We start from the raw sequence: 121,896 nt of genomic DNA, 5'->3' as shown, positions 1-121,896 counted from the left end.
ACCTTTAGAACTGCCCCTAATACCTCTAAGGAAAAAATATTTAGTATGAAGGCTCAAGTTCCTGTTTTTCTAATTGTAAACACAAACAATTAGGCTGGTGAAATGTTCAATATATACTGAATTTATTAAGAGACCGTTTGTGCAAGTAGCACTGAAATCCAACTTTAAATACTGTACTATCAAGAGCACATCATATTAAGTCCTATTACAGTAGATTCTTGTTAATTGCATAGCCCAGGTGCCAATGTAACAGTTTTATGCAATTACCAGCATATGCAATTATCAGTAACATATACAGTGTAATACATTTAACTGTTTACCTGATAACTGCATACAATTGTGAAGTGCATTTCTTTTGAAAATGTATTTTCCTTATTCTGGTTAAATGCATAAAACTGTTAGGCACACGGGATATGCATTTCACAGGAATCTGCTGCATGTACATTTTCATAGGAAATGTGCTTCACTTTTTTTTTTTTTAATGTTAACAGGAATATGCAATTATCATGTATGCAATTCATTGGAATGCACTGAACTTGTATAATTCTTTAAAGTTAAAATTATATTGGCACACCATGGCTACATTATATAAAAAAAACCAAACAAACAACTGTAAATATAGTTTTATTCTTCATTTTCCAGTATATACAGTATATTCACTGACTGGCACAACACTTAAACAATGCTCTTACAACTAAATACATTTTATTTGCAACAAGTAAGAGGCCCCCCCACCTGTGCCTTTCACTCAAATTCTATGCAGCACAGACTCTGTGTGCCTAGTGGCATGATGTCACAGCGCATCCGCCATTTTAGTAAGGAAGGACTTGCACATTATGAATACATCTTAGGGTACAAACACTTTAGAAAATTCTGTAAAATTAAAAGTGTACTTTTAAAAAGAGCTCTGCCCATTTCTTACCTCCAGATTGCCCTGAGCAGAAAGGTAAAACCTGTAGATCTGGAGGGAAAATGTCTGATCTGGCAACACTACCTCAAGCTTTAACGTGCAAGCTGTGACCTTATCAAGGTGGCAGAACCACTGAGACGCTACTATTTTAGCATTTGAAACGGTCACTTTCCGGAAGCTTATGGAAAGGATTGTGGGAGGCAAAGTTTTTACTAAAACCCAGACTGTATTACTCACCTACTTCAGGCCTCTGAGGGAAAACAACAATTCCCAGGATGCAGCACTACTTTTTATTACGCAAGCGGAAGAAGAAAATTAAAATATTTATTTTACTTTTAGTTTTGACAATAGTTTAAATAATAAAAATATTTTAATAACATACTTTACCTTTTATGTTTGGTAAAACCCTTTGTCTACGTTTTTCTTTTTGTTAAGGTGTCATTCCAAAGGAAATCGTTACATATTTTCACGGTTTTGACAGGCATCTTAATCAATGCCATTCGCTATCATTCGTAAACAAACGACAGATTGAGAGGCCGAGGCGGGAGTGTGGCATAAACTCATAGGTAAGACATTCACGTTTTAAAATTCATTTAAGAGTGCCATGAGTAGTTTATTGCATAAATGAAACGTATGTGTAGGATTGGGATTATTGCTGATTATAATCCTGCACAAATAAATAGCAAGGAATGCCGTGCAGTCATGGATACGAATATATATATATTTCAATATAATTATCAAACCTAGCATACTAACACAGCCTATGAAACCGAGTAAATCACATCCTCTGTAGATTATTTTGAAACGTGTTCGATATGTTTGCACGTTTTCTGTACCATACGCATTACTAGTAAGACTACTACTAGTTAGATAGCCAGACAACGTTTATAATGTACTTTACTTCAGCGCCCTCTGCTAGCCAAATGCCCTTGTGTACACGGTAATAATAATAATAAAAATAATAATTGTTGTTTTGCATTCCACGCACATGTCATTTGTGTAAGCAAGCTCAGGTGTGAGGGATTGGTTATAAAATATTTCTGATTATGTTAACTCAGTCAAATCACAGTTTGTGAAGTGCGAGTCCCGTATGTTGTTTTTTTTTACCCTAATTTGCCATTCAGCATTGTACTCCAACAGGGTGACATATTCTGGTTTTATCCCCCTTTTTTTTCCTCTCCCTGCATTTTATTTGTAAATATAAACCGTGTACTAGGTTTGGTGCTCTCTATAACAATAACCTCAAGGTGAAGGTTGTTTTATAGTTTATTGTCAATATTACAGATAGGGGTAGAGTTGATAGATCAACAGAAAGCTAAAACTAGAAGTGACTGTACCCCCCGTACCCCCCCATTTTTACATACTTTATTTTGCCTTAAGGTTTTTGATATTTTTGATATTGGGGGTAATTAAGGTCAGGGTGAGGTTCAAAAGTTACACTGTCACAGATACAACTGAACAGTACATTTTGGTCACTAGGTGTTTATTTTGCTAATGCAGTAAGAAGTGACATAGCCCCTTCTCACACACACTTTGAAAGAATGGCGATTTGTTTCAGTTGCTGCGGAAACAACTGATTTACGGAATGTGCTTTTCATTTCCAGGTCGTCTGGCCAAATTCCTGAACAGCCTAAACTTGTACTGTGACCGGGGAAGGAGAACTAGAAATCACAGTGGTGTTTCTATTTGAAACGTTTGACGCTTACAAACTACAGAAAATGCCATATAGTGAGTGAAGGGTCTGGTACCTTTTGTAAAAAGAGAAGAGACTGTGTTCTGAGTGATATTTTGCATGATTGCAGAAGGACATGGGACAATGCCGCTTTCTCCAGATGTGTGTGTGTTTTATCGTGGGTGCTCTGCTTCTGCCTTGTGTGGTGCTCTGGCAGGGCACAGTAGGGGATTGTCTGGTTAAATTTCAGTTTGGTCCAGGCTTTGTAGATGTTTGTGAGTCGAGAAGGCTATTTTTATTTTGAGTTGCACAAAGTGGCAGTGTTTAATACCTGGATTCTGTACTTCTAAATATATTGTAGCTTTTAGGGCATTCACTAGTACTGGTAGATGCAGCTGGCTCAACACTCACTAAAACAACTACAATGTTTCTCTCTCCATGGGGATAATAATACAAATTGGGGGCCCTACTTTTGCATTGCATTTAGCAGCCAAAAAGGTGATTTTTTTTTTTTTTTTGTAAAATACAAATCGGATGCTGTGTTATGTTTTATTGTTTGAATCCAGTCACTGTCTGAGAGTGGGGAAACTTGCTAAAACGGGGCCAGCACATTTAAGAGCTTGGTGGCCCTCTACTTTCCTGTTGCTAAATTTAAGAAGCCCTCATTTATAAATGTCAGGTGTCAGGTTAAGGCTTGTCCTGTGCAATGTGGTTCTCCATTGCATGGTGTATGTGCTCAAAATAGAACAGTAGTCTATGTGGAATACCCAGTGCCAAAGTTTATTTAAGTGTAAAGAAAGGTTTCAAAATCAAAGCGGATCAAAATAAATACATTACAGAGTATGCCTGTAGTATTATATTGTGGTTTAAATATATATATATTTGTTTTAACATTTGCCTTTCTTTATAGGGTATAGATTTAGTTTGTATTTTCTTAAATATTCTCTAAAGTCCAGTTGGTCCTAGTCTAAATACATGTATTTCATGTATAATTTAGAATACTGTAAAGCCATAACATTATTTGGCGAGTCACACCCATAAAACCTATTTTGATCCAGAAATTTTGGCGACCTGTTGCAATATATGAAGTACGTATTGTTAATGGAATTTTTCGTGCCAAAAATGTTTGCAGTTTTTTTCATACGTGAAAAATGCATAATAAAAGGCTTGCAAATATTTATGGATTTACAGTATTGTGTAATATATATATATATATATATATATATATATATATATTGCCATGAACTGTGTGTTCAGCAGAGCACTTACTGCAAGTCAGTGAAGTGCATCCATTCGTACACTGTTTTACTATATGCTGTATGTCCGTGACATACTGTCACAACAGGTAATTTACAAGTGTCAATCAGCCAATTTACAAGTAATTTACAAGTGTCAATCAGCCAATTTACAAGTAATTTACAAGTGTCAATCAGCCAATTTACAAGTAATTTACAAGTGTCAATCAGCCAATAGATACTCAGTGAAGCCCTCTTTCTCATGTATAAATTAATGCGCACTGAAACAACTCACAGTTGATTCTTTATTTGGTTTTTATTTAGGTACGTCACATTTCGATTTCAGAAGGACACGGGGGGGGGGGGGGGGGCGGGCATACTATAGTCTGAATTGTATTAAATTGTAAGGTTTTTGATTTGAAGTCAGTGAATGTAAGCACTGAGGATCCACGTTTTATTGTCCACAAACCTTGTATAGCATGGAGACTGTTTGGCCAACGTGGATACAATGCAGCCTGTGCATACCAAGTGTTCTTGTGTTGAGCTGAGAGGACAGTTTGAAGAGCCTTAATAAACGGGACCTATTTTTAAATCGGTGCTTGAAAGGAAAGAAGAGGGAGAATGAAGAGTTGTAAATGAAGCAAGTGCTCAGTGAAAGTTTCACAGAGGAATACAATCTATTTTTAAGCTAATTAAGTTTAAAATGATCAAGCAACTACTTTTCATAATTTCTATCCCTTTCTGCAACACAGATGTTTATTGCTGTTAAGGTAGTCTTATTCCTACTTGCTTCACAGTACCGCCCCTTGAAGGTGTTAGTGTTAGAGAACACCCTGCATTGTTTGCAAGAAACATATACCTTTGTGTTGTCCATATTGCAGCAAAATATTTTTCAACATAATGCTGATTGTTTAGCTATGTATTTACAAGTAATGGGTCTTCAATCAACTGAGTAATGCATTTCTCATTTTGGGAGCGTTCAACAGCAGCAAAAGGATTGCTCTTGTAAATGCTGCACCGTATTCTGGTCATGCTCCGTCCTCTTGAAATCAGTCGCATATTTTGTGAACATAAAACATGATCCGAGCAACACAGGATACAGCAAAGCAAACAAGGTTGTGTAACATATTAAAAAATATGCTTCAGTTTGGCCTGTTGACAAGTGGGAGGTGGAGCTTAATGAAATTAGAAATAAACTAGGTTTGGAACTGTAACACTTTTTCCACATGGAGAAAACTTTGTGCTCGAGCAAAAACAGTACAATTGTCCCAGAGTGTCACAGTGAATTAGTTTACTTTTCTCTTTCAGGAACAACGATGACTTTGTTATGATAAAGACAGGATGATGATGGAGTGATGGTTTAAAGAGGCTGTGTTCTCTTTGGAGACGCTTGCGAAGGGAATGTTACGGTGGACGGTGCACCTGGAAGGAGGGCCGCGGAGGGTGAATCATGCTGCTGTTGCCGTCGGGCACAAGGTCTACTCCTTTGGGGGCTACTGTTCAGGAGAGGACTATGAAACTCTGCGCCAGATCGACATTCATGTGTTTAACGCTGGTAGGGTGGAACTTCTATCAAGGGATATGTACAGCCCAGTGTTTTTGGTACAAAGAAGCAGTGGTTTTAAGGGTGGTGGTTTTGAAAATCTCCACTTCCCTATTTAAAGTAAAAAGATGATAGTAAGAGACCAGTGATAACATCAATATTTTATGAATGAAATAAACTTATTTGAGATCCACTTTCTAAGACGGTTGTTGCTGTAAAAAAAAAAAAAAAACCCTCAGAATGGGCCTGATTTATAAAGCTTCAGAGAAGTGAATCATTTGTGTTTTGTTTTAGTTTTTTTTTCCTGTGTTTTCTCTTCAGTATCTCTTCGCTGGACGAAGTTGCCTCCTGTACGAACCTGTGGAAGGGAACATGCCAGGGAAGTGCCATACATGAGATACGGACACACAGCAGTACTGGTGGACGATACTATTTACGTCTGGGGAGGGAGGAATGACACTGAGGGTGCCTGCAATGTGCTCTATGCTTTTGAAGTCAGTAAGTAGGATTTTCAGCTTCCTCTCAGTACAGAGCAGTGCTACACATTAAAGCAGAGTTTACTTTAGAAATATAAGTGTACTGGTTTTCAGCTATTCGAGTCAGAAGTGAAATAGCATCTTCCTTAAGCCTGCGCTGTATAAGAAAAGACTTTATAATCTTAGACATTTAATATTCTACTACTATGTCTTGGTAACTTTTTGTGGTATTGAATTCTTTCAAACATGCTTTATCCACTTAAGGTGACAGACTTAAAAATGCCCCTGTTTTGATCTCTGTGTTTTTTCTACTGCTGCATAATATAACGCATTGTTCTGTCCTATCTCAGGAAACAGTGTACAGATATTTTATACAGCTTTTGTAAAAGGCAGGTACAGAGATACAAAATTAGACGGCAAATTAAATAATTCTATAAATCTTGCCTGTTTTGCAAGTCTTTACTGCAATCAAAACTGATTGTGTGGAACAACTTCTTCTGTTTTCTAATTGAATAGTGGTTCTTCTACAGTAACATTTTAATTATAATTTCAGTTGCGCTCAGAGAGCCTCTGCATCCCACTAAAATGAACTGCTGAGCTTGCATCAGATGTATGCAGAATCTTCATAAGCAACCTTTGCATATTTGTTTTTTGGTTTCCTGTTTGTCTGGATTTAAAGGGGCAGTGTCATTCATATTGTATTTCTTAGCTGAATTCTACTCCTGATTAACTGTACCATTTTTTTTATATATATATCTTGGTGTAAACCCATGCACTGCCATTGTGCTTCTCTTGCCCAGAATCCTATTGGAAAATGATGTTTCAGTGTGGTCAAGAGTTCTCCTCTAAACCAAACCAGGACCAACCACCTGCCGAATTGAAGAAAGGGATATTAAACTAGAACTAAATGAACCAGGTTGAACTCTATTTCAGTGCCTGTGCAGTTGTGAGATGTGGAAACAGAGGATGTTCGCAAGGGATAAAATGGCCTCTTTGCAGCATTGGATATCCACAGTTACAGTGAGAACATTTATGAGAAGGGAACTCAGTTAGATGAAACAAGGTTTTTTGATCACAGTTCAAGTGCCCACACAGGTTTTAGGAAGGAAAGCAAAATGTTGCTGCTGACTTTTCAATGTAGGCTGGTTTCTATCGCACTGCAATGTCATTTTTGCATGCAACATGAGAGCCCAGCTGAACGACATGCTGGGGACCTGCAGTATACCACTCGGAAAATGTGTACAGCTATAACAAGTAAAGGCAAGCAAATGTTTCAGATATGCGTTTGTTATCGCTAATTAAAATATGTTGTACAACTATGAGACTTCCCTTTTAAGGAACCTCGATATTGCACTCTGGGTTCCAGATCAGCCTGCAGACGGACCAATGCAACTTTATATAAAGTAGCTACTTAGTAGGGAGGAAAGGGCTAAGGCCAATTCGGATGTCATCATTTATCAAATTACTTTTAGTCATTGAGACACAGACTCCTTACAAAATGCAAGTCTATTTATTTAACTTATTTTATTTTCTCCATTTAAGACAATCACAGATGGTTCACTCCAAAAATCACTGGGACAGTTCCGGGAGCAAGAGATGGCCATTCAGCTTGTGTCCTGGGAAAGTGCATGTACATCTTTGGAGGATACGAGCAACTTGTAGGTAGATTTTTAAAACCTTTTAATTAAGTACACGTTGTTTTATTGTATTACTGGTAGATTCAGAGAGGATGTGGGTGACATAATAAAGTTCTTTGTGCATGTTTTGTAAAGAATTGTACATTTTTGTAAATGTTAATTCATGTCTGTACCTTTTTTTTAAATAGGATTTGCAGTACAGCTAAGTCAAGCTGTTCAGGGAGCTTTTATTTTATGAAAAGCATTCCTTTTTCTTTTTTTTCTTTTTTTTTTTTTAAATAATGAACTATTTCTTTTCCAATTGTAGGGAGACTGTTTTTCCAATGATATCCATAAGCTGGATACTACAACAATGGCATGGTCATTTATCAATGCCAGGGTAAGTGGTGTAGTGTTATTTCCACCATGTGCTTTGTGCTGGAAATGAAGAAAACATACAATAATTACAAATGATCATGTAGGGATCACATTCTCTAACAGTGGGGGGGGGGGGGGGGGGGGCTGACATTCTTAGGATGTCAGCCCCCCAAAACTACATTTGTAATTCATTCTATACCCTAAGGCTTGGTAATTTGCGTCCCCTGGAAGGCTAAATAGCATTCCTTTTGTACTTAAATACAAGACAAGCATCTTCCTTTGCCAAAATAATCCCTGGATTTGAATCCAATTGAGCATTTGTGGGATAAACTGGAGTAAACCATTCATAGCTGCAATCCTCAGCCTACCTCCTTGACCTACTTACAGATCAGCACAGTCCTGCAAGACACATTGTTTCAGGTGTCTTGCAGGGGTCCTGATGCAGTAGCCAGTGAGTTTAAAAAAATAATAATAACTTCTCATAATATGTAGAAGTGTATTGTAACTGCTTATTGTATCTCACTGCTGGATATGTATTATTTTATTTAATATAAAAAACTGAACTACAGTATGCTTCCCTTTATCTGTTGGTACCTAAGCTCACCATATGAGTAGCTTTGTATTTTAAAAAAGAAACATAGTAAGTGTGCTCCCTTCTAAAATTGACACCGCTTATGTTCTTTAAATCTCTAGTACTGTGTTGCCATAATAGGTCGCAGAAACAAGTCTGTTTTTTTTAGGGTACGTTATTATATCACCCAGCAGGTGGCAGTGTTGTTTAATAAACCATAGTACTGTACTTGTCTGTTGGAGGTTTTGGCTGACATTTTGTACGTGTTTTTAAAGTGTGAACAAAAATTTGGTTATTTATAAAAAACTAAAAAGTACTGTTCACAAACCACGCTGGGAATTACAGGTCAGTGTTAGATTCTGAGTAAACTCTTAAACGCTTACATTTCCGAGTGACTTTCCAGTTAGTATTAAGATCTGATCGGACACTTTAATGCAGGGCTTCTCAAACTCGGTCCTGGGGACCCCCTGTATCTTCTGGTTTTCATTCCAACCGAGCTCTCAAATACTTAACTAGACCCTTAATTGAACTAATAATTTGCTTAATTAGACATTTGTATTTGTTTTCAACTCTCGAACAGCTGCACTTCAAGTTACTTATCAAATGTTATAGCTAACTTGAAATATGCAACTGGACCGAGTTTGAGAAGCCCTGCGTTAATGTAATGTATCTGGTTAAATTGTCGTGGGGCCAGAAAATGTGAACATCAATATTCGCTAAAATATTCACCTAGTAAAAGCTACGGAGCGCAGGGGTAGTCATGGTAATTCAGTTCACTTTTTTCCCCATTTTTGAGTTGTGTTTAAAATGGATAATTCAGATAAGTACAGCACCCAAGGCAACAAGAGATGAAAATATGTGTTGAAGCTTTTTTTTTTTTTTTTTTTTTAATTTAAAAAAAAAAAAAAGTTTTTTATTACTTGCTTAGCTGTCCTCAAGGTAAATCTTTTACAACTGCACAATAACAAACTGCCCCAAGGGGTCCTCATTGAGTTGTCAGAGGTCTGTACTGGTCATTCAATCAAGAAGAGCAGGAGCCCTCTGAGGTGCTACATGGCAGTTAGTCAGTAATAATGAAATGTAAGTGATGATAAAGGGTATTGGTAAAACTTTAGGCCAGTCTTGGTCTCCACAGCTTACAGTGCCTTTCATCTAAATCATTATTACTGCTACCGTCGTTACTTCATGTTTTGTTTGAATATTGCCTGAGAACACTGCTTATTCTATGTTTACAGGGTACCCCAGCTCGCTGGAGGGATTTCCACTCTGCTACAATGATCGGCAGTAAAATGTTTGTGTTTGGCGGCAGGGCCGATCGGTTCGGACCCTTCCATTCCAATAATGAAATATACTGCAATAAAATGAAAGTGTTTGATACGGAAACCACCTGCTGGTTAGATTCTCCAGCCACTCCAATCCTTCCAGAGGGGAGGCGCAGTCATTCAGCTTGTGAGTACCAGGGATTTCCTTCGGGGCTCATTGGAAATTTGCACTTTAATGTTGTATAATGTATACTGCTATATATTGCTGTGTGAACTCATACTTTGCCAGATGTTCATTTCTTCTGGAACAATTTGACAATTTGTATGCCATCTTTGTTTTAAAGTAATTTTTAAATTTTATATCGGTTAATCAGACCCTTTGAATTTAACAGTCAAAGCACTATTCTTGTATTTTCAGGAGAATCTGAGCAGTATACGTTAATTGTATTGAAAATCTGCGTTTTCAACCATAATGTCTGCATTTTTACATATTAATTTTCCAGTCTAACTATTTTAGATTAACGAAGTTAACATGCAAAAAAGTACACAGTACAAATAACGGTACCGGTAGTAGAAATAGACAAACGATTTCTTTTGAAACCCCCCCCCCCCCTGTTCACGATGTAAAAATCAGTGTTGTAGAACAGGTACCAATGTCTCTGCGGGTAGCTGTCAACATCATAACTACTCACAGTTTTGCTGTTTAAAAGTAATATCATTTTTCTTTTAGCACCCAAGTTAAAAAATCCAAATCAGAGTCTTAATAATTCTCAGGAGCTTCCATTGAAAACGACAGCATGTGCTGGTCTGCCCTCTGTTCCGACAGCTAAAACCCTGTTCTGCTGGTACACTACATGGGACCTCTGCAGATTTTTTATTTTTTTTTTAAAGAGGATGCAGGGAGCAGTGGAACCATTTTTACACGTTGCATTGCATAAAACTACTTTGTAATATAAATAAAATTTGGATAGGGATGAAAAAGGGAAATGTCTTACATCTGCGTTTTAGAAACGCTCTGCTGTTATTGTTTTGTGTTTTATTAAAATGTCCTGCGTAGTTTTTCTCTTGATTGGTTGTTACTCTGACTGGTTATGGATTTAAACAACTTTTTATTTTGCTTTGACCCCCAACTGGTACAAATCAACACAAATAAGGTCAAAAACAATAATTTAATGTATTTAATTATTATTATTATTTATTTCTTAGCAGACGCCCTTATCCAGGGCGACTTACAATTATTACAACATATCACATTATACATTATTTCACATTTTACAGATATCACATTATTTTTACATACAATTACCCATTTATACAGTTGGGTTATTACTGGAGCAATCTAGGTAAAGTACCTTGCTCAAGGGTACAACAGCAGTGTCCCCCACTGGGGATTGAACCCACAACCCTCCAGTCAAGAGTCCAGAGTCCAGAGCCCTAACCCCTTCTCCACACTGCTGCTAAACTGATGTAATCAATTTAATATGCCTAATAGTTTTTAAAGCATTACTTGCAATTTTACACAGTAATCCACAGCTCCACGTGTATTACTGCTTTTTTTACCTTTTCATAACATCGATGAATTGATGCATCAGCTTTTTTGGAGAACGATATATCGATAGTGAAAAATTAGGCATCGCCCCCAGCCTTAGTTACGGTAGAGCTCAGAGAGAGCTAGGTTTTTGTTTGCCCTATTGCTGTGTTTTGGACTTCGAATAAAAGAACAGTTATTCACTGCATATTACGTGTCAGAAGGCTGCCTACAACCCGGAATCCCCTGAAATTACATGACTGCGTGAGGATAGCAGCCTAGCCACACTACCAAAAGGGGGCGCTATCTTACACCTTTTTTTTGTATGTTATGTTAATGATAATATGCAGGATATGGTAACATAGCAACACTTTTTTTTTAATTGAGAGTGCAAATAAGTGACCTTTTCATGTGTAGAAAACCAAACTGCACCTTATTTTACATGACGGTATTTCTGAATGCTTCTTGTGCCAACAAAATGTGGAGCCTAATTCTTTGTAAAGTAGAACCTAAAATGTGCAATATTCCCAATGATTTAATGTTTGTGAGTACTGTATTCATAAAAGGCATATCCATTAAAGCTGAGTAATAATAGGAAAACAACAAATTAGCCAGTCCTATTAAACTGGTAGAAATCCCAGGATGTGATGCTCATGTTATTTACAGGAACCCTGTTTCAGAGGGTCTGTTTTATTCAGTTTAGTTCGTAGGTGTGGCATTCACAAATTTGATTTTCAGCTGTATTATAATTTTATTGCCTCTAGACCTAAACCGTCAATGATTTATGTAACGCCCCAAGAGACATGTTTATTATTCTTCTTGGTGACCCCAAAATACTTTTGACCCCACATGAAGAGGCACTTCAGTATGAACAAGTTTTTCTTCATCATTTCATTTCAGTTCACATCGCAACAGATATTAAGTTAGGGAGTATTTTAAAGGAAAGGTTGTAAACATGCCATTGAGTTAGTTACAGTCACAAATTATAAGAAACGGTTCTATCAGTCATTTTCAGTTATTATTATTATTATTATTATTATTATTATTTTTTTTTTTTTAAGTAATGGGTATTGTACTTTTTGCAACATTGGTAACCTCGGCTGTACTTTTTTTTTGTCTTTCAGTTTCCTACAGTGGTGAATTGTATATATTTGGTGGATACAATGCACGACTTGACAGACACTTCAGTGATCTCTGGCAATTTAATCCAGGTATTTCATGTTTTAATAAATCTGTTAATTTACTGTGGAGTGTTAATCATCCTGTATAGAACTGTAGTGTGTGTGTGTGTGTGTGTGTGTGTGGATAGATAGATAGATAGATATATAGATATATATAATGTGTGTGTGTGTGTAGATCTATATATATATATATATATATAATGTGTGTGTGTGTATAGAATGTATATAGTAAAGCAGGAATAGGGTCAAAATTGATGAGCTTCTTATGAATATCTTTATTATAAATATTTCATAATTATTTGATTCCTTAGAATACATTAAATGCCCCACAAGGTTGTACATGGCTAAACTGAGAAATTCACAGATTATGTATTAATAGGGAGCCTTATGTTACCTGAATGGAATAATTGCCAGTATTTGACAGCAAGTTGACCTCTCCATAGTAAATGTATGACATTGGACATCTGTAGCCAGTAGATGCAGGTGTAAGCACCCAGCATCTTATGTGTCTTTTACATCTGGGAAGGATGAAGTGCTTCTGTTGTCATAGAAACCGAATGAAAATGGTGCTCACATTGAACTGTGGAACAGCAAGGGGATCGTGGTCCTTTCCATATTTGGAATGTGTGCAACAGTAGCAAAAAACAACAAAGAAAAAAGGGTTTTTGTAACTGAAGTTCAGTTAAAAATTCCTTTTCGTTAACAAATTCAATCTAATGTGTCCTGTTTTTTTTTTTTTTTGGGGGGTAGATACTTAAAATAACAGAGGATGGAAATGAAACATTGAGAGTTAAGAACATATTATATAAGACATAACAGCCTTATATAACCAAATGATTTATTGTCTGACTAGATAAATAGTAAATCAAAACGCCTATAAAGGGCTGAAGCTGTCACTGTTGCAGTGCTTCAAATATTAAAATAGATTACAACCAAGAAAAAAAAAGCTTCATTGTTTGTGACCTATTTAGGAGTAAGATTGTGCCTGAAGAAGTGCTATTGAAATGTTACAAGCATATATTGAATATAGTGGAATACATTGACAAGGGAGTAATAGTATTTAGAAACCTGTCCTGTTTCCTTTTTCCTCTTATTGACAGTAATGTCCCTAAACGTTCTATATTACCATAGGTAAGATGTAGCCTGCTTACTGCATTGCAGTAGGTTTTCCTTCCAACGCTACAAAGATATATTTTTTACTTGTGCTCTATGACATATTCTCAGGCACCTATGCAACTTTGCATATAACAAATACTACACCCCCTGAGAATCATTTTGTGAATTGCAGAGAGTTTCACCTGGAAGAAGATAGAGCCCAAAGGGAAAGGTCCATGTCCACGCAGGAGACAGTGCTGCTGTATGGTTGGAGAAAAGATTATACTTTTTGGAGGCACCAGGTAAGTGCCTGTTCATCTTTAGACTTACTGTAAAGTTCTGATATACTGTACAGTAAAACCTGCATTAAATCGAAATTATAGCACCGCTATAGCCGTGCTAGTGTTTATAGAGAAATGTTTTACAGTGGCACTGTTGCATCTATAGCAGCGCTATAATGCATTTATTTAATTCAGGCTTAAATATGAAAATTGTTATTTAACCAATTCTAATAGTTGGTGTCTGTTTAGATCATTAACAGGACTATGTATGTTATGTATGTATGTATGTAAGTAAATAAATAAATTCTGTATACATTCATTACTGATACAACATTTTTATGTATTGACATGGCTTTATCAAATATGATGAAGTCCCATCAGAGGGACAAGAGGTTGGCAGTCCAACAACTTCCACGATTATTGCAAGTGAGTTGTGTGCTTTTTCTATCCCAGTCTTGGAAGTAGTGATTCTTTTTACTTGGAAGTATTTGGATATCAACAGTATAGATAGAATCAAAGCCCACTGTTTCAGTTACTTTCATTTTCTTTTTTCTTTTTGGGTGATTTTTAAAATAAAATATTTATTCTATTCCTTGTTTGAAGAACAAGTTTTATAATACAGGCCGTTGGATATCAACTCTTTTCACATGTTTTCTTATCAAGGATGGAAATCGGACTGAATTCATTCTAGATTCTCCTGTTATCTTAATTAACCAACATGTTAAGGTAACTTAGGCATGTCTAATTGAGATTATAGTAAAGCCTAGAAAGGCTCACACTAAGCAGGGCTTCTCAAACCCGGTCCCGGGGACCCCCTGTGGCTGCTGGTTTTCATTCCAACCGAGCTCTCAATTACTTAACTAGTTCCTTAATTGAACTGATCATTTGCTTAATTAGACCTTTTTATTTGTTTTCAGCTCTAAACAGTTGCATATTTCAAGTTAGCTATAACATTTTATAAGTAACTTGAACTGCAGCTGTTTGAGCTGAAAACAAGTACAAATTTCTAATTAAGCAAATTATCAGTTCAATTAAGGGTCTAGTTAAGTAATTGAGAGCTGGGTTGGAATGAAAACCAGCAGCCACAGGGGGTCCCCAGGACTGAGTTTGAGAAGACCTGCACTACAGTGCAACGGTCTTATTTCCATCAATGATGTTTATAAATGTGCAAAACACCTGTTACAGTTAAATGAGCCTATTTGTTTTTATCGCTTTGATCAGCAATTGAAAATAATTGATATTCAGTACTATATCTAGTATTTGTATTATGCTTTATATTAGTCAAAGGTATGAAATGATCTCCAGCCCTTTTTGCCTTTATTAAACCTGCTGGTGATTTCCCCCCTCATTCCCTTCACTTAATACAATAGAGATACATTGAAAGAGTGAGATCCGTGTTAGAGCAGGTTTAAAAGTTGAAGGACGGCAGTAATTGATTAAATGTTCAAATACATTGTATAATTATACATACAAACTCTGGAATCTTATTTAAGGCAGAGCTGTCAGCATGGGAGGCTAATCTCATCAATTGAAACTTGCTCTGGACTGGAACTGTGTCTTCTATAGAGCAATGGCTTTCTAACATGCTGAGTTCAATGCTTATATAGCAGCGACCAATGAAAAGTCAGAACTGACAGAAATTAAACAGAATACAATGTTTGTACTGCGAACCAAAAATTAATGTCACCTGTAGGATGGAATATTTTGTAATTTAGAATGTTTTGTTCTACCAAAGGTGTGTTGACATTGGCACCTAATTGTTCTTTCACCCTTCCTGTTATCTGACTTGTAGCATTTTGTATAACTAATAATTCAAGGCTGAATCTCACTAAAACAGCCTGATTTCAGGTAGATATCAAGAAAGTTGTCTGTATTCAATGATTTGAGGTTCTGGATGAATTGCCATTTAAATACTTTTTTTTTTTTTTTTTGGCTAACTGTGATCCAAATTTCCATCCACTGTCTATGACTAGGGGTCTACTCAATCCGCGATTTCGCAGAAATCGTGAAATACAGGATTGTCCGCGAAATTAACCTTCAAAGTATTATTCAAAATAAAATGTGAATTACTAATAAAATTGTTTGTTTTAAAACTTCTCTGCGGTCACTGCGATGGAAAAGCAGGTCAGTGTGATGCAAAAACACTTTACTTTCTCCTTTTATGTGGCCATGTGATAATTAATTAATTCCAGTCACTGGCTTGCTGAATGAGTGTCTCTCTACTTTGTATGACATAACCTTACAGTACATGCAACATCAGTTTGGTTGAACTTGAAAACATATTGAAGGCGGCATTACTTAAAATAAACCGAATATGACGGGCAAATCCAAAAAATCTAAATACTTTTTAGCTCAGGAGCATGTGAAGCAGTTCCCGACAGGAACCTTGACGGTGGTAAATTGTTTTGTTCATCTTGCAATGTGACTAGATTTTTCAAGAAAACACAATCGATCGACATATTGCTTCAGAATCGCATATTAAATGTAAATCTACTGCAGAAGCTACTGCTCAAAATAAAAAGCAAGTGACGGTGACTTTGATGTGTTCAAAGAGCAACTGAAAGCTGTTCAGCAAGAAGAGAAGCAACATTCGAGCTAGTGGAGGCCTTCACTGCTGCCAACATACCTTTGGAAAAAATGGATAATCTAAAACTAAGGGAGTGCTTCAACAAACACGTAGCAAACGCTGGAAGTTTTTTTTTTTTCCGTGTGCACACAAACTTCATCAGGATTATTTACCAGTAGTAATTAAATCTGCACTGGCGGAATGCGATTCAGTTTCAGTAGTAGCTGACGACGCAACAGACACACAGGATAACTATATACTCCACATTTTATTTGTACCTGGCAGCTGGAACGACAACCACCTGGCCGTGTTTCTAACAGAGCCTGTTCAGCTTGAGTCTGTAAATTTCTCAACTGTAGCACAAGCCACAGTAAAGGCTGTTGTAAACTATGGCTTAGAATTCAACAAGGTCTCGGCATTTATCTCTGACAATGCGATGTACATGAATAAAGCTTTTTCTGATGTGCTGCATGGAATGATGCCGAATGCAATTCACCTTACCTGCAATGCACATATTCTTTCCTTGGCTAGTGATGTCTGGCGCACAAGTTTCCCTGATGTGGATATCCTGGTTTCTTCTTTAAAAAAAGCATTTAAGCATTGTCCAAGTTGTAAATTTTGATACCGGGAGTCAATTACCAATCAAAGTGACAAAGTACCTGCACGAGTGTTGCTTCCACCGGAACCAGTGATTACGAGGTGGAATTCATGGTTAAATGCAGTGAGTTACCATGCAAAGAATATACAGTACTACCAGCAATTTGTTTGTGACGAGCTTGAAATCACACCAGGCACACAGCCTTTGTTTAAACTCAGTGGTCTTTTAAAACAGTGACATTGCTCAAGTGAAATTTGTGGCTGAAAATGCAAGCAGGTTTGTGCAGCTTCTGACTTGGTTTTGAAGGTCAGAAGGTTTCTTTCCGCCAAGCATACAACAAAATGATTGGTCTGATAAGTTGTGTCGAGGATATGGCATCGCAACAACTTTCAGGCTGCCAAGCCGAAAACCGTCGCAGACAAGTGTTCCAGTCAATCGCAGCAAAGTTAAATCAGTACTACAAGTACGACCAGTTAAAGCCACCTCGATTTAAACAGCCTGCTGCCTACTTTTTAAGCACTGTTCGCATTTTGTTTTCTGTGTTTTGACACCAATCTACTTAAAGCAATACCTGGATGGCAGAAAGCATGATGGCGAACATGCTGCGTACTTGAACTATGTTTTAGGACTCGCTTTCCATGTCTCTACAAGTTGGCAAAGCGCTGCCTTACAATTCCGGTGAATTCATTGGATGCCGAATGTGCTATATCAATGTATGGTCAAGTGTTCACACACCAGAGATCGATGATGTCAGCTGCAACTGCTGGTGGATGCTGCATACTGACATTTAAGAAATGAGACGGCCTGTTTTATGGAGGTAAGTATAAATGTGTATTCCTGAGCTTTGGAGGTGATTTTGTGTGTGTGTGTATATATATATATATATATATATATATATATATATATATATATATATATATATATATATACTGAGCATTAAAAGAAACTTATCACTTATTTGGATAAAATTCACTGGATGTGATTGAAAAATGACAAACTCTGTTTTGCAAAATGATCTGTCGATCTTGGGCAGGTGTTGTGATTCTTGTATTCCGTGTTCATGGCCTGTCATTGACAGAGTGTGTCTGGTTATACCGTCTCGCCAAGTTTGAAATTGCAGACTGTGAGCACCCAACAGTACACTGCCCTAGTCCAGCCTCAAACATACCGATTGCATGAAGGCACTGCTCTCTTGACAGATGTGGCATATTGTTTTTTTTCTGTGATTTTCTTTTATTGCTTTTATTCAAGCTTGCAATTGAAATCTTCCAATCAACTGTCTCACTAATTCGGTGGTCAAGTGCATATGCTTCAGTCATAGTCAGTCAAGCGTGTCATGGTCAAGGGTGAATGATAAAAAGAAACCAAAAACATTTTAATCAATTTCTATCATTATGTTGTGTTGTAATAGTGGTACGTTTCTTTTGATGCTTGGTGTGTGTGTATGTATGTATGTATGTATGTATGTATATATGTATATGTGTGTGTGTGTGTGTGTGTGTGTGTGTGTGTGTGTGTATATATATATATATATATATATATATATATATATATATATATATATATATATATATATATAATTACACACATTGTTTTCTATATTGTATGAATAAAGCCATAAAATATTCTCAAATTTTGCTATTTATGCCGTGATAGACCCACGAAAAATGTTCAGTTTCTCCACAATTTATGTAGACCCCTAGCTATGACTGGTGTTTTCTAAATGGAGCCATGCCTGGGGTAGGTGCAATCTGAGAGCTGATGTTTGAAGTCTTGTATTTCACTCAGGATCATCTGCTTTCATGATAAATGTTGGTTATCTCTTTCAAGCAGACCACCAGTTTCAGTTTGGTGCTTTTACCTTGGTAGAAGTCGCTGTATTGGAATTGTTAATGACTGTCTCTTATCATAAAATTGCTCATCTTGGTCATAATCTAACATCTTGGCTCTTTTTATAAAACAATTCAACATGCTTGTCTACTTCATCTTAAAGTTCTTAATCAGTCCATGTGAGCCAGATGTCACAATTTTCTAGACAGGTTTTATGTCCTTTCTGGTGCCTGTACAGGGTTGTTGAATTGCTATTCAGTAGATTCTGAGATACTGGGCCTGATTTAGAAGTGAATGCAAGGTTTTATGTCTTGCCAGTAGTTTGATAATAATGACTAATCCAGTGTAATGCAGTAATCCATCACGTATCTGCCCTCGCCGTTTATCCGCCATGATCAACCTCTTCAGCATCGTTAATTTATTATTGAACAGAGAAGATTAGTTCAGATAGTGTAGATCGTTGCAAAGTTTTTGTACACTGTGTTGTATGTGATCTGTGCGCTGCCATTGATGGTGGTGTCACTTCAGCTGTTCAGTGTGTCGATATGTAAATAAATCCTGATTGCCTGTGGGGCATATCAGCTTCAACCTCACAAGCATTAATACCCTGTATCTTTCTAAACCAAGGATTGAGGGGGCTCCCTAATAAAAGCTGAATCTCAAAACAATAATTGTGTGAATATAGTAATTGTTACAGCTGTGTATAATGGTATTTAAAACAGGATTCATTCATCCGACTTTTTACATATCCACCTTTACTCTGGTCCCACCACAGTCAGATATGCAACGGATTACTGTAGTTATATTTTCATGCAATAGCAGAACTTTACTTTTCAACATCAGTATAACTATAAAGACAATTTCAAGAATTGTGGCATAAACATGTTTATACTTTATATTGCATTTAAACTAAATTTGCAGCACATAGTTGCTGGGCTACCAAGGCTTTTAATTTAACCCCAGTGAATGAATAAATGTGTCCAGAACACAGATTTTATGGACTGGTGGAGAACCCTCAAAAAATTGGTCTGTTGCTCATTACGTACAAACAAGATAATTGGATGTAAATTACAGAATACCAGTGCATGGATGTGAAATGTATGTTACATTAGGCATATTTTAAAGTTAAACTTTTCCAAAAATGAAATTTTCTATGCAAAATAGTTACCGGTTATGATCATATAGAGGTAAGAAACAATTTTGCCTTTTGATTTTGACAAACTCACTTTAAGTTCTGGGGAGGGGGAAAAAAAGGAAATATCAGAAATTTAGAGAGAATGGAATTACAGGTATTCTTTTTATGCTAAAGGGCAAGTTAGTCTCTTCCTGTGTTTAAAGAACTGATATGGAAATGTGAAGTGCATCCTGTGAGGTTTATGTTCTGGTTTTTGTATTTTCTTTTTTTTTTTTTTGAATTGTAGAGATTCCTTTCTTCAGAACGGAGACTTGGAGTCTTGTCATTCTAGTTGTGCTTCCTGCATCTCCATCATTATAGATGCCAGTAAGTGATAACCAGCAGAAGGGATCTGTGCCTTAAGACCTGTTTTCTGAACAGCTCTGATAGTACAGTAGCTGCGTAACAAGGTAGTAAGCAGCAGGGACCAGACTTGTCCCTCCTCATCTGCCCAATCAAGGGACACTTATCAACTGTCTGAGGACCAGTTATTCTCTTATCACATCTACCCTACTGGGCACTATGGATAGCCTGAATCGGGCAGTATTGATAACAGAAATGAACCCTCTATTAATACTGGATTTTCATAGCAGCAATTATCCTAATGGCCAATCTTTATACCAAATTACTACTAAATCCAGTTAAGTGTGAAAAGCCATTGTTGTACACGTTGGATGAAAGTTATTTAAAAGAAAAGATTCCAACTTTACTCACACACACACTCACTCTATCTCTCTCTCTCTCTCTCTCTCTCTCTCTCTCTCTCTCTCTCTCTCTCTCTCTCTCTCCTTTTTTTTTTTTTCTTAATAGAGCCTTGAATTTGGCAATATGTAAAATGTAGAAACCGGTTAAGTCCAGACCACAAATTCTACTGAATACTATAATCACTGGTTAATTTATTTCTAATATGAATAATGTATTACTGGTTATTAAATTATGCAGTAAATAAGTTCATTACAATTCTGAAGTGTATTTATAATGGATCAGCTGCAGTGCTCTTTAACTTGCTTTGTAAAATATTGCACACATTATACAGTATTATCATTTTGAACATCTTGAAGTCTGTGCTAGACTGATGCACATAGTAGTGAATGCTAAGTTTGGTGCTTGACAGTATCATTTAAAATGCTACGAATATGGTTGTGAGTTTGAAGGAGTATTTTGATTAGCATGCAAGATGTTTAATCAATTGTACCTACAAGAACATCAGATAAATTAAAGACAATATATTTGTGTTCCTTAAAAGTAAACCCTGTGATTAGCTTTAAGGAAAAAATATCTATAAACCAGCCACCATTTGATAGATAAAACAAATAATACACAAATAAGGGAAGAGAATGTAGTAAAATGAAAGACTGTTAAAATGAATAGGCAGAGACGGACGTGCCTACATTCTTTTTTCCTTTGGGGATTACACTAGTAGTATTTGTTTTCAGGCATCATGATTTCCTGTCCAAAAGAGAGAAGAGAAACTCCAACTTTAATAGTAAAGGATTGTTTTTTGTGTTAATTAATTATATCTCGTGTTACAATAGGATATCAAATCCTTTGGATTCTGACTTTGAACAGAGTGCTTTTCAAGGATGGAACTAAAAAGATGTAATCATTTTTCACATCAGGACAGCTAAAAGGAGAAGTCTGGACACACAGCTATTCAATGTTGTTCATCTGATTGAATTTCTCTGAAAGAATGTTAAAATACACAAGGTAAAGTAAGGGAAATAAAGAGTGTGTCAGTGTGGTTCTGTAAGCCTGTACCATATGTAGGTGTTAATAATTCGTACAGTAATTGGAACCCGATCCTTACAAGCAATGAGCAGCAAGACCAGACAGAACTTGTGTGCACCTGAAAGCTAGTTTTGTTTTCTTTAGTTTAACTGCATGTTGCAGTTGGTATCTTGTATTCCTTTAGGTCCACTGTTGAGTAGAGTTAGCATTGATACGAGCTTTGGACTAGTTTTTATTATGCTGTCCGATACAGCAGACCTTAGGTTTCACATTCAGCTTAGGTGCATTCCCATGCAATGTATATTTTGTGTAACTTCCTAAAAAATACAAATTATTACATTGAAAGCATGCACAGCACATAGATTATAAATACATTTAAACACAATGAACAGGTAGAACAGTATCATGGCAAAGAGCTGTAGTTTGTCCTGTTGTAGCAGTGCCACTCATCTCAATAGGAAAACTCCATGCTTCTGACACTAGATTAGATAGCCCAGAAAGCTAGTGAAAGGGGGGCTTTGTTTTAGTCACCAACTGATAAAACCTGATTGAAACAAAATTTTAAATATGCATATGTAGTTAGTTAGAAACCTGGTTTTTCCAGTGGTGATGAACCCTTTTGCACAAGTTATCAGAAACTGACTTTATAAGGAGACACTGATTAGTCTTTATTTGCATATGAATGTCATATATATATATATATATATATATATATATATATATATATATATATATATATATATATATATATATATATATATATATAAAATATAATATATATAACTTATGTCTTGAAAACCTCTTCCAGTTTTGATTTAAAACCTAGTTACAGCAGTCTTCGACACATTATTAAGAGACTCGGAATCTGTGGGTACATGGAAAAACCTGTCCTTATGTCCATCCAATAGTAACTTACATTTTTATATGTACATACAGTATAGTGGGTTTAAGTCATGATCCGCCGCTAAGGTATGTCGTACTTGCTCATGAACAGTATTTTCTTGTAACAGCCATGAGTTCACACTTGACAGTCATTTTGTATAATATAATATCTTATAACAGTGACAACAATGTAAGAACATTTAACTGTTGAAGTAGCGCACCAACTAATCATTTCTGATCAAAGTTGATGCACCAGCCCTTCTTAATGGTGGAGGGAGTGAATGATTACCAAGATTGTCATTATGAACTAGTAGTTTCCTGTGGCTTATGACATTAATGCAGTTTACATTAGCGATCTGACATGTAAAAAATTCATCTTTTTTTTTTTTAAATGAATCTGTCTTTGCAGGTCCAGAACACATTGATGCTTCTCTTGTGTATACTGTAACTTTATACTATACTATAGTTTCCAAACCAAGAAGAAACATTTTGTGTAGTTGAGGCATACCTCTACGTTTTAGATTTATTTAAGTTTATTGTAAATGTATTGAAGGAATAGACAGGTGTTTGTTTTAAGCTGAATTGTTTGGTATCGTGCACACAAAGTACCACATCTGGAAAGTTTTAATATCGCTCCAGTGGTGCTGTGACAGGTTCAGTCTCTGTATACCCCATCACAAAGGAGACCATCGTATTTCATCCAGAAACTTGATGAACTTTAAATTCATGAGTTTTAAAAACAAATTCTCAAATTTTCAATCGCATAGAGTAATCACATAAGGTATTAATATGCTTTTGCAATAATTAAGAAACACAGAAAAGTTTGGAAGGTAAACAAGTTGAAGTAATTAATGTTAATGTAAGATTTGTTTTAATGAAATTGCTCTATATTGTTCTTAATAAAGTTAACAACATCATGATTATCAAACTTTATTTTACTAATTTAAAACTGACTTTTGTAAAAAACATTATTTCAATTACTCACTGAAACCTTTGCATAGGTCCCTATTTGAAGTATGAACAGTCCACTTGCTGAACCTGTATGATTAAGACACCACTAAAATTGGTTGCAGCTTTAGATTTCACTTCACCTTCTGTCTCTGTTGCCTACATGTCTATGACAGAAGTAGGGGCAAAATAATGTGCTTGAAGTGTCTCGATGAATTGTGCTAGTCTTGTATATAGTTTCGTCCAAAGCTTCAACAAAGTTAAAAGTCTCGCTCCTCCATACGCGCAGGAAAACTTGCCACACACAGGTGGGTAAAACTATCAATAACTCAATTAGTCGGTACCCAATAAGGCATTACAAGGGGAGAAGCTACTAGAATGTAATAAATCATTTACAAAGTGCTAGTCGACGATATATGAGAAACGTGCACTAAATTAAAGTGTACAGTTATAAAAATAAAACATACAAGTGACAAATACGTGAACTATAACCGGGGGAATTATTGACCATGTTACAATCTTGCCTATCTTTTAATAAAGAGAAAAGAGGATTTGAACATGAACAATTAATATAGTATTTCTCTGTGTGTGCGTGTGTGTGGCAAGTTTGCCTGCACTTTACTATTTTTCTCTCTCGTGTGTGCGTGTGTGGCAGGTTTGCCTGAGTGTATGGAGGAGCGAGACTTTTTGACTTTTAACTTTTTGGGAGAGAGAGCTAATAAAGAGTGGTTTTAAGTGCCATTAAAACCAGCCCTGGTGTCCTGCCATTTCTGCACTGCCGCTGGAAACCCAGCACACCGTCACTACATTGTTGTCAGAAGTGGAGGTGAGGCAGGCACCCCGGCATGCACTTGGAAGCTGGCAGGGGAGAGTGTAGAAATGCAAAACTAGATTCACCCAGCATTGATTTTGAAGCGTTGGACAAAACTAGACTCGCCCAGGCTAGCCCCGAAATTCAGTGAAAACTGTTGAATAAATGGTTGACTTTTTCAGGTTCTGGGCCAATCTAGATATCTAGATTTGCCCGACTGGATGCGGAGGAGTGCCGAAAAAAAGTGGTAACTTCGGGATTCGCCCAGAAGCCGTTGGCGAAACTAGATTGTGTGTGTGTGTGTGTGTGTGTGTGTGTGTGTGTGTATATATATATATATATATATATATATGTATGTGTGTATATATATATATATATATATATATATATATATATATATATATATATATATATATATATATATATATATATATATAAAAATAATAGTCCATGTCAGACTAGCACATTATCTTGCGCCTGCTTCTTCCTATGTTAGTACAGTAAATCAGCATTATTTTTTTCTTGATGCTAGTCACTTTTTGAAAGCCCCAGATAGGAACCGCATCCAGCACATTACTGCACAGTGAAAGAGCTGTGTCTTCTGCACGCTCAGAATGCCGGCCTCTGTGTTAACTGCAGCTCCGTGTTTTTGTCCCGGCTATTCAACGCCACTTACACTAGTGTAAACAGTCCTGCTGGGTTTCAGAGCAGCGTGAAATTCACTGGACCTCTTGATTTATTACCTTGGGGAGCCTGGAATCACAGCTGCTGCAACCTTACCCAGCTATTGCAGCTCTGCTTATCTCATTTACAAGAAGGGCTACCCTGATTAACTGGACGAGTATCCATACGTATCAAAATATCTGGATGTCTTGGCCTCTTACTTTCACTGCAGTTTGGACATTTATTTTTGCACTGATTCTTGCGTCCACACCATATGCTGGCTCTTCTAAAATCATCAAAGCAGTTGTTACAGACCAGCCACATTTGAATAAAGCACCCACAGTCTACACATGTGATGAATATCTAACTGTACATTTACATGTCTTGGTAATTGTATTTTCAGGAATCCAGTGTAGCTTTATAGTCACAAAATTGACTGCTTTTAATTTATTCGTCAATTTGGGTATGAAATGGAATTGAGCTCACAGTAAATGCTGTATATTGCTTATTTAAATCTTGCTCATATCAAAGATTAGATTCACAGTATTGCTCTGATAAATTGAATACCAACAAACTGAAGAAATACCCAATGCAGTTTCATACAATATGTTGGAAGGCTTACAAAGAACTTGCACTGAATAATGTCTTCAGAAATGCTTTTGTGCTGTGTATTTTCAGTATGTCTTTATGGTATTACAGCCCACATGTGCATCTAATTAAATAATGCATTGATGGAGATGTAAAGAGTAACACAATGCACTGTACCTCCTACCATATATGGTAGTTACATTTGTGTTTGTAATGGAATATGTAATCATATTAGGTAATAGATTTGGTTTGTCTTCTGTAAATTTAAGACTCAGCTGTCACTTTTACCCCATTGTACCGGTACAAATAACCCAAAGTTAAATGATTGATGGCAACCATGTGCTGGTAAGATGTGAAAAGTTGTCACTTGCAATAGTTTTAGTATGCCCAAAAAGGTCACATTAATAGTACGCTGTGCAGCGTCAAGTTAGAAATCTGTCTTGTGTGAACAACATTTTTTTTATTCCATTATGAACCTACACAGAGGGGAAATACATCAATATAATATGTTTTTGTGTAAAAGAGAAAAGATGAAAAAATACGTTCTGAAATCAAATTAATAGAAGCACCACTGTATTACAGACATAATAAAAGTGTAAATGCAATGAAAGTGAAACATAACATTTCTGTTTTGCAAAACAAATAATACTAAATGTACTGTTTAAGAACACTGTATATACAGTTCTGGCAATGTCTACATCAGATTGGCAGATTTTAACTGAATTGAAGTCAAAATAGATGCTATAGTCACAGGTGAAAGTAACTTTAATTTCGTACCGGTGTAGTGTTATTTTCAGGTACGCGTTAAAAAGTGGTACTCAGTGCACTGCCCTTGCTCGCGCATGCCTAAACAACTTCTGCTTAAAAAGCAGGGATGCGCCCATTCAAATCTGGTACATTATGTCTTTTACATCGTTTTTAATGTAATTTATCAAATTTTTCCACCATTAAGAAAACAGTATGCAAATATTTATCATATGCAATACATTGAGTCTTGTACATTTTTTTTTTTTTTTTACTTCTCATGAATGTTTTTTTCTTTTTAGAGAAACTGATTGTCTGTTTACATTATAATTTTGCAAAAAATAATGTATAATTTAATGGTAAATTTACCTCATTTTGACAGGAAAATACCCATCAGATCACAGTTGATAGCACGTGTACCAAAATCTGACAGCGTACCACTTTCTGACATTACACAGCGCAAGTTTTGGTACATGTACCATATTCTGACGATGTACCACTTTCTAACACCACCCGCGCTATAGTCCAGATCACGGCTTCTATCAAAGTGAAAAACAACGTCCACAAACTTCAGGTTGACTCGGGACTCGGTTTGAGGACTCAACTACAAGTCTGACATTTGTATACCCTACTCTCTTGCTGGCAAGACTAGATTTACTAACAACAGCGCAAGCAGTGCTATCCCCCCTGCACTCCACTACACTCCTTAGGCAGAATGACTGTGCCACCCGGAGTGTGTACAGGTGTAAAGAAATGAAAAATGTGCTTATTCTAAGTTCTCTGCACAAATCGGTGACCATCGGGACTGATGCTAAACGAAAGCCAGAGACTTGCATTTTACAACGCATCGAAGTACGGTGTGAATATACTGGATCAAATGGCACGGCTGTATTATGTCAATGGTGGTACTCGCAGGTGGCCTGTTTTATAATGTTTTGGACCTGGCAGCCATCAACGCTTTGGTTTTGTACAAGGAGTGCACTGGCAACACAATTGCTCAGATTGACTTCATTTTGCAGCTAGCCCTGGAACTACGGCAGAAACATTTTGATAAGGGACACGAAAGCCGACTGGCAAATGCCCCTCAACCTTCAGTCAGTGCTGCACCCACTGGCACATGGAATAAAAGACAATGCCAGGTTGCTAAATGTAATAAGACAGGACTTTTGATGTCTGTGCCAGTTGTGAAAAGGCAGTCTGTGGCAAATGCACTGGTACAGTTGAAAAGCGTGTTTTCTGCATAGATTGTACTTAGAAAACTGTAATAGAACTCTGAACAGACAGACAGAACCTTTGAACTCTGTTTCACTCAAAGCGCTTTCACGGTGCATAAGTTATGTTTTATATTTTAGTTTTATGCGATTTTTATAACTAGTTATTTGTTTTAGAATTGTATCTGTGCACACAGCGTTCTACACCTGTTTACACAAGTTTGCGTGAAGTTTATTTTATTACAGTTTTTCATGTTTATGTATGTGCTCTTTTTGAAAAAAAAGTTTAATTTTCAATGTAAATACGGTGTTTCTGCTCTGAAAATTATGTATGCTGTGCATAATTAAAAATATTAAGTTGCATCCGATTTTTTTTTTTTTTTCATTTTCATATTGAAGCCGTTTTAAAATGGAGTCTCACATTTTGCGCGTGCGGCGGTTGATGTAGTCCGAAATCTCTGCGGTTCTAATGTTAAATAATACAATATTTGAATGGACCTAGCATTTTACATACCGTACAATTAAAACTGCCCTTTCAATACTTTTGTTAATGTACAAATACTTCTCTACTCCTGTTCTAAGGTTATTTTGATGATTACATGTGTAATTTGCTGCCTTCTTTTGTGCCACGGGTGTGGAACCACAATCCAGAAGAGTTTTGCGATTGTACGGTCCAAAGCTAAACACTTGGAAACATTATGGCACAAAAGAAGGCAGCAGATAAGTGGCTGAGTAAGCTTGTTGGTGACTCTGCTGCAGAGATACCACTAGCTCCCTGATGTGTGCTGTGCTCCAAGTTGTAATGGAATCTGTGAATCCACACAAAGAGAAGATCCTTCAGAAGAACCTGAGACCTCTCTGTGGCAGTAGGGAAAGCGGAAAGAATTGGTAAATCTGTATAAGTGAAGTATTCCTTTTCAAGGAGAGTGACAGAATTTCCTGTTTTAGAAGTCCACGTTTGTAAGTTGGCTGGGTTTAATTTCTCTCCAAACACACAGTGTTGTGTTTGCTGAATTTAAAGACTTGGACCAGCAGGGATAGGTTTTGGACACAGTTGCACGAGTGAGTTTAGTGAGTGATTGCCGTGGACATAATCTTTCTTTCAGTCAAAATAAAAAACAGAAGAACCATAGGATTTAACAGGTCCCTTAAGGAACAAGTTCTCTCCTTTTTTAAGAATTAACTTTTTTTTTTTTGTTTTTGTTTTGTTTTTTGTAATAGCCGCCTAAATGATAATTGCACTTCAGGGTTTAAAGGTTGTTTTTTTCCTGTGACTACTTGCCTTTTCCTTTTTTCTTTTCACTGCTTGTGAAAGGTGCTGAATTGGTGTCACAAGATTGATGATCTTTAACCACCAAATACAGATACAAATGCAGCTTCCTCAGTCTGCCCTACCACAGAGTATTTGCCTTGCTGCAGGTACCCCCACCCCTCTCCCTCTGAGTTGGTGAGAGACTGACCATGCCTATTCAATCCTGGGCTGCTCTTGATGGCTGCCAGCACAAAACATAATTTCAATTAACTGCTCAAGTGCTCCTTTCCCCAAACCCGGAATCTTTCAATTGGTGTGCATAGTGTACATTAGTAGGGTATACAGTAAAGGATGCGAGTAGGAAGGGGGGAGTCTCAGATGTGAGTTTATTCGAATGAAATCATTTTAGGTAGTTTTATTGAAAAGCTTAGCGTAAAGGCTTTAACAGTCAGAGTATCCAAAGATACATATGGTATGTTTTGCCATTTGATTAATGTATTTTATTAACCCTTGGATGGCAACCTTATTTGTTGTCCAGCCAGAAAGATCAGCGTGAACCCTCTGGTTGACATCCGGGGATTAACCTTGACATTTAGAATGTAGACTAAACCCTGCTACACGTTACATTAACCAGCACTAAAACAAGCTCTAACACTGATACTCCGTACTATTTATTTATCTTATGCTTTTAATCAGGAACCGAGGGTAGTGCAGACTAATAATATAGGGTTACTTATTTTGTCTTCCGTGTTTGCTCTGTTTATCAATATCACTGTTTATTCATTCTGAGGACCGTGTTTTTGAGGAGGTATCCATGCAAGATCAAGCATCGACACACACTTGCGAAACGTGATCTTTCAGGATTATTTGTACGTTTTTTAGCTCTTGTCACAGAGGAGATGGCAGAAGTTTCCATTAGTTTGCACGGGGCCCCCCTCAGAGTTGCAGATTTACTTGTCAAACATTGGAAGTGACCCCGACAGGATATGGGGCATCTTGCACGTGGCAGAGCGGACCTGGGACAGCTGGTGATAAGCAAATAAGAGTATTCGACACGCACAAGGGAGCAAGCTTTAAGTTATCTTAGAAATGCACCATCCTCCTTTTTTTTTTCTTCCCAAAGCCACTTTAAACAAGCTTCCAAGGGCTTTTGAAGTGCTTGGTATCCTTGGATAAATATGTGTATGTACAACAAGTGAAAATAAGGGTTTTATAATTTATTGTTTTCTCCCTTGGAGTAGATCAATTAAAAAAAAAAGTTTAGTGAGTTCTGTATCTCTATTGGGAAAAGATCCCCATTTTATAAATGTAAGAATTTAATTAAATTGCTGGATGATATTTGTAGTTCCATTTATTTTTAATTTTTATTTTTTTCAATTTTAATTGATGTTTTTAGGGTGGGGGGTGATTTATTTAAAAAAAAAAAAAAAAAGTTGATTTTGTTCTGCAGCAGAATAATGCAGTATACAAGTAACAGTAATAAAATGTCTACAATGTGTACAACATTTTATTTTTTACAAAGGGACATATCAAACAATTATCAGTTCAAGAGCTCGGTTCCTTAAACCAGATGTTCTTGCAAAGGTAATCTGTTAATGAGGAGGTTGGAAGGGTGGAGGCACAAAGTGCAGAACTGTAGAAAAATGTTTATTTTATACTTAATTAAATGTTATTTGTTATATTTCAACCCTAGACATTAGTGGAGCGCTTGAATTCATGTTACTCCGTGGTAGAACTTCGAATCGGCTTCTGTTGCATGATTAGCTAACTCCCCTCAGAGTGCTGGCTTCTGGCTTTCAAGATCCTACCACTGGCCTGAATCTTCAATTTTCTCTTAAAAATGGCCCTTCATTTAAGTTTATATGTCCCAATTTAAGGGATGTGCAATAAGAAAATGTATTTTAGGAATAAAAGGAAAACATGGTGATTTTTATAGCATCATTTATTGACCTTACTAAATTTAGAAAATACATGTCTCTGCATTACACACAGTGGAAATGAATTGACAATCATTTTTTGGTTAGGTTACCTAGAAAAGCTAGATGGGTATAGGATTGTGTTTTGCCACTATGGCATGCATTATCCGGCCAAATGTACATCGCTTGTGAAGGCTATGTAAACAGGCAGGCAGACGGAATCAACAACGTATATACATTTCTTAATCGTGATGTATTAGTTAACTATGTTCTTTTTATTTTGTTGTTTTTGCTAAGATTATTTCAGTAGTGACACAGTATTGTGTGTAAACTGTGACAGAACTGTGATCTGTGTGTGTAAACTGTGATCTACAAAACCTTATTTCTTTTAAATATGTAATTGACCATACATGTCGACATACATGATCCTTCATATAGGCACATTTTTGTCATTTAAATGGTCAATTTGTACAGAATTGTCTCATGGTTAATTACCTTTCTTACTATGGGGGTGCACCATGAAAACATGTTCTCTGGAACCATTTCCTGCTTCTTAACAATGAAAACCCATACGAAGGAAACCTAGCATTACTTGTAAATAATTGAAAGAGAAAATGGGGTAACAATGTTGTGGTTGCCAAACCTCTCAAAATGACAGGTCCTGTTTTACAGCTGTGTTTTTTAGTTTCCATTTCCTTGCGGACCTTGGAAGCTATGTTAAGAACTGGACCGGTGTGTTTTTTCAGGAAGTATATTATTTTTCCATTGCCCCTTGGTGGTGGCCAGCAGTGTGAGGATGGTCACAGGGGACCTGTTTAACAACCTGTGTTTCCTGTATAAATCACAGAGATACTAAAGTTTTGTTTGTTTTCAAATGAATATTGAACTACTTGATGCTACCTAGAATGCGGCATTGATAATTTAACTGAATTAAACGGACCTTTTAAGTTCACAGTATTGCATGGTATTTCATATAAAACATGCATATCAAAACAATGCCTAGATAGGATGCAAATTGTCAGCATGTGTTGGAATGAACAGAAAAAACAGTTGATGTGCATGTGTTAAGATACATAATAAGATGCATAATACTTGTTAATTGTATATGTTACTCTATTTTACTTGAGCTTGAAGGCTATGTTTGGATGTTCCAGAAGTAGGCTAATGGGGATGTGGCTAAGTTTGAAATGGAAGACAAAATGTAGACTATCAGGTGCAGCATGCATCTGGTTCACCAGATAAGCTGCTTTTCAGGAAGTTATTGTACATGAAGAGTTCCTTACTGCCCAAACTCTCCGAGGGCTAGAGGTCATCAGGAAGTAGGGAAGGGAAGGGACACAGATAAAAATTTCTCTGAAGATAAAAGTCATGAAGAAATAATACATTGAGAGCTGGATGGGGTCAGCACAGTGCAGAAATGGAAAAGGAGATAACTACAGTGTTTATTTTAACAGTGAAGTCGATTGATGGTGTCGTACTCTTCATCTTAACAGCAGTTCCTGTTTCTTCAAGCATTTTATCATTAACACGCTTAAACATATCTGACATAACTTACTATGAAGTAGGAGAACAGTAGTGTGGAAGGTAGAATATCCATCATCTCTGAATCAGCTGCTCCTACTGTACATTACTGTGTCATGCAAAGGGCCAAGGAAGAAAGGAAACCAAGATAAACATAAATAATGAAGAAAACAATTAAATATGACAGCTAAAATGCATAGTGATTTTCACTTGGTGAATTTGTGAATAAGTGGGTGGACATTGTCTGTGGTAAGTGTGGCTGCTAATGAAAACTAATAGGCACTAATAAACACTTTTACTAAATAGCTGTTTTACATGCATTGCAGGTAAAACTGCATGACATATGATTTGTGATACAACACCCTCAACAGAGAGACCCCATTAGGTAAACTTGACTGACCCCTCTGACAAGGGGTGTAACAGGCTGTTTTGTGTGCTGCACCGCTGATGTGCAAGACAAGGTGATGGGATATGAGCTCAAGTACAAAGTGGGAAAGAAGGCAAACTGAAGTCTACAGTACCTGTCTGATGTACTTTATCATGAAATGGATTAATTAAGTCATTATGAGTCCTGTGTTAGGTAGTACATTACTATTTAAGTAGTGTAAGTTGTGTTAAAGCACTACCTTTCAACTCTGCTGTCTCCACATGCTTTTTTTCTGTTAAATCGGGAATGCCCCACAGAATGTTATCAAAAATCACAAAAAGGGAAGACGGCATGATGTGAAGCTTTATGCAGTACCCTTATAAAATTAAGCATGAACATTACAGCTGAAATGATTTAATTTCCGCTCTAGGGCTTTGTGTTATATCAGCTATAAGGTAAGTATCGTGTCATCTCCTCTACTGTACCACTGCATTTCCAGTTCCACTGCAATCACAATTGTATTGGGGGGGGGGGGGGGGGAAATCGTATGAAAAATATATTAGACTGGTAAACTACAACAAATGAGAGTGTTTTTTGTGTGTGTGTGTTTTCGGGGGTATGCACACTTTAAAATGTATATCACTGAACCCAAAAACATGGAAAACCAGATTTGCCACGTAAATGCTGTATTAATTCATGTGATCTGATTTAGCAATAAATCTTATACACTTAGAAACCATGTAATCATTTTGTTAGAGGAATTTCTTTTCTTTCTTGCTTCAGTGAAAAGTTTTTTTTTTTTTTTTTTTTTTGCGAATGTGGTGTAAATCAGAGAAATATACTGTTGCTTACTGATAACTTCCTGTACTGTAGGTCACAGAATATTGTACATAAATTGACATACAGATCAGGGTTAGGTACAAGAAAGCAATTTTGTATTTATATATAACCAACTGAAATATCTGGATATTCCTATAAACAGCAAGCAAAGAATCAATCGGTCATGTAACTTAAAGGGAAGAGGGAACAGTGGTGATAATGTTGCTAATGCTAATAAGGAGCTGTAAAGCCTTACTTGTCACTCCTTTAATTGCACTTGATGGTGGTGGTGTTGTATTGTAACGCAAGAATGTATGTACACAGTATAACTTCACAAGCATGTTTACTGACTTTTGAAGTTTAGTGTAACCCTATACAGCAGTTCTCGAAGACTTCACAAGTTTATTGCCCCGAGAGAGGCATAAGGGTGAACTTTAAGGAAAACACCCTCATCTGGAAGCCCCAATTAGACACCCTTATACAGTGTGTTGTGTTTAAAAGCAAGGAGTATTTTTATAACAGACTGTAACTCAGCCCCTTACCCGAAGTATCTCTTCTTCTGAGTCTTCAGTGGGTCAAGGATCTTTCGCTTATTCCCAGCGTGGCCAATTGGTAGGATAAAGGCCAACTCACACCTAATGATTATTAGCTGATCAGTGAGAGAAATTGTTTGGTTTAACACATTTCAGTCCACTGAGCTAATCCTAGGGTTTTCACACATTTAATTGCTTGCCGTTTTGCTAGATTTAGTTTCTTGATGGTCGTTTTTTGTATTGATCAGCATTTCCAAACTACTATGCTGTTTTCACATTAATAATAATTGTGCTTTACATTTTTTTAATGGGAATACAAATTCTGAATAGTTTGATTTGTCAGCTTCTGTAAAACAACTTGTCCACTTGGAGAATATGTAAACTCAGCTAGTCCTAGTTTTTGACACTGGCCAGATTTAGAAGCTCTCTTTGTGGAAAATGATAATTGAATGCAGTCTTCAGGAATACCCGAGTGATAATAATACCAGTTAATGATGAAGTACAATTCTGTATGTCAGGTTGTAAGACTTTATCATCATTTGGCAGATCTTTGAGAATTTATATTGTTGCTTTACTGGTCTTTCTTTTGTACATACAATGTCCCTGGTTATAAGATATTCCTCCTAATGTATGGAAGCATCCATCTCTGTACTGTACATTTTGGTATCCTTTTCCAGACCAGATGGGAGCTGTTGCAGACAGGTGCTGGATTTTAACAAACCTTACCTTCCATGATTAATCACTCTCTAGACACTGTGCTGATAGGGGATTTGGTAAACAGTACTACAGAGCACAGCTCTAACACATTTTTAGGGTAAACTCATTCAAGACTTTTGGTCTGCATTCATAATTTAATGTGCTATTAAGCAATGAATACTTACAGGTTCATATGCTACTGTAAATGTTTTGACTGAAGGGGTACCTATCGTACGTTACTTTACAAAAAACATAAATGTACAAGCTTGCAGTTGAATTCAGGGAATGCTTTATCGTACACATTACAGTATTGCTGCAGTGTAGTGCTCTTTATCAGATGCAGACACTATATACATTATCAACTATCTTTTTTTTTTTTTTTTGTCTAAGCATGTTTAATAAACTTGATGCTGTTAGCAATTTGGCTTCTTACAATATTTTTTACATAAATGCTTGTCTATATCTCTGTCTACCGTTCCAAAATCAGTACAGTGGGTTACAGATTTTCCTTTATTTGCTTATAAGCATGGATCTTTTGAAACGGTTTGGGCCAGTGTAGACACATCTTCAGGAGAGATTTATTGCATTAAAAGGTCATTACATTACAAACACAGAAGGGAATACTGAAGAATGACTGAGGCATACTTGCACGTTCCATTTCTAGCTTAATTTTTAACCCTCCTCGGATATAAACAATTTCTCTTCTGTAGCAAGTAAAAGCTGATAAAGATTCTACCTCAATCCTTGGTGCTTGACCTCCTGGTTAGCTGTGCGTGTAATGAGTTCCCCAGCTGGGGCCCTGGACCCCTCCGGTCGTGCTTCTCTGTTTAGAGGTGTGCTTTACTTCCGGTTTGTTTGTTTAGGTAAGATTAGTAATGTTAAATCCCTACAACATCCTGGAAAAAGTCTAGGGCTTGAGATGGACTGTGTTTTTCATGACCAGTAACTAACTTACAATTATAGAATTCCACGACATCTTGATCTTGTTTAAATTAACTAATGCTGTAACACAACGAGCAACGATCACAAGTGCAACCAATTGGAAGAGACTTGTAAAATACATGACTGTCAGGGTAGCAGGTTATTTAAAGTTGAAGAGAATAAAGTGTAGGGTGCTTTACCATGCTAAAATGGTCGCCTCATTTCTACAGACCCTTTTGACATATGAGCAAATGTTATGCTGATAACAACAGTGAAAGAAAATAAGTAAAATGGAGAAATCAAGGCTGGAAAAATGTTTGAGACCCACAAGGATAATAATACAATTACTTCAAATCCTGCTTGTATTGCAATTGTCATTAGGCTATGTGTTTCAGTTAGGCTCCTAAAACATAATGGTTATTGTGAATGTGTGGTTTTGTTTATAGTAACAATTTGTAGTAAAAGTACCGTGGAACATATCAAGATTGTTAATGAGACAGCAGGTTGAGGTACATTTGCAGGCCTTTTAGTACAAAATAGGGACTGATTTAAGAGGTATTGCCCTTTATCACTAATTTGTATTGACTGGAGTGTTGCCGTGGTTAACCTCAGGTGCTTCAGATCAGTAATCAAAAGTCCCCATCACTTAAAGCTCTTCTCTACTGTCATTTGAATTCGGAGCTTGAGATTTAACTAACCATTCTCTGTTTGGCTTCTAAAAACAGTACTGAATATACTTACAGTAAACAACTGTATTGCTAATTATTAAAATAGCTCTGTTTTAGTCTCCTTTTAAAGTGTGAAACCTTCAGTCTTACGGTTCTGACCTCTTTTATTATTCCTTTATAGTTGACCTAGAAGCTTTCTATTATCCTGTACCATTGCATGTTCACTTTTCCACATGTTGCCGTTATATACATGACCAGAAAATGTACCCTATAGTTCAACCACATGGTAATTTTACGTGGTGATAAAGTCAGGGACAGTAAACACCCTGAGAAATTAGCAGCGTGGTTATTGTTATTGCTATCCAGTAAAGGGGGTTGAATGCCGGAGGTCATCTCTCCGTCTGCTATCATGTTAAAATGTAGGGAAACTTCTTTTAATACAGCCTATTAGCTCTGCTGGAGGTGAACAAGAGGGCGTACATATGTCACACACATATAACTAGATAACCCTTTATGTAATGTGTATTGTATGTGACTTGCTAAGGATATCTTATGTTATATGGAGGCATCATTCCATCTCTCTTTTGAGTTCCAGGCATTTTTCCTTGTGCATATTGTGGATATAGGTCATGGTGCTGTAGTTTATTTTTCATGATACTGATGTCTCTAATTTTGGCAGGTTATGTATAATATTTACTTGTTTGATTGGTAATAAGGGGCACATTGATCCCCAGCTCTTTAGAGTTCCCAGTCCATTAGAGGAAGGCATTCTGTCATCTAGCGAGAGCCTAGGGAAGTACATTTGACACCTTTGCATACATTGTGTTCATTGAGGGTGGGGGGAAATGGCCACAAATGTCTACACTTGGCATGAAAGTTTTCATCTTGGGAACCATTTTGCTATGGAGGAGCTGGAACTTTCTTTTTTCTTTTTAAAGATCTGGTTAATTTCCTCCATGCATTAACCTTTCCCTAAGTGTAGCAGGTGTCAATTTAGAGAATCTTGAACAGATTTAAACAGGAAACAGATGCTACCAGATAACTCAGTAGTGGTAGAGAGAACTCATGTTATCAGCTAAGAACACACAGTCTTCATTGTCAGACCACTGCGACCTCTGCATTAGCTTCCTTTGTACCTAATGAGCAGTCCACCTGAGTATCACACCAGGACACTGGCTATGTGAGGTCACAAGTTAGTAGAGGTATGACTTTAAAGGCTTGCTTCATATTTGTTTCTGAATGTGTACAGTAGATAACAATAAAGGGAGTTTTGAAATGTTGCAGAGATACTAAAAAAGTAACTATTGATTAAGACTAGGCTTGCTACATTGCTATATTAATTGGTAAAGCTCGTTAAATGTTGAATTCCCAAAAAATGAGTTCAACTGAAATAAATTTATATACGATAAACGTTGGTAAAACCACTCACTGTTTTTTTATTTTCTTACCAAAAATAATCATTTAGAAATCCTCTCTAGTCTGTGTAGTTTTTATACTTGCTGTCTGTCCCGTCTCCCTTACGCTCTAAATGGCTGGGGGTTGCTGTCAGTCATCTCAGTGGTCCGTTTCACCATGTTCTGACAGATCTTGTTGACTGAAGCAGTGCTAGAATGCTGTCATTTGCCAGCTACAGCACCTTCCATTCAAAGCGCCTACTTTGAAATTAGTGGGTTAAGGTGTACGTAACCATTTACTTTAGGTATACAGTGACAGTTACTAGTTTGATTTGAAAATGGGGCGCAAGAGAAAAACACTTAATGAATATTGTGCACAATAATAAGTACAAGTTAGTTCTGTTCAGCTGTCTAATGGTTTGTTGTGTGTATTATTTTTACTCGTAAATTTTATGCTATAAAGGTCTGTGTAATACACTTTTATATGCTGCTTTTCCTGCGGTTTATTTGAGACCATTTTTAATAGCTCAGCTGTGATCAAACGTTATTTCAATTAGAATGGTAACCATAGTTTTGTTGCATGTTGAATAAGGTAAAGGGGTTTCGCTAAATGAGGAGTCTTTCAAAGTCTTTTTTTATTTTTAAAGCATAAAAGTCGATTTCACCCATTCTCTGCTTGAATTTAAAAATAAAGAAAAAAAATGGCAAATTCTTTCTAAAATAAACGTCTATATTAGTCGTCAATTTGGCAAAAAAAGAAAAATCGAATAGTAGCAAGCCTAATTTAAGACCCATCAAAAATACACCGACCAGCTGTGCTGGTTCTTAAGGGTTCTGGAGGCATAACAGATGTCACTTATTTTCAAGCCAGACAGATGCTTTTAAAGAGAAAGGGGTGACATCTGTTCATTTCTGTGTTATTTCCTGTAATTGTTGATTTTTGATTAAATGTTTTAACACTGAGGTATACAGTTAAATCTCAAATGTTATTAGTCCATACATTCCAATCTGAATCCACAAAGCTTGTTCAGTACATGCTATGGTCACTCATCTGAAAGGTGTGATACACCAGGTGTGGGCCCAAAGGTTCATGAGCAGATCATTGATGCAGGGATTTAATGAAATTCATAATTAACAAACTTTTCCATCTCCAAAAAACAACATATTTATTTGTAGGTCTGTGTTCGAAGGTTTATTCGCTAGCCAGGAATTCGCAGGTAGTTTTAACTCATCGAAGGTTCATCAGGGCGACATGCACGCACTGTGTGTGGTGTTGTGTTCTCCCCGTTAACAGAAACCGTTTGACAATGTGTGAATAAAAAAAATACTATAATTAAATCACACATTAAATGTTGTCGTAGTAGTTTTGTTTTGTTTTTTTGTTTTTTTTTCTCGCATGTTTTTTATTGAAAGTTCCATAGAAACTAAAGAGTTTATTTCTTCTTCTCCATGTCCTGGTCGGCAGCTTCCTTTGCTCTCGTGGCGTGGATGCCAAAGAGACGGGCGTTGAGCAAGCCATACGCAGGCTGGCGAAGGCCTTGAAGTTTTTCCTCTTCCTCTGAGATCACTCGGCCCTTCTCCTTCTTGTATATATTCTTAATTGGCATGACTGGCCCAGCAAGTTGTGTGGCCATCTTGACCTTTTCTCCCTTCTTTGGCGCGGAAGCCTTCCAAGGGAAGAGGATTAGTTTGGAGCGGTACTCCTTCAGCCGCTGCACATTGGTCTGCAGAGACTCTGTGGATCTGTTGCGGTGGCAAGCATCCACTGCGATACAGATAGTGAGGGCCACGTTCTTATGGTTACCAGCAGCCTTCAGCTCCTCAAGGGTTAAACCGCGTCCGGAATGCACTCTGGTGGGGTACCTGACCATGGGACACCTCACTGATGGACTAAGGGGGCCTGCAATGGGACGGGGATGTAGTGTGCCAGCGTAAGGGTACAGGACATTAGGCTGCAGAGATAGATTAGTGTGTGTGTCATGGCGTCGGGAAGCAGTAGCAAGCTAATTGTGATCGAGATAGACAAATAAAAAGGTAAACTGAATACCGGAGTCCCTCGTATATATTACATTGGCGACAAGGATTTTCAAGTCACCCTGCTGATGTTGAGCCAAGAGTTGGCGACAAGACAGAGATAAGTAGCTGAAACAACGTTTAAAAATAAAAAGAATGCCTGTGTAGACAAGGTGGCGAAAGCATTAAGTTTAGCACCCATTGGGCCCTTTGATGTCTCGACAGACCCCGCTGGTATAAGCCAAAGATGGTAAAAGTGGCTAAGCAGTCTGAAGCTTTTTATTATTACTTTGGGAATTACAGATGCGACTCAGAAAAGAGCTCTGTTGTTACATATAGGAGGTAGTGACCTACGGGATGTTTGAGACACTAGAAAATACTGGGGAGGAAAAAGATTTCAATGTGGCTGTTACTAGGCTCACAGAGTATTTCAGACCACAAAAGAACATTCTTTACGAAAGACATTTGTTTCGGCAAGCGTGCCAAGAGCCGAGTGAATCGATTGATGCGTTTGTAAGCAGATTAAAACAATTGAGCAGCTCATGTGAATTTGGAGCACTTCGGGATGATTTAATTTGTGATCACGTTATTGATAAATGTAATTCAAATGCACTCAGAAGACGGTTACTGCGCGAGAGGGACATGATGCTTAAAACAACAAGCTGCTAAAGTAGAGAAACTGTCTGTTAATGCAGTAGAATCAAGGCTGCTAAAGAATGATTGCAAGCCGAAAGTAAAACCAGACACAGCACGAGGCAGCCAGAATAGATACAGTAAGGAGAAACGGACAGACGGTTCAAGTGATGTGAGTTGTTACCGCTGCGGCAGGAGAGGCCACATAGGCAAACAATGTACCGTTACGAAAGGAGTGTCGGCAATGTGGTAAAGAGGGACATTTTGCATCGGTGTGCAGGACGAAAACATTCTCCTGATTCTGAAAATGAATATGTGTTTACATTGTCCAGTGTGACAGCACATGGAGAAATGCAAATTCTGATTGAGGGGGAACCTGTCAGGATGCTCGATGATTCAGGGGCCGGTTGCAATATAATTAGTATCACAGTCTGGAGCACTCTCCAAGCAAAATGCGATAAGCAGCTTACACCAACGTCAAATAAATGATATGCGTATGGTTCTAAACAACCATTAGCAGTCACTGGCTCACTTAATGCAGCATTGCAGGTCCCTGGCGTGTCAGATGTTGTCAATGCCAACATTTTGGTTGTAGAAGAAGCACAAGTGCCACTGATAGGAAAACACACGGCAACAGCGCTAGGAGATCTACGCATAGGACCTAAAGTTAGCGTCAACGCAGTACATCCCACGAAATCAACTGATTTCCGCGCTCAGCTCCAAGAGAAGTATAAAGGATGTTTTGAGGGATTGGGGAAACTAACAGACTTTCAGTTGTGCATACATATTGACTCCAGTGTCAGGCCTGTGGTGCAGGCTGTTCGCCGATTTGCCGTTCAGCATTTGCAAGGCTGTTGAAGAGAAACTGCAGCAACTGGAAGACATGGACGTGATTGAAGAAGTTGAAGGACCTACCCCATGGGTCTCTCCATTGGTAGTCGTGCCAAAGTATTTGTGTCGATATGCGTCGTGTAAATGAAGCAGTTATTTGCGAAAGATTACAATAGATTACATTTTGGAAGACAAGACTGGGGCCGAAGTGTTAACAAAGTTAGACCTAAAATGGGGCCATCACCAGATTGAATTGGAGTTTCAGTCACGCAGTTTGACTACATTTTTTAACCCATAAAGGCTTATACAGATATAGAAGATTGATGTTTGGCATTTCATCAGCACCTGAGACACCAGCACATCATCAGACAGGTGTTACAAGGAATCCAGGGTGTTCACATTATCTCTGATGACATTATTGTTTATGGGGAAAACTAGAGAACAGCATGATGATCATGTACATAAAGTAATACAAAAGCTAGAAGCAAGAGGATTGACAGTAAACGGTGCGAAATGTGATTTTGGAATGAGTGAGATGGAATTCATGGGCCACGTTCTGTCCAAAAACGGGATTGGAGCTGCCAAGAACAAGGTGGATGCAGTCAAGAACACACGCAGACCACAAACAGCTGCTGAGGTGCGAAGTTTTCTTGATCTTGTCAACTATTGTGGCCGGTTTATTCCTGACTTAGCCACAGTGTCTGAGCCTTTGCGATGACTTACCAAAGCAAACAGCAGATGGGTTTGGGGCGACAAGCAGGAAGCGGTATTTGAAGAACTAAAGAACAGGTTAGTGTGTTCTAGTACTATGGCATATTTTAAGCAGGGGGCGGAGACTCATGTCATTGTAGATGCCAGTCCGGTGGGTCTCTGTGCCATCCTAATCCAGAAACAAGTGGACAATCAGTTTAAGTCAGTTTATTATGCCAGTAGAGCATTGACTGATGTGGAGCGCTGTTACTCACAAACTGAGAAGGAGGCAATGGCCATAGTTTGAAAAGTTTCACATCTTCCTGTATGGATTAGATTTTGTAATGATCACTGACCACAAGCCTGTGGAAAACCATTTATTCCCCAAAATCAAAGCGCCAGCAAGAATAGAGAGAGGGGCTTTGCGTCTGCAACCATACCAGTTCACAGTTAAGTACAGACCTGGGGCAGAGAATGCTGCTGATTTAATTGTCAAGGCTGACACTCAACCCGCCAGCAATCACAAATACAGATGAGGAGTACATTTACTATGTAACTCACAGTGCAGTCCCACATGCTTTCACCCCACGTGAAGTTGAGGAAGCATCTGCTGGTGATAGCATGTTGACCACACTGAAGAGCTGCATCAGAACAGGCAAATGGAGTAATTGCAAGTCTCCATTTCAAGCCAGCAGCATCAGTTACATGTACTTAAACAATGTTTTTTGGTTTTTTTTAAACATGATTTACTGTTTTATATAACATATTTAACTAAATGTGAATGTGTTTTATTCCACGTATATGGCTTACCTGTGAAAATAATAGGGTTTTCAATCAAATTTAATCTAGTAGCTATGGTGACGTCACCAGTAAATTTTGCAAATTAGTACCATCGAAGGTTCGAACCTTCCTTCGGTAATGTGTTCCGAACCTTAGAAGGTCAAAATGTACCCTTCATTGCAGTCCTACTTTCTTGTTTAAAGAAGGATGTGTATTATCTGTTTCACTGAGCAAAAACCCAGAGTTTGGTGGCCTTTTGTTTTTAAGTGACTGAAATCACCTCTGCTGATGTCACCCATCCACCTGGAGAGACACGTCACTCCCAGCACGACCTGCTGTCCAGAATAGAAAGACTAAGGATTGCAAACTGCTATAAAAAGTAATGTGCTGGTAGCGCCAGAGCCATTTAAAGACAGAGGATGCACAGCATGTGTAAACATCAGTTACCTTCATGACTGACTCAAGCTTCACTTTTATTCTGGAAACATACATCTGAAGTTATTACTGATATAAAAGTTCTTGTTTTTTTTATTTTATTCTGTTTCTATAATAAAATATTTGGGTCTAAAATAAGAAATGTTTGACGTACTGTATGCCGTACTCTCTGTTTTATATGCCCTTTCATTGACTAATCTTTTTTTTTTTCCTGAAGTTTGACGTCACAGTACTAAAATGTATTCTGCTTTATATCTAGGGCATTGCCATTTTTAGGACAGGAGCTTTTTAACATTGGAAAGGAATATTTTATGCAAATTGACGCAAGACTTGATTGCTCCTCAGTAATGCACAATGCTGCCGTTTTGCTCTAACTTTGCTCAGCATGTTTCATGTGACATTTGCTTTCATTTTGTCCATGTGAATGCGTCATTAAAATATTTTCTTTCAAGTGCTCAAGGTACTAGTGAAAAAAGGCCATCTAAGCAGAAAGATGTTCTCAAGTTTTAAGATAGAACACTTGTTTCTAAAAATCTATTTCACTATTACTGTAGTTTTTTCTCACCGAGCTGGATCAATGTGGAGAAAAGCTGGTACTGCCAAATATTTTCTTAGGAGTACCCTAGAATCCTAAGAATGTAACAAAGTATGATCTTTATTATTGTCTGAACATTTTTACTAGGGCTGTATTTTTTTTACTTTTATTTTAAATGGCAAGATACTTAGATTTTTTTTAAAAAAATTGTCACATTAAAATTGATCATTTTCTCTAGCGTTATTATGCAACAAATGTTCCTAAATATTTAAATGCTTACTTGAAAAACAGTAAATGCTACATTGTAGAATATTTATTTTTATGTCCACCTTTTTAAAGACATTCTATTTTCACCAGCAGTGAATTATCAAACAAAATAAAAACATAAGTAAATGCAGAAAATAAGACACGTGAAATGTCTCCTTTTTGTACTGGACAGAGTGATCTTTAGCAGTATTTTTGATGCAGCTGGTTACAGAACACTGTGTTCAATCAATCATTTACCGGAAGGCTGCCAGGTTCCTAAATGCAGTGTAACGGGTAGTGCGTCAATAAGGCAAACGTTTGCCTTTTCATTTTTAAGTGATAAAAAATATGTATAATTTACACGATTCTTTCAAAATTGGGGAATTTGTCTGAGTTTCAAACACTTAAGATCGCACAAGGTAATGACATAAAGGATCCTGAGAAGAAATTCTAGTTCTGTGACGATCCTTCCTTTCTTTTATGAAATGCAAACATGACAGTATTTCTCTCCCTTTTTTTTTCTTCCCTCAGCCCGTGTCCAGAACAGGGAATGGGCGATGAGTTTAACCTCATGGATCATTCTGACTTCTACATCCTGGACTTCAGTATGTGAACTCTCCCTTTTTTATCTTTTCTTTTTATATTGTTTTCTAGTTATCTGCCCTTAATAGAAAGGGCTATATGTCAGCACAGCGGTCCTTTTACTTTCACTTATATATGGATTGCATTTGTTTCTGTGACCACTGCCACAGCATGAACAATTGTTTGCATTTCTGGGACTGTTTGCAATGATTTTTAAACACCCTTGGTCCAATATGCATGCTTTGGGGAGTTTGTTGGAATACCTCGACCTCGTACTCTGTATGATTTCACATCAGGTCATCCTGAGGTTTTTCGTTACTGTGATTTACTTTCAGTAATTACCCCTCATACAAAGGTGTGCAGGTAATCCTTGCGGATACTTTTTTTTTTTTTACATTTATATGAAATACAGTTCCTGCAAACATTTCAGTGAATGATTACTGTTTCTAGTGCAACCCAGTGCCTGACAGCCACATTTATATGATCAGTTGTCTGAAAGGTGTGATACACCAGGTATGGGCCCAAAGGTGCAATGTTGGTTTGTTCTGGCTGACTCCATGGTGATAGCTAGACTTCAAAACTAGATACAATTAACAGCCACTCCTCAGGAAAGCCTTATCCTACACAGTGTAGTATCCAAAACTGTTTAGAGGCAGTATAAGTTTGTAAATCCTTTACGTGACAATGGTATGTACACTGGGGCAAGAAACTAACCATTTTTTCTGCCCACCCCATTGGAAATGCTGCATCGTTTTAAATAAAATACATCTAAATATAAACAAAATCTACCATGGTGGGTCACTACAAATGGCTGTCCTGCTGCAGTATGGTCCATCTTCAATTCGGCAAAATCCATTGCTGTGGGTTGCTAACTGAAAAAAGCTAATTTTTTGTTGATAAGCTGGAAATGGTTCCACTCGAACATACCTTTTAGTCTGTGTTAAAACACCAGTGTTTTTATTTTGCCATTGTTGGTATTCTGCACTCATCTACAAAACAGCACTTGGGACTTGGAGACCACTGGCAGTTTGTAAAAAGCACTGGAAGACTCATCTTGTTTATTGCCCCTTGGTGTGTCGAGGCTGAATAGTGTTTTGCATGAATGTAACAGAGCATCGTTAAAAATATAGGGAGTTTCTATCTCCTGTACGTCCACTGTATATCCAGGTGGTTTGAAGTCCTTGTTTATCTTTCTAGGTCCCAGTCTGAAGACATTATGCAAACTAGCAGTCATTCAGTATAGCCTGGATCAGTCTGGCCTCCCTCATGACATCAGGTATGGAAAAAATTAAACCAAAAACTATTGCAGAAGAAAAGTCTTGTATGCTGCTTTGTCATCCCATACTCCAAAAATATAGTTTTAATGATCATTTAACGTAAGGAAACCTTATTTGTATATCCTTGTCACTGTGTCCATAATTGTACCATGTTAAGTGTCCTCTCGAAATGCATTATATTTTATAATGCATATATGTTTCTTCAAAGTTTTGGCAGGGCAACCTCTCGAACTCCTAGTTCACCCAAACTGTTTTCAAATTTTAAATGAAAAATCATGTGTATGTAGATATGGTTTAAACGCTGACACCTGCATAGCATTTAAACATTCATAAAAATGTACCAAAAGCAATCCCTAGTTATTTCACCTAAAAAAAGAATACATAAAAAATACCTTGCATATGGAATTTTTAATGGGTTCAATTTAATTAGAAAAAGACAAAAACTACATTTTACACGGTGTAACCTAACTGTATTTTCAACCTTAAGAAGCTTTTAGATGCTGTGGCATAACATGGGGTCAGAGTCCAGTTAACTCCCCTCGCCCTTATTAACCGTTCTGGAGGGGCACCGACTCCCTCAGACCTCTGGGCCACTGTGCACACAGTGAGTTTGAGGGAGTGTGAAACCAGATCCATAGATAACAATCAGAGCCCCAACCTTTCACCTCTCATCAGGTCACCACTAGACCCCGTCAGCAGTCAGCTTCTGGTTATCGGATTACAGCAACTTAGTGTTAAAGCTTTCCAGAAATGTTATGTGGACAAGGAGGCAGGTAATGTGTCTAACCCACCAGATAGTTATTCAACAAGAAAAGTGGTTACTACTCCCCCCCCGCCCCCCCCCCCCCCCCCCCCCCCCGCAATGTTTTTCTATTGCTGTGCCGCCTTTTGAATTGTTTATCAAGACAACAGACAACACTACAGGATACAACATAGCTTTACGTCAAAAAAAAACAATAGCAAGGACACCCAGTTTTAAAAAGAAGAGGCAGGGGTGGGTTTATATCCATGCAGGTACATTTTATATTAAGCCCAATTCCAATTTCAGCGTTACCTCTGTCAATTTGCATATTTGGCTGTTAGTTTAAACTTTGTTTCTCTGCCTATATTGAATTAATTTCACACTGCATGCACAGCAAAACATGAACCATGCTTCGGTACTCCAAGGGAGACAGCTCCAGATGGATTTTGCCCAGCCACAAGAACAACCAGTAATCTTAGTGGAGTGATGGGGCACACAGGGTTCACATTCCCATAAAAAAAATGACACCTGTAAGAAAAGTCTGCTATCAGTACATTACATTAAATATAAATCCCAAACTCTCTGTAGGTTTGTAGGCTAGCCTTTCTAAAACAAATATAGTATTTTATGTGTGGTGTTTGTTAATCTGTTTCAATATTTTTTTTCTGCACTTGGAGTAGTTGGAATTTCTTGCAGGAAGAGATCCTGCAATTGTATTTCGAGAGATGTTACTCCTTTTTGTTTTCTGTGTTGTTTCAGGTGGGAGTTGACAGCTATGACAACCAACAGTAACATCAGTCGGCCAATCTTCTCTTCTCACGGCTGAGCCTGCAACTCCTGCTCAACAATACGCCAACCAGAAAAAACAGAGGACTTGTGTGGACTTTGGGGTGTATTCATGGCAAAATTGCTGTTCATGCTTAATTTTTTTTTTTTTTTTTTAAAGCCCTTTCTAGTTCGTATATATATATATGTGTGTTTGTATGAAAAGCAAGGAGTGAGGTCTACTATTAAGGGTAACAGTAGTTCAGTATGGCAATGCTTTTTGAACAAAACTGAGTTGACTTTGTGTCTTCTCATATATTATGTTGAATTGAAGTTCTAACAGTGTTCTTAACCCAACCCAGTAAAATTAGCTGAAGTTTATTTTATTTTATTTTATTTCATTTATGTGGGGATGAACAGAAGAAATTGAGTTTTCTAACTACAGTGTTTCTGGAAATAGGCACAAGTCACCCACATGGATAACTGACTCATCCAATAGACCAGTATACACAGCGCCTATAGAATGCAGACAAGATACATAGGAAACAAGGCAAAGGATCAGTATGAGAACATTGCATTTTGATTGTAAAGATAGTGAAATAAATAATATCATAGCAAAATAAAAGGTATACCTAAAATGTGCATCTTTTGCGATTGCCTGGAAATGGTACCAATCCGTCATGATTGCGGTGGCCTTTTGTATTGATGGTTTTCTTTATTTTTTCTTGCACGTTTGGTGCTATTAATCAACACACCTGCACTAACCCTTTACATTATTTCTTTGGTGTCAGAAATAGTAACAATTTAATGAATACTGTACATGGGCTGTGTACAGAAGCCCTAGGCACACTCTCTGAGGTGGGGTGTGTTGTCTTCCATGTTCATTTAAGGAACAGCAGTATTCAATCTACCCTGGTTATTGATCTCAAGGGCAGAGTGTTTAGCTTAATCAAGAAATATGCAGACAAACAAAAACAACATGTGTGTTTTTTTTTTGTTTCTGTTTTTTTCTAAGGAAATATGTGAGCATATTTAAAGGTTTTGTTTTTGTGCTGTAGTTAATTATTACAGTAGTAATTCATAAAAATGGCTTAACAGATATTTACACAAGATGAAACTGTGAACATGTATGATTCCATAAGAGTCAGGACACAGATCTGCTTTGAATACACCTACTTACTTACTGGTTATATGCAAATGCTACCTTCAACCTGTACATTGCCCTGTTGTAATACACTTTTAGGGCACAACATTCTGTACATCAAGTAATCTTCTTTTCTATTGTTTAATACTGAATGTGAAATCCACAGCAGGAAACTTAGGATTTCTATTGAGTTAACACAGTGTACTGTAAATATTGTACTGTGTTATGGGACATTCTTCAAATGCATTGTGTATTTGCTTGGTTTTAGTACTTTTTAGTTAGTTTTCTGATTCATGGACAAGGTTTCACACAGTTGGTTAAATGAGTATTTTGGTTGATTTTACTTTAGTTGTCATTTACCAGCCATTATTGCCTTTCAGTAGTTATCAAGGTAAATGACTTGCCTGTTGAGCTAGCAATGAGCCTGTAAACTAATCTGGCTTTCCGACCCACCTGTTGAATCCTTGTGTTCTGGGTGAGCATAATCTATTTACTGCAACTGTCTCATTTAAAACTATTCTACATCGTATGCATATGCAGTTTTATACCAGAACAGCAATATTCAAAGAGTCTGTGACCTTTTTTAAAGCAATAAACAATACTGCTCACTGAAAGTAAGAACTCAGTGGGATAAAACATGTCGGTATTTTAGGACAAACTGTTTCCGAGTCTAAACTAATGCCCTAGCATTGGATGAGTACGTTAGTGAGATTTCATTTGTTCAAGTGCCTTTCTGGTACAAAAGCAAGTATTGTCAGATCTTACAAATATATATTTTCAATGTGCGTATTAAAAATAGAAAAGAATAAGTCCTTCATCAAAATAATGTTTCATGACAATCTCCATTGCTCCTTTTTCCAATATTTTCTACAGCATTTTAGTTTATTAACATCTCAAAACCTGTTAATTTTTTGTTACGTTTTTTACTTTTGGCACGCGCTATACTTTTAGGATTATGTTATGTGTTTTGAAAGTGTCAACACACTTAAAGCCTATATAAAAGTGAATTTTGGAGTTTAAAAGACCTTCACAAATTGCATGCATCGAGTCTTCAAAAACAAGTGCTTTTGCTACTAAAAAAGAAAGTTGGGAAAATATGAGAAAATAAAAAAAAATAAAAAACCAGGAACTAATGTGAAAGGAAAAAACTAAAGCTTGCACAAGTTCATGTACATTTCTTTCAATTTTGTGTCAATTTTTGTTCATGTTACACCAGAAAATTAGATTAATGTCTTTCTCACTGTATTATTCAAGGGAAGATGTTGCGTACAGTGTTTTGTCATCCCACGCAAATATCCTGTGGTTTTGATAAATGTAAATTGTGCTTAGTATCAAGTAGATTCTCTTCTAAATATTGAACAAACCATTTCACTGGAAAAACACACTTTTTTCTCTCCATGATTATGCTTCCAAAATTCCTAATGTTTAATAGGTTTTGATGGAGGTTGGTGACATACAGTACAGGACAATACTATACTAAGTTATTGACAGATTCATCCATATCAACCAGGTAGATCTTGCTCAGTTCTGCAATTGATAGTTAAAATTGTTCTTTAACATGGATAGTAAATATGAATGTACTGTATGATGAATGTACAAAGCACAGTGAAATGCCATATGGAGCATGTGGGTATATCCTAGTCATTTATGTTTGTTTACTATTCACATTTATTATAATTTAAATGAAAACCGTCTTGGATTACCTCACTTTGCAATTAAATGCATGGTTTAATTTCTTTGATCTGCATAAAAAAGAGAAAGAAGTGAACATTAAAGAATTAGTAGCTAGAAAGTGGTCCATACAAACCTGGCTAAATCCTCCTTAAGTTAAACTTGTTCCTCGTCAATAAATGTTTGATGGGTGGGGGAGGGGGGCAGGGTTCAATGTGGAATATCTAAATATAGAGAATGCTTCACATAATCATTTTTACTATGGTATAATAGTGTATTAAGGCGACTGTGTGACCCTTTTGAGGCCTGTTTTAAGTTCCAGTGGAAATTTAGTAAATAATTTAACTTAACTGGGCACAGTGAAATTTGATCAGTTTTCCTATCTGATCTGTAACATTAGTTAAGTGGGAAGCATCCATTAATAGTGATTTAGTTTTTATATAAATAATGCCCAGAGAGATTATAAGGTAGCCATGCAAAAAACAAACATTTTCACTCTCCACTGTAAGATCTACAAATTTAGGGAAGTTATGCCCTCTATATCCAAGCATTTTATAGAAATGTGCCAGACAAACAGGTCTGAGCCTCTCTGTATCAAGGTACATAAAGTCATTTAAAAATTGGCTAGTAGGCCCACGGGACATACAGTTGTTTTTTAAAAAGTGTATCAGCCAAGTTGAAACAAGTTTTACAGTGCAATATACTATTTAACTGTATAATCAATAAAAGGATGCGATTTACAATAAAATGTTTCTCTGTTCCTTTTTTTTTTTTTGCTCCTAGATGTTAAGGTGGAACTGATCTTGGTCTCTGCTATGTAACAAAGTGATCTGCGTAAGTCAGAATCAAAAGTTTAAAAGGTATACGGTATAACAAACAAGCAGTGTTTAACACTAATTCCATCTCTGGGATTGCTGTTTCATTTCTCCCCTGGATGAAATTACACAGTGCTCTAATTCACTGCCATCTATTCTTCTCTATTTAACGGAAAGCACGTTGGTGTCTTGGCAAATTTATGTAAAGTCTACAGTATATGAAATTGGCAGTATATTGTGAAATGGTGTGAAAGCTCATAAAAGTAGAATAATACATTTTTTTTATTTTTTATTAATTCATCAAAACAATGAAGGCCTAGTGAAACTGATGCAACATTGTAAGTATACTTATTATACTTGTAACTGATCTAGTGGCAACCTGAAATAGCACCTGTATGATCTGAAGAATTGTGGAATTGAAGAAATAACTAATGCCATGCTTGGGATTACGGCTGCTGTGTCCACAATTTGTTTTCAGCGTGAGAGCTAAAGGTTAAGTGGCAATGTCATTATTTGTTGATGGTCGCTGCCTGTCTGCCCTGTTAAATTGCTGCACGATGTCCACTCATGCCTTGCCAGGCTTTTACTTTAACCTAATAGCCTAAACGTTGGAATAATTGCATTGGAATGCTGATTGAAGTAAGTGGAATAATGTAGCTATCTGCCCCCCCCCCCCCCCCCAAAAAAAAGTTAAATAAATAGTTCAAAGATTAATGAAAGAAAACACTCACAGTGTATCACTGTTTTTTAACAATTCTCCGATACCACTGGTTATCATTTAATGTTAATACCCACATGTGCTACACATGTTATATAGTGACATGCATCATTGACAGATTTTTTAGCCAAATTACCATAGTTTGCCATTAGTTGTAGTAACTATTATGCTCACTATTGCAGTTACAAGAACCATCATGATTGTTACAAGGATTCCAGATCAGTGTGAAGGTCTTTTACACTTTTAAATAATGTCTGCAAATCAGTACAAAGCCCAATGAAGTGGCTATATATAATAATAATTTTTATGTATTCATAAGGTATTCCTTTTCAATAGTTTGTGTACATTATTTGCAAATATTAGTAAGAACTGTGGGGATGGTGGACGACATGGGTAACTCTTCCTATCCTTAATTCTGATTGCAGTACTTGCGACTTATTTTTATTACAACAATAATCTTGAACTTGCAGTGCCTTTCACAGCTGAAGCCCTCAAAGTGCTTTACAAAAAAAACCTGCAAAGAAAAACTAGGTAATAAATACAAAAAACTATTTACAATTTACAGTTTTACAGAATGCCATTTAAAAAAAAAAGTATAGGTTTATTTACGTGATCTCTTGAGATCTTGAGTAGTGAGAGGTGTATTGTTTTGAAGTGTTCATATCTTTATTCAACATCTTGATACCAGACTGGGGTTAGGCATTGCACATGGGTCATACATGCAAGATACAAAATATGGCAAGAAAAAAGCCCCCCTCGACTGATAAAATGGGGAAAACCAGGGTCTCTGAATGCAGCAGTTTGTTCGTGTCTATCAGCGTGCTAAGAGCCGGGGTGGTGCTGTAAAATGACTGTTATCTGTAGTGTTAAGAGCAGGCTGCAGACGGGAGGCCAGATAGACTGGCTAAAGAGACACACAGTCGCATTTTAATAACTCGCCACAGCACAGAGGAAGTGCGCCTGCACCAACTCTATCAAGCGCCAATGAGAGTGTTAAAAAAATAAGAGTACGTATAGAGGGACGATTTGCTTTTTAATTTTTGGTTTGAAAGCCAACGTGCATGCCTGTATCGAGAATGCATGCCGTCTAATTATATACAGGCTGTTAAGTTTCAAAGTTTTTACTCTAGTAAGTTTTGTTTTTTTCTACTGGGGCACTGAGCAAGGTTTTAACAAACATATTCCCTGGGTTTCTAAGGATTGTTAAATATCTTTAAACAGATCTTACTGCTTGCTGCTTTAGATAAGACTTTCACCTTGAATTTGTTTTCAGAAAAAAAGGAAAAAACATAAAGCCCTCCCTTCACAATTCAATAACTCATGAACTTGAGTAAGTTAATTCACTCTTGGATCATGTTGACAGTAAATTGTACTGTATAAGGACCCTTCACTAATTCTGTTTTCAGTGACTTTCTCGTGTCAGACAGCGAAATAGAGGGAGCATTGTATATAAATATATATACTCTTTTTTTAAAAATTTATTTTCCTCTAATTTTATTCTAATGCATGTTTCATCACTAGATATAATGAAGAAAAAAAGTAATTGATAAACTAAAAAAAATCACTATTTTAATAAAAAAAAACATAATTAAAACATTATTAAATAGTGAGTTTTCAGTTTGTCAACTACAGTACTTTATATATATATATATATATAGTCACATAAATCCGCACATTTTTTTTCTCTTCCATCTCATTAAAGTTGAAGCCTGACAGGATGCTGGCTTGTGCTCTTGCCATCAGCATTTTGGTTGACAGCTATAAACAAATACCACCAGAATAGAATTACATAGACAAGCATTTGTTAATAACGGGCGGTTTGTCATTTTAAAAACACACATTTGGGACTTTGTGAAAACCAGACACTCTCAGCAATGTCATCAGCTACTGAAAACATAAAGCCTTTGTTTAAAGTGAACCCAAGGCAGCAAGATTAATGACTGCATCGGGCATCATTTTCTTCAAATACAACCCTACTGTAGGCATTAATACTTAATACTAAGTGTTACAATTTCTTAAGTACTAAAATACGTCCTTTTATAAATACCAAAGTAGTTGACAATCCCGAAATATAGATGTACTAGTCGACTGCCACAGCATGCTAATTTTCCTAAATAGGTTTTGCATAAATTAAGTGACAGAAGCGTGCTGGTATAAAACTCTCTTCTTTTTTTTTTTTTTTAAACTAGCTAGGTGTGTTTTTGTATTTTTTTTAACTTAGTAAGCAGGTAGTTTCTTAAGACTTGGTCAGAGGGCTGCCTCCTCAGGAATCATTATACAGCTGTTTCAAAAGTGTATGTTTGTGTATATACTGTATATCTATACACGCAGGGGCAGTTTCTGTTGCTGGGACAGATACAATAATAATACAATTCAAAATACTTTAATTTCATTCCAATTGGCACCTTTGCGATTATGAAATCCCTCTTTGGAGGACAGGAGGGGGTATTTCACAGCCACTCTACAACAATAAGATCCCAGTGTTTAAGTAGAAAATATTTGTAGGCTATAGTATTGAGACTATAGACGTCGGAAATGGAATTGAGAAATCTCACAATGAGACTGTGTTAAATGACTCATGATTATACAAATACATTATTGAGGAGTAAAAGGTTTAACACTGCAATGTGAGGAGACACTTCCCCATCGTTGAAGACGTGAGGGGGGCATGTCCCCCATGTCTCCCATGTAAATTATGCCTGTATACAGATAATAGAAAAACAACAGATAGGAAGATGGTGCAACAGATTGATTAGCCAGTGCAGAAAAAATGCTGAAAGATTCCAGCTGTGAACTTTTGTAACCCATTAAATTGACTGAGTGCAATGCTAGTATTTTTCTCCCATACCTCCCCTGTGAGATGGAATGGTTCAACATACAGTTTATACATAACTTCGAAATACCCCCTCAAAGTGTTCTGTGAAAGGAAGGGGTTGATTTGATCAACCTACACCAGGCAATCCCCCCGGATAATCCTGGGATACCTACAGACAGGTAGTGGGGTCTAATCCATCACATCATACATGAAACATCATTACATTTCTTAAAAGCACTTTTAAAGATGTTACTCAAGTAATGCTAAGCAAAGGATTTATTTTGGTTTTACCTTTTTATTAGTTTATAAATAGGTTATAAATAATTACTATTACTACACAATAAACAGAAATGGTTTACATGTTAGTAAGGTGCAGTATCTGTTTGTACGGTAGTTTGCAGTTATAAGAACCATCATGATTGTTACAAGGATTACAGATCAGTGTGCAGGTCTTTTACACTTTTTAAATAGCGTCTGCAAATCAGTACAAAGCCCAATGAAGTGGAGATAGATGGTAGTTTTTTAAAAAAAAAGGTCCCTTATTTTACAGCATCAGGTGGGTCAGAAGTCAGAAACAATGTACAGTACTCGCTGACAAGACTGAGTTGATAATGATGTGTCAATTAAATGAAGCCTCTGAATGTGTTTAAAGACTGGACTGCTCAGTGTATTGAGAACTAGCAAATGACAGAACAGTATGTTCCCTGTTTTAATGCACTTTGAAGGTGCCAACATGAAAGGCGTTATCAAAATAAAATGTAAATTAAATTCAACCACTTATAGTAATGTCTAGAGAACTGCTTATCCAGTTGTGATGAAACTTGCTAAGGTCTATTTTATGAATACAATACAGTTTATTATTCATGAAAGTGTTCTAGATTGTTAAAGAAAGTCAGTAAGGGTAATGAATATCACACTGTATTTTATTCATAAAATAGAAATGATAGTTTAAGCTTAAAGAAGAGGGCCCATCACATGAACAAAGGGAGCAGTATCAAACCCATCTGAACGAGCGATTCAGTTATCTTTCTGTTGTATTTTCATAGGTCCAGGTTTAATTCAGGCCAGAGATGATGCTGACATTGTTACTGTACAGTGTGTGTGGTAAGCATTTAACATACTGTACAGTAGTCACGTGATGCTGATGAGTAATCGCTGAAATGGAATGTGAAGGTGTGTGGTCAATCACTAGTCGTCCCCCCTGTGGACACCCATAGTCACAACCATTAAAAATTTGGGGCAGCACAGCATACAAAATCTGTCCAGGAGAACTGTCATCAGATCATGCTGTTAATTGAACTGGATGCACAAAATACACACGGACCACCCTAATGGCTAAACACCAGGACATCAGAATAACAAACAAGCAACCTTTGCAATGCTGGTGATTGCTGTCTGCCTGTATAGATCACAGATGTATTTCTAATATGGTAAGCACTGTTTACATGACATAAAAAGCACATCTGTACCCCAGAGGATGCAAACCAATATATTATTCAAACACAAAACAACTACACATAGCTTTGAGAATTTAACCCTGTCTTTCTGATCCAATCATAATGCCAGATTCTTGATGAGTCCTAAAAAAAACATAGAAGAAATTGGTTGAAGTGCATTTCCAAATTAATTTTTCGCAAATCCAAATAATTTGAATTAATGTTTTCATTTGCCAAAAGAAATCTATATGTACAATTAAATAACTATAGTTGATACTTACTAGTTTTGTAACAGTAGATAAGTGCAAATGTATACACAACGTACTTGTAAAATCCAGCCAAAAAGGTTTTGCAGGAGGATTATTGCAAAGACTGGGGAAGGATGAGACAGCTCAGGATTTGGGCTGGATTTGCGGCTCTATTACTAGTAGGCAGCAGTACAAGAAACTTATCATGATATACAGTAGCCTGCCCCACCTATCAGGCATGCATGTGATTTATTCAGCTCCTGGATTTCAGCATTTGTATCCCATATCTTATCTTGTGATACAAGCAGCTTCGGCCTCTTTATCTCTGCAGGCAGGAGGTCACTCTCCATAGTGATGGGCCGAGGACTCCCTCTGTACGGGAGGTTAATACCTTGCAAACCACCTTTGTAGATAAAAGGCAGCGTCCATGGAGAGGTCTGCAGCTATTGCAAACCTCTGTCTCAAGGTGCAGGACACTGCATATCAGTGGATTGGTTGCAACAGCATGTGAAATCCACATTAACTTAACCTTCCTCAAACTGCACCCAAACAACCTGAATTAAATCATGTGTGTAGGAAATACTTTAAAACGATTACAACAAATGTGTAAATTATTGAGGGTGAGGCCACTGTTTTAGAAACTATTAAGGACACTACCATAAGGCAATGCTATAGACGAGAGGTAAGCATTGTAATAGGCCCTAGGCTTTTAACTTGGCGGTACTGTAGGTGCTAGGTGGATAGTTAGCTGTTAGTTAGATGGCCATAAAATTGGTAGAAGCAAATCAAATTAAATCAAATCAAACTTTATTTGTATAGCTCTTTTCATGGCAGCGACATCTCAAGGCACTTAACAGAAAACAACAGTTCAAAACATCAACAATAAAACTGCAAAAACAGTAATAAAACTGTAGTACATAAAAAACAAGAACAGTAAAAACAGCAAAACAGTAAAAAAAAAAAAAAAAAAAAAATGACAGATTAATGTGGAAACGACAGAGCATAAAAATAGGTTTTCAATCTTGACTTAAAAATTGCAATGGTTGAGGCCTCTCTTATAGAGCCAAGGAGAGCGTTCCACAGTGCAGGGGCCCTACAACTGAACACTCTACCACCTGTGTTTTTCTTAAAAACCCTTGGGACAGTAAGCAGCCCAGCATCCTGGGATCGGAGAGGCCGCCCAGGAATATAAGGTACTAAAAGATCCCTTAAGTATGATGGGGCAAGACCATTCAGGGCTGTATAGGTTAAGAGTAGGACCTTAAAATCAATCCTAGACGGCACAGGGAGCCAATGTAGGGCTGCTAGCACAGGGGAAATGTGTTCAGTTTTTTTTGTTCTTGTTAAAACCCTGGCCGCAGCATTTTATACAAGCTGCAATCGTGATAAAACATAGGCTGGGATACCTGAAATCAGGGCGTTGCAATAATCAAGCCTAGATGATACAAATGCATGCATGCAATCTCTCAGCATCCTGCAGCGAAAGAAAGCATCTTACTGTAGCAATATTTCTAATGTGAAAAAATGACACTTTGGTTACATTCCTAATATGCGGTTAGAATGAACGATCCGATTCAAACATTACACCCAAGTTGTTGTTTAGTTGACTCTGATCCCAAAAGCATTACCTCTGTTTTATCTGAATTTAACAATAAAAAGTTGCCCGACATCCATAGCTTAATATCAGCGAGGCAGGTAGTCAGAATATTTAAAGATAAAGTATCACCCAGTTTTAGAGACAAATATAGTTGAGTATCATCAATGAAAATGAACAATAATGAAAACTGACCTCATGTCTACGGACAATATTGCCCAAGTGCAGCATGTACAGGGAAAACAAAATTTGTCCAAGAACAGAACCCTGGGGGACGCCACATGTAACTTCAGATCAATTTTAACATATTGTAGCCGATTTGAAAGATGGGATTTAAACCAGGACAGGACACTACCTGACAATCCTATAAGACTCTTGAGATGTTCAATCACAATAGGATGATCAGCAGCGTCAAATGCTGCACTTAGATCTAAAAGAATAGGAACCGAAGGGGAGCCTGTATCTCACGACAAGAGCACAACATTTAGCACTCTAATTAGAGCGGTTTCAGTAGTATGGACAGGGCGGAAACCTCACTGAAATTTCTCATATATATCATGTACTGATAGGAAGGTAGTAAGTTGGTTAGCTACCACTCTCTAAAACTTAGATAGAAAGGAGAGATAGAAATAGGCCTGAAGTTCTTAAGGATCTGGGGACCGAGAGTAGGTTTTTTAAGCAATGGTTGTACTACAGCAACCTTGAAGGAGTTGGAAACAGTACCAGATGAAAACGAAAACATTACACCTATGTGCATTAGTTTCAGAAGCAACTGGTGACTGATATGGGAAGATGACAGCTGCAGAGGACTGAGACAGGGAAAATGCAGCTATCAATACACCCCATAACCATTACAATTGAATGCAGTTAGTGAGCAATCTGCACTGACCAGAACATTATGCAGGGAATTACACTTTTTTAAAACAAAGGTTTAAGAGTGTGTGTGATCACTTTATTAGGGACATATCCTCCTTACCAAAGCGACCGTATCATATGTGAATTTGATTCTTCAATGAACTTACAAATAATGACCAAAAAGGCATCATGACTTACTTTGCCTATCAGTACAGTTCCATCAGAATTCATATAGATTGCAGATTATCCACATACTAAAACAGTGACAGATATACAGTACATTTACTGCTACGTTAACAGGCACATTGAAATACAGACACATTTATAGACAAATGTATACTGTATTAGATTAAAATTGCCAATGCAGACAAACAAGGTCAAAACACTTGGTTTTTTAAAATAACAGTATATATTGATTTGTCTTTACATGTTGTACTGAGATGATTTATTTTTCACTAACGTAGTCATTATAGTAATATTGATTAGTTTAATTAGTAAGTCTAACCACGAAAACAAAACACTGGCGTTGACAACACTCCATTCAAAATATCTTGCCGTGTCCTTGTCATGACAAATTTCACCCCCCTGACAAATTATTCTTTTCATTTTGAATCGCGAAACAAAAATCGCCACTTGACTGGTGAGTATGAGGGGGGTAGCTACCTCACGATTTAACCTAAACGTTATGTGCACCCCACTACGAATTACAAATAAACACAGGAGGGTACCAAAAAAAAAAAAAAAAAAAATGTTGTTTTAAGTCCCGTTTAGTCGTTTACCCACGTGCAGTGCCATGATTGATAATCTCTTGTCAATCCGTATTTGTTTTCTGATTACAACACTCAAATAATAATAAAAAGATAACAAGAACAGCAGAAAGCATTTTGTAGCAACCACACACACACAATTATTTTTTCTTTGTGTCTTAAGTGGTATACCGTTAAAGTTTTGTTAACGGAGATACAAGCCTCGACCAACACACAACCCATCGTTCTAAGAGCCAGACACCTCTTTATTGCTCGCGCTATCAGCTATCACCCCCGTGGGGCAGACTGTGTGGAGTTATTTTTAGAATCGCCGTTACTAAAAATAACCTCACGCTTGTAATTGCGTCACAACAAGTAACATTAGCGGGGTTTTTTTACACACCCTGTGTTTAAAACAAAGGTATCGGGTTAACCCTGTGCTGGTATATAAAAGGAATGGGAAGACTGAGGCTGGAGGCAGAAGGACAAAGCTAGACCCACCAAAAAGGTAAGGAGGGCAGATAGCGGGGTCTCTCCCCTTGCGTTAGTACATGAATATCAACCCTAGTCAGTCTTTTTAGTCACATGTTCTCATTGAATGCATTTACATTTACTTACTACACCGTATTAATTTAAAATCAGTTTAATGTAGTTTGTGCATTTAAAAAAAAAAAAAAAGTAAACTTTTTTTTTTTTAAAAATGCTTATTTGTAAACTTGATTAATTAAGTTTTGGTTTAGGACATATACACATTTTGCAAGAGCAATATTGTGCTAATTTTACTCGAATTGAATAAAAATGCATCTATGCCAAACTACTTTTAATGTTCCAATACCTAATCATTTAGGGTTTTCTCCTAATAGAAAGAAAATGACGGTCTGCTGTGAATATTGCAGAAATCCAGCTGGTGCCAAGTCCAGGATTCCACTATGCAAATCCACGTGCTTTACTGCAGCCGAGATAATCAACCAGAGGATACCTCACAAACCGTTCAGGTCAGCAACCTTCTGTCTTAACGTGTAACTTACTACAGTGCAAACACTACTGGTTATAGCTTTATTTCTATGTGTGAGCTCCCTCTAGTGTTATGCGCTGTCACTAACGTTTTTAATTATAATTATTTTTTTTATTTTTTTGTACAGCATAACTGTAACATTTTGAAACATTTACATGTTTTCATTTATTTTTATATTGCACATTTTATACGCAAGCAAAAGTTGTAAGCATCTTATTATAAATTGCTATTGCATTGATAGACTGGAATCCAAAGTCTTTATCTACAATGCTAGGGGAGAATTAACATTTTCAGGAGATGATCTATTGTATTGGGGTTCATTCATTAGCAAACAGCTGAACAGTATTTGCCCGCCAATGCCAGTAGCTCTATAACCAGATACAATAAGCTCACAGACTTTACCGTCCAAGTGTATTCATACAGACTTACTTGGACTTCTGACAATTGTGGATGCTGTGACTCAGATTTATTCTCCCGCCAGTGACTAAACATTTGTTATCCACGTTGTTCTCCACATAATCAGTGCTGAGAGTGAAAGGATTTTTAAAAAGTTGCAGCTACGCTGTTACCTGAAACACTAAGTGATTCAGAGCATCAGCTCCAGGACATAATTGGGCAGAGAGAGCGCAGAGAAGCGTCATCCCATTCACTAAGTGACGACTGCTACCTTGTTTAACAGGACGTCCTCTATAAGGCAAGGAGGTGAATTGAAAGTCCAGCCTCCCTCTTTAACACCCACTCACACTACTGGGTATAAAATGTAGTGCATTCCCCCAGAACCACAGAGACTTGAGTATCTTGCAGGACTACATTGGGTACTAGGGCTTTAGGTGAAAGGTTTCCACGGAAACAGGCTCTATTCTAAATTCACTCACAGTACCTGTTGTGTTCCGAATGGCACATGCTTCATCATTGCAATTAAAATGAGGCTTTTAAGAGACCTCTTAAGGATCATACGTTCCATATTTACAGAGAGGGAGGCTAGTAATTAAACTCACAAATAGAGCCTCATTGAAATGAAAATTAACCAAGGGACTATATGGCACAGAGGCGCATCAAGCCAGCTTTCAGTTGAATCAGCTCCAGGGCAGACAGATGGACTAGGTGCTCTGTGACCGCATTGCTCTTTACACGTTCTGTGCTGTGTACCCTAACCTTTTGGCTGTGGTCATGTACAGGTCAACCAAAGGAGCGTCCAAGGTGAGGAGGGATCACATCAACGCCGAGATCAGAAACATGCGGGCCCTCCTCCCCGTTTCGGAAGATGAGAAAGAACGCCTGTCCTACCTGCACACCATGTCTGTCGCCTGCAGCTACGTCAGAAAGTCTCTATTCTGTCAAGGTAAGAAGAAAACGTGTGTTCTTGCCATTAAAGTTTCGAATTTCAAGCCTGTACTGTATTTTGCACAGTAATGTTGCATTTGCTATAGTTTACCATGTTTTGAAATATGCTTTAGCATACCTCTCTTTGCTTTACAATGCTTACCTATGCTTTACCGTACTTTCTCTTTGCTTTGTTCATACACGTTGCTATGCTTTTACTATTGTACCCTTTTATAAGGGTCTTGACCTGAACTAATTTAATCTATTTCTTCCTCTCTTTTTTTATCAGAACTGTGCAAGGATGTTGAAGAGACTTCCTTCCTCCCGTATGAGGATTTCCTGCAAGCTCTGCCTGGCTTTATTGTGGCTGTGTCCAGTGAAGGGAAATTGATTTATATTTCAGAGAATGTCACTGATTACCTCGGCTACTCCATGGTAAGATGCAATACAAACCGTGTCGAGACATTACAAGGGCTTAAATGCTGTTGACTGTTATTGATAGTTATTGTTGCCAGGAGTTTAATTGTACAGTAACTTGATATTTATATGCATGCAATTCAGCTAAACAAATATCAGCATCCCAGTCTTACTGGGTAAAGTGTATCTCAAATCGGGAAATCACAAATAGTTTTTTAGTCATTTAAAGTAACGTTGTTGCTTTTTTTATGTATAATAGGTGGATCTATTCCAAGGAAATGGTTTTTACCATATGATCGAAAGCGCTGATCTGGAGATCGCAAAAGCCCATCTACAATCAAACTCCTCACCAGAAACAGGTAAGAATAATTACTGCTGATTCAAAATGGGGAGGAAAAAAGTACCTTTTTCTGCTATAATTTCTATATGTATTTCTTACACATATGCTTTATTTTTTTTTCCAGAACCCTCATTCATCTGCAGGATGCACACTTCCAAATCGTTTCGGCTCAGACATGGCAGTAGCTGTGCAGTGCTGGTCAGGGGCAGGTTTCAGGCTGTCCCGGGAACACCACCCTCATCCTCCAGCTCCGGAGCTGTCTTTGTGGCACTGTGCACCCCCACTGTGAACCGGCTGCAGCACTCCGAGACTCATTCCTATGTGCAGCGGTTTCAAAGCCAGCACCAGCCTGATATGACGTTTACGGAGGCCCCAGACAGGTAAGAACCAAAAGAAGGGTTTCAAATTCATTCAGTAACAGCAAAAAAGACAGAATTTTAAGTTGCTTAAATAACACAGTATATGATGAAAAGGCAATGTGCTTCACAAAACTTTTGAGAATCTAGTGTAACATTACTGCCATTTCTTTTTATAACCCTTTATTAAACAGCTTAGATGTTTCATATGGCACAATATTAACAAATAAAACATGATTCCTTTATCTCCATGCTTCATTTTTTTCAGTATATTTTATCACCTTGGGTTTTCCACTGAGGAAATGACTGGCCGATCTTGGTACAACTTGCTACACCCAGATGACCTTAGCTTTGCATCAGATAAGCACAAGCTATTGTGTAAGTACTGTGTAAATGAGTAAAAAAAACTGAGAAGCAGAAGACCCCTGACACTCTGAACTGAAATAATTTTTACATCCCAGGAGTTACAGTGTTTTTTTTTTTAAATCTGTGTTTTACAGTGAAGGGAGATGAAGGGAGATGTCATGTTGAAATGGTGGTAAGACTGCAGTGCAAGGACCTTTCCTGGACCAGGGTATACATCCGAGCCCTGCTGGATTCTGCAAAGCAATCTGTGACCTGTATAAACTACATTATCAGGTAAGAACACAATTGCAGAACTGAATTATTGAAGTAGAACTCTTACAACCTCAAAGTATCATCACTTTACCAGTACCAGGAATACAGAGAAAAAAAGTTTTACAACTTTCAATCAAACATTGTTATTATTGTGAATCGCTAAAGACAATGAAAACACATTGAAATAAAATGCATGATTTTATTAACAGTGAAACAGAAGCCACACTCCTGGGTCAGCAGATTGCCTGTCAATCAGAACAAGGAGCAGGAGTGAACGAGTATCAGAGTAACGCACCAGCACCCAGCACCAATCAGAGCCACAAAGAAAGACCTGCCAAGAGTCTGAAGAGACAGCTGGATAACGACATCCTGGTCGAAGAGCCCAGCAACAAGGCATCCCGAATTTCAGAGCCCAGCATTTGCATGTATTACGTTTCTTTGAAGTGCCTCCCTTGTGTGAACAGCTATACATCCTCCACTCCACCTTACAGCCCCCAATCAGACTGCTCCTCTTTCCTGCAGGAGGACTCAAGATCACCGTCCTTTTCAAACACCCATTTCTTTGGCGACACATATGGCTTTGCAGAAGGGTTGTTGCCTCTGACTCGAAGCTCTCCTTCCTACTACCCTGGTGAGCTTTCTGTAGTGCCTAACCATGCTGTAGCTTCAGAACCTTTGCCAGAAATTGTGGACAGTGCCTTCAGCCTAGGTAGCTTTAGTGGATCACAGGTCATTGCAGAAGAGCTGTCTCCCTCTTGTTATGATTTCTCAAGCTGCACTAATGATGTCCACCTGGTTCCTGACTGCATGACCATGGAGCATATGTCTGGAGGTGTAGCAGATTGCAGTTTTCATCTTGACAGCTTCAGCACCCCTGAAAACCTTCAAGGCAACTTAGACTCCTATATGCCAGACCAGAGCTCTGCTGAAGCTTCTCTGGTTCCTGGAAGCTTGATGACCCCAGTTGCGTCGCCAATAGCACAAAACAGCTTTCAGTATAGTGAGAAAGAAAAAACAGAGATCAGCATTCTCGCATGTCAGATCTCCTCCCTAGCTACAAGCTTTGATGCATACCAGAGCACAGACCAAGTTCTGAACATTCCAGGTGACTTCACAAATGTGCAAGAACCCCAAGGAGACCAGCAGCAACTGTGCAGCTGGACAGACTCAGTGATGCTTGAACCTGAATCTGTTTTGAATGACGGAGTCTTTGACAGCATCTTGAAGGATCTGGCCACAGTTTCAGCAAAGGAAAGCGATCGCTGCTCCCCCTCTGCTAGCTGTGCTGATGCTGAGCTCACCCCCACGTCTGCTGTCTCATACGGCTTGGAAAGCAACCAGCTCCTCCTGGACACAAATAGTGTAGAGCCAGCTGACTTGTTAATAATGCCACTTGAAGACGACTTATCCTTGGACGAGTTCTCCACAGTTCACCCAGCATTCGACTCCATCATGATGAGTTCTGCGTGTGATAGGTACAGCAATGAGTTGCATCAACTCAATGAATATCTGCACCATAGACTCCAGCAAGGTAAAGATATTGACATGTTACTACTCGAATAATTATTACTTATTCCTAGTTCAGCATACCCGTTGTATAAGGAGATTATGTATTCCTGTGCCATTTAGCAGTTTTGATGCTAATCAAATTAGTTAACCACTACAGTATGCCATTAAATTGGTATCATTCGTATTGCAAATTGTAATCTTAACTTTATTCATACTTTTTTCCAGATGGGAGTGTTGAGGAATCCATGTACTGAAATAAGTCTGTGACTTACTTCAACTTGTATGGCACATTGTCATAGTTACCTGAAGCTTCTTCGCTGGACTCAAAGAAGAAAATGAATGCATTTGCTAAGGAGACTTTTATATATCTTATGCATCAAAGACTATTTCAGTGGGAACTGGTGTCCTAAATGAAACACATCTGTGTGTGTGTGTGTGTGTGTGTGTGTGAATGTGTGTGTATGTGTGTATATATACACACACACACACAGTAACTGTAGCAAAACAGGAATGCAACAAGTGTGAGTTGTTGCCATTTAATTCTGTTAACCATTACAGTGCTGATTAATGGTATAGATAAATGTTTGTTTTGTGGACCAAAATATTATAGGGAAACCGATAACTCACAATGTTGATTATTATAAATATTCACTGTACAATGTACAGTTATGTTTTTGCTTTGTTTATGCTGTTTCTAAGCAAAGATGGAACCCATATTCTTCACTGTAAGCTGTGTGGAACGCTGTGTAATGTAAGCTGTGTGGAACGCTGTTTAATGTAAGCTGTGTGGAACGCTGTGTAATGTAAGCTGTGTGGAACGCTGTGTAATGTAAGCTGTGTGGAACGCTGTGTAATGTAAGCTGTGTGGAACGCTGTGTAATGTGCTTATTCTGTGTTGACTTTTCAGCTCAGAGTTACTCTGCAGCACTTATAAAAATGCATTGTACTCTTAAGATTAAAAACAAAAAGGAGAAAAAGAAATCATGATGTACTGTAGTTAACGGGCGACTTTGAATCATCTGCATTTTCCTAATATCCAATTCCTTGTTTCATTTCTTATTATGTGTACGATATTAGGGATTAGGAAAATGTAGACCATATAAGTATCCCTTTAAATATTACATAACAAAATGGCTTTGGGTAGATTCAGATTTGACAATCATATTATGCAAACAAAGGTAGAATATAGTGTAGAGAAAAATATAAATTGGTACGATGACACTGGAAGAAAATGCTTTTCTATGTTACATTGCAAACAGTTGTTTTTTTTTTAATCAAAGTGAGCCTATTGTTTTAGTGTAGCCTTTCATACTAAAAACTTGTTTTACACCTAGTTGTGTTGACTACTGCTGTTAATGACTGTGTGTTCAAAGTAACTGCATGACCCAACCGAGTGACTACAGTACAGCAAGAGGAAGAAAAACTAAACTTGTGCCAAAAAGTGAGGACAATCCAAAACCAGAGCTGTTGTATTTCTGACATTGATAGATGTCATATTTTAATGTACTGTATTTAATATTATTATAATTTTTATGATTTTTTTTTGTTGTATTTTTGTACTTGTGTGTTAATAAAACTGCAGTTACTGAACTGTTTGATATTCTCTTTCTTTCCTAAAATGTTAATATTTAATATATACACTGCTGTGCATTTTTCTACTCTGATGCATTATGAGCATCAACAATTTACTCAAAGCCTCCACTAGTGTTTTCTACTATTATAACAGCCTTGATTTGCATAAAGAAGGAAAAACACAGAGTGAAATAGCTCGCATCACTTGATTTTCAAGGTGTGGTATCCGAAGCATAATCAACAAGTACAGAGAAACACCATCTGTAATTGACAAACCCAGATCTGGAAGACCCAACAAGCTGTCTAACAAGGATGAGCAATACTTGAAGATAATATCTTTTTGGAATAGAAAGAAGACAAGCGTTGAATTGACAACAGCTGGCAGAAGGCACAGGTGTCGTTGTCCATCCATCAACAGTCCAAAGCACCTTTCACCATTGTTCCATTGTCCAATTTCTGTGTTCTTCTGCATATTTTAGCCTTTTAGTCTTGTTCCCTTTTCTTAACAGAGGTATTCTTACTGCAATACATATGTTAAGTCCTGATTTCAAGAGTGACCTTCGTGCTGTTGTTTTAATGGTCAGCGACGGCTGTGCCTTCTGCCAGTTCTGTTGTCAATTCAACGCTCGTCTTCTTTCTATTCCTTAAGGATATTATTATTTTGAGTTATTTCACCACTATTCCTTCAAATTAAATAATGGCTTGAAATTCTTGACATAGTTAAGAAAACATTTGTGATTTGTTATAAGTTACTACTGTTTGAGTGTCCCTTATTAAAAGACGCACAGTTGGAGCTGTTTGCCCAAACTGCACAGGATGACATCTCTTTGAGACCCTACACATAACCTATTAACTTATTCTGATAGGTACTAAAGGCAATCCCAGAGATGAAGAACCCCTTTTGACTTCCCCACATTCAGCCTTCGGAAGATGTTTATGAGTGGTCTCCTTATTGGACAGTGGTCAGTGGCACAGTGAGGGGATTTAATTGCATGTTTTCAAGCACCACAAAGCTTTGAGTTGCTGTTTTCTGATGGCTTATAATGTCCTGTGCTAAAGGTCAGTGTCATGGTGTGGCCTCTCTCCCTGGTAGATGTGATAAGGCAACAGGAAACAAGAGTTTAAACTTTCTATATTGTGGAACTTTAAGAAGGTCTGCATCCTGGTTAAAGTAAAAGTAAACCCAGGCAAAATACAAAGCGATCTTCAACACAATGAAAATGAGAGGAGTGGTGGTGTTTCTAATGCTATGGTAAGGAAAAGGATTTCAAGTTTTATTTCTCACTTTTTTTTTACCTTCTTACTGTACCATTCCATACCAGCGTCACATTTATAGCATAATTTGCCAATCTCAAAGTATGAGCCACTGTATATAGTAACACGTAAATAGGCAGTGCCACAACCATGAATAGCCTTGTTAGTGAGAAGCGAAGCCAGTGTTTTCAATATTTGTTGATTTAACAGTACTTTCCAAACATTAAACATTTAGATAAAAAATATACCTGTCAGGTATAGACATCATCTTTAGTGTTTATATAGTAAGATGTGTACAGTGTAAGATCATTTATTTAATAGTAAAAAGCAAAAAGTAAAACATTTTGGGGTCTATTTAATTGATTAAAACAATGGTGGATCTAAATAACCCCACTGTTTAAATCATCAAAAGGCAACCTTTTGAAAACCAGGATCTATTACAGTGTGTGTAGGGCTCTTTAGTGCATTTGTCTTTGAAAGAAAAAATGGTCCATGACTTGAAATGATGATCAGTAATAAAAATAAATAAATGAAACATCACTTCATCATAATACTGTCTGCAAAACAAAACAAAAACGAAAACAGTGTTGCTGATTATCCAAGTTATAATATGATTTTATACCATTATATTTATAATAATCAATGAAAACATCTAAACTCATTCTAAACTGCAGGGTGTTCTTAAAAAGATAACCCAACTCAAAACAGCGACCGCTCTCACAATCCAGAAAGATAACCCAACTCAAAACAGGCAGAATTATATTATGACATCATCATGAGAGCTCATTGTGGTTCTGATGATTAGACCATGATTGTCTTTTCAAGATCCATTCTATTTGCTTGCATTGAACAAAATGATCAATTCTCCAAAAACAGTCCATTGTAATTCACTAATTAGGATGGAGCAGCCAAACGAAAAGTCTACCCATAAAAGTTTAGCAGGATTAAAGTTCTGTCATTTGGTCTCTGAGCAGAGCATGACTATATCATCCTACATTAGACCCCCATCTAAAAGCTAACAGCACTTTAGGATCTTGAAACTGTCATTTAAGCAGCCGAAGCAATCCAGCCCAAAATGCAACCTAAAAACTCATTTTAAAAACATCCTCATATGAAAATATGTTCTCTTTATAATAGCATTAATCCATTAACCTCCTCTGCAGCAGTCATTACCCGTAGTGTATTATCTATGTAAATACACATATTTTATTGATTTTAAATAACACCTCTTATTCAAGTAGTCAAACATTTTGGCTAATGCCTTGAGTTTGATTTCTAAAATTATTAGTGCAGAAAATAAAACCTAGGGTAACCCCAGTATGTGATCATTGGCTGGGTTTTAGCTCAAGACCTTTTCATGGATAATGGCAACTCAGGACTGAATTGGTTTGTCCCAATAGCTCTGCTGGCCTATGTTACCTGCTGGAAAACAAAAAAACAAATCAAGAACACCTAAAATATGTAGAGCACACTTGTATCAATAGGTTGACCTTCTCATTACTGATTCCTCAAATATATATCTACAAAAATGTAAACCTTCATGTCGAATCAATGCCATCCAGCCTGCCCCTGGTTCGGGTTACCTGATGACTCTATGTGCACTAGGACAGTTTGGGACAGTTCAGACTTTTCAACTCACACCCCAGTGCATTCTGTTAAGTGTAGTCCTGTTGTGAAAAGGTACCAGAATGCATTGGGGTCCCAAGTTTGGACTGTCCCAATCTCCAAATTGTCTTGGTGTACATGCAGTTATGTGGTCACCCTACCCCTGGTGGACCTTTAAAACATACTGAAGGTGTGTATCCGAATCTTGTAAAAAAAATCTGATAAAAAAGCACCGAAATCTGATTTGTTGTACTGTTCAGCTATTGCATTTTATATTTTAAGTTGCCTGCTGTGCACACTTCTGTATCAATGGGCTGTCTCTCTCATGACAGATACTTCTCCTTGTAGTATCATTCGGACACTGCGCTTTATATTGAAAAGGAGTGGACCCAGGTTCAGTTTTATTTACCTCTGAATAACTCTGGGCATCCTACTGCTTCCATACTGAATGGTACTAGCAGTCAGAGTCTGAAGCAATGTCCTGCTGCTCTTGGGCTCCAGACAAGAAGGGACTCCTGAGCCAAGATCTGATGCATCACTGATAATCCACAGGATTGTTGGCTGTGCAATTTAAGAGGTCTTCATAGCCCCGAAGGAACCATGAATCCAAAATCCTAACTGTCAGGAATAGTTCTAGGAATCCAGATACAGACATTACTGTGTGTTTACCGTCACTGCACTGTAGCTTTCAGAGAAAGCAAGAATTATTCACCTCTTAAATCCCAAACATGCTGTCATCATTTTCTGCCCAGAAGATACAATGAAATGTGATATAATCTGCAAATCCTCTGGTATCAGCAGATTAATGGTAGTATGCATTAGTTGCAGTGGTTTTTACTACTAGTGCGCAATATTAGTCTTGTCACCCCCCTATTGATTTTGTCCTTTCAGTCACATTTACTATTTGGTTTATTGTCATCCTTGTCATAACCCCCTCCACAAATATGACCAAGATCCAATTTTCTGTGCAAATTGTTAAACACCAATCACCATGTCTGAACACAGAATGTTAAAGTGGGTAGACCAGGCACAGTTCCATACCTGCAGAACAGACACATGCTGTAATATGTACAAGTATACAAATGGTGTGTAAATAGAAAAACTACAACTTGGTAGGCTACCTATGCTTACAGAAGACTGAATGGGCACCTCCATATATCCCTCAGATTCTAAAACACTCAATAACTTGCTAAAGAACCAATGTAAGCCCGCCTCAGTCAGGTAAATGATAGAGCATGCACTTTAATTGAATTGAACAAGTATTGCACTAACTCGAACTACTTGGGCCAAGGTCGTTTTCTTTTCCCACAGCGCCATCTGGTGGATACGAGCTGTACCTGTTGTTCCTGGTCCTGAATCACAAGTTGTATGTGTTTTTAGTCAGTTGAGGAGGAGTCCACGTGTGTACTGGTTAATAGCGGAGTATTTACTCTGGCGTGCCGTTGTTTGTTACATATGAACGTTTAAAAATAAAGTGTAAGTATTAATGATTTCTCTACACAGATATGTTATACTTTCCTTTTTTTAAATGCACGTAAAAAAAATCAGTCTTTTTACCAAAAGAAGTTCAGCGAAAGGCCAAACCAGAGCCGGGGACTTGATTCAAAATTTAGACCGAGGAGATAGGTCGATGGTGGAAAGTCATAGCAGAGTTAGCTGTGGCTTTAATAAAACTATACATCATGTTTTTTTTATTTATTTGTTGGGGTGGGGGTATGAAAATATTTAGAGTTGTGTTTGCAAAATACTGTAAATAGATTATTTTCTTTGTGGAACAAACGAAGGCTGACTATTCCTATTTTCGACTGTAGATTTACACACTGTAGGCCTACTACGGGGTCATATCCATTAACACAACTGCTGTGTAAATGAGTAATATACAATAATGTATTAAGCCGTGGTGTATGTTATGCTCTCTGTATTGTATAAACACATCCCTACCTTAGTGTTATTATTAACAGTTACTACTAAGAAAGTGCAGTATGTTAGCAGGCCTGTTTCTCTATATGATTTTACATCATCTTTTCTGCAGCTACTCCATGAACGTGTATTTTAGAATTAGATCTCAAAATACTGGAGGCAGCGTGGTGTGCTCTTATGTTTAGATTACTTTTATTTATTTATTTATTTATTTATTTATTTATTGTTGCTGTTGTACAATATGTTGTGCAGAAGTCTTTATGCAGTATTTATGTGTCTGTGTTACTGGCATCTTTTGAGTGGCTTGATTTTGGTGACACTCCCAAATACAAACGTGGGGGCTTCAGGTTATACACAGCTTTGGGGGTTCAGGTAATACAAAAATGACCAGTGGTAAATGTTTATTTAACTTGTATTCCTCAAGCCTCAGAATCATGTGCTCACCAGTTCCTGTACCCTCTTTTTTTGTTCTAGTTTGCAATGGCATCGAAAGCAAAGAAAATACACATGAACCACACAGCAGGGAAAAGCAAGCAAGTCACTCTGGGTAAATTAAATACAAACCTGAAGAAAGGGCCAAGTCTTACCCAAGAGTCCGACGCTGAGAGCGATGGCAGTTTGACAGGGGACTCTGAGGAAGAAATGGAACAAAACTTTCAACTGATCAGTAAAAAAGAACATATAAAAGCCCCAGAATGGGAGAGTGACAGCAATGGTGAGACAGACTCGGAGGAGGATGAAGAAGACAAACAGAATTTAAAGAGCGAGGACTCTGACGAAGAAGATAGTTCTGATGAGCAAGTTGGCAGTGGAGGAAACGACAGAGTTGATGAGGAGGACAATACAAATAATGTCAAAAACAAGGCTGAAAGTGATGGTGTCAGTGAGGTTGATGATGACAGCGACTCAGAAAGTGATGTCTCGGATGATACTCCTGGCTTTTCAGATTCAAAGAGGATTGACGGCAGCAATCAGACGCATGAAGACATTAAAAAAGGTGCATTGATAGTACTTAATACTTTCTTGTTAGTTTTTTTTTTTTTTTTCTGGGTAATTCTGTGACCCATTCATTGACTAGCGCTGTACAAACCGATTATTCGATTAGTCTATACAGTTCAAGCTTTATGCAGGTTTATATTGGGCTGATTTATCATTCCAAGTGAAACAACTGAAGAAACAGCAGCATTGATTGATTGGTGCAGATTGCTGTTTTCTAGAGTCCCAAGAAAAACAGCAATCCTCACAAGTCCATGCAGCTGTTTATTTATTTGTTTCACTTGGAATCGTGTCAGTCAAGTAAAAACGATCAATAGCAGTCTTAAGCTCCTTTCACGCTGGCATGCTCTACCTGGGTCAGAACCTACCCGGGTCAGGACCCACTGTCATGCGGGTCGGCTACGCGATTTCACACTGCTTTTGATAAAGCAGGATTGAACTGGGTGACAGATGCAAGTAAACAAATGCACGTATCGGTGCCCCGGAAGCAGCTTGTTACAGACGCTTCCATCCGAGCTTCTCTGGATTGAACCGTCGGCCCAAATATTGATTAGAGCAAATGTTTCTTCATCCCTGCTGCAGTCTTGCTCATGGTGTGTCTAAAGCAACAAAAATGTAGCTAAACAGAAATGTTCCTTGCGGCAGTGAAACCTTCACACAGGCGTGGCTGTTTGTTATTTTGTCGGCTGTCATGCATTTTGTATCGCTCAACCCGGGTCAAAGCGTGTCAACCCACACCCTGAGTTGGGTCACTGGGACCAGGTTAACCAGGGTACGACCCAGGTACGTGGTTTCACACTACGCGGGATTGTGACCCAGGTTGCCAGAACCCGGGTCCGGACGCGGGTGGAAGTGCCAGTGTGAAAGGGGCTTTATTTGGGACTTAAGGACAGGCACTGGAGGAGCTCAGGGCACAAATTTGATTATTTTTCTGCTCGTCTTTATTTTTCCATCTGTATTTGATGAAAATATATCTGCTGATGAGACCTGGTAACAGTAAGATTGACTTCTGGTGGAATTGCTAGCAGTTAATCCACATAGAAAGCAACATCACTTCAAGGCTACTCCTAGTTACAGCATGCATTTGCCCTTACCTGTTTTGTTATATTACAAATCTAACCGTCTGTCACCATCTAAAGTCCAAGCCTTTGCTACCACGTGTGTTTGCAATTATATAACATCCATGGCCACAGTAACTCCTACCTTAGACAGAAAAAGAAATGGACAAAAAAAGGGGAAATCAGTGTACTAATTGAGATTATGAAAATTAGCTTTTCCAGTGGGATAAAGTAAAACCTTTTGTACCCATAAGTGGATGTCAGCACAATTCGTGAAGGAAATATTTCATTCTGATAAATAACTTGAGCCAAGCGTGTGGAAAAAATGAAAACAAGGTAGAATCAATGTACAGTATTGCTTACTGTAACACTCTGACATCAGTAATGCATTGTTTTCTTCCTATTTAGAGCTTTCAACTATGTCATTTGAAGAGCTAATGAAGCTTCAAAATAAAGTAGGAACTAAGGTCTACAATGAAGTAGTTTATGGAGCAAAAAACAAACCTGTTGCTGAGAAGAAGAAAATCAAACGACAGAACAAAAACAGGTAAGCAAAAGCTTGTTCTTTGAGAACTGCTGTAGACATGAAATAATATACAGTAGCACTGTATTTCCATTCATTTGAAGATAAGACAGACAATACACTAGTCTCCAGCTAAGAGAATACCCCTCGGGAAGCAAGCAAAGTGGTCTCTTAGTCGAAGTGTTCTTAAGACGGAGTTGACCACCAGACACAATATGGATCAATAAATAAATATTTATTACTTGCCATGATGCACGTCCATCAGCATATGAAATGAATAGAATAAGTAAGAAAAAAGCAATATGCTAATGTTAATAAACTATAATAATAAAGTAACAGACAATCTAACATTAATAAACTAACTGTCAAACTAAATTAGCACAGCACCCCTATACATGTTAAATAATGCAGCAGCAGCTCTAGATTAATTATGAACACCTGTACAGGAACAATATTTAAGACATAAAATTATTTAACAGAATGGTGAAGCAACTCAGCAGAACAGAAACACCAAATTGCACCGTGACTTGTGTCTGATTCAGGTTCTTTTCAGTTTCCAACTTTTTGTAGCAAGAGAAACAGCGGCACTTTTTGCCGTGGGTTTACATGCCATTTTCTAGCTGATGTGCACTTGTGGAAAGATTTAATAAACCAATGTGTGTGCCTCACAACACTCGCGATGACAAGTCACATTTGAAAAGATTGAATAAACCGTTTGAATTTAAGTTTGATGATGATGAGTTATCATGTTACAAAACAGTACTGTATCAGTTGTGAACAGATCGCTAGCAGCTACAAAAAAGGTGTTCTTTTAAACAAAGTTCCTGTTCTTTTAGGCAGAGCATTTACGGGAAAAATCAATTTCACCGCAAGGATTTTCTCTTAGGAGAAGTGTTCTCTTAGGAGGTGTTACTATACACTGAGACCTACTGTATTTGTATTTGTTTGTTTTGACTCCATAGTGCCACCAGGTGGGATAAGAAAGTTCTTAAATGTGGACAGAGGAACACTAGACCCTTTAGAATAGATTCTCATTCACAGCAATCTTATTTGATCCAGCCAGAGTAGGTTCCAATGAGATCCACTTTATCTGGAAGGGGGAAGACAAGTTGTTAGTATTTTTAATGACAGATACCTTGAGGATTCCACAGATTCAAAATCATTTGTTTGGTCTGTTACTCAAATTGATGCAGTGTTGCAATCATTTTATTTACAGACCGATGGAGGTGTCTGCTAAGAAACCTGTTCCCTTTCTGAGAAGTGTGGTGCCTGTCAAGAAAAGAGTAGGTGAATTAAACTTCACTTGAAAGCTGATTTTAAAAAAAAAAAAAAAAAAAAAAAAAAAAAAGACGTTCTTTTGGTTCTTGTGTAGCCATTGTCACGTTGTACTTCATGTTATATTAAACTTAATCACTGAACTGCATTACATCACTTTTGTAGCCAAACCCTTGTTCTCAAAGATACGTTAATAAACATTTTAAGGCTGATTAACAAGTTTTGCAGGCGTAAGTACTCGTTAATGCCTGCAAAAATAGACTACCAGTGTCGCTGCCTAAAGAATACATTTTCTTTATAATTGCGTAATTTTTGTTATGTTTTATTATTACAATCCAACTTTGCTTGCCTTTTCCTAGAATGACACCTTATTGCCAATAAGAACTAGAGTGTCCTCAGACAGTGTGGCTATTCCTATTTTACTATATTAATAAGACTTGGATCCAGCTGCGGTGCAAAGAGAATTGATTTTGGATGTTGTCTCAACCTGTCTCATAGTGTACAGCTATGGCCAAAAGTTTAGCATCACCTAGAATTTTAGGATTGAGACATAATTAAAAAAAACAACTATATACATAATTTAGGTATTTTATTTAAAATCATGTAATCTGAGACACAAAATTATATCGCAAAAGTCTACCGGAAGCCATAATAATAGTACAGTATTTCATGTTAGATTTTGAACTGTCACATGTTAAAATTTGTCAGTTTTTCGTTAAGTAGATTGGAAAACTGCAAAGCGGTATGTAATTCAATATGTTAGCGTAACATTATTCAGCAGGTTTCAATCAACTGTATGAAGCAAAATGTGTTAATTCTATAGGATGATGCAACACTTTTGGTCATAGCTGTATATTGATTGAAACAGAGGACACTTTTGATATGAATAGATTAAAAAAAAATTTTTTTTCCATAGACATCAAGAGATCCTCGATTTGATGACCTCTCAGGGGAATATAAGCCAGATATATTTTATAAGACGTACGGCTTCCTAGATGACATCAAGAGAAGGGAAAAAGAGGTAAGAAGCCTTTTGAACTCAATTCACCTTCTTGGTAGTAAAGTAACCAAACTGAGAACTTTGCAACTCAGCGTTTTTGTATGTTATTATTTTGTATTTATTGATGTACTTGTTTATAGGTTAAAGGAATATTCTGGCATTGGAAATACCTGCACAAATGAGACTAACCCTTTTCCCCCGGGTATCGCTGCAAGATTAGTTGATTTTATATGTCACTACTCAGTTCTTAACTGACCTGTGATTTCTGATTCTCCTTTGGTAGTTCTACTGTAAAAAAGAAAAGTTTTACTAAAGATATAAACCAACTACAGCTGTGTCAGTTTAATCATAGACTTCCCAAGCTTCTAATTGTGAAGTGTACTGTATACAAAGCAGGCTTACTTTTTTTTGTTCATCACTAAAAATATCTTTTTTTAAGATTGTCAGTTGACAAGGTGCTACCCTAATCAAAAAGGGAAGTAAATAGTCTGCTGTAAAGTGATTTTTATTTTGTTTGCTGTATCCAGCAGCATTTGTATTGCACATCAATCGTCGAATAGTAAACTTGATAGCTTCAAGATCAGTGGGTTGCTTATTGAAATTCTACATTTTGTTTTAACAGCAGCAGCCCCAAAAATGAACTTCCAACGAATCAGATCTATTTTGGTGTTTTCTAACAATCTGTCTTCATTTACTGCACTATTGGTCTGATGGAGTACCATTTATTTTGTAAGGAGCAGTTATTGACAAACCAATGTTCTTTTAATGGGCCACAATGTATGTAATAAATAGATATCCTTACAGTGTATGAAATAAATACAGATCTAGATTTGTAATTTCTGTCAGTAAAACTGGTCAACCCCTGTAGCCTCCAATGAAGATGAATTGCTGAGACATTTGAATTGAAGCATCTTCTTTCTTTACTAAAGGTGGTCCAGAAGAAGCTGAAGCACGCCAAAGTACCCGAGCAGAAAGAACAGTTGCAGCACCTCTTACAGAGAATGGTGGGTTCACATCCTCTATTATTACCATATTTAATGCCATTTTTTCCTTTACTATTTAGCCATTTACACCAAGATTTCCAGGGTAGTTAACTCTATTTTTTTATTTTTATTTATTTATTTTCTAAATTTGGAATCGCCAATTATTTTTTTCTTGTTGTCTCCCCAATTTGGAAAGCCTAGTTCTTATTATTTTTTTTTTATTTCAACCCGGCTTACCGCTACCACCCCCGTGCTGTCTCTGGAGAGACGAAGACGGACACACGCGTCCTCCGAAACGTGTGCCGTCAGCCGTCCGCTTCTTTTCACTGCAGGCCTGCCATGCAGCCACCTCAGAGCTACAGCGTCGGAGGACAACGCAGCTCTGGGCAACTTACAGGCAGGCCCGCAGCCGCCCGGCCAGTCTACAGGGGTCGCTGGTGCGTGGTGAGCTGAGGACACTGGCCGACCTAAGCCGTCCCCACACGGTCGGCAGTGGAATATCCTGGACTCGAACCGGCGACCTCCAGGCTATAGAGCGCATCCCGCACTTTACTGGATGCGCCACTCGGGAGCCCCCCCCTGTTTTTTTTATTTTACTTGTCAGACGTTTATAATCTGTTTATAGTGTTAATAATAATAATACTACAACTGTTAACAATGGGCTATGTTAAAGTAAAAATACTCTACTGTAATACAACATACAAAGTAATCTCATCAATGAAATTTGTTTATTTTGTTTTTTTTAATAAAGATTACAAATTGTTAAGAAAAATCGACTCCCATACAAAATAATGTTGGGCAATATTATTTTTTATTGTACAGGGTGCCTTTTGTAAATGCAGACAGTATATTGTGTTACAATTCACTGTGTTACTAATACAGGATCAGTGAGTTCAGTTAAAATGTGTCTGATGTCAGAGGTATAAAGCAGGCCTGTTCGGAGGGTGGCAGTTAGGGGTTTAGGTGAAGAGAAATGTTTAAGGAAATTAAAAAGTTGGTGCAATAAACAGCTACTGATGCTGTGTTAATTGAATCGGAATTAATATTCCTTATTTGCTAAGGGGCAAATTACAGAGTCAACTTACCGTTTTCCATAATGTTTTGTTCAAGTCGTAAACTATTGAATTGGGGACACAAGGGCCTGAATTAAATCAAAATGATGGCAGCGCCTTATTCATTATAAAGTGTAGCTATTGCACCGCTATAAACTTTGATTTAAATCAGGCCAAGGAGTAGAGGATGTTTGGCACAAATAATAGAAGGAAAATGTGTAGAAAGCAAGGGAAGAGGGGTGTAACATTTTTCAATAATATTAAGCAAAATGGAAAAGGCTGTTCAACAACTGCTTGCATTTTGTGTCGCCCCCCACAGGTTAACCAAGAGAGAGCACAAAAGAGCATGCAGAAGCAAAGAGAAAAAGAATTGGAGTTCAAGAGACAGCAGCGGGAGCTTGTGAATCAGGGCCAGAAGCCGTTCTTCTTAAAGAAGTGTAAGTATCCCACTTGGGGAACACCAGCACCTGTTGAAATATAGTGGATCTGTTAGGAGAAGAAATGATTCTTTCAGTCAAGATTCATAAGTATTGTCCAGTAAATACGCTGCCTTGAACCATTGGCAATATCAATAATACACATAACCATTTTGCTTTATGTTTACAAACCAGTCCATCAGAGACATTATTACCCTTACAGTATGCCTCAGTTGTTGTGGTTGGCTGTTTTAGGTAGTGTCAAATAAAAAACTATATTAACCAAAGAAATAGTGGGTTTATAAATGCCTTACGTTAGATACTCAACCCCATATATATTAGAAATGGGCACATTATTAAAACACAAAACTAACTACACCATTTCTGTCATCTGGGGACGGCTGTACTAACGAGATTAGAAAAATAAAATAAAATGGATCAGATCCAGTACCACTGGAGCGGGATCATGAGGTCTGGATCAGGTGCCACTGATCCGTAATCTTGCTCCCATTCTGTGAACTTGAATTGTTCTGTTTTGCAGCTGACAAGCGTAAGCTGGAACTGGCAGAAAAATACAGTGAGCTGAAAAAGAGCGACAAGCTGGAGAACTTCCTGAGCAAAAAGAGGAAGAGGAACGCCACAAAGGATCGCAGGAAAATGCCATTTCAGAAGTCGGCATATTGAAAGACCCCCCCCCCCCCAAAAAAAAACAAGAAGTTCCCGCTGATTACTTCAGGGGATTGTGTTAAACTATAATTTGCCCTGATTGCAGCACTCTTCGTTGTGGTGCAGCCTGTAATGTATTGGTGTTGCGCTGGGAGACCTTTTTTGTCTGGCATAAATTAAGGCACAAATACTGCTGTTTACAGTAATTCTAATACTATACCTCGCAAAAGGGCAGCATAATAAATGTAGTTGCCATGAAATTACTGTTTTAGATGCTGTATATACATACTGTAAGACAATAAAATTTAACACTGAATTTGGAAGGGTGTTGGTAGTGTCAGCATATTATTATGTGGCTGTCAGGTTAAATTTACTGTCTGTAGAATTTCTTTCCCGAAAGGATCGACATATGTATGTGCCTCCTGTAAATTAATCTGGGCCAGTATTTTCATAAACATGTTTTTTTGTTTTGCTTTCTATGTATATTTACTATTTTAATTAATGCATTACTAGTGAGCTTGCTGACTCAAGTCAAGCCTGATCTATTCTACCAGGATCAAAGGGAATGTAATCAGGATTGTTTTGTATCGAGATTATACTGTGTAATTTAGTAGACACCTGTTTCGTCCTGTTGAATCTTATTATATTTCTGGTATATTAATTAAACCTAATTAGTGATTCTGTTTTATATTTCATCTGACTGATGTTGCAAAATAGCATCAGAGACACAGCAGCACATTTAATTATATTTTGTGTGATTCTTCCAAATGCACACATGCCCTCAACACTACATCCCGTTTCCAAAAACCTAGTCAGAATATAAGAAGGTTGATCAACTAGAACTAATACAAATTTTAGAAATGGTTTGTGGTCAAGATTTTTAAATACCAGATACTGTAACAATCCTATGCTTTTAACAGAGTTCTGTAATCAAATGGAACATGATTTTGTTTCGGGAGGCCAGTATGTAACCCGTGTTGTTTGCTTTGTAAAGCTGTCCTTGGCTCCTCTGACAAATGTTTAGCTAGAAGTTTGTATTTATGTATTGCTAATCAGTCACCCCAAAAACCTTTCACTAAAAATCCGATTCACCCAGGTTGAAAACATTTTTTTTTTTTTTCCCTCCTCTTGAACATTATTAACCCATTAAGTACCAAATACATTTTTTCCTTGGGGGGGGGGGGGGGAATCAGAACAGAAGCTGTATTTATGTAATTTGATAAATTTGGATTTAACTTTTGGGATTAACAACATTTGAATGAGTTATAACAACAATATAGGTAAAGAGAACATTTAAATAACAGGTATTGATCCAGCTAAAAATGCTCCAAAAAATTACAAAGTAGTCTGTCCTCAAATGAGGACAAAAGCACTTAATTGGTTAATGGCAGGAGATTACATTACAGGTTTAGTATGCAGTGCTGTTGTCCCTAAGTGCTGGATACAGTCTAGGATTTAGCCTAGTGCTCAATTAAGTGAGTGTGGCTTTGTAGTGGTTTCCTAATATTGTAACTATTTTCGTTGATGTAATGATAATTCCAGTGTTTCTGTTGAAGATAGCAATCAATAGTTAATAGTTTGGCTTATGCATCTCTTAGTTCTGCAAAGCAGGCTGTATGTCTTATTCCTTTTTTACCGCAGTACTCAAAATCGTCTTTATGGTGCAGGTATTTCCATAGTAGCAAAAAGGTTTGAAGCTGAATTGCCATGTCCTGAAAAGGTTTGACCACCAGAGGTAGCTTCAGCTGCCGAATGCTGAGATTAAAGATATGGCAAAGGAAAGAAAAATCAATGTCAAGTTAATTTTGAACACTAACCTAAACATCTGCAAAGTAGGTATTGAGCAATTAGGGATGTATTAATTATTTATAATACATAATACGATTTTCTAGAAGTGCATTCCAGTTATAAGTGACTGGGAACAGAAGTTGGTTTGGCTTCTGTTTTCTGTCCAAAATAGATAACTCTTCTTTTCAGTTGTATTTTAAAAAGTAATAATGAAATAAGGAAAATGTCTCTCATGGCTTTGAAGCAGTGATTCCCAAACTGGGCGAGTTCAACCGGGCCGCAGCACATACTGTAAAAATATTCAAATAGAAATATATGAACTAGAAATATTCTCCCCCCAAGGCAGGGGGATTCATTTATAGTATGTACTTTTTTCAATGAAAATGGGTTGATTGTAAGGATAACATACTTTTACTTTTGTAGAAAATCCCTCGCTATAGTTAGCCCAGCTGCATGTTTCACAGCTGTTGAGCATAGCAAGCAAAAGATCACAGTCCAGCAAACTCTAATTTGTAATGTGCTACTGCCAATGACCATAGGGACCAGGGTGGTAAAAATACATAAGGGTACATGAGTAACTCACAATTGTATGCAGGACCCAAGCCAAGCAATGCCTGGTAAGCCTTGGAAAATATAAAAATGTACTCTTTGTTTATTCAGTAGCGGTAATGACTGGGGTACTGTTGTGATGTCAGCATATTTTGTACCAGCTGCAGCTTCCTATGAAAACTGTCAGGCAAACAGGGTAGTGAGTCTAGCAGGAGGTTTGATCTTTAATTAGCACCCAGGGTTCGTTCATCCTTGCAATGTTTTGTAAATCGTCCGCAACTTCAATTTGCTTTGGCACACTTCTGATGTAAAACTATAAGAAAAGTTGAACAGACAAACGGTTAGGCCTGTGCCGCCTTCAGTCTTCAGTAAACTGAAGCATGTTTTGTAAATGATAAAATAAGTATTTTCTTTAGACTACCAGGTGGGAGTGAAAGGATGCCTGATTACAGCATAAAGAAAAGCTGAAATATAAGTATTTCAACAGGCGGAGTTCTAAGTAGCTGAATTGTTACTTATTCTTACAAGATAATCAAGAAGATGGCATAGTTCTAATACCGAAGGTGCCAAAAAACGGATTTAATTTTAGCTTTCAACTGAACAATGGTATAATTTGAATATATATATATATATATATATATATATATATATATATATATATATATATATATATATAAAAATCTCATTTCGGCAAAAGCCTAGGTGTGTGCTATTAATATAATGCAGCTACATTGGTTCATGCTTCTCATTACAGAATAGTCTTTAATCAGACTTGTACAGTATTTACATCAGCACAAACATTATCAGTGCATATTAACTCATTCAACACCTTTATGAAGCTTAGAAATAATGACTCCAAAAAAGCAGACTATGAAACCTACAGTCATCTCCCACCTTTATCCAAAGACACTGACCTGTGAAACAGAAAAAGAATGTCCCACGCTAAGTGCTTGGATCCAGCGTGATAAACAGATTTAAACTTACTCAGAACCGCAGCAATTCAATCAAGTAATTAATAGCAGGCCCTCATGGATGACTGGCACAGATCAAACGATCAATAAATGGTGCTCCCACAAGGCTATCCCTGGTCAGTTCCATACCAGTATCATAATTCGTAGTGCTAGTAATGTGTCCAGTGAAGTATTGTATAATTGCAAAAAAGTGTCCTTATAGTCATGTGAACTGACAAGTGTTTTTAAGTTTTCATCGCAAATCCACCATTCGTTGTGACAGCTGAAAAAAGAAGCCTTTAAGGTTGACCGACCACACAAACGAAAAGAGCTTCTATATCAATATATACCTCCATAGGAACATAATTTATAGCAGACCCTGATTTTGATGTGATACAGCCATCTTAAAATGATTTATATCAGATGGAAATTACATCACTTAAAGGTTAGCTATACTGCATTATTATAGTTGTTATTTCGCCAAATAAATAGGTAGCACAGGCTGCTGCTGTAAGATAGATGCTGATTTTCACCCCACTCAAGGTTAGCAAGGCCACAAAGCCTGCAGCCACTGTGACCTATTGTGACATGGATATCAGCTTGCACTGTATTGCACCCTATAAGATCATTCTAGATAAGCTATACTGTATACACCACATTACTTACCGGAGGTTCTTAAAGTTGCAGTGTCCCACAAGCATGTTTACTTTTAGACTAGAATAACATTTTCTTGGCCTCAGTTTACTATATTTTTCCATAGTTAGCTGTCTGTCCACCTTTGTTGAAAGTTGTTTGTTTACATTCACCAAAGGTAGTTTGCTATCGGAACACGTATCCTAAAATCCGCTTGATCACTCTCAGAAGCCAAGTAAGCAACTTTCAGGAGAAGGTGGTTATATATTAAATATTCAAACTCTCTAAAAACTTAAGATTTTTTTCTTTTTTCAAATGGCATTCTTGTTATACAGATAGCATTTTACAGCTGATATTTTTTTCATTGGTCTCAAGGCCATCTTATAAATGAGTTTGGTGGTTTCAACAACGTCCTTAGCTGTCTCAAAAAGGGGACAATAATTAGATGTGCATGGAAACTGATGTCTCAGAAAGTGTCCGAAAATTAGATGTGCATAGAAACTAAACTCCCTCAAGAGGGCAGGCTTGAGGCATCCTAGCTGCCTGTGCTGTCCCTGCGTTTAGGATAAATATGCTCAAGTCTGCAGTGCTGACAATCCAGCACTTTCTACACACTTTTGGGAATACAAACATTTCAGACTAATTCCAACAAGCGTCTCAGTGACATTTATCCCTCCCATATCTTTACATTTTAAATTAGACCTGTCAGTAACAGAAAACAATTATCACTTTGACCTCAATCCAATTAAAATCATAAAGCCAACTCCACTATCTCCACTTTGCTAATTTGTCCCAATAAGCTATTTTATAAGTGAGAAACTCATTTCTGCTCATGACAGTGGCTGAGCCATTTTCTATAACCATGAATGTCAAGTGACACATGACACACTTTGATAGGGTGCTGTTGATATTGGTGCTGTAACACTGCTGCCAGTCTGGGAGTGAAGCTATAATTTATCTGTATCATAATTAGTTGATATTGGACTCCTATTGTGTGTACATATTCTTTAACATTATAGTGTGTTTTGAAACAGGAGACAACAGTAAACTTCCAAAACAGTAGATTGGTATACCACAAGCACCAAAAAAGCATGTAGAGCATATATTATATTCAGCAAATTTAATATACCTAAGATCCCTCAAATTAAATTACTCAATTGTTTCAATGATCTTTTCTCTTTTTAAAGGTGCACTTAGGAATAATTGGCTTTGTGTTATTTCTAACTGTTTTGGCAACCCAAGTTACATTTTTCCTATTAGAAAATCAAGCTCCGAGGGAAATTGGAATGAGTTTGCATCATCACAACTAAAGGATAACTTTTTGCATTGTTTTTTCTTTAACAAAACCATCATCAATCCGTGCATGCAGAGTACAGGAGAGCGGATCTTTCTATACAGCATTCCATTGATATTAGAATTTTACAGTAAAAGCACTTGACCCATTTTTTTTTAAAACCAGGTGTCCAGTATTAGGTCTCTTGAACCAGCATGACCAGTTGAGAACCAGAACACTAGCCGCAGCTCTTGCCATTATACACTCTAGTGCTGGTCAGTACTGGAGTTTCCACAGGGTCTCTACTACACTGAATGTTTCTTATGTTAATTTCTCCCTCTTGTTTGATTTGTTGCCAGTCGAAACATTGGATTGGTTAGTTGGATTCAGCATGAACAATTCAAAACATATCGAAAAGGTAGGGAGGGTTAATGAGCTGGTAGAGTAGTCACTTACTGTATTTCCATCATGGTGTCGGGTATTGCTATCAATACTGACACTGATGCCATTCTGATGGAGATATATAGCTTCAAAAATAAGAATCATTGGTTGCTGTCATTTGTAACATGCATAACGACACCAAATCAAAATCATTATGATTCCAAAAATGATGCAGTTTTTATAAATAATAAGATTCATCCATTCACTATATCCTCATCATAATGCTTTATCAGCAGTTTCAGTGAACCTCAATGGAGCAGTGTGTTAGTGTCATGCTAAGAGTGATGTGACTGTTACACCTATCTTGTTGTATCAGATAATATGCCACATTGATCATACTGGGAGGTCGTGATGTCTGACAGACAAAAACCACTGAGCAAGCTTGTTTTCACACTGAGATGTGTTAGGGCATCAATCTCCTAGAAGGGTTAAATCTGTTCATAAAAAATAAATAAACAAAGACGATTTCAGACAGAGCTTTAAAATAACCTGACAATATTGATTTTATTATCATTACCATTTGATTTACACACAATTTTAGCAGCCATTAAAGTTTTGCATGGCACAGCAATTTTGCAGTTTGACCATGTTTTCCCTGGGCTTGTATTAAACATTTATGATGTCTGGTTTTCACAGTACTTTTACTATCTCATCATCTCATGAGATTTACAGTGCTTGCTTGATCTTTACCATGCTTTTGCTTTGCTTGCATTATGCTTTATACAAGACACTCTAAAGCGTATTCATATATATTGTATATATATATATATATATATATATATATATATATATATATATGTACTGTATATGTGTATATTGTACTGTATGACTACAGACAAGTGAGTGTTAGTGAAGGCTGTGGTCTGTATTCATAAACCAATAACTCGACAAGAAATGCACAGGACCCCAGTGCATACACCAGCATAGTATTGCTTTATGAATAAGGTCCTGCGTCTGGTGTTTATTAAGCCACTTTTCTTTTGCTGTTATATTTCTTGTTTTGTCTCTGAATAGTTTAACACTATCAATAAAATGTAATAAAAAAAGGAACGCAAACAAAAAAAAATGTATAACGCTATACCAGCTCCCCACCGTCATAGAACGATTCCTGAATAGCTCAGAAAAAACCTGCTGCATCTCTTGTGAATTAGCCTACTTGTGATCGAAATCCCAGCGTGGGATTCCACATTAAACAACATCAATTTAGTTTTTGTAGTCAACTAGAAATGACAATAAAAAAACACTTGCCTGGCTTTATGTCATTAAAGTTGTATTGGGACTGAAAACATGCTAATAGACCTTTTTAATATAGACAGATAAGTGTGCGCATTAAGAATTCCTCTGTTTTGAACTCAGCGTTATGTGTAATGACAATATTTCTTTATCCAAGATTTTTTAAGCAGTCTCAAAGAGATGCCACTTCCAATTTTCAGTTGGATACTGCTAGTGATCCAAGGCACAAGAATGGAAAGTGAATGTGCGTTTTATTGATTGGTGTATGAGTAGACTCTAATGGTGTACTGCTGCTGTAGCTCATAATAACCTGTTTTTAATGACAACTGGCTTTTCATGTGTACTTGCTGTCCAGGCCAAACTGTGAGGAGTGTTTCCTCAGGCTTCAACCTTTATTTATTGAGATCTTCCCGACTAAAGGCACTCATAGTCATTTATGTTTTAGTCATGCTGATAACTTATTTAAGTCTTTAAAAAAATAGAACCTCAATGAAATGTAGTTTTATGAAACAAAGTTTACTGTATATTTAGTGCTCTTCGTTCTCAGTTTTCAAGCCAATCATATCTTTGGACTAGGCTGAAATTGGTTTAATGACACTATACTGTTACTCTAGGAATATTTTGCAAATGAGACCAGTTTTTTTTTTTACAGTTTAGAAACAAGTTACTATATATTAACTAGTTCACACAATTACATTTTTCATGCAATTTAATAAAGGGAATTCAAGTTTCTCTTTTAGTTCTTTGTTTTGGTGAAATGCTGCACAAGCCTTGTTCTTGTTTGAAACCTCTTTTCCCCTCCTAAGCACTAGGAAACCCATGGTGATTATGACTGCTGGCATGCAGCAAATCATCTCTTTTAATTAAGAATTATGAAAGCAGACAGGGCAGCGAGCAAAGAAGTCTGACAGCTCTAAGCAGCCCACAAAAATAATACTTTTGACAAACAAGAAAATATGTCTTAATTATGAATTACGACAAAGCAAACAGCTAATAATGCCTCTATTTTGTTGCCTGTGGGCTATGCTACCTGACTACTTTTATTTCTATTCAATTCATGTAGTTTCAAAACCCACTTAACAGCATGCTCAGTTCCACCCCCCGTGAGCAGCTCAGATCGATGCAGAGCAGATTCCATCAGTGATCCGAGTGAGCGAAACAATTCTCGCTCTGAGCCGCTCAGTTACTTTACACACCCACTGAGAATTTCTCAGTCATGGTAAATATGTTCTTAGTTTATCTGAAACAACTGTATGAATGCTGACATCTGTGTCTCTGAGTCATTAAAGAAACAAGTTTTAATCTCAAGGGTTTATATTGGATTGCAGATTTCATTAAAGTCTTATATTTAGTCACTGTGACTTTAAGAGAAAGAGGTCATCTCTTCTTTCTCCATCTCTTTCCCTTAACAAAACTAATATAGATAGGATAGTCTGTTCAGAACAAGGCATTGTATCAGTTTCATTAATATAGACACCAGCAGGATGTCTCAGCCCTCCATAACTTTCATTTCAGCCTGATAGATTCTTTGATAGTATGTCCTATAAGGTTTATATTTATCTATTTTTTTCTTTCAGATAATTAGTTTTTTTAAATAGATCAAGACAGTAAAAAGATTGCGTTTGCTGAATTGAAAGTCACTGATTAAAAACTCTTGGGTCCCAGGTGGCGAATCGTTTTTCAATGTATCAGTTTTTGCAATAGAGGAGATGTGTTGTTTTGAAAAGTTCTTTAACTTTTACAAACAGCATTCCAGATGAACTTCTGACGGCTCATGACATTCTGCTGGGTTCAATTCCAAAAGTGGAATACCAGCTTAGAGAATGTGATTAACCTCGAAGCTGCAGATGTCAGGCCCCTGGGAAACAGATTTCATGAAGAAACACAATGTATGGTTTGAGTAAAACAAGAGGGCAGAAATGGAAGCTGTTTAGAACAGAAGGTAGGAAGCACTTTTTTATACAGAGAGTTATAAATGCATGGAATAGCCCATCAAGTGATGTAGTAGGATCTAAAGCACTGTGAACATTAAAAAAAAAGACTAGAGACTGTGCTTTTTTAATGAGATCCCCCCAGTAGCGGAGATTGGTGTGCTAACAAGGGACGAGCCTAGATGGGCCAAATGGCCTTTTCTCTTTCCCAAACTTTTCTTATGTGTATTGTGCAGACCTGTTACACACATGTCGCCATCGCAATAGCGCCATCTCCCGCATGTAGAAATAGCTGAATTAAACAGTGTTAAAGAGTAACTGTGAACTGGAATATAATCATTAATGGATTGGAGTTACAACATTACAGTTGGTGGTGAAGGAGTATGCACAGTGTTGTCCAGCAATACTAACTCCAGGTTTTGTGTGTTTGTCGCAGCACATTTCCAGCAGGAATAGTTGCCGTCACTGCTGGTGGACTCCCGGCTGCAGCAGGAGAAGTCATGGTAGCTCCCTCTGTCAATCTCGCACAGGACCCGCCCCCCCTCTCAGCCCACCATGCCCACAAAAAAATAAAAGCTGCATTATAAATCGAATGCTGAAGAAAGTTTTCAATTCGCTGGGTTAAAGCTGGATTCAGTGTGAAGAAACAACCTCTGGTGTACAGTATTTCAGGAAATGAAAGTTTACTGCTGTAAAATCATAGCAAACTTTATGAAACACAGTAAACCCCTGTAAAGGACTAATATCAGGATTATGGAAGCACTGCAAACTACAAAATGACATGCTGAAATTCAGGATATAAAAGGCTTGAGGACAGTATTGGAGTTATTTATAGGATCCCAACAACACAGCAGTAACTTTTCAAATACCAATACAGGAAACCATAAATCCTGGTGGGATGAAGTTCCAAATTAAATTTAAACCAGCCTGATCTGTCCAGACTTTGTAAATCAGAGATGACAAGGCTAAAGGAATTTACAGCCCTGTAGCCGACCCCAACGACTTGATTTAAAATTATTTCAAGATATTTATACTGCACAGAGCATCCCTTTGAGCATGCACTCTCACTTCCAAAGACACCCACTCAACTATCATAACATAAGCAAAACAAATCATGCTGGGGGGAGCTGACCAATTTAATTTGGGTGTGCTTTTTACTTCTTTATTTCTTAGCAGATGTCCTTATCCAGGGCAACATACAATTGTTATAAGATATCACATTATTTTTACATACAATTACCCATTTATACAGTTGGGTTTTAACTGGAGCAATCTAGGTAAAGTACCTTGCTCAAGGGTACAGCAGCAGTGTCCCCCACCTGGGATTGAATGCACGACCCTCCGGTCAAGAGTCCAGAGCCCTAACCACTACTCCACACTGCTGCCCCACACATCACAAGCATAAAGGACCTCAAGATAATTACTTGCATATGAAGGACAGTACCCCTCAAACAGTGTTGAAATGTTTTAAGGTTAGGTTTGATTAGATTTTGGTTATGTCATGCATGATATGTGTTGATCAGTGATGCGTGTGCCATAACCCTTAATCCACACTAAACACTTTTAACTTGTAATGGAAATGCTCAGAAAACAGTATAATTCAAATTAAGTAAAATGCAAAACATTATTAAAAAGTTATATTTATGTTAAAATAATAATATTGACATTAGGGTTAGGGTTAGGGTTTGGATTTAGGGTTAAGGGTTAAAGGTTAGGTAGGGTTTAAAGAGTAAGTAGCAGGGTAATGAAAAATGTAGCGTTACACGTCCCAAGGTGTTGCTACAACTGTTCAAATAACATACCTCTAATGTTTCTTTTCATTGTTAACATCCTCACAACTTTTTACACTTATAACTTTAAAGTTTGTTTCAAAGCTCTTTTCAAAAGGATTATTGCCCACATTGTCAAACAGGTAGCAGCAATAACGATCCATGATGTGGTACCAAACAGAAAAGCCACAGCACTTGTTGTTATTTTTATTATTATTTATTTTTTTATTTTTACAAATTGCTCTTCCTGCATTGATTTAGACTCAGAGGACAGATCTCAAACCCCAGTGCACTAGAGCGGCCATTTAAAAAAAAAAAAAAAAAGCTTTGAAACAGACTTTAAAGTTAAAAACGTTGTTAGGATGTTAACAATGAAAAGAAAAATGACAGGTATGTTCTTTAAACAGTTGTAGCAACATGTGGGGACGTATCACGCAAATTTATAATTTTTCGCAACCCCGCTGCTTACTCTTCAAGGACCACTGCCTTATACCAAGGACTTTGTTGAATTTTAAATACTCATGATTCCTTCACCTATTAAGTTGAAAATCTATTAACTCTTTGATATTGAAAAGAGGAAATTTGGTTGAAATTGTGCTGTATGTCGACCGCAGTATTTGTTTAACAGAGAATTTCCATTTACAAGGGTAACAATTCAAGCATCATCTCCTTTATGGAATTTAAACAAACTGGATTTTTCCTGTCGCTGTTTCCCTCGACGTCTGCTGTCATCCTCATTTTAATTGGACTGCCTAGTCAGGATAATTGTTTTCATAATGACCCGTGGCAACCCTGCTTGATTACATGCACCGTAATTACACCGGTAGATCTTGTCAATCACAAAATCCAGCTAAATAATGAGATTCTTCAAATAGGAGATTTGTGTTAATGACAAATTTCTTGGTTCCTGTAAAAGTGATTAAATTCGGAAAGTCTTATCCAAGTGAAAATCAAACTTTCAAAGCAGCTGTTGGTGTAATAATTGAGTTTATCACATGACATTGTAATGTCTGTGATATATTTTTTATGTAATCCTGTAAAACCAGGTATTGCTTATAAAAGAGATTTTGAATCTGAAATGACTTCCTGGTAAAATAAAGGTACAATAAAAAGTGCATTACCTGTATACTGTGTCCACCACTGTATGATACTGCAGTGTATTTTTGTCGTGATATTCTGCAGCATCCCATAATAATTCTCTAACTATGCTCTATTGTCCTTCTAGACTATTCTTGAAGAAGGCAATACATCTAACTTTGCTTCATACCCTATCATTTTGCTAGGGATGAAAAAAAAAAAAAACTTTCTGTGGATACAGATCCTATAAAAAAATCAATAGTGAATTGATTTGCTTTATGCCAGGGGTATATCTGTTGCCAGATATAAGAAACATATTCTGATTTTTTTTACAGATGGAAAATTACAGTTTCCAGCACATTTGCTAGATCCCTTTCCATATCAACAATGATATATTATATACGGTATACTGTACATGTGTGTCTCATTTCATGTGTGAGAGCAGCGCTGTTGTTAGGAAGGGGTGGTGGGGTCATGACCCCATACTAATGCTCTGTGACCCCACAGTATATTGGCTTGAATTAGTTTAATGGGGTCACAAGTTTATGGGTGTTTAATTATTATTATTTTTTTTACAGTTTTCAACATAGGAGTTTAAAAGCGAGGCCTTCTCAAGATGGCTGCCAGCAATGCCACACAGTGCAGGCCACATGAACGATTTAGAATTACAGATGGCTTCCTGGATATAGTGTCAGGCTTTTGCTGATGTCCAAAATTAGATAACTCTATTAATCATAGCTAGTAGCAAATAATCTAAGGTTATTTAAGACACAATCGAGCTAACATACAAGTTATAGCTTTCTGAAGCCCAAAACCATCACTTTGAAGAATTAATTATCACCCAAACTAAGTTACTTTAGATAATATACTCATGGTTTATTCACATATTGGCAGATCCAGCTATTGTTGAGGTGTCCCAGTGTTTTGACAGTGTGATAAATTATGCCCAGGCATTTCCAATTTTTAAGACCAAGACTTTTCATCTAATTTGTTCTCTGTACTCTTCCGTTGCACCATCCTTTGTGTAATAGCACTTGTCTTCTTGATTTGAACTCACTGCAAGAAGGTCAGAGATTTCCTTCGGATTTGTACTTAACAAGTGTAAAATCGTGTTGAATTTGTAAAATCATGTTGGGTTAAGAGAAACCTTATAAATTACAGAACAAAGAGCCTTGGATAGAAATCCAATACCTCAGAGGTTGTAGCTGGGGGTGTGTGTGCTGTGAAGCTTTGAGAAATTTTATTAATGCAATCATGTTATTGGAAGTTCTTACACATTATAAAATCGATCTTTGAGATTGAGTAAACTCGTATTTTATACAGTTAATAGAATACTTTCAGGGAAAGGCCCAACATGTTTTGCTTGACCCAACGCCAAGTATTATTAAAGGTGCTGTATTGGAACACCCAGACTCTTCAGTCCCAATATCTATTGAAATAGACGCTGGGAGTTTCATGTATAAAACACACACAGCATTTTTATAAGTTTTAAACTTTTTTAATGTATATCCACCAGCATGATCTGTCTCTTTCTATCTGTAGTCTCCTTGCTCCTTAATGTATCTCTCTGTAACTCATAAGCATGCATGCTTTTGCTGTAATAGTGTTGTGTGGGGTATATTATTATTATTTATTTCTTAGCAGATGCCATTATCCAGGGCGATTTACAATTGGTACAAGATATCACATTATTTTTACATACAATTACTCATTTATACAATTGGATTTTTACTGGAGCAATCTAGGTAAAGTACCTTGCTCAAGGGTACAGCAGCAGTGTCCCCCACCTGGGATTGAACGCACGACCCTCCGGTCAAGAGTCCAGAGCCCTAACCACTTCTCCACACTGCTGGCCAGCTGGGTGCAGTCTGTTCAAGGCATTGGTAGGCGAGTACAAGAGTCTTGAACTGGATGCGAGCGGTGATCGGGAGCCAGTGGAGTGAGCAGAGCAGTGGAGTAGCGTGGGAGAAGCAAGGCAGAGAACACCAGGCGAGCAGTGGGGTTCTGGATGATGAGGAGGGGAAGAAAAGGAGGTCAGATTTAGAGAGGTTGAATTTGAGGTGATGCGAGTGCATCCAGGAGGAGATAGCAGAAAGACAGGTAGAGATACAGGAGGGGATGGTGGGGTCAGAGGGGGGGAAGGAGAGGAGGATCTGAGATTCATAAGCACAGAAATGGTATGAGAAACCATAGGATGCGATGAGGGGGCCCAAGGAGCGGGTGTACAGAGAGAACAGGAGGGATGTGAGTGACAGTCATAGCTGGACAGGTGAGACAGAGAGGTGCAGTAGTAGTGGGAGGGTACATATCTGTCTAGTAGTTGGCATCTTCCAGAGCGCTTTTCGGATTTTCTCCAACAGCCTATTGTATTGAATTAGCTGGTTCTTCTGAATTGAAATGTATCATTCTGTTTCTTTTGCAGTGCTTTTTTTCAATACTTTATCCCATGGTTATACTATGCATTTAACATAGTTTATCATGGTTTTACATGTTTTTAAAACGTTTTTCCATACATCTCTGTGCTTTATCATGCTTGCCTATGCTTTCCCATACTTTCACCATCCTTTAATACACTTTATACAGTGCACAGAGAAACAACATTTTTCAAAGATTAATCTCAAGGCCATTAATCTCTACTCTAAGCCTACTATGCACCAGCAAGCTTTAAATGTAAACTATTGAACAGCTGATGGAAATATGCAGATGGAAACTGCAGGGTAATGACTAAAGTGAGCCTACTTCATATCCTATTACTGAGAATCCCTGGTCAGCATACTAGCGCCAAGGACTCCCTAAAACAACTAAAAATGAAAGCTGCAAGCACGTCTGCTAGACCTTACCACTGCTAGACCATACCACTGGAGTACTGTAACCTTTGAAGGTTGCATGTGAAAGAATTGCAATGCCTTTGGTTTACTTACTGACTTGCAAAGCTGGAAGCTTTAATGTGTCTCTATATCTGATTGTTATACCAAATTACCGTACATATTGATTAGTTATCATAGAAACTTTTTTTTTTTTTTTTATATAAATTTAGTCGTTGCCAATTATTTTTATTATTTTTTCCCAATTTAGAATGGCCAATTATTTTTTTAAGCTCAGCTCACCGCTACTACCCCTGCGCTGACTCGGGAGGGCGAAGACGAACACACACTGTCCTCCGAAGCGTGTGCCGTCAGCCGATTGCTTTTTTTCACACTGCGGACTCACCATGCAGCTACCCAAGAGCTACAGCGTAGGGAGGACAACGCAGCTCTCGGCGCCCGGCCAGACTACAGGGGTCGCTGGTGCGCGGTGAGCCGAGGACACCCTGGCCGACCTAGCCCTCCCTCCCCCCGGGCGACGCTCGGCCAATTGTATAATAAAAAGGACTTGAAAATACAAGTACATTAACTACACTGTAGTTGCACTGTACTTACACTATTGTTACAATATTTACTTACAACTAAATTATATGATCTGGAAAATAAACTGTTACAAGCAGCTCAAGACATTTGCTCGTTTTATCTAAAATGCTTTTTTGGTTTTACATTCGCTCAGTTTATTTTACTCAAGTAAACTGGGCTTTTCATCAGACGTCATGCAAATGAAGGAGAAAGGTGGGGGTTGATATGTAAATTAGCTATGTGTAAAGTACTCATGCTGTTTTTGAAGATTAATAGTTACATTTTGTGAAAATGTGGTTTCCATGAGCAGAGAACTGGTACACGAGTGAATCTAAGTTGCTGTAATAAAGCAAAATACCTCGTGCCTGGTTGGTTAATAATGCGTTTTACTGCTCTTGCCCAAATTGTTTTTTAAATGTCATTGGCAGGGTGGCATGTCGTTAGTATTGAATCCGTTTTCAACTAATTTATCTTACGACTCATTCATTAAATTAACTGGGAGGTATAAAATGAAACTGACCGACACAGGTATTGCAGATCACCATGGCTGAAAACCAGCGGAGACGTAGGATTCTAAAGCTCTGTGCCACACATCTTCCATGTATGCTCCCAAGGTTGTCTGGATTGGGAATAGTGGATGTGCAATAGTCCTTCAGTGTCACCAGAGCAACATTTAGCATTATAGTGGAACTGCTAAAGGAAGATATGCAGCCAAAAAGAAATTACGTACGGCCTCCTGTGCCAGTGGAAAAAAGAGTGGCGATAGCTCTGTATAGGCTGGCATCCTCAGCGGAGTACAGGGTTAGGGTTACTCAGCTGAGTACAGGGTAGTTGGCAATGTGTTTGGGGTGCATAAAACCACAGTTCATCACTGTATTGTTTGTCAACTACCTTGTTTAGATACACTGCAACACGTACATAGCTATGCCAGATGTAACTGAAGCAAAAAAGCATTGCTCTGTGTGTCCATGAAAAGCATGGGTTGTGCCAAGTAATGGATATGATTGATGCTACCCACATTCCCATCAAAGCACCACAGCACTGTCTGAGAGATTACCTCAATAGGAAGGACTGGACATCTTAAAACCGTCATCCTGAGGATGCCATTTGCGATCTATGCAACCTCGTGGTTGGTAGTCGTCTTCTCTTTCAGGGAACCAGGATTACGGAAAGTAACCTAATGTTCCCTTTCAATTCGAAGATGACCACCAACATTGCTATGGGAAAGTATACCAGAGCTGTCGCGAAGGAGAAGGAATGCACCATGGGAGGGACACTTCATAATCACCTAACCGAGGGTAATAACTGAAGGTTACCGGTGCGAGCGTGCAACCTCTAGGACCCTTGTGCCTACTGAAGGCAAGGAAGGATCTACCACATTGAGGCGGAAGAACCTGGAAAAGGTGTTCGGCATCGTCCAGCTAGCCGCCATACATATATCAGACAGCGAGGCCCCTCTGAAGAGGGTCCAAGATGCAGCCAACCCTCTAGTAGAGTGCCCGGCTACTCTCCCAGGTGGGGGTAAGCCCGCAGTGTCATAAGCCTCCACGACTGTGTCAGCAATCCAATGCGACAGTCGCTGCTTTGAGAGGGGCTGTCCTAGGGTCCATAAACCGTGACAGACGAGGAGCTGCTCAGAATGACGCAGAGCTCTTGTCCTATCCATGTAGCATCTCAATGCCCGCACTGGGCAGAGGAAATTCAATCTCTCATAGAGAGTTCTATCGTAATTTTAAAAGCTTAATAAATATATAATGAAGTGTTACATACATGGTATACATGTATAATAACTAACAACTACAAACACCAATGACACTTCAAACTTATTTATTTATATCCTACAATCGTACATACTAAACTACAGACAAAGGTAGATGTCAACATAAGAAAATAAATTCCAACCAAGCCTAAATAGATACTCCTACCCCATCCAAAAAAAAAGATGCAAAATGCACATTAAAAGAGTTGTATATAGTAAGCTGTGGCAAAATAGTGTTTGGTGACTTGGGTTAAGTACAGGACCTAGGTTAAGTAGGTCTTTTGAGGCCCAGGTGCATATACGGGATCAGTTCACCAGACTGCTGCTTATATTGTTCAAGACTGTTGTGATAATATATTATGTGGAGTTGAATAATTGTAACCCTAATAGCCCCCTGAAGTCACAAGTAGCCTGTTAAAATATTTTATGGAAGGTTTTAGTGGTTTTACTAAATGTATTTGATTGTCTAAATGTCCTGTAATAAAGAAACCATTATTTTACTTACCTGTTTGTGTGGTTGCTGTGCACTCATTGGGAAGGTCTGGGCGGTCAGTTTGAAATCCAAACAGCCTGTGGGCAAAGGGTTATAAAGATAATTATAAAAGCTTATACTTACCTGAACAATGAACAGTATATAATAGAAGAAACCCTGACATTTACACTATTCTTTCAGAGACATTGGAATTTTCACGGGAAACTACACATTACACAGCAACCTAAACCCTAACACTAACAAGTTTATTTGACCAAAATGTTACCTCTCAAATCCGAAACCGCTTGGTGAATCAACCAATCCTTTATTTAACCAGATACATATGTTTATAATAACAGATCTATTGCCACAGTGACAAACCAAGCCTCCATGAGCTTCACTGATGCTGCAGTTTTTTTATTTGCAAAGCTTAAGAAATTAAAAAAAAAAAAAAAAATGCATATTAGTTTCAAATGTGGAAATGTATGATTAAACGAAGGGCACTGATCAGGTTAGGGCTAATGAAAAAAATTACAATAGCTACTATACTTTACGTGACTGAATGTAATAAATGATGTATTAAGTGTTTATTATTAGATAAATAGTCATGTTATTCAGATTCATTAACTACATGCTTCCCATTGACTTACCCACTGGGGCCAACTCTTAATGCTGGCTTATCAATTAATTAAAAAAGCTAAAAAAAGAGGAGGAAACCTCTGGAGACTCTGAGGTAAGTCATCCTTCCTGGCTTTGTAATAGTGGTGATCAATGGTTGCAGGACCAGGACACACATTGTAAATGGCTAATCAACAAAACCATTCCTTGACACTATATGAATGCTGTTCTGTGTAATGACAATAGATAAATAACGAGTTTCTATACTGGCAATAAAGCTGAACACCATAGAATGATGTTTCTTTCAGAATGTAAAGTTATGCAAAGTTCCAGGAAGGAAACTATAACTACAGTAAACCAGCAAATATAATAATTTGATTGAGAGGAAAATCCTGGCAACCATCACCAATTGTCACGCAGGCATTGGACATTCACATAATTGCTCAGTCAGTGGCAGCTGTCAATATTGTCAAAATGCTGTGATACATGCTTATGTCACGCTTACCGGTATGTTATTTTCTAATGAAAATGTCTTAAAATCTCAAAAATTATCCTGACTGAGTACAGAGAAGCAGAGGGAATGTGCATAACAGTGACATGTGCTTCTATAATGAGGGCTGTTGTTTATACACTCAAGGCAAGGATGTAGACCAAGGTCTGAGAGTAATATTTATTAGGGAGTTGGCATTTCACCTTGAGTCAGTCTTAATTACTTAATTAACTCCACCGCAAGCACATATAAACCTTTAAGGCTGTTAAGCTGTTTATTTCATCTGCACACATGCCTTCCTTGCTTTACATACTCCAGGGAGAGCAGTAGCTATCTCCCATCTCTCTGACCAGCTAACCTGATTCTTCCTATTAAATTCATTCACCTTCATTTGAGGCCATGATCAATAAAAGCTAATGATGAAGAATAATTGTATGCATCACTAGAGGAGTAGTCCCTTCCTATACTGCACTATTTCATAAGGGGTTCATACAGAAATTCATACACTCATCATAAAATCTTAATACAACCAAATCAATTTTTTTAATTCAAACATTGAAAAAATTACCTTATGAAAACTCCTGGGATAAAGTTCAATTTTCGTGAGGTGAAACGATCGGAAGCAGTCAAAAGTCTGGACAAATGTCTTTGTCTGTTTTTCTTTTTAATTTCATATATATAGTATTTCATTTAGGCAGTTTTTGTAGTGCATCAACAACAACAACAACAAAAAAATCTTATTTTTAGTAATGAAGTATATTTAACAGATACTGAATTCTATTCACAAAGCTTTGACTCTTGAGTTGTTTTCTAGAATGTTCTTTCTTTCTGGTGCACTGTGGTGCATTGTGGCATATTGAGGCATGTTGGGGTCAAAACATACTGTCATGTCAGGTCTTAAAGGATCCCAAGGATTCAGCATCAACAACAATGTCTACCTTCCAATGCTGTACTCTGGTTTCTGCGCTGTGCAGATCTAGTATCATAGTTTGCACTATGATAGTTTGCATCTAGTATCATAGTTTGCACTTCATATGGCTGACTTCCCACTCTTGGACTGCCTTTCCAAAAGTCCAGGATTAGTGCTAATCACGGACTGTGAAAGCAGCTTATAGTGTTGTACATGCATTCTGTTTCAATCATAAACAATTTTACCATACGCGATTTTTTTCTCGTTTTCCCATTTCAGAAAGACCAGCCTCCTTGTTGGGTTACCAGAGCATAGGCGTAATTTACACGAGGGATACGTGTCCCCTTCACTTTTTAATTGTTTCAGATAGAATCATCTTTATGCATGCATCAGCTACAGAAACTGCCCCCCCCCCCCACACTTTTGAAACCAAAGTTACACCACTGTATCACAGTGAATGCTTTGTGTGTTTCCGATTTAGGTCCTGGAAATTCCTGCCATCAAAGTCCTACTTTAAAAATAACACTGACTTGTTTCCAACAGACATCAGGAATCAAGATTTACCTGCTCACCACATAGAAGTAACCTGTCATTCAAATACTGCCACTGTGTCAATGGAGGAGAATGACTTTCAGGTTCACGGTTTTCTAAGCTATATCGTTTTTAGAATCATGTTTGTTATAAACATTTGCAAATTATTTATTAAGCGATGCGTATTCAAGATCTTTGGTGCTGACAACAGTCAAGAATAAAATGATAAATAAAGGCAAAATAAAATATAATAGATAATGTTTATCTTACACACACTGTACACATAATGCTGTAGCCCTAATAATAATAATAATAATAATAATAATAATAATAATAATAATAATAATAATAACGATACACATTTATAAAAAAAATAATAATGAATTTCTGTTCTGTTTTATTTATTGCTGCAACAATATACAGAAATGAAGTTTTAATGTTGTCTAAAAATAAAACAAATCTGATACGCTCATTCATCCCAGATGACAATACTGCATTTATATATACTGTAAACTATATACTGTATAAATCATTAGAGAATGTATGATTCAAACTGGTTTACTGTATTTTAACCAAGCTGAACCTATATCTTTTTCAAATGAGGTTTTCTTAACATGGAAAAAAGGTGTGAGCTTGCTGGGTTGAAAAGGGGCCCCTTTTCAAAATTCCTAGCTTCGGCCCTGGCAGGCAGTGTTGGTTTGGGGTTTTATTTTTGAAGTAAGCAATGCTTCTTAGCATATTCAGATCTTGAGCCGTACTAATGCATGAGTACTCACACACCCCTGCCAAAGTAAAAGATGTAAAATGTTATGTGTACAACCTTGAGAGAGTAATCACCTGGGCTCCCTGCCCGCACAGCAGTGTTACTGTTTCAAGGTCAGAGGAGAGTGCGCAGAACTGAAGTTAGTTTTTAAAACTGCCTGAATGCTGGAGCAGAATTCTCTTGGTGGAGAGAGTTTCTGAACTTCATTGTAACAGGCTGAATACTGGCAGGGAAGGGGTTAAAAACAAATCTTGCCATTGGACTACATCTCTCTCAGGTGGTCTCTGTCCAGGCTGCTGTTTTAAAGCATAAGAATACAACTGGAATGAATAGGATGTTGGTTCTCAATTAAGCAGCTGATTAGTCAATAAAGATGAGGAAAGATTGCCTGATCAGCTGTGGAAAGGCAAGAAGCAGTTGAGGTAAGAAGACCCTGCTTCCAAAGATGAGGTGAGAAGAAGCTGCTTCCAAAGATGAGGTGAGAAGACCCTGCTTCCAAAGATGAGGTGAGAAGAAGCTGCTTCCAAAGATGAGGTGAGAAGACGCTGCTTCCAAAGATGAGGTGAGAAGAAGCTGCTTCCAAAGATGAGGTGAGAAGAAGCTGCTTCCAAAGATGAGGTGAGAAGAAGCTGCTTCCAAAGATGAGGTGAGAAGAAGCTGCTTCCAAAGATGAGGTGAGAAGAAGCTGCTTCCAAAGATGAGGTGAGAAGAAGCTGCTTCCAAAGATGAGGTGAGAAGAAGCTGCTTCCAAAGATGAGGTGAGAAGAAGCTGCTTCCAAAGATGAGGTGAGAAGACCCTGCTTCCAAAGATGAGGTGAGAAGAAGCTGCTTCCAAAGATGAGGTGAGAAGACCCTTACTTCCAAAGATGAGGTGAGAAGACCCTGCTTCCAAAGATGAGGTGAGAAGAAGCTGCTTCCAAAGATGAGGTGAGAAGACCCTGCTTCCAAAGATGAGGTGAGAAGACCCTGCTTCCAAAGATGAGGTGAGAAGACGCTGCTGTTTGTTTGTTACGCTTTTTGTTTTATGTTTAAGATCCATTCTAGTCGATGTTTTTGTTTCAATCAAATCCTAAATTAGTTTGCAGATTTAGTGAACTGCTATGAATAAAGACTAAGGGGGCTGTAGAGCTGGCAAGCACAAGTAGATACAAGTGTGTATTTAATTTGAGCTGCACAAGTGCACCATGTCTAATATCCCTTTCACACAGAAATGCTGCTACTGAGCCGCCTCATTTGAAATACCCATTCACACAGCATGAAATTGCGCAATCTATGCCGGTATAATGCCGTCATAACCATTTCACACAGGCAAAGGGATCATGACTACAGAAACTTCACTTCAACAAATATTTTTTTCGACATTGCGTATAATTTAAAACAGCTATGAAGGTTTTGATAGTTGCACCTTTAATATTTAAACACCCTTATTTAATTTACAACTATGTATTAATTTTCATTACCATTGTTAAACCATCTCAATTACTGCACATCATGAATATCAGATGATGATAAAACATGCAAAAAAAAAAAATTCTAACTATACATTCCTTGAAAACAAAACTGTTTGCTTTCCTCTTCCTGTAAGGACGATGTAGTCACTGCAGTGCTGTACACACAACTTGTTTCAGAAAATGGATACATTCTGCCTGGAGAGGAGATGCACGCTTTTTAAGATTAGCCAATGACAAAAATGCAGAATTAGGAAGAGCCACTGAGCTCTATGGAACACGGGTAGTACTAGCACCAGATTTCAGTAGTGTGATCTGCTTTATCTGTCTCTCTATCATATTGTGCGGTTGTGTTTTAACTACTAACATCCTATTAAACAATTATTGAAAAATGAAACAAATAATACAAAACATAAGCAGTCACCACTAGTGACTACTGGGTGCATCCAATTCAAAACTCTTGTACTTGCCTATCGCTGTCTCGACCTTTTTGCTCCCTCCTATTTCCAGACTTTTCTCCCTAAACCCCCTCTTGCCCCCTCTGCTCCTCCACCTCCGGCAGATTAGCTGTACCCCCCTCCGCTCCCCCGCTTCCAGAGCCCGCTCCTTCTCCACCCTTGCCCCTCAGTGGTGGAACAACCTACCCACGGATATCAGGACTGCTCAGACCCTGACCATCTTCCGGCGCCTCCTCAAGACAATCTGCCTGTATGTGTGATTACTTCTATCATGTTTTGGTGTCTCGCAGAGGTGCCCAACCAATTGAGCACTACCCTCATCTCACGACACAAGCACCCTCACCTCACGACACAAGCACCCTCACCTCACGACACAAGCACCCTCACCTCACGACACAAGCACCCTCATCTCACGACACAAGCACCCTCACCTCACGACACAAGCACCCTCACCTCACGACACAAGCACCCTCACCTCACGACACAAGCACCCTCATCTCACGACTGAAGCACCCTCATCTCACGACACAAGCACCCTCATCTCACGACACAAGCACCCTCACCTCACGACACAAGCACCCTCACCTCACGACACAAGCACCCTCACCTCACTACACAAGCACGCACAACCACCCCGCTGAAAGCAAGAGCATATTTTCGTGAACGGGACTGTGGAGTGGATTGTGTTATTGTTATTGTTTTGTTTTGGCCTGCAAGCCAGCCGTGTTCCCCCCGATATCATTGCTGGTAGAGGGTCTGTTCTTTTTGTTTGTATTAAATAAACACGGACGTTTTGAGAATTTACTACTGTTTGGATCTTGCCTTTGTCAAACACACCACACTCACCTGACCATACGTACCGGATTTAAACGTATGTACTGTATTGCAGTTAATGCGCCGTCTCTTTAGTTTTGGCAAGGCATATTTTCATTATCATATCGTTCTGAATTAAAATACTTATTCTGTTGAAAATATATTACTTTACCAACAAAACCAATACAGTACATCTAAATGGAAGCCTACTTATTTTAAAACACAGTCCTTTCAGCTATGTATTTTTGATATTGTATCTTTTTGTGTGTGCCCTGCAAAAACAAACAAGGGTTGGAACTGGCCAAAATGAAATAATCAGATATACGTCACACGCGTCTAACTGTTAATTGAAGTCACGATTTTATAGGGTCGGATATGTGAGTGCTGACTGTACCCTGACTGTTCTCATGGCATACCCTGGTGTGGAGCATGTTCTCATGGTATACCCTGGTGTGGAGCGTGTTCTCAAGGCATACCCTGGTGTGGAGCATGTTCTCATGGCATACCCTGGTGTGGAGCATGTTCTAATGGCTGTGGAGCATGTTCTCGTGGCATACCCTGGTGTGGAGCATGTTCTCGTGGCATACCCTGGTGTGGAGCATGTTCTCGTGGCATACCCTGGTGTGGAGCATGTTCTCGTGGCATACCCTGGTGTGGAGCATGTTCTCGTGGCATACCCTGGTGTGGAGCATGTTCTCCCACCAATGTTGCACCTGGACACTGGTGGGGTTGGCTGCTTTCAATACTAATCCACCATGTCAGAATTGTGTGTGAATAATTTGAGGAGCATTGACTTCAGGCATCTTCCATGGCCACCACAATCCCGAATCTCAATTAAATTGAGCACATTTCTAATGAACCTGAACGATTCATTTGTCTTCACGAATCTCTCTGCACCAACTACGTGAAATATGAATGAATTAACATGCTTTGAGACTTGTGAGAAAATAGTGTTCTTGACTGACTGAAAATTATTTATTTTTCATAAAACAATTTTCTATTCACAAGACATAATGTAGACATTTATCCAATGTTTATACCAGCACAGTATTTCTGCCAGTACTGTGCACTGCTTTTGCACATCAATACATGCATTAGCATTTCATTTCCTTCAATCAATAAACAGAAACTAAACAGTTCCACTGATATTAATATGAACCACTATGACCAATCTGAATGTCTCTTGAACAGATTCAAATTAACCTTTCACCTCGGAAACTAAATCGAATTCTGTATGTATTGGGGTCAATGGTGGGTAAAAGCAGAAGCACAGCAAGTTTGCTCCACTGGAAACCTTTGGTTATAACTATAGCAACATATGCAGACTGCAGCTTGTCCCTTCCATCACTCGAATGTCAGAGGTTTTACCTTATAAGGAGGGCACAGCGCACCCTTCTAAATAAATAATTCAAACTGGTGCTTCAGTTATTGAATCAGCAATTTAATAATAATAATAATAATAATAATAATAATAATAATAATAATAATAATAATATAAAACAGTGGATGGTTAAAACTGTATAAATGGGTAATTATATGTAAAAAATAATGTGTAAAAATAATGTAATTGTATGTAAAAATAATGTGATATCCTGTAACAATTGTAAATCGCCCTGGATAAGGGCAACTTCTAAGAAAATAATAATAATAATAGCTGTGTGAAGTCACTGGTCTTCACTGGGGGTTTCGGAGGGAGCGCTTAAGCGGGTTAGGGAGGCAAAACCATCAGCGCACCCTACCGGCCAGGCACCCACGAGCTCATTTGGATACCTGCAGGACTGGCCTTTGTCCTTGTAGTGAAAAAATTAAGCTGACAAACGGTTTTTGATTCAAAAACACATTATATACAAGAAAGGTATACCTCCAATACAATTATATAAGCATGAGATTTAAACTGACTTTGGACAAGGCCTCAGCACAGCTCAGTGCATGATATGTTTGCATCAGAAAGCACGGATATCCATGGAGTCAATTCGAAAGAGATGAAAAGATTGACAAAACTTTACAATGTTTGATATTTATACCTTTGTAAACAATTGTTGACTCCCCTTCAACCCGACTGGTTTCTGTCCAATAATCGAAATAGTTGTTATCTCATCACACACGACTAGCTTACCACATACTTCCTCTGTGGGACAGGGGGTGGTGCTCTGGGACGTGCTACGCTGAGCAGGGCACATCCATTTTGTCTTTTAATGCACCTTCCCCCCATCTCAGGGTCAGCCACGTGTAATGTGAGAATTCTAAGCTTGGACAATACTTCATTAAAACGACTATAAAAGGACATTCAAACACAATTTAAACATAAGATTAAAACCAGCTTAACTATAAAAGACACACACACATCCACATAATGTAAAACTTAATAACATAATTAATACCTCATGCAGAAAGCCATTACTACATCCTCTAGAAGCTGGTAGCGTGCTGACATCCTCTCTTAATTATACTGTTATACTGTAGTTTATGCTAGCCTCTTGAATTGAAAGGTTTCTTGTTCTAATTGTGTGATTGTATTTGGTGTTGAATGCATTCAAGGGGGTTTTTGGTCTTGAATTTAGGGGTGCGACTTGCGTTCAGGGGCGACTTAATTATGAATAAATACAGTATCTCCCTGTGACAAAGAGAGAGTGAATTCTTGTTTTAGATCTCCCTTCCGACCGGTGAGGGCACTGGGGAGGAGGAGCAGGCAGAGCCGCGGTGCGCAACGTCACAGACCCGGTCGGGAAGCGCAGTGGCAATCACGCATTGGCTGACGGCGGTTGCCCTCGCTGACCAATGGGGACGGGACGGGGCGTACAAAAGGGGGCGTGGCCCGGGGTTCTGTTCCTTCTGGCAAGGTACAGTGTGTGAGAGAGAGAGAGAGAGAGAAAGAAAGAAACTAGCAGAGAAGCAGGGGAAGGGAATTGGAAGACGGGTCGTTTTGCGATTGTGCATTTACTGGCTAACCCTTCTACTGCTTGTATTTTTTAGAGCACTAACGGGACGCTCCGGGATCACGCCGGAGGAGTGACAACCCGGAAGTGCTGGGTTTATTACCCCCGTGTTTTTCCCGTTCCCGGATTACAAAACGGAAGACGGACTGCTTTTGTTGTTTGTTTATTTTGGGACTGCAACCCCGTTTCCCTTTATTTTGTCGGGTTACACATTGTTGTGTACCCCGGCTTCCTTATTGTTTATTTTCCCTATTGTTTTGAGTGCGGTTTGGTATTTTTAGTTGAAAAGAAATAAAACCAAGGCGCTTAATTGAATAGAGGACTGGAGTCTATTATTTTACACCACACTACGCCCATTCTGCCACACGTGGTGTCAGAAGTGGGATGGACCCAACCACTTTGTCGGCGATCCTGGAGGCGTTGGACAGCCGGAGGGAGGCTGAGGAACGGAGGAGGGAGGAGAGATACACGGCTCTTATCGAGAGGGTCGGGATGGGGATGACGTCAGCGGCGACGGGCCCCGTGCTGGTTGCCCCGAAGGCCCGGGCCCAGAAAATGACGGTGGAGGATGACCCGGAGGCCTACCTGGTAGCCTTTGAACGGTTGGCTACCACTGCAGCATGGCCCCGGGAGTACTGGGCGAGCCAACTTGGTCCCTGCTTGATCGGGGAAGCACAAGCAGCGTACCGGGCCATGACTGACGACGATGCCGCCCAGTATGACCTGGTTAAGCAGGCTATCCTCCGCCGTCTCAATATCACGGGGGAGACTCATCGGGTCAGATTCCGGGAGTTCCAGCGACCCCCCAACACCCGGCCCAGGGTGGTAGCCCAGCAATTATGCGACCACATGGCGCAATGGCTGAACCCCAGTCAGAAAACCGGGATTCAGATGGGGGAGGCCATTGTGATGGAACAATTCTGCCATGTGGTCGGGGCTGAGACGCAGGCGTGGGTACGCCGGCATAACCCCACGACGCTGGAGCAGGCCGTGGCGTTAGCCGAAAACTTCGAGGACTCCCTGGTGTCCGCCCGAACCACCCTGCTGGACTGCCCCCCTCCCTCCGCTGCCAAAGGACCGCCGTCGAACCCTTTTCCCGGACCCAGGGCCGTCAGATCACCGGCCCCGTCGGGCCACCCGGCCCCCTTACCATGGAGGCAGAGGTTGGCCCCCAGCTGGGGTAGAATGGTTCCCCCTGCCCCGCTGTCATACCAGCAGCGGGACAAATATGTACCAGCAGCCGGGACACATTGCCAGATACTGCCCGGCGGCCATGGAGTGCGACGTGGCTGCGTGTCACCTGGCGTCTGAGACAGGTAGGAAATGGGGAAATGGTCGGGAGGGCCCGTGTATGGTTGATGTTGTATTGGGGAATGTGAACACCCACGCCTTAGTGGACACAGGGTGTGAGCAAACTTTAATTCGAACAGCTCTCCTTGGCGGTATGTCGTGGCAGCCACAAGGCCAGGTGGCAATCTCCTGTATCCATGGGGATACGGCGACATACCCCACTCTAAAAGTATATTTATCGGTAGGCCCGATAAAGCGCCACCTAGTAGTGGGGGTGGCCGAAAAGTTGCCACATCCAGTTATTCTGGGTCGAGACTGGCCACAATATAAAGATTTAGTGAAAATATCGGCAGCCTCGACCACACGTGTAGACACGGCAGACCCCCGGGGAAGGGAAGTAATTGGTACTGTTTTTCCCTTCCATACAGAGCTGTTTTCTCCACTTTTTCGTCCTAGAAAAACACGTAAGGAGAGACGGAAGGAAAAGTGGGAAGGCGCATCGATAAGACACGGTTGGGGTCTGGCGGGAGAAGGTGCTGATGGTCCCAAACGTCAATCGAAGGGAGTCGGAACGCAGTGTGACCGGGCGGGCGAGGTTACTGGACCCTCGAGGGTAGAGACTGCTCCAGCCCCTGTCAATATCCCGGACGTGTGGGCCTCAAGCGCGGACCTAGTGTGGGAGCAGAACAACGATCCCACACTGGTGCACGCTTGGGAACAGGTCCGGTCTATTGAGGGTAAGGATGTTGACGGCATTGGGACGCTGGTATATCCCCATTTCGTGGTAGAGGGGCACTTGCTTTATAGAGTAAACCCAGCCCCGGGCACAGGACAGCCTGTCAAACAGTTGATGGTTCCCCCGTCCTGTCGACCAGAGGTCATGAGGCTGGCGCATGACGTCCCCTTTGCAGGACATCTTGGCGTGGACAAGACGAGGGACCGAATACTGGCTCGATTTTACTGGGCAGGGCTCTACACCGAAGTGGCGAAATATGTAGCTAGCTGCCCAGAATGTCAGAGAGTAGCACCGGGTCGAGTGCGCCCCGCCCCTCTGGTCCCACTGCCTATTATCTCCACTCCCTTTGAACGCGTTGCAATGGACATAGTTGGGCCAGTGCTGCCTTCTGATTCCGGGTACACGCACATATTAGTGATGGTGGATTATGCAACGCGGTACCCGGAAGCAGTTCCGTTGCGGTCCACTAGTGCCACTGCAATTGCGAAAGAGTTAAGTCAGATTATGGCTAGGGTAGGGATCCCAAAAGAAATATTGACTGATCATGGAACAAACTTCTTGTCGAAAACGCTACAGCAGGTGTACAAAATTCTAAAAATACGTCCCATTAGGACATCTGTTTATCATCCCCAAACGGATGGGCTGGTGGAACGTTTTAACCAAACATTGAAGCAAATGTTGAAACGGTTTGTGAGTCAGGAGCAGAAACATTGGGCTACCCTTCTTCCTTACCTACTCTTCGCAGTGAGAGAGGTGCCTCAGAGCTCAACGGGATTTTCCCCCTTCGAGCTATTATATGGCCGGCAGCCACGGGGCATCCTCGACCTGTTGAGAGAAGGTTGGGAAGAACACAAGGGCTCCTCTAAAAATGTAGTGCAGCATGTGCTCCTACTGCGTGATCGCCTTGATTTAATTGGTCGACTGGCTCAGGACAATCTCAGATCGGCTCAACATCGGCAACAGCGGCATTACAATACCAATGCACGAATTCGAACCTTTCGGCCAGGAGATAAGGTAATGCTGCTTCTTCCATCATTGGAATCGAAACTGTGTGCTAAATGGCAGGGGCCATATGAGGTGATACGGGCCATAGGATTAGTGAATTATGAAATTAGACAGCCCGATCGCCGAAATAAAACAGAAATCTATCATGTCAATTTGTTAAAGCCCTGGAAGGCAAGAGAGGTCTTATTCATAGCCCCAGGCGAGATGGAGGATGACTTAGGACCCTGCATAGAGACCCCTAGCCCCAGCCAGATTTCAATGGGGAAACAGTTACTTCCAGATCAGCAAGTAGAATTGCGTAAGTTGATTGGGAAATTTGGGGATGTGTTTTCTGACGTGCCCGGCAGAACTAACCTTACCAAATATGCTGTTATTACTCCGCCAGGGGTCACTGTTCGGGAGAGGCCCTACCGGATCCCAGAAAGCCGGCGGAGTGGCGTCCAGAACGAGGTGAGGGCGATGCTCGAACTTGGGGTCATTGAGCCTTCCAGAAGCGAGTGGTGCAGTCCTATTGTTATAGTGGCCAAGAAGGACGGCACTAATCGCTTCTGTGTCGATTTTCGAAAGGTCAATGCTATCGCCAAGTTCGACGCCTACCCCATGCCTCGGATCGACAAACTTCTCGACCGACTGGGGACGGCCGGGTTTATCTCAACTTTGGACCTGACGAAGGGATATTGGCAGATCCCTTTAACCCGCGATTCATGTGAAAAAACGGCATTTTCAACTCCGGATGGTCTGTTCCATTTTAAAACCATGCCGTTTGGGTTACATGGTGCGCCCGCCGCCTTTCAGAGACTGATGGACGAGGTGTTACATCCCCATCGTGAGTATGCAGCAGCTTATATTGACGATGTGGTAATATATAGCTCCACCTGGAGAGAGCATGTAATTCGACTTACAGCCGTCCTTCAGTCTCTGAGGGCTGCCCGGCTGACAGCCAACCTAAAAAAATGTGCGTTTGCGAAATCTGAAACTCAGTACTTAGGATTTATCATGGGAAACGGACAGGTGAAACCCGTAGCCACCAAAGTCCAGGCTTTGGTGGACGCGGCGGTCCCCAAAACTAAATCCCAGGTGAGATCACTGTTAGGATTGGCCGGTTATTACCGCCGCTTTATCCCCGAGTATGCCACCGTGGTCGATCCTCTGGTGAACCTCACTAAGAAAAGTGCGCCAAATTTAGTCAAGTGGTCAGAAGAGTGTCAGGGAGCGTTTGAGACCATTAAGCGCAAACTGTGCCAGGCTCCTGCGCTAATATTACCAGACTTTAGCAAGAGATTCCTCCTCCATACTGACGCGTCAGAGGTTGGTTTGGGGGCGGTCTTGTCCCAGAGGGTCAACGGGGTGGAGCACCCCATTCTCTACATCAGCAAAAAAATGCTTCCTAGGGAGCGCAATTACTCGGTTGTGGAGAAGGAGTGCTTGGCCATTAAATGGGCGACTCACTCCCTCAGATATTACTTACTGGGACATTCATTTGATCTAGTCACAGACCACGCCCCACTCAGATGGTTAAGCACTATGAAGGATAGCAATGCCCGGATAACTCGGTGGTATTTGGCATTGCAGCCTTACATGTATCGTATGGTACATCGTGCAGGGAAAGATCACCAAAATGCGGATTATTTTTCCCGGGAGGGGGGAGTAATGGGGTTGGTAGGTTTGGCCGAGTGTTCCTTCGGCTCCACTCTGAGCGGTGGGATATGTGACAAAGAGAGAGTGAATTCTTGTTTTAGATCTCCCTTCCGACCGGTGAGGGCACTGGGGAGGAGGAGCAGGCAGAGCCGCGGTGCGCAACGTCACAGACCCGGTCGGGAAGCGCAGTGGCAATCACGCATTGGCTGACGGCGGTTGCCCTCGCTGACCAATGGGGACGGGACGGGGCGTACAAAAGGGGGCGTGGCCCGGGGTTCTGTTCCTTCTGGCAAGGTACAGTGTGTGAGAGAGAGAGAGAGAGAGAAAGAAAGAAACTAGCAGAGAAGCAGGGGAAGGGAATTGGAAGACGGGTCGTTTTGCGATTGTGCATTTACTGGCTAACCCTTCTACTGCTTGTATTTTTTAGAGCACTAACGGGACGCTCCGGGATCACGCCGGAGGAGTGACAACCCGGAAGTGCTGGGTTTATTACCCCCGTGTTTTTCCCGTTCCCGGATTACAAAACGGAAGACGGACTGCTTTTGTTGTTTGTTTATTTTGGGACTGCAACCCCGTTTCCCTTTATTTTGTCGGGTTACACATTGTTGTGTACCCCGGCTTCCTTATTGTTTATTTTCCCTATTGTTTTGAGTGCGGTTTGGTATTTTTAGTTGAAAAGAAATAAAACCAAGGCGCTTAATTGAATAGAGGACTGGAGTCTATTATTTTACACCACACTACGCCCATTCTGCCACACTCCCCCAGATAGTAAAAGCGTTTCAGAAATTTGGGAAGTTTAGAAGATAATCGCTAAACGGAGAGATAGAATGCTTGTTTATTGCATTTAGCCACATTTCTATACATATGCATATTAGTCTACATGTGAATTCATTCAGCATTGTATTTTAATATATTTGTGAACGTTTGCCATTCCTATGATTGGGAAGGTTGAATTCTTTATGGACGCAAATTAAATCTGGGGGCATGACAAGTGGAATGCCTCGTGTTTATTCTCTCCACATTTGGCTCTGGCTTCTATTTAATATTGATGGACAGAGGCTCATGACAGTGCTGAATGATGTTACCAGCAGACTGAGGCAAATGAAAGTTACAGAATTATGGAGCATTGTGTGCTTTAAATTGTAGCAGTTAAGCAAATTAAAACAGTCACCTCGTTCTTGAGTTTTCTTCTATTTCGCAAGTAAGGACTGGAAATCCTGCCTATGTTATTGAGGAGCTAAGAATTCGTATTTTATTCATTTCAATTGCATGCTATTACAATGCCTTAACAGCAAGTATCAAAGTATAGAAACATTTTACTGAATTGTTGAAGTTTAATTCCTAAAGTTCTATAATGTGTCAAAGTTGTTCTGAATTATATTCTTTGATGATTTTCAAAGTTTGGTATATGGTACGTTTAATTACAATATTTCATTACCTTAACTTGTAGGTGTTGAAGTTTTACTGAATTGCATTAATTTAATGATTTATAAAGCTTTGTAATTTGGTATGCTTAATGTGATAGAACAGGTTACTAGCTATTTATCATCACTAGGTTCTTGTGTACTAAGTATGTATGCATGTTAACTTCATTCTATACATTATTGAAGGTACAGTAATTGTTATTAATACCTGTTTGAATATTATGCGAACTAGTATAATTGCCTCTCTACTGTACTATGCATGTAACATAGTTCACCCTAGTCTGCCATGTTTATTATTATGCTTCACCATACCGTGATATTTTTAAGAATGCTTCTCTATACTTTACCTTGCTTTCAGTATGCTTTATTACACCTTGCTATGCTTTTACTATGGCAACGTTTATGAGGAAGAGCGGCAATTGCCACTGCTGGTGCTCTATCCCTGCTCTGTGGATAAATAGAGGACTGTGATTCTGTGTGCTGCTATTACAGCTCCTTTCATGAGCACCAAAATGCAAATCAAACATTTAGTAGAAAAAGGACCAAAATAACGACCGTCTTTTCTGGTGGCAACAGCAAAAATGTCTCCCCGAATTAAGATTCTGCTTCATCATTGCTACAGTAAGTTCCTGAGTCTTGCTATTCCTGAGCAATTGTTAATGCATTCTCCAATGCTTAGGCAAAGCCACTCAAAATGCTCTTAAAAAATAAATGTTGTTCTCTTGGTAAATTCAGTATGACGAATTTACAAAGGATGATGGTAAACATGGGTGCCTCTGCATAGTAAAACAGAATTGTGTGCAAATAGTCATTGCCTGAATTAAATTACTGTGCGCTTTTTTCATTTCATTTAGAAACTCTACCTGAAAAAACATGAAAGCTTTTAATTCTAATATTAACCCCATGACAGTCTGTTCCAGAACTATAATTTTGAATGGTAGTTGAATGTTAAATGTAATGTTACAATGCTAATTGACAGTTTCTTTTACTCAGGTCACACATATCTGTTAGCAAAATATGCCGGTAAGTTGCATATAAAACAATACATATTAAATATAATTTCTGTGAATCCTTAAATGCATTTTCAGGGCAACATGAACTGGAAGTATAGCTTCCTAGAGAAATATAAAATGCTCCCACACTGTGCTTACAACAAGAAATAATGAACATGTTCTAAAACTTATCGACTGTCAATATATGTTTATTCAAATTGAATTGATCTGTAATTAACCATGAATTGATTTTGTAATTACATATCAGTTAATCACATCTGTGGAATGCCTGTTGCTTGTTTAATACATGTAAGTGAACTTCACGTTTTAATAATGTCCAGAACCAGCACTTTTGTCAATATTTGCCACCCACAAACCCATGGTTAGAAAACCCCCCACACACGGCCGAGTGATACTGTAGGTTTTGGAAAATAGTGTTTTGAACCTTTAGTGTTCAAAACACTATTGAATTACATGAAAGGAAAAAATCACACTTTGAACTCAAGGAGATTTCTGTGGACTGTGCTACAGCTGGCTAGCTTACTGGATTTGCATTTCAATACAGAAATTTAGAATAATTTGAACTGATTGTATGCGTTGCAAAGAAACTGACATTTAGAGCCCTTTACAACCCCCTCTTACCTAACCCTAACCCTAACCCTAACCCCAATCTTAACACTAACCCTAACCCTAACCATTTACACCCCCCCCCCCCCCCCCCCCCCCCCCCTTTATTGTGCTGAGTACCTTTTGGGGTCTATAATGTTTTTAAAAAAATGTAAATTCAGGCTATGCACACATTTGAAATACATCTCTATATATAAACTGTTGCATCCTGTTACCTTTGCTGTAGGTCATATGGTCATATTTCTGCTTGACCAAAGACCAAATGAAGAAGCAGAAACATTTAATTTTCAAAATTTAAGTTTAAAATACAAGGAAAAAACTAGCAGTTGAGTCAGGAAACTTGTGCGATTTATTTATTACAGCTTAAACTAGACAACATTAGTACATTATACACATTTTCATACTAGATTTTTTGGCCTTTGGTCATTCCTTTCAAGGTACCGCCACTTCTAGCTAGTATCTTATTTCTAGCTATATAGTTTTTTTTTTAAATGGTGTACCCTAATTATTTTACCCCTGTTTTCCTCCCTGATTTGCAATGTCTAATTGTGTTCCCTCACCACAGCAATTCCTGAAACAGCTCAGGAGAACTGAAGGTCAGAGGTCATCCTAGGATCCCACAAACAAGCTAAAAGGCTCTTCACAGCCAGTAGCTCTGCGAAGGATGTTGGCCCCTGGAGGATAAGGACAACCCTGCAGGTGTGGGATTGAGCTCAGTAAGCAGTGGAGTAGTCCTAAATCTAAAGGTAGCAATACGCCACTAAAATATTGATTTTCTTAAACAATAATTATTATACAAATTCCCATTTTATTTGCATACTGAACTTCTAGTAACACATATAACAAGTAATGCATTTATCTCATTTCTACACACTGGTAGTCGATACACAGTTGCTGTCGCCTTCGTCAGCATTTTCAGCCTTCTTAAAGAAGTAGATCGTAATAGAAGTTCTTAAAGCTCTTTGCATTGCATCAAGAGGACTGACTGAATCAGACAGTTGTGCTGGCGATGGGAGTAATGTGACTTAGCTTGCCTATTATGCAAGTCTGGCTCGAATGCACCACTGCCAGTAAGGTCTGCAGTAGCTCAGTGAGGAGAAACACTTCCTGGTGATTTTGCCTCCCAAACAATTATAGATTATTTACTGAATTTATTGAACAAGAAACAGCTTTCAAACTATTATTTTGTACTTGGAATAGTAGTTAGAATGTAATGTCACAATGCTAATTGACAGTTTCTTTTCCTGAGGTTACAAATATCTGTTAGAAAAATATGCCAGTAAGTTGTAATGAATATAAAACAATACATATTAAATATAATTTCTGTGAATCCTTGAATGCATGTTCTTAATATAGAATTAATGAACACATTCTCAAAGCCTATTAACTGTTAAGATATATTTATTAAAATGTAATGTGTCTCTATGGCCATTCTGATGCGCAGTCTTAGCAGCAGATTGTAATCCTCAGATTCCCTGAAGGAATTAGCGTGCAGCTCCAGATCAATCTAAACACCTTGCAGAGCTGTCATGTCGTATTCATCACTGTGTCATGGCAGGTGTTTCTGTCGTGTGTCTGAAGGACACAATTAGCTGATGTATACTGCTGCCTACACGTGTTGCTGAACTGCACCTCACAAAAGCACATTGTGGAACCAGGACAGGTTAGTAGGCAAGCCTTTGAGTTGCATACAACACTTTACATAAATAGAATGAGAGTTTTTTTTACCTGCTGGTGGCTCTGGTTGTGAAAGATTTTTTTTTTTGTTCTATAGCTCACTTCCTAATATCCTGTCCACCTCTTCACTGGTTTGTGTTGAACAGTCAAGTCTATAAAAATACTTCAGGTACTCAGCATTGTCAAGGGATTGTTGGAAAACAGAAATGGAACATCACAGAACATGTTCTGTTTAAAGCTATAAGATTAAAATAAGGCCAAGGCAAGGCAAAGTTTATTTTACTGTGAATAGAAAGGTAGTAACATCTAGTGGAGAAGTGGCTTCTGCAAGAGTATCAAGCAAATAGGAAGATGTCTAAGTTTGTTTTATTTGTGGCAACAAAAAAAGATTAAATGTAATTTCATCTTTTTTAATCATTTTCAGGAAACATAGATTTTAATGCCAGGAACTTGTATCCTTTAAATTGCCTATATATGGCTGCTCTGGAACCTTTAAAAAAAACCTGGAAAAGCCAGTCAGTGCAATTGTTCATCAAATTAATATTCTCTTCACTCTGTGAAATGAAAGTGCTCTAAATCATGTTTTAATTCAAGAAATAAAAACTCCTGGAACTTAACTGGTTCAATTCCATATATTACACACACACACTTGCACACACACACAGACACACATGCACACGTGCGCACGCACACACACACACACACACGCACACACACACATACACTCACACACACACACACACACACACACACAGACACACGCACACACAGACACACACACACACAGACACACACACAGACACTCGCACACACACACACACAGACACACACACAGACACACACAGACACACACACACACACACGCACACACACACGCACACACACACACGCACATGCACACACCCACATCCATCCCCCCAAAAAAGAACTTTGAATCTCAAGGTCCATTACCTGCACATTATATTGATCCTGTGTACAGAGTGAAAAGATTATATTAGGTGGATTACTGGTTTAAATGGGGGCAGTTTTGTTTAGAAAGATGCCATTGTTGTTGATATTTTTTTTTTTTTCTGTAATACTAGAATATTGACGGTTTTATGACTGTCTGAAGTTAGGGATGACAGTATCCACATTTGATATTGTAACTCATATCTGCATATTATGAATTGTACATAAGCTAATATTGTACTTATCGATTGTGTTGTTCCTGAAATAACGAACACATCCCAGTAACTTTTTTTCTGTGAGTACAGTAAACTTGGGTTGTGAAATTCTACTGTGGTATCATCCTTCATTTTAACTGACAACTTTAAATGTAAAATACACAGGGAATTTATCAAACATTTGAGTCACACAAGCAAAGTTTCATTCATCTTTAAAGGTGGATATAATTGCCTAAGGTATTTGTCATCAATCAAACATAAATATATATGTTTATTAAACCCTTAGATTAAAACTTGCAACCCTAGGCTAATCGGGTGTCACATGACCAAAAATAGTTTGTACTATTGCCCATAAACAGCGAACAGTCACTCAAGTGGTCAATAGTCAATAAACTGCCCACTGCTGTCACTCAGAAGTTGGATGATACACAGGTAAAAAAAAATAAAAAAAATTCCACCATACACCTTTACTTCAGTTCATAGTTCTATATTATAAAACCCTGGTTTTAAAATCGTCTTGTGATTAGTTTGAAGCCTATCCCTGCCAAATAAAACAAAAAGTACAATATTTACATGTGTACAAACTAAAATAAAACTAAACGGACCAAAATAATAATAATAATAATAATAATAATAATAATAATAATAATAATAATAATAATAATAATAATAATAATAATACAGTGTTTTTAAAGACATCAGTGTGCAGTTCTGGAAATGAAGGGGGTAGACTGGAGTTACAGGAAACAGTTCAATTTCTGGATAGTGAAAAAAACAATACCTACACTCTCAGCTTTCTTTGCTATCTTGTAGTTACACATTAGACTCTGCTTCTAATAAAATTATAAAAGGTCCTCCCAGCTAAGAAATCTAATTCTGGTGAATCAGCTTTAACCTTCAATGTCTGTCAACACCAAAAGTAATACCTCACCACATGAAATTATCTTCTAACCCGTGGGTCATTCGAAACTGTACTGCTGTGCTACCTAAGCCAGACTGGTTACGTACATGCTGTTTCATTTTGGTATGCAAGTGCAATGTATTGGTTTTAGTTCCTGCTATTGTTTATATTTGCACTCATTGTTTTTGCAGATGAGAAACCTTTCTCTTTTTACTTCTCTGATTTATTTTTTAGTAAATAAACATATTTTTTAGTGTTGTAAAACACAATAGATTCTGCTTGAGTGGTGTTATTATGCTGGAGAATAATAAACTGATTTTTTGGCTTTGCTTTGAATAGAGTCTGTGTCCTTGTTGTGCATTTTGTAATATTGCATTGGCTGTTTCAGGTTTTATGTAATATAATTCTTATATGGGCCCAGGTAGAAACTTCTGCACTAAAATAAAATAAATGCAATAATTTGTATTCATCATGTTACGCACAGAATGTGGATGCATTATCAAATGTACTGTAAAGAGAAAAACAAACACCCTTGTTTAAAAGAGGTGATCAATTAAGACAGTACTGTTACAAAAAGAAACAAGCATTTGACCATTTTCTTTTCATACAAGCATTAGATGTGACACATTATCAACTCCCCCTTTCTTCCAAAACATTTCTAATTCTATTTAAGTAGCAGGGTATGATAGAAAAATATGAATGGACTCCCACGCTTTGTCAGATCAAATTACTTTTTTATGTTAATAGGCAGATTCCATAACCTGCATGATAACAGAGCTTGACAATGTGTCTGTGCTTTTAACACAAAGTAGTGAAGCAAAAATGAGAAGTGCTTGTTAACATACTATAAGAGAGGAAATAGACTTATTTTAACCTTCATCACATGTGATGAATCAATTGATGAAACTGTGATTGTGAAGGAAGGAAATGTGCATTAGTTAATAAATGTGCATTAGTTGATAAATGTGCATTAGTTGATAAATGTGCATTAGTTGATAGGGTATTACAGTTTTCACCCCACCACCTTGGATTCAGATCTCGTCAAATCCTTTTTGGTGTTGGGGATCTACTGCACAAGGCGGCAGTGTTGTGTGATGCGCTGAGGTTACAGATTCTGTTCCCTGTCAGTAACATGAGATGAGGTTAAAAGCTCTATAACCACGAATGCAGAGGAGCTCTTTTGGATAGTGGTTAAAAACGCTCGCCCTAACCCTAACCCTACCCATTTACGCCCCGCTCTTTATTAACCCTAAACCTCCGCCCTGTTACATTGGTGCCATGACCCGGATTTCAAAGTTTGGCTGCAGCTGATTGCCGAGGTTAAAGAGGGGTAGAGTGTAGCAGTGTTGTGTGACACACTGAGGACACAGGTTCTGTCCCCTGGCTCATTTGCATAGTGAATAAGACACTCACGTGTCCAGGGTTGCCGGTTCACACCCAGCCTCCGTCCTGTAACATACAGTTAAGAAGTCAAGGTTTTTGTAATTTTGTATTTATTCTTTTATTTACATTTTTTATATATTCCATACTAAACGTTAATAATTTCAACTATGCAAGCTTTTGTAGGGTAGCACTTTAAGGAAACATATAACCATGTAATAACTTTGTAATAATTGGGTAATAACCGATGGTTCCTCATCCTACTTGGCAAGTACTGGTGAAATATCTGTGCAATAATAACAGCTTGCTCCATGCTTTTACCATGTTATTACATCTGGTAACAAACTGTGGTTAACAAGTCCATTTCCATGCAACTGCACAGGTAGTTACCTAGTTATTGCAATGTAATTACACACTGTTGCCCTGTAATGTAAAGTGCTACCGATTTAGTACTGAAACATGTTATTTGAATCCAATTTCTGCTATGATGCATAAAACACCCAGAAGGACTGATACAGTATAAATATATGTATTACATTTTGCAGTTGATTTATTTAATCTACTGTTATAATCAAAGTTCTGTTAACATGGAAAACCGTAATATCATAAAAGAAAAGGCCAGAAACATTTTCCTTTTCTTCAGTAAATGCATACATTTACAGTATGACATGATGAAAAAGGTAACCTGGATATTGTGTGTATATATATATATATAATTCAATCCAATTATGTTGATGCTACTCTCTCACACTCAAGGGTACCATTGCGCAGTGTAAGGATACTGGCTGCTACAAATCAAGAACGGCTAGTGTTGTTGATTTCATCAGCTGCAAGGTCAATATACCAGGGGCGCAGCGACAGTCAGCTGCAGCCGTTCTCTAAACAGCAAAGCCAACAAAATACACAGGCAAACAAACACCCCATGAAGCGCAGCTCTCATATCCGTTTTCATCTAAATTCTTCCAATTTTTTTTTTCTTCCCAAAAACCGCTGAGCCTCACTTATTGTTCTGATTACATCATCCAGATGGTCTTCACTGGATTTGATCCGAGACACTTCCTTGCACAAAGGCACTGTTTGTGAAGCCTCAATTGTTCAGATTAATGTACGAGCAAGCGGCTGCACTCGCTAACCAAGGAGGCGGGACTGAAGGTACAAATATGGGACGTAGCTTGGTGATCTGTTCCTTTTGTTTGTGGTTAAGAGAAACGCTGAAGGCCGAAAGTAAAATAACCGTTAGTGTTTAGTGTTTGTTTGTTATTTATTAGACAGCTAACATGATCCGGAGCTGTTGCTACAGGCCACCACAAATACCGGACAACACTTCACCTCTGTGCACGAGTAAATTGTATTTCACCACCAGCACGACAGCACTCACTCTGGACTTGTGATCATGTTTGTGTTCGGTGTGTGTTTAAATACCGCGTTTATTATTTCGTGACTGAACCCCGTGTTATTTAACTGTGCATTACACACCGTTGTGTATTGCCAGTCCTCCATTATTATTTACTGTTGTCATCAGTCTTTGGATTACAATTAAAGCACCATTTCACCAGTACTTTATTGTTTGTCCTTGTCTTGAGCACTGCATCACCTCTACACCTGCACACTGCAACCCACTTTGCCACAAGACCATATACTGTTTAATGGCAGTACACCTTTCTGCGCAGCAGTATTTGCTCAGCTATTCCTGACCTGGGTGCCAACACATGACTCTCCTGATACAGTGTTGTGCTGAGTGTGTGAGTGAGAGAATGATGTAACTGAAAAACATTACTTTAAAAATCATCTCAAGAAACGTCTTGTTAGGAGACGCTTACTGAAACAAATCCAATAAATTGCAAATTTTCATTAGTCCCCTCCCCATTTAATTTTCGGATGGATCCTGGTGTTACCTCATTGGACACCAATTTAAAATACATTGACTGGCCCAAAACAATAAGAAACGTTCAGTATTGCTTTTATTGACTTGTAAAAGCGCTTTGAGATACTGCATTATGAAAGGCGCTATATACATAAATAAACTTACTTACTTACTTACATTCTCTGTTTTTTTGGCCGGTCAGTCATCAAATCCTTCTTAGTCAACCTGATTTCTGAAGATCTGAATGCATCTGAATTTTGCCATTACTGTAGGTCCATCTCTGGCACAAATGCTGCCTTGTGAATGAAAACTGTGGCTGGCAGCATCTGCAAGAAAGATTCATTTGAACATCCAACGTCAGATTTGATTGAAAGACATACAGTGCTTGTCAATCAATTATACACGCATATCATTATGTTTCCAATTGACACCCAGTCCAGACTGGCATTTTGCAACATGACAATTGATGAGTTATCCTATTTGAACTGAGAATGAGCTTATGTTTATTGTACAATTTGTCAAGATAATTCAAATGAGATGAGCAGCCTACGGCATAGATCGCATTTGCATTTGAATAATGAAAAACTGCCTTAATTAGCCACAGAATAGGGTACCAAGCTTAGTATAGTCGCAGTGAAATTGCAATCAGAAACTCATGGCCAAAGTACTTAAATTTGTTTACCAGCAATAGGGGTAATCTTTCATAAAGCGAATAGCCAAAGTTATGCTCTCCTGAAATATTATATCATGTCGAAAACAGCTGAGACAATTTTCCTTTGATTTGCAGCTACAGTAATTAGAAAACGTCCATAAATAATCTGTAATAATAGTAAAATCAAACCATTGTATGCATTTTAGGTTGTTAAGAGCTGTCAATCAAAACCTAATCAAAACATCGAAGGATCTCTTGGTACCTCTCTTTTATTACAGTACTTTTGATGACGGCTTGCAAACACACCAGTTGTAATTTATGCAGGGTATTGCATTGTGTCTGTGGGGTACTGTGACAGGATGGCTTGCAATGGTGAGGTGTGGTGACGTCACGGACCAGGAAGTACAGAAACCAAACAATGGATGGGCGGGTGAAGCTGAATGCAACTGCATTCAGCGTATTTAATAAATAAACAAACAAAAGATTTAAACAAAACAGAAAACAGAAACCAAAGGCCCCGAGGACCAAACAAATAAACAAACAAACAAGTAAGTGTCGTGCTGGCTAATCCAGCACATTTTAGCAATTGTATTGTCTCCTTGCTCTCTCCTCTCTCCGTACTCTCCTCTGTACACTCAACCCCTGCAGAACGGACAGCTGCAGCTTCTTATACTCTGGCCGAGGGGTTAACTAGTTGTTAATTATCTTATTACCCCTCGGCCAGAGTCTGCACACGTTTGGTAAGGATGCATGACTGTCAGCTACTTAAATAATCAGTAGCTGATCAGTCATGCATCCTCACGGGGTTTTTAAATATAAGTAATAAAAGACGTGGCGCTTTTATCCGCGCCGCAAACAAAAATACAAATAATAATACATAGGGGCGGGACACTCCGCCACAGGTACCTACGGTGTTTCGATTGAATGCAACTGGGAGGTAGTTTCCCCTGTGAGCTGGAGTACGAAGTTCACTGGAAAGGAGATTCAGTTGGGAACCCAGCTAACCTTCAAGTTCCCATTTATTCCATGTTGTTTTCACTGGGGAGTTTTGGGACATTAGGGTGGTTATAAACTGGCTTATGGGAGCATGCTGGTGGGGCAGGACAGGGCAGGTAGTCGGGGAGCGAGGCAGAGAGGTTGGCTGTGATTGAAGGCACACATACTCGGTTTGGTTGCATAACTTAATGTGTCTTGGAGGATGGTGAGTCAGAGGCCTTCGCTATCTCCCTGTTTGTAACTAGGGCATAAAAAAACCCTGTGCAGCACTGTTCA

The 121,896-nt window shown here is 38.4% G+C and overlaps 3 protein-coding genes and 1 pseudogene across 7 annotated transcripts; 3 read left to right on the top strand and 1 right to left on the bottom strand.

The window, feature by feature from the left end:
* Positions 1-1,186: 1,186 nt before the first annotated feature.
* klhdc3 (kelch domain containing 3) lies at positions 1,187-50,670 on the top strand. Of its 4 annotated transcripts, XM_034018151.3 has the most exons (13): positions 1,189-1,476; positions 2,515-2,638; positions 5,126-5,372; positions 5,682-5,858; positions 7,379-7,494; positions 7,781-7,852; positions 9,637-9,850; positions 12,316-12,402; positions 13,661-13,769; positions 14,121-14,174; positions 44,273-44,346; positions 45,521-45,599; positions 47,102-50,670. In XM_034018151.3, the coding sequence occupies exons 3-13, from the start codon at positions 5,219-5,221 to the stop codon at positions 47,166-47,168; spliced, it is 1,203 nt and encodes a 400-aa protein (XP_033874042.1). In that variant the 5' UTR covers positions 1,189-1,476; positions 2,515-2,638; positions 5,126-5,218; the 3' UTR covers positions 47,169-50,670. The 4 variants fall into 4 exon arrangements, with proteins under 4 accessions (XP_033874044.1, XP_033874042.1, XP_033874041.1 ...); XM_034018150.3 differs by lacking the exon at positions 2,515-2,638 and having other exon boundaries at positions 1,190-1,476; XM_034018153.3 differs by lacking the exons at positions 2,515-2,638; positions 7,781-7,852 and having other exon boundaries at positions 1,187-1,476.
* LOC117411080 (large ribosomal subunit protein eL13-like) lies at positions 38,985-41,109 on the bottom strand (annotated as a pseudogene).
* An 8,637-nt stretch (positions 50,671-59,307) lies between the features above and the next one.
* Positions 59,308-66,288, top strand: npas4l (neuronal PAS domain protein 4 like). 2 transcript variants are annotated; one of them, XM_059024927.1, is made up of 10 exons: positions 59,308-59,657; positions 60,013-60,144; positions 61,343-61,506; positions 61,777-61,922; positions 62,164-62,263; positions 62,369-62,624; positions 62,869-62,978; positions 63,101-63,239; positions 63,428-64,749; positions 64,953-66,288. In XM_059024927.1, the coding sequence occupies exons 2-10, from the start codon at positions 60,020-60,022 to the stop codon at positions 64,979-64,981; spliced, it is 2,391 nt and encodes a 796-aa protein (XP_058880910.1). In that variant the 5' UTR covers positions 59,308-59,657; positions 60,013-60,019; the 3' UTR covers positions 64,982-66,288. The 2 variants fall into 2 exon arrangements, with proteins under 2 accessions (XP_058880910.1, XP_058880911.1); XM_059024928.1 differs by having other exon boundaries at positions 59,603-59,657; positions 59,997-60,144.
* A 4,164-nt stretch (positions 66,289-70,452) lies between these two features.
* On the top strand, positions 70,453-79,725 carry rrp36 (ribosomal RNA processing 36). Its single transcript, XM_034017684.3, has 8 exons — positions 70,453-70,634; positions 71,553-72,075; positions 73,541-73,679; positions 74,872-74,938; positions 75,847-75,951; positions 76,860-76,934; positions 78,285-78,402; positions 78,923-79,725. The coding sequence occupies exons 2-8, from the start codon at positions 71,559-71,561 to the stop codon at positions 79,063-79,065; spliced, it is 1,164 nt and encodes a 387-aa protein (XP_033873575.2). The 5' UTR covers positions 70,453-70,634; positions 71,553-71,558; the 3' UTR covers positions 79,066-79,725.
* Positions 79,726-121,896: the final 42,171 nt, after the last annotated feature.

Source organism: Acipenser ruthenus, chromosome 6, assembly GCF_902713425.1.
Source record: "Acipenser ruthenus chromosome 6, fAciRut3.2 maternal haplotype, whole genome shotgun sequence".
Lineage (NCBI taxonomy): Eukaryota > Metazoa > Chordata > Actinopteri > Acipenseriformes > Acipenseridae > Acipenser > Acipenser ruthenus.
This window is presented reverse-complemented; position numbering and strand designations above follow the sequence as displayed.

Bases quoted from the DNA above. Each gene is read 5' to 3' on its own strand.
- klhdc3 (XM_034018151.3), top strand. From the start codon at position 5,219: ATGTTACGGTGGACGGTGCACCTGGAAGGAGGGCCGCGGAGGGTGAAT. The intron at 9,851-12,315 runs GTGAGTACCAGG...TTTGTCTTTCAG, and splicing joins GAGGCGCAGTCATTCAGCTT to TTTCCTACAGTGGTGAATTG. The intron at 45,600-47,101 runs GTATGGAAAAAA...GTGTTGTTTCAG, and splicing joins GGCCTCCCTCATGACATCAG to GTGGGAGTTGACAGCTATGA.
- npas4l (XM_059024927.1), top strand. From the start codon at position 60,020: ATGACGGTCTGCTGTGAATATTGCAGAAATCCAGCTGGTGCCAAGTCC. The intron at 62,625-62,868 runs GTAAGAACCAAA...CATTTTTTTCAG, and splicing joins TTTACGGAGGCCCCAGACAG to TATATTTTATCACCTTGGGT. The intron at 63,240-63,427 runs GTAAGAACACAA...TTTTATTAACAG, and splicing joins TGTATAAACTACATTATCAG to TGAAACAGAAGCCACACTCC.
- rrp36 (XM_034017684.3), top strand. From the start codon at position 71,559: ATGGCATCGAAAGCAAAGAAAATACACATGAACCACACAGCAGGGAAA. The intron at 72,076-73,540 runs GTGCATTGATAG...CTTCCTATTTAG, and splicing joins GCATGAAGACATTAAAAAAG to AGCTTTCAACTATGTCATTT. The intron at 76,935-78,284 runs GTGGGTTCACAT...CGCCCCCCACAG, and splicing joins AGCACCTCTTACAGAGAATG to GTTAACCAAGAGAGAGCACA.